General features: G+C 28.3%; 4 protein-coding genes, 3 long non-coding RNA genes and 1 pseudogene across 13 annotated transcripts in view; 4 read left to right on the forward strand and 4 right to left on the reverse strand.

Annotated features, from left to right (window-relative positions):
- The window catches only part of LOC149060296 (mRNA (2'-O-methyladenosine-N(6)-)-methyltransferase-like), a 5,848-nt gene extending 501 nt beyond the window's left edge, over positions 1-5,347 (forward strand). Inside the window, exons 2-13 of the mRNA XM_089217639.1 lie at positions 54-166; positions 1,090-1,301; positions 1,363-1,515; positions 1,579-1,709; positions 2,098-2,252; positions 2,324-2,555; positions 3,281-3,401; positions 3,469-3,610; positions 3,953-4,128; positions 4,219-4,478; positions 4,782-5,045; positions 5,115-5,347. Coding sequence (XP_089073765.1) covers positions 130-166; positions 1,090-1,301; positions 1,363-1,515; positions 1,579-1,709; positions 2,098-2,252; positions 2,324-2,555; positions 3,281-3,401; positions 3,469-3,610; positions 3,953-4,128; positions 4,219-4,478; positions 4,782-5,045; positions 5,115-5,322 — 2,091 coding nt within the window. The 5' untranslated portion in view covers positions 54-129 and the 3' untranslated portion in view covers positions 5,323-5,347. The remainder of the gene's footprint in view (positions 1-53; positions 167-1,089; positions 1,302-1,362; positions 1,516-1,578; positions 1,710-2,097; positions 2,253-2,323; positions 2,556-3,280; positions 3,402-3,468; positions 3,611-3,952; positions 4,129-4,218; positions 4,479-4,781; positions 5,046-5,114) is intronic.
- A 5,014-nt stretch (positions 5,348-10,361) lies between these two features.
- Positions 10,362-15,048, forward strand: LOC149060297 (uncharacterized). Its single transcript, XM_089228645.1, has 2 exons — positions 10,362-11,035; positions 11,097-15,048. The coding sequence occupies exons 1-2, from the start codon at positions 10,362-10,364 to the stop codon at positions 15,046-15,048; spliced, it is 4,626 nt and encodes a 1,541-aa protein (XP_089084771.1).
- A 3,588-nt stretch (positions 15,049-18,636) lies between these two features.
- On the forward strand, positions 18,637-24,416 carry LOC149060298 (mRNA (2'-O-methyladenosine-N(6)-)-methyltransferase-like). 2 transcript variants are annotated; one of them, XM_089216292.1, is made up of 13 exons: positions 18,637-18,917; positions 19,107-19,219; positions 20,149-20,360; positions 20,422-20,574; positions 20,638-20,768; positions 21,157-21,311; positions 21,383-21,614; positions 22,340-22,460; positions 22,528-22,669; positions 23,012-23,187; positions 23,278-23,537; positions 23,841-24,104; positions 24,174-24,416. In XM_089216292.1, the coding sequence occupies exons 2-13, from the start codon at positions 19,183-19,185 to the stop codon at positions 24,382-24,384; spliced, it is 2,094 nt and encodes a 697-aa protein (XP_089072418.1). In that variant the 5' UTR covers positions 18,637-18,917; positions 19,107-19,182; the 3' UTR covers positions 24,385-24,416. The 2 variants fall into 2 exon arrangements, with proteins under 2 accessions (XP_089072418.1, XP_089072417.1); XM_089216291.1 differs by having other exon boundaries at positions 18,637-19,219.
- Positions 24,417-24,597: 181 nt separating this feature from the next.
- Positions 24,598-26,813, reverse strand: LOC149060299 (uncharacterized). Its single transcript, XM_089228651.1, has 6 exons — positions 26,308-26,813; positions 26,007-26,177; positions 25,844-25,893; positions 25,401-25,661; positions 24,881-25,040; positions 24,598-24,707 (listed from the first exon to the last, which is right to left on the reverse strand). Exons 1-6 carry the CDS (start codon positions 26,759-26,761, stop codon positions 24,598-24,600), a joined length of 1,206 nt encoding a protein of 401 aa, XP_089084777.1. The 5' UTR covers positions 26,762-26,813.
- Positions 26,814-35,810: 8,997 nt separating this feature from the next.
- LOC107171218 (neprilysin-2-like) lies at positions 35,811-64,599 on the reverse strand (annotated as a pseudogene). The gene is made up of 10 exons (XR_016189859.1): positions 64,530-64,599; positions 63,976-64,104; positions 61,123-61,368; positions 59,976-60,187; positions 56,314-56,687; positions 48,257-48,559; positions 47,014-47,113; positions 46,047-46,233; positions 44,186-44,436; positions 35,811-36,283 (listed from the first exon to the last, which is right to left on the reverse strand). The product of XR_016189859.1 is annotated as a neprilysin-2-like (transcript).
- Positions 64,600-85,671: 21,072 nt separating this feature from the next.
- Positions 85,672-89,058, reverse strand: LOC149060300 (uncharacterized). Its single transcript, XR_016189756.1, has 3 exons — positions 88,598-89,058; positions 86,983-87,079; positions 85,672-86,912 (listed from the first exon to the last, which is right to left on the reverse strand). It is a non-coding gene; the product is annotated as an uncharacterized LOC149060300 (long non-coding RNA).
- A 214-nt stretch (positions 89,059-89,272) lies between these two features.
- On the forward strand, positions 89,273-97,146 carry LOC107168786 (uncharacterized). 2 transcript variants are annotated; one of them, XR_016189761.1, is made up of 5 exons: positions 89,273-89,401; positions 90,627-90,807; positions 90,871-91,070; positions 91,190-91,432; positions 91,536-97,146. It is a non-coding gene; the product is annotated as an uncharacterized LOC107168786 (long non-coding RNA). The 2 variants fall into 2 exon arrangements; XR_016189762.1 differs by lacking the exon at positions 89,273-89,401 and adding an exon at positions 90,373-90,482.
- Positions 97,147-102,348: 5,202 nt separating this feature from the next.
- LOC107168785 (uncharacterized) lies at positions 102,349-117,810 on the reverse strand. 4 transcript variants are annotated; one of them, XR_016189411.1, is made up of 7 exons: positions 117,632-117,679; positions 117,414-117,565; positions 116,814-116,988; positions 115,175-115,465; positions 114,843-115,047; positions 114,543-114,777; positions 102,349-103,756 (listed from the first exon to the last, which is right to left on the reverse strand). It is a non-coding gene; the product is annotated as an uncharacterized LOC107168785 (long non-coding RNA). The 4 variants fall into 4 exon arrangements; XR_016189409.1 differs by lacking the exon at positions 116,814-116,988 and having other exon boundaries at positions 102,351-103,756; positions 117,664-117,810; XR_016189410.1 differs by lacking the exon at positions 116,814-116,988 and having other exon boundaries at positions 102,351-103,756; positions 117,628-117,663.
- Between the last annotated feature and the right edge of the window lie 4,086 nt (positions 117,811-121,896).

Raw genomic sequence — 121,896 nt, forward strand, 5'->3', positions numbered from 1 at the left:
TGTGTAGTTGATTATATATATATTTTTTAATATGTTTACTTTTTTTCTCATAGGTTTTTTGTGCCAACCTACCATTGAACACCAAAATAATGTTTTGTATGAACCTTCAGTGGAATAACTAAAAAAATCATGGAGCTTCAAAATTGTTTGCCGTCTATGAAAAATGGTATGTCAAAATATTTTGTATTTTATATTATGTATTATGTAATTTAGGAAACTTAAGTCAGTTCTCACCGACATATGAAATCAAAATATAACAATTCTTTGTATTATATTGAATGTATAGTGTTATTCGTTAAATATTTTTAACAGTAAAATAAATTGTCATTAAATTGGCAATATTATGTAGGTAGGAACAATATATAAATATAAATATATAGGTAGGTACCTATTATAATTTAATGTTGAAATCTCATAATCTTATTCATAAAAAAAAAAAATATATATAAATATCTTATTACAAATATTTAAAAATTACAGCAATTAAATGGATTCGATTGACACATTTTGTATTAAAAATGTTTATACTACCTATTTATTAAAAATTTAATGATGTCGCTAAAGTTAAGTTGTTTTTAATATTTAAGTTATTAAATTATTAGGTATTTATTTTGGTAACTTAAATAATTATAATTTTTTGTTTGGATGAGAAAATGTTTTATTTTATTTAAAAAAATGTTTTGCATTAAAATTGATGTAAACCTCGATGTAAACAAATAAGCAGCTGAACAATATGTTAAATTGTTGACTTGTATAGTTAGCTCGCCATATGGCAGGTATCTTTTAAAGTTTTAAACAATCTAATAATTTTTTTCATTACTTAATTAATAAAAATGTTGATATACCTAACCGTGCTTTATAAAAAATTCACATCAATATAATTTACAAGATTATTTTTAAATTTTTTGAAAATGAATACAATTTGAAATTTCTTGTTTCATTTTGTTATTTATTAAATGTTAAAATTAATTTGAATTATTTTTTCACCAAGTGTCAAAACATCTCACATTATTATTACTACAATTTGGTAATTTTGTTTTGTTTGATATTTTGACTTATGTACTACCTTATATTGTATACCTATTCTAGATTACAAAATTAATGAAATGAATGACCAACAAGAAATGATGAACAATGTACAAGGATGGAACACAATGCCATCGCATGATATTATGATACCAGTTACGATAAAAATGCAACCACCGCTCGGTATTTTAGACCAAAATAATATCCAAATGAATAATATTAATAATTCTTGTCCTCATCCAAGTATCATACATACAAGTTCACAGACACCACATGTAAGTAACTTCTAGCCATCTAACATCTGTTCTTTATTTAACCATATTACTTTCTTTTTAGGGCTTGCCAATAAATACATATATTGAACCTGAATTACCGATAGAACTGTTGCAACAAGGATGGAAAAAGTTTTGGAGTAAACGCGAAAACCGTCCTTATTTTTGGAATAAGCTGACTGGTGAATCTATTTGGGAGTTCCCACATTTGAGACAGGTGTGTATGAACTTAGCTATAAGTCATATTGTATTAGATTATAATATATGATCAAATTTATAGGTTGACGTTACATCAGACCCTCTGGGAATAACAAGTGATGGTCCACATAATGGGACAAATCCAATGTTAATGAAAAAAAGACCGGCTGAAGAAATAGTCTTAGGCCCTGCAATAAAAAAAATGATACTCACGTAAGTTTTTGATATTTTAATAGGATGTTTACTAAAATTGTATTCCAGGCTATTCTTAAATATCAAAGTTGTTTCATAGAATTTAACATTGTGTTTATAATATCCACATATATATATATATTTAAACATATTTTGTTAGATGTAAAATATTGTTATTCACCGATCATTAATATTATTGTACAAAAACATAAGTATTTATCGTGATGGAAATGTTTTCTTAAATCTAAAATAATCTATAATCATTAGGTATAATTTATTTATTTTATTTGAAATATTGTTGTGACATTTACTATTGGATTAATTTTTAGCACCACAACAATTAAAATATTTATTATTCTTTTTTAATTGCTATAAACAAAATTATTATTTAAATTAATTTTTTTTGTAGTTGTCCGTGGGAACTTGAAATACCTACAAATGTTGTTATATTTGAGCGATCGCCGTCCACAATGTCTCAGCCACATCCAGATATCGAGTTTTATCGTGGAAATTTGGTAGCAAAATTAAGACAATGTTACCAAGAACTATGTCAGTCTCGAGAGAGTAAGTATTCCAGTATAATTATTGTATAACTTAAAAATTACATTGTATTCATAAATCTTTTTCATAACTAGACATCAATGCACCAAAAGAATCCTTCAATCGTTGGCTTATTGAAAGAAAAGTAGTTGATACAGGAACTGATCCATTATTACCCTCTCAATGCTACCCGGAAGTGTCTTTAAGAATGTATAACGAAATAATGAATGATATACCATTAAGATTGTCAAAGCCTAAGTATACTGCAGATGCTCGGAAACAACTATCTATATACGCTGAGGCAGCAAAACATCTCATTGAGTCTAGGTATATTATTTAATTTAATAAATTGTTCCATATAAAAAAAGATTAGAAAAAAATATTAAGTTTTATAGTTGTGATATCATAATTTATTGTATTCTTTTAAGTAAACCAAAAATTAGGTGCTCAATACCTTTATTACTATTTTGGATTTTATTGTATTTGGTATATAAAAACATTTATTAGTTAACTAAGTTTTTTTATAGCATTTGCTATTTTTACAGTATTTAATTTTATGTTGACCATCCAAATAAATCTGCAATATTAGGATTGTTTAATAATGACATCTTGTAAAGTATTCTGGATAAGATTTAATTTCATGGTTAAATATCCATGTCATATCCCGAGTCTGACAAACAAAATAAGAATCGGGGAAGTCATGACAAAAGCATTACTATTTTAGTGCTCACTTTCTTCTGTTTTAAATATTCTTAATTTTTTCATGAGTTATATAACTGTAAAAGTAGCCAAATATTTTCTTAACAAATGTATGCAATATCAGTTACTTTAAATAATGTTTTGAACTACTTCAATAAAATTAAGTATCAGGAATGTTTGATGTTGATTGTCTTGCTATGCTTTTTGAATATTCTTTGTAATTTATGTTTAAATTTTTTAATATTAACTATTTTTTAAAGACCATATTAATTTTGTCTAATTTTCATTTAAGGATTAATGTAGTCTATTATATAATTCTCCATTATTAATTTATTAATTTGTGTGTTGCGTAGAAACACACTGCAAGAGAGTAGAAAGGTTGTAAAATGGAACACTGAAGATACATTGCAGTGGTTGAGGAAGACAGTTGGTGCTACGTATGTTGATTTCCAAGAGCGATTAAACCATCTTAAGGTAAGAAGTACAGAAAAATAATTTAAAAAACAATATTTTTTATGACATTTTTTAATATATATTACAGTTGCAATGTCAACCGCATATAGCTCAAACCGTTAAAGAATCTGTAGAAGGCATCTGCTCAAAGGTATACCGTTTATCTGTTGAATATGCTCGCAAAGTCAAAGAAAAAAATAGTGAGCTTTTGATTGCACAAGGAATTACAGGTTTGTAAATTATTATTTTTGGACTATTTTTCTTGATTAACATCTCCATTATTATACTTGATTTTGGTAGCATTTTGGTTCTAGGCATTATATACATATAAGCATACATTAAATTGATTAAAGTTATTATTATTTGTGTGATAAATTATTATTATAATGTATGTCAACAAAACAACTGATAATGTTAACAAGTATATTTAACTAGAAATCATGATTACCTAATAATATAGTTTTTAAAAAATTAATACATTAATTGTATGAATGACTGTCTTATCACATTAAATAATAAATTATATGTATATATATATATTTATATATTAATACATTACAATATGTGCTTAGAAATGGCACCAGCTCTTGCAGTGTTAACTTTACACAAAGTTTGGTGTTATCCTGTTCAATTTGTTACACCGGCTCCTCGTCTCCCGCCTGTAGAGTACATGGCTGACAAAGAACAGACTTATGTCCGGTTTAATGGAGAGAGGTTACTCATCAATACTGTGTACCTTCAAAAGTTGGTAAGTGATTTTATGACTGATTATTAACTATGTAACTACTGTAGTAGTTAGATATTAATCATTAAATAAATCTTTGATTATTATTTATAGGAACAATTGTACCGCTACAGCTGTTATGAAGACAAAAAAATGGAAAACTTCATGGCTAGAGTTTGGTGTTTGTTGAAAAGGTACAATGTCTTCTGCTCTAACAGTCCTGATACACAAGTTTCAGTGCCAGTGCCTATCCTAGAATCTCTGCACAGGAATTTTGGTGTGACATTTGAATGTTTTGCATCACCTCTAAATTGCTATTTCCGGCAGTATTGTTCAGCGTTTCCAGACACCGATGCATATTTTGGATCCCGAGGGTTTGTTTGCTTCTCATAGTATTTGTTTTTTTTCAATATTAGGTTAAACTAATATTATGAAATTGTGTATAATAGTATATCATGTCTGTACAAACCACAATTATCATATTTTATTACTAGAGAGTATTTTTATTAAGTACTATAATATAGTAACAAACTTTTAGATTATAATTCTATAGGTGAAATTAATATTTTTATTATGATTTATGGATATTATGCAATAAAATATATTATTTTTGTGCATGATAATAAAATTAATTTAAATAATAATCATTAATAAATAACTTAATTTTTTATGTTCAGTTCAATTTTGGATTTAAATGCTGTTAGCGGATCATTTGTGGTGAACCCTCCTATACATTGTGATGATCTAATTGAAGCATCTCTAAATCATATTGACCGGTTGTTATCTGAATCAAGCGAACCTCTATCTTTCATCATATTTTTAGTTGATGGTGATACAACATTTGTCCAAAAATTAAACTCTAGTCAATTCAAACGACGCCAGGTGGTTATCCCTGCATTTGAACATTATTACAGACATGGTTTTCAATACAGTGTACCAAAGTATGAATTCAAAATTGTACAAAACGCATTAAAAACTTATTTATTTAATAACTGTTGTTGGATTTTTAGGACAGATGTAAACATTCGTTCTCTTACAAGCACGTTAGTTGTCTGGCTTCAAAACAATGCCGGATACCAGCGTTGGAGCCCCAGCGAAGACAGGGTTGAAGCTTTGTTGGAAGCGTTCCGTCCAGGACGAGAACGTGATCGTGACCACCAGGAACTCCTTTCAACAACACCAAATCCTCTATTAGGCCCACCGCAACTTCCTGTTTAGAGTTAGTAGATATATACATAAGTTATAACTATATATTTAGTGCATGTTTATGTGTACATGTTTATACAAACACGATAGGCAATTATGGTGTCTAGTTTTACTCAAATTCATTTTTTTTGTGTTCATTATACACCTGTGTATAAATTTTAGTTTTTCTATACATTCATTTAATGTATATATATATATATATATAATAAGTATATTGTAATTTCATAGTACTCTTTAACAAGCTGTTGTACTATTAACTTGTTTTCACATCAATACATTATGGTTTTATTTTTTAAAATTTATTGAATTATATTAATTAAATATCTCTCTCTCCCTAAAATAAAATAATTAAAATGTATGCGCTTATTCACTTTGAAATGCATTTTCATTTTTGATTAAAAAATATAAATTTTGAATGTATAATTCTGTTCATTGTCAATGGGGAATCTATGCAAATATGCTGTGACAATATCTTTTTATTTCCTGCATTCAAAAAGTTTTTTACGTGTTCATAATCAAATATTATGTTATTTTAATATTCCAAAAGCTTAAAACTAATTTATTGAAGACAATTTTCTATGTGTGAGTTGTGTGACTATTTAAAAAAAAGTGGGAGCTCTCCCACACTAACATGCACATGTTAATAGCAAATTTACATCACATGAAAATTGTTTTTTTTTTCTAAACAAATGTACCATAATATAAGATATAAGTATTTTTTTAGTTAACATTTTGACAAAATCTTGAAAATTTTCATATTATTTAGTACCTCCTTAAAAAAATTTCATAATTGAAGATTGAAAATTTTAAACCAGTATTTTCATAAATATTTGATACTGTATCAGAATTCACTAGTTCTCATCCAATCACTGAAGTTACGCAACTTCGAGCGTAGTTAATCCGCTTGGGAACACTATGTGTCATTGGCATTTTTTTTTTTTTATTAACATTAATTATTTTAGATTCTGGAGCGATTACATACAGGTATATTTCTATTTTATTTGTTTGGCCTGTCATCACTTTTTGAGACAATACAAATCATTTAATTTATTAAACATTATGTTTTCTGATAGGTAAGTGAATCTATTTAATACTAGATAATTAAACCAATAAGTTTCTAGTGTAACTCAATATAACTGTAGATACATGCGGTCTAGATAAATGTTAATTTTATCATTTTCTATACATACTACAATTTTCAAGATATTTTGTTGTTTGATTAATTTGAAATTTGTATTAGGTTTCCATTTTATAAATAATGTCAATAGGTAAAATTTTTTTTTAGTTTAAAAACTTGAAATTTTAATAAAAGGTTCCTTATTAGTTTTTTATAGTTTTTTACAGTTGATAAATATTAAAAATCGAAAAATTGAAACAAGAATATTGTCATAAATAATTCATACTGTAACCAAAACATTTAAAATATATATAAACACACAGTAAGTTATTTTTTTACAGACATTTTAAGTTCATATTTTTATGAAATTACAAACCAAGAATATAAATTTTAGTGGTACTTGTTTGTTATCGCCCCGCCAATACACCGAATAAAATTTATTGCCCCGCCACTCTTGTTTGTTATCGCCACTCCAGTACATCGCATACAATTTATCGCTATTGCTAATCGTTTGTGATATATTTTAGAAAATGAGAAAACTAAATTTTATCATTTTTATGATAATTTTCGATTAGTTCGTTACAATAATTTGCAACAAGTGGGATTCAAACATAATACTGTAAACCACACGTATAATTTTGTCGATCCGGACACAGGGGCTCACACCCAACATATTGAGAGGTTGTGGGGTTTTGCTAAATGGGGCAATAAAAATCGTCGTGGGACTAACAGAAATTTTCTAGAATCATATTTGGCAGAGTTTATGTGGTGAACACGTCTCGGAAAACAATACGCATTTGAAACTATCCTCAAAGATATTTCCGAATTCTGGCCTCCATTATAACTATATATTAGTATATATTCATAATATATTTTCTACATTTTTCTACATATTTTATATTTTATACATTTTATACTATACATTTATATATTTAACACTATTAAAATAAAATAACATAATATTATACATTGAAATATTTTTTTTTATTTATGGAGGGGCGATAACAAACAAGAGTGGCGGGGCGATAAATTTTATACGGTGTACTGGCGGGGCGATAACAAACAAGTACCATTTTAGTATCTTATACAAATCGTTCTACAGTCGTCGGTATAATTGTATAGTAATATGGCGATGTTGGTATTGCACTAATATTTTGAATAAAATCGTTGTGTGGATAGACGGGAAGCAGGCATCTCAAACATCCTGTCAGAAGCCCTCCGCCCAGACAACATAAGACAAATAATAACCTTTATTACTAAGTCCAACCATATCAATAGTATTTAAGATGTAAATTATATAACTTGTAAATGATTTAGAGTTAAACCCATTGCTGCTAATGGCCATAGTTGCCTGGGCTTAATTTTAATAAAAAAAAAAAAAAATCATTATTGTGTATTGTGCATTAAGTACTTGGACAATAATTAAGAGAAATAAATAATAATATACGAAATAGTAAAATGTTCCATGTCCATGTACGAATGGTATAATTTGAAATGTGTCAAAATAATTGGTTACGTAGGTGCCTATTAATACATTTGTAATTTTTTTTTGAAAAAACTCCGATTTCGATGATTTATGTAATTTTTAGATTAGGTAAGTAAATTTAAAAATAAATACTGCTATTCCTGGTGACCCCAGAAGGCGTCTTAAATGTAGGTGGTGTCGTGGCCTACTTATCTAGAATTGTATATACCTCTACCTCCCCTAATCTTATTATTCCACCCTCTCTTGCTAGCACATAAAATCCTAGCCTAACATCCCAACCTTAAGTGCCTCCAATGGGTGGCTTGTTTACTCCTGTCACTCAAGCCATGTCACCTCCATCACATACACTTATTATTGTAAAATAATATTTGCATTTAATGATATTTACAAATAAATGATAAAAAAATAAAAAAATAAATATATTAATTAGTTAAATCTCTACAACTTTTGTATAGATACTTTCGAATAAACCTACTTAAAATTTTGTTTAATAGGTACCTACATTTTTCAATGTTGTAATTAATCAACAGTACATGATTTGCATGTGTTACGTTAATATTATTGAACGTACATGCGCCATATCATTTGGTTCAACTATCATTAAAATATGATTATTTAGTTAAGTATTAGGAATTTTGGTTTTGTATGATTCACAATAAAAAATTTAAATAATTTTATTCTTTATTTTATTTTTAACGCCATAAAAAAAATTTATAACTACCTAATACATTTAAACAAAATAATGTGTATTTGAAGATTGGTATTTACTATAATAGTACTATATGATTTAAATACAGATATACTTTGAGTAATTATTAAAAATACATATTTGAGTTGGTACATAAAAAGTATTTAAATAGGTATTTTATTATAGAAGTATTTAAGCGGTATTGAAATATTTGTTTTGTTATTGAATACTTTTTTTCCATTCTTTTGGGCTTTGAGTCGTAGTTTGTATCTATTCATAATCTTTGTACGCGTTTATATGTTTATATGTCATGTTGTTGTATTCGTTTTGGTTTCGTTTTATCATTTTCGTGCGTTGCGTATCGGTGCGTTGTGTAGCCGCGGTCATTGTTGGCGGCGGCGATAAGCCTCCGTGTGCGACAGACCGGTTACGTAATCGCGCTGTTATCATCGCACGGTAATGTTCGTTTTTGTTTTTACAGTTTGAATTTTCGGTTATGTTGTCAGTAAAAAGTTAAAGTCATGCTCTCAGTGTCACAAGTTTTCTTAATTTCGCGTGTTTGTCCAGTTTTGTGTGGTGGCACTGAGACACTTATCTTCATTTTGTTGTGTCCGGCGGCATAGCCTTCGTGGTGAATGTCGTCGGCACCGTCGTTGACTTTTTGCGCTTACTTCTCGTGGTGTACACATCCATTCGTTTATGTTCCTGTGTCTGCAGCCATTTGTTCATTGAAAAACACGTTTTTGTAACCTCTTCGTGTTTGTGAATCGACCGTCTGGTAAAGTATCGTTCGAGGCAATTTAATATTGTCCAGCGTGTAACATTTCATTGTTTTTTAGTTTGCCAGCGGTCACCTGTGAATAACGTTGTTTCGTCAATTGTGTCATCGTTTTTGGGCTGCAGAACACAACAAGTTGTTTTTGTCTTCGTTGGTGATTGTGACTTGGTGGTCGCACGTACTGGACTGTGATCTTTACTTTATAATACTGCGGTGTGCTGTTAGGCAGGTTCATCACAGTTCTGGTACGGTCGCGTTGGGATAAAATCCGCCATCAATCACAATCACATGTGAGTATTGGTCGACCACATTTGTTTGTTTTTCATTGTTTAAGGCCGACGGGCCTAGCCGCAAGGGTTATCTATTATTATATTCAGTAAAAAATATTGTTCCTGTCAATTTATTATATTGTGTGCCGTATGGGCCACACATTTTCATTGTATAAAGATATTTTTTCATTACTAATTTGTATTGTATTCAGTGTTCCTCTATAAGACCAGCATTATTTTACCCTAAATTATTATTATATTATTTTATTGATTGCTGTTTCTATTTATTGCTATAAGCTGAATTATATTATTATTTATTATTTATATTTTATTTTATTTATTTGGTTGGTAGTGCAGCACCTTGGCTGGCCTGCCTTCCTGCCGTAAAGGCACCTTAATATTATTATTATTAAAGCTGAGTGCGGCTACATTCTGGTGACCTCGACGTGATTTATATATTATTGTCATATTGTCCGTTATGGTAAAATAGTGCTGGTTATTATTGATATCTATAATCTGTTTATTTATTACATTGTGCTGGTTATTATTGATATCTATAATCTGTCTATTTATTATATTGTATTGGTGGTTATTGATATTTAATCTGTTAATTTATTGTATTGTACTGGTTGTTATTGAAATTTAATCTTTTAATTTATTATATTGTATAATTATTGAATTCTGTCAAAACTTTGTATTTAGCATCACTCACAATGTCAACCAACTTGCGTAAACTAACCAAGAAGCGCAATAATTACAAGGCTTCAATAAATCAAATCAACGATTTTGTTAAAGCATACAATTCAACTATCCAATCAACGCGTCAAGTGTCAACACGCCTATCCAAATTAAATGATTTAATGGATTCATTTGAAAAGGTTCAAGAGGACATCATTGAACTTGATGAAGGAGAAGATGATGATGATGAGTACTTAAAATACCAAGATATTTATTGTACGGTCAAAGCGGATATGGAGGACATTATAGCTAAGCATGGCGTTCCTGAAGCTGCAGCTTCAACCAACCTCTCTCGTTCATTGGTGTGTGATTCAATAAGGTTGCCAACAATTAAACCACCCGAGTTCAATGGTAGTTTAGAAGAATGGGCCTCTTTTATAGACACGTTTAATGCCTTATTTCATAATAACAGTCCATTGAGCGACGTGCAACGACTGCATTATTTAAAAACCAGCGTTTCTGGTCCAGCTGCAGACATCATTAAAAACTTCACTATTACTGCTGAAAATTACACCGCAGCTTATAATGAATTAGTGAGACAATACGAAAACAAATCCCTCACTATACAGAGTCACATACGTTCTTTATTGCAAACTCCGAAGGTTCAAGTGCCCTCTGCTGTAGAGTTAAGGAATCTTCATCATCACATGTTCGTGCCCTCAAGGCCCTTGGCCAGCCAGTTATGCATGGCTAGTGACCCTTATTTGCAGTCAATTGGATTCCATTACTGCGGGCGAGTGGCAACTACGGCAGGATGAAAAGGAATTGCCCACCTATGCTCAAATTGAATCATTTTTATCAAAGCGCGTTGCTGCTTATGAAGCTGGCTTAATTTCAAATAAGGTTACGGAAGAAAAGGTTGTCCGTCCCAAGCATAATCAGTACAATAGTAAGGCTCTATTTTCTCAGTCATCTGAAGGCAAACATAAAAAGTGTCCTGCATGTTCTGGTCAACACAAGATCTATTCGTGTGAACGCTTTAATGATATGTCAATAGCAGATCGTAGAAATTTTGTGTCCAAAGCCAGGCTGTGCTTCAACTGCCTTAATTATGGACATCAAGTAACGGCATGTCTGGGCTCTTCGTGTACCAAGTGCGGGCAACGGCATAATACAAGATTGCATGATAACGCACCAATCGCCTCGGTTCCTAATAGTAAATCTGTTACCCATGACTTATCCAGTTCTGAGCAAGCATCTTCGGCTCAAGTCCTTTGTGTGGAGTCTGTTTATTCAAAGGCTACTGAATCACAGATGAGTGTAATGCTAGCTACAGCAGTAATAAATATCCAAGACCAAGCTGGTCAGTGGCGTCAGTGTAGAGCTGTCTTGGATGCTGGTTCCCAGATGCATTTCATTACCTACTCCTTAGCCAAGTCATTAGGTCTAAAGTTAAACAGCACTAGCTCCAGCATCATTGGAGTTGGATCCATGACTTCTGCGGCACAGAGTGCTTGTCAGACCACCGTTACATCTCGCTTCAGCGACTATACCATTAATACCACGTTTCATTTGTTGCCTGTTATTGTGCAATCATTACCATCACAGCCAGTCAACTGTAACCTGAGCAACATCCCACCTCGCATACGACAGTTATTGGCTGATCCTCAGTTCCACGTTCCAGGAGTCGTTGACGTACTGCTGGGTGCTGACATATTCTTTGATGCATTTCAGCAACGCAAGTTACCACTGTCTCACTGTTCTTCTCTGATTCAAACAAGATTCGGATGGATAGTTTCTGGCAAACTGCCCGTTGTAACTAGTGGTAGTACACACTCTTCACTAGCAGTCTTGGAAGATTCCGCTTTAGCATTATTCACTACCCATACGAAAATGTCCAAGGCAGGTGAAGAGGACAATGCTGAACATCACTTTATGACTACTTATTCACATAGCCCTACAGGCAGATTCATTGTACGACTTCCACTGTCTCAAAGCCCTCAAGTACTTGGTGATTCCAAGTTAATGGCACGTAAAAGATTTTTTGCTCTTGAAAAAAGGTTGGCCAGCAATCCTGTAATGGCAGATCAATACAAGACATTCATGGCTGAATACCTTGCACTAGGTCATATGGAGCTTGCTGATCTTAGTTTCCAAGGTCCCAAGTATTATTTACCACACCATGCGGTCTTGAAGACTGACAGCACTACTACCAAGCTCAGAGTGGTTTTTGACGGCTCTGCTCCTGCTTCTTCAGGACTGTCATTGAATGATATAATGTTGAGGGGCCCGAAATTGCAACCAGATCTCATCAACATCCTTTGGCGCTTCCGATTACATTCAATTGCGTTTACCGCGGATGTTGAAAAAATGTATCGCCAAGTAGCTGTAAACCCTGATGATTGTGAATTGCAACACATTTTGTATCGTTCCAGTCCTGAAGATCCGTTAAAGGATTATGTTCTGAAAACCGTAACTTATGGAACAAAATCCGCCTCGTTTCTTTCCATTCGTTGCCTTGTCCAGATTGCTCACGATTGTGCCGACACAGACCAGAACCGGATAATATTAAAAGATTTCTATGTAGACGACCTTCTAAGTGGTGGCTCAACGTGGGAAACATGTTATACCATATATAAAAAACTTCAGGCTACATTAGGTGGTCATGGATTCACACTTCGCAAGTGGTGCTCAAGCTCAACTGAACTCATGAAGCATATACCAGACACCCCGAGTGACCCAAATTTTGTAGTTAGACTTGGCGAAGATGGGATTGTTAGTACGTTGGGTCTATCGTGGCAACCAATGTCTGACAGTTTTCGGTTTGTCGTTAAGCACTGGCAACCATCGCTTCATATGACCAAACGAAACTTGCTTTCTGACATCAACAGCATCTTTGATCCAATAGGTCTTATTTCACCTGTATTGATTAAAGGGAAAATTTTTCTCCAACAACTATGGGTATTAAAAATGGGCTGGGATGATCCGTTAACTGCTGACCTACAACTGCGTTGGACTAGTTTTTATTCAAGCTTACAGCATCTCAATCAGGTTGTCGTTCCTCGAAAGGTGATACTAAATAGCAGCACCAAGGTAGAACTGCATGGTTTCAGCGACGCCTCCCAGGAAGCATTTGGCGCATGCATTTACGTTCGTTCCGTAGCAGACAATGGTCAAGTCCAAGTTAGATTACTCACTTCAAAATCCAAAGTAGCATCATTGCGGGCTACAACGATTCCCCGGCTCGAATTATGTGGTGCAGTGTTAGCAGCAGAGCTTATTCATGATGTTCTCGGTGAATTAAGGATGTTAAATATGATTGTCAAACCATCTGATGTGCACTTATGGACAGACTCGTCGATAGTTTTGGCCTGGATTAAAAGCGCAAATTTGTTTCAATCATACGTAGCGAATAGGATTGCACGGATACGTGATGTTTCCTCTCAAAATCAATGGAAGCATGTTTCAAGTATTGACAATCCTGCCGACCTTATCTCAAGGGGAGTCAATTCCGTAGATATTTCAACTTCTACCTTGTGGTGGGAAGGCCCTCCATGGTTGATTGCTGTTAAAAATAATTGGCCGAGCTACGAAACCACTGTGGATGAATTGCCAGAAGTTCGCAAAGTGAAATTAGTGTTAACATCCATCAGCGATGTTGTCAACCCGATACTCGAGAAGTTTTCTCACTGGATGCCACTAATCCGTATTACTGGCTGGCTGCTTCGGTTTATCCATAATGCCAAAATACCTTCGCATATTGATGGAAGGAGTTCAGGGCCTTTAACAGTGAGAGAACTGCATGCTGCCCAGATGACATGGATTAAATTCGCACAGAGGTCTGAATTTGCTTGCGAATATCGAGAACTATCAGAACGCTCATGTGTGTCTGGTAAAAGTAAATTAAAGACCCTTCATCCATTCATTGACGAAAGAGGTCTCATCCGAGTTGGAGGACGACTGGGAAGGTCCAGCTTGCCTCACCATCAAAAGCATCCGTTGGTCATTCCATCAAAACATAAAATTACGCAGTTAATATTCAGGCATGAACACGAGCGTCTGCTCCATGCTGGTCCTCAGTCGTTATTAGCTCATATTCATCGCTCATATTGGCCATTAAGAGGCAAAGCAATTGCAACTAAGACTGTTCACAAATGTATAGTTTGCTTTAGATTCAACCCATCGTTGGAGACGCCATTCATGACGCCTTTACCAAGAGAGAGAGTGGTGGTCAGCAGAGCGTTTTCACGAAGTGGTGTGGATTTTTGTGGACCACTTTTTATTAAAAGTGGATTGCGCAGAGTTGTGTCAATAAAATGCTATGTCTCCGTTTTTGTATGTTTTGCAACTCGAGCTATTCACTTAGAGCTTGTCTCAGACCTTTCCACTCAAACTTTTTTGGCTGCCTTAGATCGGTTCATGGCTCGTCGGGGCCTTTGTGCACATATCCATAGTGATAATGGGACAAATTTTGTAGGAGCGGCGAAGGTGCCCAAACATTTCTTCAAGAATTCGCAAGGTGCACAGACAGTAGTTGATGTTCTTGCTAATCAAGGCATCCAATGGCACTTTATTCCTCCTGCGGCCCCCCACTTTGGTGGATTATGGGAGGCCGCCGTCAAATCAGCAAAACATCATCTTTTAAAGGTTACCAAGGGCGCTTTACTAAATTTCGAGGAGATGAATACTCTGTTATGCAAAATTGAGGCTGTCTTGAATTAACGCCCATTGACAGCAATGTCCAGCGACCCATCAGATTTTCAGGCATTAACCCCAAGTCATTTTCTAATCGGTGGACCCACCATACTACCAGAAGAACCTGACGTATCTTCTTTACCTATGAACCGACTGCGTCGATTCGAGTTAGTTCGATCCAAGTTCCAGACCTTTTGGAAACGTTGGCATCTAGAATACCTTCCTCAGCTGCAGCGTAGAAACCGATGGACCAGTATTGGCCAGTCCATTAAACTCAATGATATACTCATCTTAAAGGAAGAAAATTTACCACCTTATCAATGGAAGCTGTGCAGAGTAACAGCTGTTCATCCTGGATCAGACGGGATAGTGCGTGTTGTCACAGTGAAGTTGAGTTCCGGAATTGAGTTGCGAAGACCAGTTGCCAAAGTAGCCTTGCTGCCACTTGCCGATGAAGAAGATCACTCCATCTAGTCAACTACCTCCAATATCATCAAGTCGTCCTAGATTCTTGTTGTATATAATTATTATTGTTGTTATTATTATTTATTTTTTATTTATTATTAATTAAATTTAATGTTCTTTTGAAAGGCATAATCCTTTCAAGGCGGGGAGAATGTTCGCGTTTATATGTTTATATGTCATGTTGTTGTATTCGTTTTGGTTTCGTTTTATCATTTTCGTGCGTTGCGTATCGGTGCGTTGTGTAGCCGCGGTCATTGTTGGCGGCGGCGATAAGCCTCCGTGTGCGACAGACCGGTTACGTAATCGCGCTGTTATCATCGCACGGTAATGTTCGTTTTTGTTTTTACAGTTTGAATTTTCGGTTATATTGTCAGTAAAAAGTTAAAGTCATGCTCTCAGTGTCACAAGTTTTCTTAATTTCGCGTGTTTCTCCAGTTTTGTGTGGTGGCACTGAGACACTTATCTTCATTTTGTTGTGTCCGGCGGCATAGCCTTCGTGGTGAATGTCGTCGGCACCGTCGTTGACTTTTTGCGCTTACTTCTCGTGGTGTACACATCCATTCGTTTATGTTCCTGTGTCTGCAGCCATTTGCTCATTGAAAAACACGTTTTTGTAACCTCTTCGTTTTTGTGAATCGACCGTCTGGTAAAGTATCGTTCGAGGCAATTTAATATTGTCCAGCGTGTAACATTTCATTGTTTTTTAGTTTGCCAGCGGTCACCTGTGAATAACGTTGTTTTGTCAATTGTGTCATCGTTTTTGGGCTGCAGAACACAACAAGTTGTTTTTGTCTTCGTTGGTGATTGTGACTTGGTGGTCGCACGTACTGGACTGTGATCTTTACTTTATAATACTGCGGTGTGCTGTTAGGCAGGTTTATCACAGTTCTGGTACGGTCGCGTTGGGATAAAATCCGCCATCAATCACAATCACATGTGAGTATTGGTCGACCACATTTGTTTGTTTTTCATTGTTTAAGGCCGACGGGCCTAGCCGCAAGGGCTATCTATTATTATATTCAGTAAAAAATATTGTTCCTGTCAATTTATTATATTGTGTGCCGTATGGGCCACACATTTTCATTGTATTAAGATATTTTTTCATTACTAATTTGTATTGTATTCAGTGTTCCTCTATAAGACCAGCATTATTTTACCCTAAATTATTATTATATTATTTTATTGATTGCTGTTTCTATTTATTGCTATAAGCTGAATTATATTATTATTTATTATTTATATTTTATTTTATTTATTTGGTTAGTAGTGCAGCACCTTGGCTGGCCTGCCTTCCTGCCGTAAAGGCACCTTAATATTATTATTATTAAAGCTGAGTGCGGCTACAATCTTTATTGGATAAAAATAGGTACCATAATCTTACTAATAGATGTATACACAAATAAATTGTTTTCATATAGCAATATACAACAACTTATGATTTATCAATCATTTTATGATTCATAATATTTATTAATTTATTTATTGGGTAATTTATTTTTCCATTATAGTAATACGGCGATGTTGGTATTGCACTAATATTTTGAATAAAATCGTTGTGTGGATAGACGGGAAGCAGGCATCTCAAACATCCTGTCAGAAGCCCTCCACCCAGACAACATAAGACAAATAATAACCTTTATTACTAAGTCCAACCATATCAATAGTATTTAAGATGTAAATTATATAACTTGTAAATGATTTAGAGTTAACCCATTGCTGCTAATGGCCATAGTTGCAGAGGCTTAATTTTAATAAAAAAAAAAAAATCATTATTGTGTACTACCTATACTATTTATAACTACCTAATACATTTAAACAAAATAATGTGTATTTGAAGATTGGTATTTACTATAATAGTACTATATGATTTAAATACTGATATACTTTGAGTAATTATTAAAAAATACATATTTGAGTTGGTACATAAAAAGTATTTAAATATGTATTTTATTATAGAAGTATTTAAGCGGTATTGAAATTATTGTTTTGTTATTGAATACTTTTTTTCCATTCTTTTGGGCTTTGAGTCGTAGTTTGTATCTATTCATAATCTTTATTGGATAAAAATACCTTACCGTCGTGGTCATTCTTCAACGTTATAAGTTATAATAACTTAAAACAGTTATATAATATTTATCATTTATGGATAATTCGATGCCGGTTTTCATCTATTCGTGGCTTAATTGAATGTTTTATCAATATGATTTTTAGTTATCGTTTTGACGTTTTTGTTGATTTATCTTTTTGCTACTAATATAATATTATGATAATTAATAATATAAATTTTAAATAGAATGTATCAGAGTTTCGTTCAAGTGTTTAAAATAATTAATACGATTACAAATGGTTTATATTTTGCTGTTTTAAATATTTTTCTGATTCACATTTAAGAATATAAAATTAATGCTACTTAGAATTTGTAAAGGCTTAGTAGGTACTTAAGTGTAAAGTAAAACAATAAGAAACCTAATATGAAACTGTTTCTATATAATTCCACTTAAATATCATATATGTGCCTATCTGTAAAGTCATAAAGGCGGTATTAACTACCTACATAGTTAAAAAATTAATTTTTTTTTAAACTTTTTAACTCAACTAGTTAGTTTATTTCGTAATCAATTAATGAACTTAACTAGTTGAAATTGACAGTGGAAATAACTTAGCTTTTCTCATTTGATTTAAAAATAATCCATCATGTAAAAAACATTTAGTCATTTTTCGTTTATATGTAAACATTAATATAAAATAAAATGCCTTATTAACACAAATATTTCTGTTCTTTTTCTAGATAAAATAATTTTGTATATTGATATATTTTATTAGATTAGATGGACACAGTCATACTTTATGTGATTTGCATACTATATAGTATATACTAATTAAAAAGAACAAATATAAATAAAAACAAATAAACTTTTTTTAAACTGGGATAAGTTGATATTATTTTCTATATTGAGTGCTTCCGGACGGTATTTCGAACACCACACGTTGGCGGCGCTCACCCAGAAAATCTGCTGCGGCGTGTAGTTCTGGAGTGGGCCAGGCAGCCGTGGTTCTTCACCATGTCGTCTGGTCCACAAGAATACGATGCCATAGTCACCGCCGCTGGTGGTCCTCCTATGTATGCTGTCCCTCTCGCCACGGAAGTCTGGTCTTTAAATTTATTTTCCGTTCATTGTCTGCTCCTTAATCCTCGACCTTTCCCCCTCCTACACGAAGCATTCCTCAGTTTGTGTTCAATGCGCAGTCATCCCTTGTGTTGAGAGTGGTTGTCATTCCTTCTTCACAATTCCATAGTGTTCGTTCGCTTCCAGTCGATCAGATTTTCAATTTGTGGACTTACCCCAAACTATATTATTGAATTCCCATGAATTTGTCAATTGCGTGCCCGCGTCACTGTATTGTAGATTTCATTATCGTTAACTTTTAAGGTAATTGGTTGCATTATACAATCATCGGTACTTAGAAAAGAATATATTATTTTACTTCAGCTCTTTTCAATGTATTCTATATTGTGTGCTTGAAATCATTAAAAACTATTGCTCTATTGTGATCTACATAAGTACTTGTGTAGTTGATTATATATATATTTTTTAATATGTTTACTTTTTTTCTCATAGGTTTTTTGTGCCAACCTACCATTGAACACCAAAATAATGTTTTGTATGAACCTTCAGTGAAATAACTAAAAAAATCATGGAGCTTCAAAATTGTTTGCCGTCTATGAAAAATGGTATGTCAAAATATTTTGTATTTTATATTATGTATTATGTAATTTAGGAAACTTAAGTCAGTTCTCACCGACATATGAAATCAAAATATAACAATTCTTTGTATTATATTGAATGTATAGTGTTATTCGTTAAATATTTTTAACAGTAAAATAAATTGTCATTAAATTGGCAATATTATGTAGGTAGGAACAATATATAAATATAAATATATAGGTTGGTACCTATTATAATTTAATGTTGAAATCTCATAATCTCATTCATAAAAAAAAAATATATATAAATATCTTATTACAAATATTTAAAAATTACAGCAATTAAATGGATTCGATTGACACATTTTGTATTAAAAATGTTTATACTACCTATTTATTAAAAATTTAATGATGTCGCTAAAGTTAAGTTGTTTTTAATATTTAAGTTATTAAATTATTAGGTATTTATTTTGGTAACTTAAATAATTATAATTTTTTGTTTGGATGAGAAAATGTTTTATTTTATTTAAAAAAATGTTTTGCATTAAAATTGATGTAAACCTCGATGTAAACACATAAGCAGCTGAACATGGTAAAACTATGTTAAATTGTTGACTTGTATAGTTAGCTCGCCTTATGGCAAGTATCTTTTTAAGTTTTAAACAATCTAATAATTTTTTTCATTACTTAATTAATAAAAATGTTGATATACCTAACCGTGCTTTATAAAAAATTCACATCAATATAATTTACAAGATTATTTTTAAATTTTTTGAAAATAAATACAATTTGAAATTTCTTGTTTCATTTTGTTATTTATTAAATGTTAAAATTAATTTGAATTATTTTTTCACCAAGTGTCAAAACATCTAACATTATTATTACTACAATTTGGTAATTTTGTTTTGTTTGATATTTTGACTTATGTACTACCTTATATTGTATACCTATTCTAGATTACATAATTAATGAAATGAATGACCAACAAGAAATGATGAACAATGTACAAGGATGGAACACAATGCCATCGCATGATATTATGATACCAGTTCCGATAAAAATGCAACCACCACTCGGTATTTTAGACCAAAATAATATCCAAATGAATAATATTAATAATTCTTGTCCTCATCCAAGCGTCATACATACAAGTTCACAGACACCACATGTAAGTAACTTCTAGCCATCTAACATCTGTTCTTTATTTAACCATATTACTTTCTTTTTAGGGCTTGCCAATAAATACATATATTGAACCTGAATTACCGATAGAACTGTTGCAACAAGGATGGAAAAAGTTTTGGAGTAAACGCGAAAACCGTCCTTATTTTTGGAATAAGCTGACTGGTGAATCTCTTTGGGAGTTCCCACATTTGAGACAGGTGTGTATGAACTTAGCTATAAGTCATATTGTATTAGATTATAATATATGATCAAATTTATAGGTTGACGTTACATCAGACCCTCTGGGAATAACAAGTGATGGTCCACATAATGGGACAAATCCAATGTTAATGAAAAAAAGACCGGCTGAAGAAATAGTCTTAGGCCCTGCAATAAAAAAAATGATACTCACGTAAGTTTTTGATATTTTAATAGGATGTTTACTAAAATTGTATTCCAGGCTATTCTTAAATATCAAAGTTGTTTCATAGAATTTAACATTGTGTTTATAATATCCACATATATATATATATTTAAACATATTTTGTTAGATGTAAAATATTGTTATTCACCGATCATTAATATTATTGTACAAAAACATAAGTATTTATCGTGATGGAAATGTTTTCTTAAATCTAAAATAATCTATAATCATTAGGTATAATTTATTTATTTTATTTGAAATATTGTTGTGACATTTACTATTGGATTAATTTTTAGCACCACAACAATTAAAATATTTATTATTCTTTTTTAATTGCTATAAACAAAATTATTATTTAAATTAATTTTTTTTGTAGTTGTCCGTGGGAACTTGAAATACCTACAAATGTTGTTATATTTGAGCGATCGCCGTCCACAATGTCTCAGCCACATCCAGATATCGAGTTTTATCGTGGAAATTTGGTAGCAAAATTAAGACAATGTTACCAAGAACTATGTCAGTCTCGAGAGAGTAAGTATTCCAGTATAATTATTGTATAACTTAAAAATTACATTGTATTCATAAATCTTTTTCATAACTAGACATCAATGCACCAAAAGAATCCTTCAATCGTTGGCTTATTGAAAGAAAAGTAGTTGATACAGGAACTGATCCATTATTACCCTCTCAATGCTACCCGGAAGTGTCTTTAAGAATGTATAACGAAATAATGAATGATATACCATTAAGATTGTCAAAGCCTAAGTATACTGCAGATGCTCGGAAACAACTATCTATATACGCTGAGGCAGCAAAACATCTCATTGAGTCTAGGTATATTATTTAATTTAATAAATTGTTCCATATAAAAAAAGATTAGAAAAAAATATTAAGTTTTATAGTTGTGATATCATAATTTATTGTATTCTTTTAAGTAAACCAAAAATTAGGTGCTCAATACCTTTATTACTATTTTGGATTTTATTGTATTTGGTATATAAAAACATTTATTAGTTAACTAAGTTTTTTTATAGCATTTGCTATTTTTACAGTATTTAATTTTATGTTGACCATCCAAATAAATCTGCAATATTAGGATTGTTTAATAATGACATCTTGTAAAGTATTCTGGATAAGATTTAATTTCATGGTTAAATATCCATGTCATATCCCGAGTCTGACAAACAAAATAAGAATCGGGGAAGTCATGACAAAAGCATTACTATTTTAGTGCTCACTTTCTTCTGTTTTAAATATTCTTAATTTTTTCATGAGTTATATAACTGTAAAAGTAGCCAAATATTTTCTTAACAAATGTATGCAATATCAGTTACTTTAAATAATGTTTTGAACTACTTCAATAAAATTAAGTATCAGGAATGTTTGATGTTGATTGTCTTGCTATGCTTTTTGAATATTCTTTGTAATTTATGTTTAAATTTTTTAATATTAACTATTTTTTAAAGACCATATTAATTTTGTCTAATTTTCATTTAAGGATTAATGTAGTCTATTATATAATTCTCCATTATTAATTTATTAATTTGTGTGTTGCGTAGAAACACACTGCAAGAGAGTAGAAAGGTTGTAAAATGGAACACTGAAGATACATTGCAGTGGTTGAGGAAGACAGTTGGTGCTACGTATGTTGATTTCCAAGAGCGATTAAACCATCTTAAGGTAAGAAGTACAGAAAAATAATTTAAAAAACAATATTTTTTATGACATTTTTTAATATATATTACAGTTGCAATGTCAACCGCATATAGCTCAAACCGTTAAAGAATCTGTAGAAGGCATCTGCTCAAAGGTATACCGTTTATCTGTTGAATATGCTCGCAAAGTCAAAGAAAAAAATAGTGAGCTTTTGATTGCACAAGGAATTACAGGTTTGTAAATTATTATTTTTGGACTATTTTTCTTGATTAACATCTCCATTATTATACTTGATTTTGGTAGCATTTTGGTTCTAGGCATTATATACATATAAGCATACATTAAATTGATTAAAGTTATTATTATTTGTGTGATAAATTATTATTATAATGTATGTCAACAAAACAACTGATAATGTTAACAAGTATATTTAACTAGAAATCATGATTACCTAATAATATAGTTTTTAAAAAATTAATACATTAATTGTATGAATGACTGTCTTATCACATTAAATAATAAATTATATGTATATATATATATTTATATATTAATACATTACAATATGTGCTTAGAAATGGCACCAGCTCTTGCAGTGTTAACTTTACACAAAGTTTGGTGTTATCCTGTTCAATTTGTTACACCGGCTCCTCGTCTCCCGCCTGTAGAGTACATGGCTGACAAAGAACAGACTTATGTCCGGTTTAATGGAGAGAGGTTACTCATCAATACTGTGTACCTTCAAAAGTTGGTAAGTGATTTTATGACTGATTATTAACTATGTAACTACTGTAGTAGTTAGATATTAATCATTAAATAAATCTTTGATTATTATTTATAGGAACAATTGTACCGCTACAGCTGTTATGAAGACAAAAAAATGGAAAACTTCATGGCTAGAGTTTGGTGTTTGTTGAAAAGGTACAATGTCTTCTGCTCTAACAGTCCTGATACACAAGTTTCAGTGCCAGTGCCTATCCTAGAATCTCTGCACAGGAATTTTGGTGTGACATTTGAATGTTTTGCATCACCTCTAAATTGCTATTTCCGGCAGTATTGTTCAGCGTTTCCAGACACCGATGCATATTTTGGATCCCGAGGGTTTGTTTGCTTCTCATAGTATTTGTTTTTTTTCAATATTAGGTTAAACTAATATTATGAAATTGTGTATAATAGTATATCATGTCTGTACAAACCACAATTATCATATTTTATTACTAGAGAGTATTTTTATTAAGTACTATAATATAGTAACAAACTTTTAGATTATAATTCTATAGGTGAAATTAATATTTTTATTATGATTTATGGATATTATGCAATAAAATATATTATTTTTGTGCATGATAATAAAATTAATTTAAATAATAATCATTAATAAATAACTTAATTTTTTATGTTCAGTTCAATTTTGGATTTAAATGCTGTTAGCGGATCATTTGTGGTGAACCCTCCTATACATTGTGATGATCTAATTGAAGCATCTCTAAATCATATTGACCGGTTGTTATCTGAATCAAGCGAACCTCTATCTTTCATCATATTTTTAGTTGATGGTGATACAACATTTGTCCAAAAATTAAACTCTAGTCAATTCAAACGACGCCAGGTGGTTATCCCTGCATTTGAACATTATTACAGACATGGTTTTCAATACAGTGTACCAAAGTATGAATTCAAAATTGCACAAAACGCATTAAAAACTTATTTATTTAATAACTGTTGTTGGATTTTTAGGACAGATGTAAACATTCGTTCTCCTACAAGCACGTTAGTTGTCTGGCTTCAAAACAATGCCGGATACCAGCGTTGGAGCCCCAGCGAAGACAGGGTTGAAGCTTTGTTGGAAGCGTTCCGTCCAGGACGAGAACGTGATCGTGACCGCCAGGAACTCCTTTCAACAACACCAAATCCTCTATTAGGCCCACCGCCACTTCGTATTATATAAAATAAAACAAAAAGTCACTCGTTTGTTGAAAAATTAATAAAAATGCATGTATCATTATAATAACATATAATAAAAATAAATATAATATAATGTAAAATGTATCATATTAATAATATAATATAATTGAAAAAAAGTCAGTCCTTTGTTTAAAAAATAATGAAAAGTCATGTGACATTAACATAAAATAATATTTGTTATTATGTAGGTAAGTAATTAATTAGTTGTAGGATTTTTCATTCTTTCCTTAGCTTTAGCTAGCCAAGTACCATCAACACATTCTATATGTTTGTCTGTTTCCTCTTTATATTTAATTTTTACAGCACCTTTCAGCAAAAAAAGTATTTTTTTAATAACTTTGTATCATTATTTACAACCATGCATGTACAATATGAACAACATGGTATAACAACAAGATCTACTTTAGCAGAACAGTTTTCAAAGATAAAACAACAAAATGACTCTATTTATATTAAAAATATTAAAAAAGCACTATTACTTCTTACTAAATCAGCCAGGGCTGTTGTTGCAAAACTTAATTTTTTTTGCCTTCCAAACCAGCTGAATTGCTCAGCGACTTGATTAGTTAAAATTGTTTTAAGCATCCGTCTTAGAAGTTCACAAAATGATGATCCACCAATAAGAGACAGATTTTTTACCTAAACAAAAATTAATAGTATTATTAGATAAATTTAACTAAAAAATATAATATTTAAAGCAAGCACAATTATAAACACGACCATACCATCAATTATGTCCTAATTAAGTAGTGAAAATATGCATATCAATAAGCTCAGAAATAGTAATGAGAGTTTTTGACTTCTCATAACCGTAATTTGGAAATTGTTAGTTAGAAGTTTGTTAAATATGAATTTATGATTATTAATTTCTTTATATTTGAATCAAAAAATTATTAACAATAAGGGGAAAAATGTGGAAATGTTATATCACCAACGAATTTATAATCTATTACATTTTTAACAATTATGATTATAACATCACATAAATTTAAAACTCACCAGTGCGTCATAAACATCAACTTTGGATAATTTTATTTGCTTCAATTCATCGTCTAATTCGTTAAAATGTTCCAAACAAGTGATTGGAAACTGTCTATATATGATTTCTTCTTCTTTTGTTTTTTCCTTATGAATAATATCAACATTACCAATTGCATTGGTACTATTGACTATTGTTTGAATATTATCCAAATATCGTAATTGCTCTTTTTGATGAATTCCCATAGTTATTAATAATCTAGAAGTGTCTGACTGCCATTTCTCAACAACTAAAATTGCATAAATAGTTTTATGAACATAAAGAAACTCAAATAAAAAGTAATAATAAATATCCAATGAATGTGCAACAAATTAATACTTTTTTTGTTATAGAAACTTGGTATAAAATATGTGGAATAATAAATAGATCTCTTTTTTAATCAATTTTTATTATATTTACTTACTTGTATGTAGTTTTGTAGTTTAGTTTGATCATTACGGAGATCTTCAAATTCTGCAAAAACAATATAACATAATATTAGTTTTTTTAGTTCTAAATTAAAACAAATCAAGTTGATCACCCACAACATTTTATTATTTTACTAATTAAATAAAAATATTTATTACTTGTATCAATATACTTTTGTAGTTCTTCCATCGTGTCAATTGTACAGCTTGAATTATTAGCTAACACTTCAGGAATAACAACTGTTGGGCTCATAAAAAAGTCATTTGATGTTACATCTTCAGGTACAAGCAAAATATCATCCTCATTGGTACTATTATTCATAAAATTTTCTAAAATAATATAACAAATTGAAAAATAATAATAACTATTATATAAACTATATAACAATAGGTACTTCATAACATAAAAAAAAAATATATATTAACATTATAGGTAATATATTTATATGATAAATCTTACCAAATGTTGGTGGGGATGGTATCAACTTTGTTCGTTTATTAGGAGTACTGTATTCTTCATCAGACATTGTATCATCATATTTTTTATTCTTTTTTTTAATTCGTTTAATAGAATTATTTGTGGCAGATTCAGCTTCGGAAAGTTCTGATTCATATTGTGCTCTACAAGCTTTTTTCATGGCTGTTGGGTAGTCAAATATTTTTGATTTTGACAATAATTTGCAGTTATAAAGTTTCCATGACTTGGATGGCACCTCATTTAGACGTATTGCTTCAGCTACTACAGTATCTTTATATGGAGGCCAATAGCAATGATTTAGGTCCTTGAACCATTTGACAGGCACAGCCTCGACAGAATTTTCTTCTAGGAACTTGACTATGTACCAAGCAGTATTGTTCCCAATTTCCAGCTCCATTGTTAACAAAATTACAACTATTGACAAGCATATTTGCATTAGATTTAATAAACACTGTAAAACTAAAGACCTAATAACTTTTAATATCTGATCTGCAGTTAATACAGTTTTAATATTCATATTATTTAAATAATTACATATAATATACACATTAAACACAATATATAATATATATTGTAATACTATGCTATATTTTAGCATAATATCTATTATATCTAGTCATGAAGAGTGTAACAAAGGAAATACAACAAATCCATGACCAAATGGTAATCTGACCAATTTTGTTGATATATTATCATTGATAATTTATCAATATTCCAATAGCCATACTCTGCACACAAATTAGAAACAAAATGAACTCCAATTAAGGAAGAACGGTCCGGTTTGTTATAAAAATTAGTTACATTTAAGTATTTCTTCCCAATAGCAATAGGTTTTTTGGATTCAGATTGATAGGAAAAACTAAAAATTTCTATTATTGTGTCACATTTTAATTTACAACAACGGTTTTGTTTTGATAGTGTCAATTTATACAACGGTAATGTTAGCTCCTCATATTGTGGTCCAACACAATCTTGTGTTATAATTTCATTTTGTTTAATTTTTGAAAATTTATATTCTAATGTATTTAAACTTTGTTGGTTGTTATAATTGAATGTTTTATAAAAGTTTTGAGATTCTGATAATCTACGAATAATTTGAGGTAAAATATCAGAAGGCTTTCTCAATAATTTTTTTAATTAACCAAGGTAGTTTTCAAAAGGAAAATTACTAAAATTATCCAATGGGCCAAATTTTCTCACATCATTGCATAAATGTAAAAGATTATGAATATTATGAACCATAAACTCTTTACTATAAATAAAACCACAACTTTTCACAAAGTAATTTAATAACTTTTCAGCATAGTCAACATATTGAAACTCAAATGCTTTATTTGATATTAAAATAGATATGGCCAAATGTAAGGTTATAAAATGATCATATTTCTCTGTATCTAATACATCTTTAAGGACTAATGGCCCTAAATAAAGAAGAAATAATCTATATTCAGTAGCTTTAAAACTTTTAGCTTCTTTGAGCGAACGGGGCTTTCTAGAAAATTCACTTGGAATATATTGCCTAAATGATAGTAATTGTTCAGATATTTGGTTTACTAACACTGAGGGCAATTTATTAGGTGGTTTGCCATTGATCCAAGTACCAACTAATAGTTTTATTACCACACCGAGAAGGACTAAATGCATATAGTCAAGGGGTACTGTTGATATTAAATCTAAACCAGATATTTGAGTCAGTATAGTTTCTCCAATGTGATGGTTTTCATAGTTTCTCCAATGTGATGGTTTTCATCAGTTTGATTTCTAAAATCTTGGTTTGTTCTTTTAGTAAAATTTGTTTCAGGAAAACACATTCTACCATTTATATGTTCTCCTTCAGCTGTACACTTAGAGCAAGAGTAGTAACCAGCGTGCCCTTTTATCTGCAACACACTTGCTTTAGCTACTGTATCAAATAATAACATACATATTTCAATACGGGTTAAATTTCCAGCAATCATAATTTCTTTATCACATAAACCAACAGCTTCAGAAACAAATTCTTCTAGAAAGTTATTAAAACAACAAGGTTTTTCTTGGCCATGATAAATACCAATAGGGAAGACGATATTATTTAATGGCTTATAATCTTTAACAATTCCCAGAATAGGATAAAGTTGACTTCCTGAAGACTTACTTTAAGGAAGACCATCAATATTTATTGCTAACTTAATAATCAACGGAACAGATAATTGTTTATTAAAAATATTGTTCAAACTATTTAAGATGCCCAAATGATAATACAACCCTGGTTTTACAACTCGCATAATTGTTGTTTTAGGTGTCATTAAAAATGTCCTAGGATCCTTAGGAAGATTTTGAAATGTTGGTGTTTCCCTTAAAATTGATAGTAAAACTTGCAAGGCGTTATGGTTGATTTTAAATTGAATACTCCAATTTTTGAGCTTTTCAGAAAAAGTTTCATTATTCATTTCATTGGTATTATAATTATTTTTAGAATTGTTATCCATCTCATAATTTACTATACTTCCATCACTAGAACTAGATGGTTGTGAAAACGATTCACTACTATTCCAAACACAAGACATATTTTCAATATATTGAGAATTGACACTAAGGCTATTGTCATCTGCATTAGAGTCCAGCACAGGAGACAAATTAGTTGAAGTAATATCAGATGGTAATAAAGGGACATCAGGACTAACTAGACTACTGTTCTTAGGTTCAATGGTTGAATTAAAAATAGATTCGACTGTCATGTTTAAATTATTTAACTGATTTTTAACCAAACGGTTAAAATGTCGTTTGGAAAATGAAATTTTCTTCATAGCTTCAAATTTTAGTAGATCACAGAACAGCAATTTAGATGGTTATGTAAATATCCTTGATTCCTAAATAATTAGATAATTCTTAAGTTATTATATTAAATTATTTTTTTATTTATTTTTATTTTTAATAATATGTTTAACTATTATTATTATGATTATATGCTGTTATATTACAATTTCAATAATCTTATACATTTTATGAGACATATAATATTGCATCTAACAAAAAGTCATTATAATATTTGTTTTTAAATGAAATAGTTTTTTAATTTTGAGGTTTAATTGATTGGTATTTTAAAAAATTATTGATAAAATCAATTTTTTTTTTTAAATTGTTAATCAATATTTTTACAATAGGTAGGTTAGGTATATGATAATATATAAAATATAATAATATTTATAACATATAATATCTAATATAAAATATAATAATAATAAATAATATATAATACCTTCTAATAATTTATTCATTAGTGTAACAAAAATTCGTGACTTTTTTATGTTCAAACACATTCATATATTATGTGAATTTAATTGTAATATTACAGAAACTTAATTTTATTTTTTATTTTAATACTTTATCTTTGAATTTCTAATGTTATGTTTAAATGTTTTTTATGATCAACTGCTTGAGTATAAAATATATGATTATAATAATACCTATTATGAAGAATCTATGAATCTTTCAATTTTAAAAAGATCAGAAGTTCTTCTTTATTGTATTATTAGTAATCATAGAGAATGAAATTTTTAAACATGCAATTACACAATCCCAAAATTTTATAATTTATTATAACAATGTTCTTTTGCCTTGATACCCAATATTTATCAGTTTAAACAAGATTTAATTTAATTAATTTTAAAGATTTAAAGTCATCATGGTGACGAATGATCAGTGTGAACTGTTAAACTTAGAAGTTATAGAATACAGTTTATTCATATTGTATTTTAGGTAGTAGACAGGTCTAATTGTAACTTTAATCACAGATTAAATGAAAATATTTAATGATATTTAATGACGCAGAGTCGGGGCAGGCGCTCCACCAGCATTTGAGGTAGTTAATCAGCTGACACCGTGAGGGCCCTGGAGTACAGGGCCAACAACGCTCTGCAGGAAGTGGAACAACGTATCAACTGCCTTGGCCTAGAGATCGCCACCAACAAAACAGAGGCCGCCATGTTTACCCACAGGTATAAATACGAGTGGCCGGTACTTATGCTGTGTGGTGAAAACATTCCGATATCATCGGAGATGACATACCTGGGAGTGACCATAGACAAATCACTACTCTTCAAGAAGCATGTATGTAAAGCTGCAGCCAAGGCTGAAAAAGTTGGGTCACAACTCGCAAGGCTCATGCCCAATGTCGGTGGTCCGCGGGAGGACCGGCGGCGCCTACTGTGTACAGTCGTCCACTCCGTGTTGCTCTATGGCGCACCGGCCTGGGCCCACACATTGGACCTCGTTCCCACCAATGTCAAGACGATCAACAAGGTCCAAAGGAAGGTCCTACTCCGCAGAACCTGTGCCTATCGCACAGTATCCGAGGCAGCAACAAGTGTGATAGCGGCAACTCCCCCAGCGGACTTGCTGGCCAGACAGCGTGAGGCGGAATTCCTTAGACGCAGAGTCGGGGCAGGCGCTCCACCAGCATTTGAGGTAGTTAATAACTGACAAGAGAGATGGGAGGCATCTGGATGTTGGACTAGGAAGCTAATCCCAGATGTAAACCTGTGGTACACAAGAAACCTCGGTAGGACCAACTTCCACCTCGCCCAGTTCTTATCCGTCCACGGCTGCTTTGGTTACTATCTGAACCGAATTCGAAAGCTTTTATCCCCTATAATTATCTTATTAGATGCTTATTATTGTCCAACATTATATTTATTATTTTTCTTTGAATTTTACCACTTTTACACATCTATTAATAACCAATAGCCTTAAATAGTTTACCAAAGTTTTATTTGTTCTTTTTTTATAAACTATTGTTAACATTGATTGTATTTTGTCCTTGTGAATAGTAGTAACAGTAGATGTGTTTAATATTATATTATATGTTTAATGATAATAATAGTATGTTACTGTTAAAAAAAAAATTAGTAAGTAAGATACATTTAGTTAATTTTCAAAAGTGTAAGATTATAGTACTTTGTTATATTTTTAAGCTATTCGTTAGATAATTCAACTATTTTTTTTATAATTACTACTTTTTTTTTTTGCAATTGAAATATTATTTTATAGTTCGAAAATATTTTGTTGTTTTAAGTTCTTAATTTCAAGTTTGATTATTGTAAACTAATTAAAATTCTTAAATATGTTTATTTTATTATTGTGTACTATGGTATAGCAATGGGTTATGATAATTTAAAGAGTGCTGCAGTTATTACTACTTACTACTAGATTAAAGTTGATGATATATACTTATTCCATAAGTAACTTTGCAAGATATGACACATTTTACAAGCGGATAGCCTACTGTATGTTAAATGTAGGTGTCCATTTGAGTAATGTAATTTTTGAAAAATTAAAATTTTTTTCTTAATAATAAAATATAATCTTTGCGTTAGATAAAATAAATTTTGTTTCATTACTTAATGACAATTTTGTCTAATGCTTGGCCAATAAACTCAAATCAAAATTTTTCAGAACCCATTGCCTGACCTTGTCCTTATTTTATCAATCAAATCGATTGATAATGTATTTATGTTTTAATCATAATTTAAGATATATTGATTAGATGACAAGAAGAAATAATTTATTTGTTTGTGACTGGTAAACTGAATCACCATATCAGCAGCTACTGAAGAATTAAGGGTGATACTCTCAGTGTGCATTATGTGAACTTAATAAAATGTATTCATATATATAATATTTATTGTACAAAGATTATATTAGTATATATTTTTTTGTTTGGATCGCCTATAATCAGTTCTAACGCACGGTTCAAATTAACAAGTTCTGTTTTAATCTATCGCATTTTGTTGTCTAACTAGTATATCTTGAATTATGGTTTTAATACATTTTAGAATAAATAAATTACTAAGAAATATACTGTAAACATAGTATTATACATTATACTTGGGTTATATTATGAAATAACATTATTGTCAATCTGGACTAAGTTAGCTTATTGTGTATTTTTTTTTTTACTATTATTATTGTAAACAAGCTATTGTTTGTAGTGTGATTTTAATTTAATTTAATGGTATCGAATTTAAACATGCAGTGATTTGAGCGCGTGTTACATTATTTTATAACTGTAACTTTTACATAAATATTATATATTATTTAAAACTATTATTTTTAAGTTATTGTATCGTAAATATGAATACTATTCACTTGTTTTCACATCAGTACATTATGGTTTTATTTTTTAAAATTTATTGAATTATATTAATTAAATATCTCTCTCTCCCTAAAATAAAATAATAATTTAAATATATGCGCTTATTCACTTTGAAATGCATTTTCATTTTTGATTAAAAAATATAAATTTTGAATGTATAATTCTGTTCATTGTTAATAGCAAATTTACATCACATGAAAATTGTTTTTTTTTTCTAAACAAATGTATAAGATGTAAGTGCCCAAACGGCGGATCGCGAAACCAGGGAAGCGGCCAGTTCACTGGTGGAATCCGGAAATCGGCACCCTGCGTGTGGAATGCATCAGAACCAAAAGAAACAAGGTCAGAATGGTATCCCGTATATCACGCCTGCGGGAGCGGGCCATGGGGGATTTCGACGAGGCCCGAGCTAACGATGAGCTGAAGAGAACCAATGACGCGTTCACGGCAGCCAAGAAGCAGCTAAAGCATGCGATCTCACGCAGCAAAAAAGCCTGCTGGAGCGAGCTCATAGCCTCCGTAGACAATGACCCATTTGGAAAACCATACAAAATAGTGATGCGTAAACTGAGGGGACCTCCGGCTACCTCAACTATGGAGCGCCAGACTCTGGAGACCGTCATCAGTACGCTCTTCCCGACACACGAGCGAAGACCCGCTTGCCCCACTACACCTGCTGAGCAAATCGCTGAGTTCACCAGAGAGGAAGTGGATGCAGTAGTCGACAGAGCCAAGAGAAAGAACAAAGCCCCAGGTCCGGATGGTGCACATGTTAATAGCAAATTTACATCACATGAAAATTGTTTTTTTTTTCTAAACAAATGTATCATAATATAAGATATAAGTATTTTTTTAGTTAACATTTTGACGAAATCTTGAAAATTTTCATATTATTTAGTACCTCCTTAAAAAAATTTCATAATTGAAGATTGAAAATTTTAAACCAGTATTTTCATAAATATTTGATACACTATCAGAATTCACCAGTTCTCATCCAATCACTGAAGTTACGCAACTTCGAGCGTAGTTAATCCGCTTGGGAACACTATGTGTCATTGGCATTTTTTTTTTTTATTAACATTAATTATTTTAGATTCTGGGTGGAGCGATTACATACGGGTATATTTCTATTTTATTTGTTTGGCCTGTCATCACTTTTTGAGACAATACAAATCATTTAATTTATTAAACATAATGTTTTCTGGTAGGTAAGTGAATCTATTTAATACTAGATAATTAAACCAAGAAGTTTCTAGTGTACCTAACTCAATATAACTGTTAAGTAGATACATGCGGTCTAGATAAATGTTAATTTTATCATTTTCTATACATACTACAATTTTCAAGATATTTTGTTGTTTGATTAATTTGAAATTTGTATTAGGTTTCCATTTTATAAATAATGTCAATAGTTAAAATTTTTTATTAGTTTAAAAACTTGAAATTTTAATAAAAGGTTCCTTATTAGTTTTTTATAGTTTTTTACAGTTGATAAATATTAAAAATCGAAAAATTGAAACAAGAATATTGTCATAAATAATTCATACTGTAACCAAAACATTTAAAATATATATAAACACACAGTAAGTTATTTTTTTGCAGACATTTTAAGTTCATATTTTTATGAAATTACAAACCAAGAATATAAATTTTAGTATCTTATACAAATCGTTCTACAGTCGTCGGTATAATTGTATAAATTACTTATAGGTTAATAATTACTGATAATGGATCGAATTAATGATCTAAATATTATATAGTATATACATAATTATTATTTACCTATATATATATGCGATTTGGTTTTTGCAAAAACCAGTTCAACATAGGTACCATAATCTTACTAATAGATGTATACACAAATAAATTGTTTTCATATAGCAATATACAACAACTTATGATTTATCAATCATTTTATGATTCATAATATTTATTACTTTATTTATTGGGTAATTTATTTTTCCATTATAGTAATATGGCGATGTTGGTATTGCACTAATATTTTGAATAAAATCGTTGTGTGGATAGACGGGAAGCAGCCCGACAACATAAGACAAATAATAACCTTTATTACTAAGTCCAACCATATCAATAGTATTTAAGATGTAAATTATATAACTTGTAAATGATTTAGAGTTAACCCATTGCTGCTAATGGCCATAGTTGCCGAGGCCTTATTTTAATAAAAAAAAAAAATCATTATTGTGTACTACCCATACTATTTATAACTACCTAATACATTTAAACAAAATAATGTGTATTTGAAGATTGGTATTTACTATAATAGTACTATATGATTTAAATACTGATATACTTTGAGTAATTATTAAAAAATACATATTTGAGTTGGTACATAAAAAGTATTTAAATATGTATTTTATTATAGAAGTATTTAAGCGGTATTGAAATTATTGTTTTGTTATTGAATACTTTTTTTCCATTCTTTTGGGCTTTGAGGAGTCGTAGTTTGTATCTATTCATAATCTTTATTGGATAAAAATACCTTACCGTCGTGGTCATTCTTCAACGTTATAAGTTATAATAACTTATAACAGTTATATAATATTTATCATTTATGGACAATTCGATGCCGGTTTTCATCTATTCGTGGCTTAATTGAATGTTTTATCCATATGATTTTTAGTTATCGTTTTGACGTTTTTGTTGATTTATCTGTTTGCTAATAATATAATATTATGTTTTATGTGATTTGCATACTATATAGTATATACTAATTAAAAAGAATAAATATAAATAAAAACAAATAAACTTTTTTTAAACTGGGATAAGTTGATATTATTTTCTATATTAACTTTCTTAATTTATCGAGTCAAATTTATAATTTGTTAACTGTTCACTTTTATCTTATCGTTGATGTATCTTCTGAGCTTAATTTAACTTGAGTCAGGTAATTATTTTCATTGTTTTGCCCACCTTTGTGTAGGTACACACCACCAGTGGCGTATTTACGGTGAAGATATGAGTGATAGATTCCCCTTTGGTCTCTTATTTATTACTTACTCATTTATAATATTGTGATGTCAATGGTAAGTGAACTACACCCCCCCCCCCCTAAGGAAAATTAAATGTTTGATAACGTATATCCTCTCCCCCTTGACAAAATCCTAAATGAGTATATCGTAATTTCATAGAATTCTTTACCAAGCTGTTGTCACTTGTGAATCTAACCGAAGAATTAGAATAATTAGAGTATTACCTATTAGATCATACTGCATTGTAAAACCGATGTATATTTATTGTTCCGTTTGCAGAATCTAAAATCATATTATATTACTTGTACACCTAAGAAGTTAGGGCACATGCGCGTCGAGATTTTATATTACACATATCATTATATTATTATTATTATTATACTATCATAATTTCGCACAAATACTTATATCAAAAATAATGAAATAATGATAATAATGATTATACAACAATAACTATACTATATTTCACGTTCGAAGGATGCGGGTATCACCAAACCTGACACTTGTTGACCGGGTTCATGTTGGAGCCCAGCGGACACCGGAAGTCGTTACTGAAGTCTTCCAAGTTGGAGAACGGCCCGATGACCCGGAAACGGTCGGGCGAGTGAGAGTTAGTGTTGATTTCAGTCTTGAGTGCTTCCGGACGGTATTTCGAACACCACACGTTGGCGGCGCTCACCCAGAACATCTGCTGCGGCGTGTAGTTCTGGAGTGGGCCGGGCAGCCGTGGTTCTTCGCCATGTCGTCTGGTCCACACTTTATACGCGTTGTACGCTTGCTTCAAGCCACCGTTGTCCGCGATGTTCTCTCCCTGTGTGTTGATGCCGTTCAACTGCGGAACATAAGTCGTTGGGTTAGGTCATAGGATGTGGGTAGGTACATGGGAAGTGGAGGATTTATAAAGGTTAGGTTAGGCTAGGTTAGGCTGAAGTGAAGGGAAAGGCAACAATTACTTATTATTATAGGCTGAATGCCAATTTTTTGACAGTGTAGGGCTGTCTTATTTTTCGGTTGTAACCTGTTATTTTGTGTGAAGTATTTTGTTGAAATAAACAATGTGGGGGAGCTGGCGAATCGCCTCAAGGTATTTCCGGCCCCCCACGATTTTCCCGTAAAAAAAAGGTTAGGTTAGGTTAGGCAGAAGTATTCACTGTTCCACGAATGGGATTTTTTTTTTAAATTACTTCTATGAATTACTTATTATAAAATATCACAGTTATCTGATCAGAAGTGCCAATTCAGATTTAATCATTTCGCGACTTCTTTATGTGTTTACAATGCGTTTTTGTGACTCGTAAATTTAAAAAAATACGGACACAATATGGCGCAGGGGTGGATTCAGTGAAATGGTTAGATAGGGGAGGGGTCAAAGTCATAATTTTCAGAAAACTTTCGATACTTACTGTAAAAGTGTAACACGCAGGTACAGGAATACCTATATACTTAATTATATGATTTTATTATTTTAATAATCTAATGCAATTATCATAGATGGGTATTATGATGAGCATTTAGCTGCTGGTAATTCATTTAATAATTTTTATCTAAGTAAATAATATGTAAATATCAAATATATTTAACATGTAAAATATTACCTATTTATAATAAACATAATATACATATATACCTATTTTTATATTAAGAGGACGCTACACACCCATTTTATATGTAATAAAACACGTTCACGCTCTCTGCGTACAGATCCGTTTGTATTAATCGTAGAATCAAAATTAATACAGATTATGAAAGAATGAAATATGTACTAGGTCCGAGCGTTGAGTTTTTGTTTTTAAAATTTTTTTAAAGTTTTTTTTTTTTTAATGTTAAAATGTTAAAATGTAGTTTTTTAACCACATATTTTTAGACGATAATAATATAGGTATCAAAAAAAACTCCACGCTCGGACCTAGTTAAAATTCTCATGTTTCAGATGGTGAAATAAAATTTTGTTTAAATTATTTATTATTCAAATTGTAGCTATAGAGCGTAAAGTAGTTTGAAACAAAAGATACCGAAAACTTGCTAGTATCGCCCGTGGTGTGTGCTGCTACATAAATACAGCGGATATTATATTAATTATTGATATTAATTATTATAATGCACGACGTTCGAAGATAACCTGCCGTCACAATTCTGTGAATTTGGCAATGCAGGCGTATAATTTGATATACGCCATGCCTTATTTTATTTTACCCAGAAATATTATTATAAATATTACTATTTGCCGATCGCCGACTATACTATTATTTATAGTTATAAACGCTTTATTTATAACGTTATATTATAGGTAGCTTCATCAGTATCAAAAATGAGGTGTATTACTACCTATTAGTTCGTGTTTAGTCTCTATTTTGGAATAATCCAATTCAGACGTAAAGAATAATTGTTTTAGGTAATTTTGTGTTCGGTACATACGATATACCATTCGCTCTATATTATTATTGAACAAAATTATTTTTTCCCATTTAATTTATAATGAAAATATCAAAAAAGGCTCGTGGTTACACAAGTGCGCAATATGTCCGTAAACCGAAAACAATTTCTGCTAGAATGAAAGAAATTCGTTCAAAAAAAAGTAAGTTTATCATAATTATCATATTATTTAATTGATTTAAATGTCGAATACGTAGATTGGTACCTATAGGCAATAATATTGTTATTTATTTATTTATTGTGTAATTCGCATAATACCTACACTACAGTGTCAGGTCAATAAACGTAGAACACGAACATTCAGAAGAGGCAGCTGAAATAAGAATTACAAATAATACCAATATAATATCTCCAAATGATAGTACAATGTAAGTATAATAATAAAATAAATTGAAAATGTTAAATTACTATGAATAGCTCAAAATGGGTCAAAATATTTTCGTATAAAAAATGATAAAATAATCATTTGGTGAAAATTTCAAGTACCTAATAAATAAAATGGTATCCCGTCATTTCGTCGCGGTAATTTTGTCGCACGTCAATTCGTCGCGGTCAATTGGTCGCAAGACAATTGGACGCATACGACATTTCGTCGCGTGTAATTTCGACGCATGCTACATTTGGTCGCGCGTCATTTTATCGCATATATTTATATAGGTATATAGCTAGTATTATATAAAATAGATTATCTTGTCTTTTTGGGTAGGAACATTTAATAATATAATATAAATAATAATTCTATAGTATCTTTACAATTTAGTGGTAGTGGTGTAGTACCTTCTTTATCATTTATTTTTATTTCAGTAGGTAATTCATTATTTGGTTTTTACGTGAGTCTTTATCGAATATTCGAATTATTACAGTGTACCTACTCATCAGTCATCACGAGTCTCTACTCTCTAATCTCTATCGATTATAGCGTTATACAGTACCGTATTATGTCTACGTATATATACGTCTTGCTATAACAATTAATTATTATTATATATTTTATAAAATATAAAAATTATGACTTTACAATTTATAAAAAGTCAACGAGGGCATGATCTTTTAATTCATGACAAAAAAATATAATGATTCATCTATTAGATTAATGCAGATATGTAAAAATGTTAATAATAATCCAATATGTGAGGTTTTGAAAGGTATTGCTCATGATTTTAATTTTTATAAATAGTTATATTTTTTTTATTTTTGTGTTTTTTAAAAATATTTTATTTAGATTATCATAATTTTATTTTTTTATTGAACATTATTTTAAGATTTATACATTAGTATGACAAATATATATAACAATAAGCTAAAATGACTGATATGTAAAATTATTATTATTATTTAGAATATACCTATATAAATATATGCGATAAAATTACGCGCGACCAAATGTAGCATGCGTCGATATTACACGCGACGAAATGTCGTATGCGTCCAATTGTCTCGTGACGAATTGACCGCGACCAATTGACGTGCGACAAAAATACCGCGACGAAATGACGTATATCCAAATAAAATATCCTAGGCTGACAAATCATCTCCGTACAGAATCGTTTTCTTCGTATAAAAATATAAAATGCTATATCATTGAATTAAAATGTTGATTTTTATCGCAGTGACATAATATATACTAAATGACGAATGACGAAATACAGTCGACACCGGCTACTTTGTAACAGGCGAGTTATCCTGTTTTTTTATTTTTTCAAAGAATAAATGTACAAAGAATTTGCCACATTATCATTAGTTAATTTTTTAGATTCTGAGTGGAACGAAGAATGTATTGATTTTACAATGATGTGTGTTTTTTTATTTTTTTTTGTGTCTGTCATCACTAGGGTTCGGGACTTCTTGCACTTAAAATTATCGAAATATGCATGCAAATATGCAGTCAAAATCGTCAAAATATGCTTTAAAATATGCAGCTAATTTTTTATTTGGTTTTAAAAAATGCATACTTGAATGCGAGACGGGTCTTTACGAAACACTTTCTTTACATTTCTGATAGGAAAGTGAATCTAGTTGGTACTTAGGGGGGTCAAAAAGTAAATATTTTCCAGTAGTTTTCAAAAGCACCGCGAAAAACAAAAGAAAAATTAAAGAAAAACGGAAATTTTACACAAAATCTGTTTTCGGAAATATCGATTTTGGTTTTTGGTGTAACTCTTAAAAATTTTGACTAAATGTTTATATTAGCATATTCTATACACCATAAAATAAAATATTTTTACTTATTTTGAGCTATTTACGGACATTTTCATTTTCTTCTTTTTTGAGTTTTTTTTTCTATAAATATCAATAAAATTTTATCTGTTGGTTAAAAAAGCTTAAAAATTTAATAGAAAGCTCCTAGTATATTGTTTTAAAGGTAGAAGAGAAAAATTAAAAATCCCTAGTCACAATTTTTTTTTATAAGCATTTAAAGTTCAAATATTGACAAAATACGTAAAAATGACGAAAATTTGCAAATTATTTTAAGTTAGAAATTCATAAAAAATTGTCTTTTTAATAAATTCTGAGAATTTAAAATGTAATACAAGATTCCTTATAAGTTTTTCCACCTTTATTAAAAAAAAAAATTTCTAGAAGAAATTCAAATTAAATTTTTATGAGCGTTTGAAATTCATATTTTTACAACAATTGATGTTGGCTCGATTTCTCATGTAACGATTTTCTTATTTTGTTGTAATTAAAAAACGAATAACTGTAGATGCTTGAAAATTTTACTGAATGTTTATATTAGCATTTTCTATACGCCATGCAATTCTCAAAATAATTTGACTCTTTTTGAGCTGCTTACGGACATTGTCAGTTTTGAATATTTTTAGTTTATTTTCTCTATAAATACCAATAAAAATGTATTTGTTGGGCGAAAAAACTTGAAAATTTAATTATATAATGTAATATAATGTAATACATACAAATAATTGGATTAATATTGAAAAAATTCATTATGACTCAACATTTTGGAATTCTCATATGGCTGATAAATTAAAAATGTAATTGATTTCTCTATATATAATATATATAACATACCTTATTAATTACCTAACTCCTTTAGATAATTAATTTCAATATAAATATTATTACTAGAGCAAGGACTTTCGTGCACTAAAAAATCATCAAATATGCATTTAAAAATATGCACTTATGCATCAAAAAATTAAAAATATGCGGTTAAATATGCCCTTAAAAAAATTAATTTTATTATTATTCTATATAAGTTTTAACTAGATTTATATTATTATTTATTAAATTGATTTGGAATCTGTTTTGAATGATTGATGAATGATTTGATGAATGTTCTTTTTAATTATTATTCTGAATTCCGATAGTTTTGATTTTTGATTTGTAACCAATTGTTGCACATTATTTGTTTTATTGTTTTCTAAACGTGCTGCACTTCTGATGTGTTTGTCAGTTTTTAGATGTTGTATGATACTAAAAGGTTTTTCACTTGCTACTTTCACGTTACAGATTTTACAAAATAAAATAAGATTATCCGTTGAAAATACAGATTCACCAAACTCGATTACAAAATTACGCAAACGATAAGCTTTTGTCGATTTTTCTTTTGGCATATTGATAGAGTGACAAAAATTACACACGAACGTTATATGAAAATTAAACACGAAACTTTAATACACACGCGGTGAATGTTCTAGAACTATTGCGAATCTAATCTACCCACTGACTGTAGACACTTGATACTATCGTGTTTATACCACGTACCTACTATTCGTAAAATACAAAAATAGACATAATAAATACCTACTGACCATTATTATTATTTCAAGATAACGTTTATCTTTATGAATTATGAGTGTATAACAATTGTTAACCTTAGTTCATGAAAAATATTCACCAAAGCGCTTGATTTTCGACAAACCATCAAAATATGCACTAAAAGCTTAAAATATGCTCTTATAATCAAAAATATGCCCCTTAATCCAAAAAATGTCCAAATATGCAAAAATATGCACTAAAAACTTTGAGTATTTCATCATAAACGTTATGAAATGTATTTTTTATTTAACAAGCATACAATAAAGTTAACCAGAAAAAATATGCAAATGCATGAAAGTCCTTGCTCTAATTATTACAATATTATAATTTTTTTTTTTATAACTTTAGGTTTTATATGGAATGTATGCTGCCAGAAATTGTGCAACCACTTTATCCTAAGAGAATGTTAAAATCTGATATAAGAGAACCAGAAAGAATATCTAATAACATATTAGCCTATATGAATAAAAAGAAAAAATAGTTTAAATTTATCATTTGTTAACATTGTTATATGTAAATTAGGTAGTATTTACTATATTATTCTGTATTTTTTATCAACTCGAGTATTTGATTTTAGACGTCGTTTTAACTTTTAATTAAACTGTGACTTGTTAAATAACGTTACTGAAAAAAATCTACGGTCAAGACCGTACGTCGTAAGTACCTATTAGATTTTAATTTTTATAAAAAATGAATGGTCTACGAATATCTAGCTAACTTTTTTTAAACTAGGTAACTATACAAATATGTAGATAAGCACCTAAGTAAACTTCAGTCCTCCCAAACGATTTGCGCCAGAATGTAATATGCTATAATACTATAATCTACATATTGCTATATATATTTAGGTAAGCAGTGATTTACATTACAATCGTCAGTTCATGTATAATTACACGTGGATATTTGAAATATTACGACTGCATTTACGTGTATTAATTTGCTATAATTGGGTTGCAAACGAAATAAGTATTATTTATTGGTATTAGGAATAGCTATTGCTGTATTTGTATTGAGGGGCCAAAAATAAAAAAATTTCAATATTTTCACTAAATTTATCAAAATATCGAAAATTATTAATCACTGTAATTATAAAATTATAAAATGTTCAGTTATTATAACTAAGACAATTACACAATTTAATTTTAAAAATTTAAAACAAAGATTCTTATAAATAGTTCATACAGTAACCAAAAAATTTGAAAAATATACAAACATAGTTATTTTTTACAGACATTTTAAATTCAAATTTGGACAAAATTTAATATTAATGTTCTTTTAGGTAGGTATCTACGGTAGAAACTAGATTTTCTAGCCTACATAATATTGTTATATACAAATAGGTATACAATTGACAATTTGCAAATATTCATGGTTTTGACGAATTTTTGTCAATATTTGAAATTCAAATGCTAATAAAAATTTCCGGTGGACATTTTTTTTGTGATAAAGATTGAAAAATTTGTAAGAAATCTTGTATTAAATTTTCAAATCTTAGATTTAAAAAGAAAATTTTCTATGAATTTCTAGCTTATAATAATTTGCGAATTTTCGTGATTTTTACGTATGTTGTCAAAATTAAAATTAAAATGCTTGTAAAAAAAAAATGTGACTATACATTTCTTGTATTTTTCAACTGGTATTGTAAAAATATTTTAGGAGCCTTGTATTAAATTTTAAAATCTTAGGTATAAAAGGAAAAATTTTTATGAATTTCTAGAATAAAATATTTTACGAATTTTCGCGATTTTTACGTATGTTGTCAAAATTAAAATTTGAACGCATGTAAAAAAAAATGTGGCTATATATTTCTTTTAGTTTTCAACTGCTATTGCAAAACTATATTATGAGCCTTGTATTAAATTCTCAAATATTAGAATTAAAAAGAAAAACTTTTATGAATTTCGATCTAAGATAATTTGAAAATTGCCGTAATTTTTACGTATTAAGTCAATATTTGAACTTCAAATGCAAATAAAAAAAATCGTGCCTATGTTTTTTTATAATTTTTTAATCACTATAAGAATAACTTATGAGGAACTTTGTATTAAATTTTCAAGTATTTTGATAAGGCCAAAAAAATTTTATCGACACTTCAAAAAAAAATGTTCAGACAAATTGAAAATTTCAGGCGTCTATAAATATCTCAAAAAAAAATCAAAATATTTTGAAAATTAAATCATGTAAAGAAAATGCCAATCTAAATAACTGATAAAATTTTCAGGTATCTACGACTTATACTTTTTGAATAATAACAAATATTTAAAATCGTTTGAGGATAAATCGTTATTAACACAATATATGTATACAAATATATTTAATAATACTTTTTAAGAATTATAATTAAAATTGATAAATATATTCAATCGATTGTTCGGTACGAACAATAATATTATTAGAATTTTGGCGATATGCCTAGTTTCATGCATAGTTATTCGAAATTCGAAAAATGCTAAATTTTAGAAGTCTCTCGACCTCTAAATACCTTGTGGAAAACTTTAAATCAAAATTAGCTATACCACACCTTGAGACCGATCTCTTCAATCGTGTAATTTCCATACTGTTTGATGATGCACGACACCTTCTCCAAGAAGCGTTTCTTCGTCTTGTTTGCCCACCAGTCGACCAGGTTACCTTTCTTGTCGTACTTTCTGCCTTGGTCGTCAAAACCATGGGTGATCTCGTGACCAATTACAAAACCAATGGCGCCGTAATTCATGTACCGAGGACGATCGCTGGAGAAGAACACACCTTGTAAGATACCGGCGGGTATCTCTAAAAATTCAGAACCATTTAGAAATTTAAAGTGATTCTTAACCGATTGTCCGTGGCCCCCGGGGGGTCTTCTACACTCATGATATGAGCTTAATTATTCTTACTATTATTTATTTTTATTGAATTATTATAGGTATTTTTGGTTTGATTTTAATGGAAAAAAGAAACTTTTATCTCATAAATTCGGGGATCCGTGACTTCAAACTTCATATGGGTTCGTGTACCACAAAAGGTTAAGAACCACTAGATCATATTAATAAATAAAAGTAACTATAATATACGGCTATAATAATTCCTTTATCTGTGCACTTATATCATGTATTGTGTAGGTGAAGCAATTAAAATTTATATAATATTAATAGTAACTGCATATAGCTCGGCTTTTTGTACGTTCCAAAGATTTTTTTTAAATAATAAGTCTAATGCTGCAGGTACGTAGGTATTTAGAAAAATTATGGTAACATAATAACTCAGGCTGGACTATTTTTTTTTTTTTATTTAGGGGTAGTATCATTTGTTTGTAGTTAATTGCTCTTGTGCCAATTTTATTGTTTTAGTAAATTATAAAATTGCTAAAGAATGTATTAAGTAAAAAATTATATGAAACTTTGCTGACAAGAAATCTAGACGTAAATTATAAATTATTATAATAAATAACGATGTTATCTGTGTAAAATGTATTTGTCAGATTGTCAATGACTTTTTTTCTAATATTTATATACAGGGTCTCCCAAAGAGATCTGACATTCTGACATATGAAATAACTTTTGTTCTATTCAATATTTTTTAAAAATGTCTTTTAAATATAATCCATAGACACTTGCGCTACATTTTTTATTTTTTAAAACTGAAGATAAAAAACTTAAAAATTGATAACATTTTTTTTCGAAATATTCAATATAGCCAATTTGTAAATCTGATTTTTAGAAAAATGTATATGGTAAAAACACTTATTTAAGTCAAATGGCTGATTTTTACAATTTTTTTAAATATCAATATTTTCGTTAAGTAAATTACGATCTGTTTTATGTTGGAAACATTTTAATTTCAAATAATATAAAGTTTTTTAAAAATATTTAAATTTTTAAATAGGTTTAATTTTATTGCATTTATTTTAATAATATGTGATGTATAAACTATAAATTACTATAATTAACTATAATTTACTTAACGAAAATATTGATATTTAAAAAAATCAGCCATTTGACTTAAATAAGTGTTTTTACCATATAAATTTTTCTAAAAATCAGATTTACTAAATGATTATATTTGAATATTTTGAAAAAAATTTTTATCAATTTTTCGTTTTTTATTTTCAGTATTAAAAAATAAAAAATAAAAAATGTATTCTAAAAATGTAGCGCAAGTGTCTATGAATTATATTTAAAAGAAATTTTTTTTAAATATTGATTAGAACAAAAGTTAATTCATTTGTCAGATCTCTGTGGGACACCCTGTATTCCTTGCAAATATTGACGTTTAACTTAACATGGACTATGGAGTATCAAAACCTTAAACACGTCTCTGGTCTTATGTCTGGGGATTCATGTATTATAGATGTGTATATAGTTAATAAGTAACTATTATAATAAAATTGCAATATTACTTACGGATACTGTTTTCATCATAACTGTAAAACGCATTTATAATTGCCGTTTTGCTGTGATGAATCCAATCCGATTTGTTTACAGGTTGCCTTAATAACGAAAAACTGTAGTGAGTGACGAATTTAGTAAAGTTCATTATCGATGTAAAATAGTCTTTGTCGTTGACTTCAAGCTATGAAAAATATTCAACGTTTAATTATTGACCAAATTCTCATCAAGTTATGACCAAAAACAAGTTTTAAAAGGTTATAATCATGTATCAAATGATTATTATACCCAACGCGTTTTACTTAAATTAGGTCCTAAACAAGTTGTAACAGAAAGAGCCGACAGAAATAACTTTTTTTCTCATCAGTATTGCAAATGTTTTCTTATTTCTTAATTTTTGAGCTAAACGTTTAATATAACATTTTATATTAATTCTATTCTTAATATTGAAAATAAATTTAAATCCTAATTATTTTTTTTTCAAAATAGTAAATTTTTAGAAAGCTTTTAATTATTGAAATGTTAATGTATGTCATGTGGTTTGATTTTTTAAAATATTAAATTTGTATTGAATTAAGACTCATTGATTTTAAATGTAATTAATCTTTTAAAAATCTAAAATGTTTACTCTCTTTTTGAATATAAGTGTTTTTTACGATTCGATTAATTTAAAATATCAAAAGTAATGAGATTTCCAAAAAAAAAAAAAAAAAAAAAATGGAAAAATTAAAACACATAATTAAAATAAACATTTTTACAAAAAAAATCTAAAATTTACAGTAAGCTAATTTGAATTTATACCAAAAAAATGTGTTTCGTATTAAAAATGTTTTAATTTCAGTATTAAAAAATTAAATAAATATATATTTTATGTGTAGTGGAAGCGAATGTAAATAATTAAAAATAATAAATACTGATTAGAAAAAATGTTATTCTGATTTTCATGTATTTCTGTTGTACGATATATTATATTTTAATCAATCACATTTTCATAAAACGCATTTAACTTGTTGTCATCCAATAATTCGTCGGGATATGCAATGTGACTGGTCATCGAATTCGCCTTGTCTATCGCGTGTTTCCTGTAATAGACAGACTTGGGTAAAATACATTTTAAAAGTATTTCAAATACATATTCCGAATACTTTTAAAAAAAGTATTCAGAATATGTATTCGAATACTTTGTGATAATAATATTCCTAAGTATTTGGAATACTTTTTGTAAAGTATTCCAAATATTTTTCGAATACTTTTTTTCAGTAGATTTAGATTTCAATAGCAAAAATATTATTTTTTCAACTTTATACTTTTAAACCGTTTATTTCAACAACATATTTATTATTTTATAAACTGAAAAAAAAAAATAATCAACATTATAGTATTATAGTAACATAACAATTAATTACACAACATTACAACTGTTATATTATTATAAAATAATAATAATATACATATACATATTTCTACCAAATATTTTGTATAGAAATAATATACAAAAGCAATTTCTATGACGGAAAATTAATGAAATTGTTTTTAAAATTTGATTAGAAAAAATGTATTCCGAATACTGTGGAATACTTTCAAAAAAAAGTAGGTACTTAAAAAGTATTCGGAATACTACCCAAGTCTGGTAATAGAAAAATCTAAAATAATTATGACATCACAATTGTTTCTACTGTTGAAAGGGATAATATGTTATAAATTTAGAACGTGGATTTTTAAAAAGTATCAAAATATGAAGTCAAAATTGTGTAAATATGCAAGACAAAACAGCCTTAAATTGGGAAAATTGGGTAATAAGACAAATAAATGCACAATGTTTTATTGGTAATAAAAATAATAAATTCATAATTTAATAAGGCATTGAAATAATTTAAAACAAATTAAACAAAACTTATTAAGTTCCTAATTAATGAATTTACTTTTGTTTCAAATACTATTTTGTGCCAACAAATGTTCTTTCGAATTTTCTACTTGACGAAATATTTTTTGTTTTAATTTTCACTTCAATATGTAATAAATTATAAAAAATATTAAACAATGAAAAATACGCAATCATCATTAAATGTGTAGTTATATATAAAGAAAAATTGCCATAAGCTTTAGACTATTATGATTCGTAAAGATGGCTGAAGAAAATCCAAAAATGGGAAAAGGAAAAAATATACAATTACTTAAAAATCTATACTATATACTAATATATGAACCGGAAAGTGAACTTTCACCTTGTTTTGTCATCCATCCAATCGTTTGTTGACAATATTTTGAACATTTCCTCCCGGATACCGTTCACCATTTCTAAAGCTTCCTTTTTGGCTTTTTCGTCGAAAAAATGTCTAACGTACAACGACCCAATGGCCAATGAAAATCTTTCAGAACTGATACCCACACATTCCTTCCATCTGGGCTCTCGTTCAGTCTTGCCGCTTTGCTCAGAGTGAAACTCCAACTCTCTTTTTCTTAATTCTTCAGTCAAAAAACCAACGCACTGCGTGACCAATCTCCAAATTAAGTAATTTGCTATGATTCTGACGACATAATTATCAAATTAGAGAGGGTGTCCCATAGGCGTATATCATAACTTTTTGTTTAATATGAAATCACGAAAATTTTATAAAAAATTAATTTAAACGTTGAAGCAGATTGGTTGTTTGTTACTGCTTTTAATAAATTTGAAATCGAATGAGGATATTAATAGTCGGGAGAAAATTATACATTATTATTTGTATTGTTTAAGGTACAAATATTGATTTATATTTAATACTTTTTTCTGCTGTTACTTTTTGTGTAGTTCTATCTATAATGTTATGTAGTTAATCTAAATTTTGTTAGTGATTCAGAACATGTTGAATGTTATAATAATATTATGTTACAGCAATGTTTACATTGCCCCGTAAATTTAGTCTTGCCCAGGTGATCAAAATAAGTAATAAAAATTAAAACAAACATTTGGTTGTTAACCACCGTCATTATTATGGTTAATACAGGTTCACTGTTCAGTAATTCAGAAAACATTTTTTTTTCAGTTATTTTTAATTTCCTAAAAAAAATACTAACAACATTTTTACCCGTACTGCAAATAATATAATATGTTAATTGTATTATATTGTATAAAAATAAATTATTATATTCTGGATATTTTAAAACAATTATAAAATAATTTTAAATAATTTACTTATATTCCTAATATTAACTAATGATTACACATTCAGCATGAAAAATAAGTAAAATATGTGTGGTAATATATTTTGTTTATATACTTAGTGTAAGAAAGTAGACAGTTTGTAATTATAATTGCCATTATATAGTCAATATTGTAGGTACTAACAAATAGCCAAATAGGTACAAATAAATAAGTAACAATACAATTCTAAATAATTTAAAAATATGTAATAACCAGGATCAGGATTTTATAGAATTTTCACATTCCTAATAAAATTCTTAAGAAATAGTATATTAAGCTTTAAATTTATTTCACGAGTAATAGAAATGAAATAAAAATTTAATTTTGTAAATACGTTTAACCCTCTACGTATCTGTGACACCTACTGACCTATTGGCTATAAAATACTACTTAAACCAATATAAGCCTATGGTATACAACTCTGTGGGTCAGCAAAACCTTACCTATATCGATAAAATAATAATATATCTACCAATCAAAAACAATAAATCACTAAAGTAGGTACTATATTACGTCTCTAATCACACTCCATTATGATCTCTCTTTACCCTTTTTGCAGATGTGGTCGATGTGGATGTGGATAAAAGTTGAAACACATTACAAAATATTTCATAATCACTTTTTAAACCTCAGAAACTCACTCGTGCACGATATATCTTCCTTATCCATCCCTGGAAATCCTCCCAAACGGCTCAAGCGTAATATTGGCGTAGAAATCTCCTGATAAGCTAACAAATAGGTCTTCGCCTGATTGCGGTCTAAAGTATCTATTTTACGATTTCACCTATCCCGATTGCGGTTCGTACATAGTACTCATAGTAGGCAAGAAAAACTATTTTCAGTGGTTTTCAAAACTATATGGATATTTAAATTGTGTCTGATACGTATTTTGATATAAATATAATATTCAAACATTTTGTGATTATTTAGAAGATTGTTATAGGTATATGATTCATTATCATTGATAATGATTATTATTTTTCACCTGAAATATGGGCTACTTCTAATTTCAGTATGTTCTTCACAAGTACAACGAATGCGTGTGAAAGTTTTCATTTGAAATTAAATTCGTTATTTTAATACTCAGCATCTAAGAATATTTCAATTTTTGGAAATTTTTAAAGAATGCCAAACAGATGCACAAATAAAAATGAAATTGTAGCGCGGTCGTACGCTCAACTGCGAAAACGCTATAATACTTAGTGTACGTATGGGTTGGTGTTGCTAGCTCCTGAATGGGTAACCACTCAGGTTTTTAGTAACGAACCCTAGCCACACATAGATTATGTGTTTGAAACACAACTGTTACCCACTACAAAAATATAATAGCCTTAAATGCTGGGCTTCTAATCAATAATAATAATAAAAAAAAAATTGTATCGATCGTTTGTACCTAGCTAATCTTAGGAAAACAAGCAAAAAAATGATTAAAAATCAAATTACACGAAATCAAATTCAACAATTAAAAAACATGGAAATATCTAATTTTGATTTTGTAAAAAATAATAAATTATAAAAATCTACCTTCAACATTACGATTTAACACTACAATTATTTTATTATTTATTAACATATTAATTTGATTTTGGTCCTTTCTTTGTTGTAAATATTTAATTGACTATTTGATCATTTATAATATGTAAATATTATTTTTAATGCGTTTTCACGAAATTACATGTTTATGGAATTTAATATTATTAATTTTATGCTAATTTGCAAACCAATGTGTATTGTGTCGGAACGCAATCGGGATACGTACTTATGTACTTATATTTGGGTTAAAATACGTGTAATATATGACATCCGAATCCGGGTTACAATCATGTATCTACGAACAAATAATTTATGACCTTTCAAACCTCGATGTATCCATGACACTCCATTCATGCCACATCTGATGTTATAAGTCCATATATAGTAATGTTCATCGTGTATGAGTGTTACCACTGGATAGATACTCTTCTCAAGTCTCATGCCTTGTTTACATAAATTTTATTTTCTCTTCTCCTCTTTTTCCAAAAATGATAATAGACACATTTTTTTAAGTGTTTTCATAATATTTTAAATTTTAGTTTTAGATTCTGAACGAAGTGATGAATGTATTGATTTTACAATGATGTGTGTTTTTTTGTTTTTGTGTCTGTGTACAGCATAACTAGTCGAAATAATGCTTCGATTTCAAACTCTGGGGGTGGTTTCCGATGTAAAATTGAAGATCCTTGGTGCATTATAGAGGTCAAAAGTAAACATTTTCCAACATTTTTCAAAAAAATCGAGAAAAACAAAAAAAAAATGACAGAAAAACGAGAATTTTACGCAAAATCAGTTTTCGACCAAATCGATTTTTTTATATGGTTGTAATTCACGGCAAATTACGGCAATTTTCAAATTAACTTAGATCGAAATTCATAAAAGTTTTTCTTTTTAATTCTAAGATTTGAGAATTTAATACAAGGCTCATAATATATTTTTACAATAGCAGTTGAAGAAATAAAAGAAATATATAGTCACATTTTTTTTTTACATGCATTCAAATTTTAAATTTGACAACATACGTAAAAATCACGAAAATTCGTAAATTATTTTATCCTAGAAATTCATAAAAACTTTTCCTTTTATACCTAAGATTTGAAAATTTTATACAAGGCTCCTAAAACATTTTTACAATAGCATTTGAAAAATAAAAGAAATATATAGTCACCAATTTTTTTATAAGCATTTAAAGTTCAAATTTTGTCTAAATACGTAAAAATTACGAAAATTCGCAAATTATTATAAGCTAGAAATTCATAAAAAAATTTCTTTTTCTAATCTAAGGTTAGGTTAGGTTAATCTAAGCTTTGAAAATTTAATACAAGATTCCTTACAAATTTTTCAATCTTTATCACAAAAAAAATGTCCACCGGAAATTTTTATTAGCATTTGAATTTCAAATATTGACAAAAATCCGTCAAAACCATGAACATTTGCAAATTATTTTGTAGTTCAAAATTCATAATATCGTTTGTATTTATATCTAAGGTTATAAAATTTAACACCAAGTTTTCCATAAGTTTTGCTTCAAATAGCTATAGAGAAAATTTGAAGCGTCATTATAGGGAAAATGTTTCGAGCGTTTGAGTTTTAAATTTTTATGAAATCGCGTAATGATAACGATTTATCCTCAAACCAGGTATTCGTATATCTATGATAATATAAGGTATTATGAATTATGATAACTACACTAATTGATTAACCATGCCATATGCAAAATGCGTCTTAATTGAATAATAAAATATTTGTTTCAAAATAGAATATATGACAATATTTAAATATGATATATCCTAGACTTACAAATCATCTCCGTTCAGAATTGTTTTTCGTATACAATGATACCTATCATTGCATTCAAATTTAATCCCATCCATTACAGTAACCTACAGTACAGCAGAGCGACATCCACGAATTACCCGCTTTTTTTTTTATATTGAAATTTTTTAGATAGTTAGTTTTGCATTTTGACCGGTTTTTTTTATCAAAATGTATCATTTTAAATAAAAAATATTTTAGTAAACTTATTTATGAAGACTATTAATAAACTTTATTACCCTCTGATTTTTATGGATTTTTTTGACATTTAAGGTTATTGTCATACGAAAATTCAAAATTTAAGTTGGTAATTTCAATAATTTGTATACAATATATTAATAATAAGTAGGTAGGGACCTATAATTGGTAATAAATTTATATTTCTTGCCATATTTTATTGTTATTATTTGAAATTTAGAAATACATACTCAGAATATGATAAATTAATAGTTTATAATAATTAGAGCCCGGAATTATATTCTTTTGCAGACGCGGGTTCGAAATCTTTTCGAATCATGAAACAGGTGTAATAATGGCAAAAGTTTTTTTTTCATATTTGAGAATATTTCAAGATAAAAGAATATTTCGTATAAAAAAAGAATATTATAGGATATATCGATTAATTTGTATAGATGTTCGATATTTTTGGTTGCAGTGACGTAAATAATATAAATTATATTATGTTCGATAATAGTGATAATGATATGATATTGAAAATATACTATATATTTATATACCATCGTCCATCGTATACACCAGGGATCGGCAACTGGCGGCCCGCGTACCTTTTTTATCTGGCCCGCGCTACATTTTCAAATTACTTCATATAAAACCTCATCCTCAAGTATCACATTAAATAATAATTATAAATATACGAGCGAGTATAAATAAATAAAGATAAAAAATAAATGTTAGAGAATTTGAAGGACCTTTATTTATTTTTTTGCTTTTTCATATGCACTGCGGCCCGCTAGATTTTAAAGTACTTAAAAGTGACCCGCTACTCGCTAGTTACTTTGAGTTGCCCATCCCTGGTATATACGATTGTTATACCCTACGTAGTAATGTGCTGCAATCCACTGTAGTATATAAGATATGTGACTTATCTAAGATAACAATGGGTGACAAAAAATGGAATTACAACACAAAAATAGCTAGCTCCAAGCAAAAAGCATATTTTATTATGATTTTTAAAGAATATTGGAAGAATATTTTCAACTTTTTAAGAGAATATTAACATCTTATTTTGGCTATTTTTAAAGAATATAATTCCGGGCTCTAATAATAATAAATATTATTTATTATAATATAATAATGTATATTATAATAAATATAAATAAATAAATACTAAACTTACTAATTTTTTTTGCCTTATAAATACAATAGAATTTGAATATATATATTATATTATTATATATATTATAGTAACAATACATTAATAATTATAAAATATTGCACAGAAAATAATTGTTTGTGGTTCAAATTGTCTACGAGAAGGACAAAATTGTCAGGGCAGTGTGTGCAACTGTATAATATATTAATGTTCGATGTTCGACATAACTTAACAGTAATGCTTTAAAGCATTTTGATTTATTATTTTGTAAGTTTGTAATTAACGTAACGTATAGTAGGATTATAATTATTTTTGATTTTTATACGGTTTATTTGTTAAATAAATCCTTATTGCATTTTAAAAACATTGTTTTCAAAATATACGTCAGTCATATTGGTTCGCATGATATTTCAAATACTCGGAATAAAACCAACACGGTCGAAAAAAACCAAAAGTCTTCGATACAAATGAGCATTCAACACAAAAAAAGCACCTATTTAAAACAGTATAAAAATACTCTACGGTGAAAGTATATAAAAATGTATTCAATGCTTAAAAATATTCTAACAGTTTTACTCAAACATTTCAGAACATTGTCCGTAACATAATATTAAATTGTCACAATCAAAAGTTTATCAAATTTTAGGCCTGTGAGAGGTGGTCTGTTATTGGCCACGTGAAAAAAAAACCTATCAACAATGATATACAGGGTACCCGTTACAAATCACCAGTGGCGTATTTTCAAATTTTTCTGGGGGGGGGGTCCTTAGTTTATACATAATTAATATTAACTATGATATCATGTAATAGTTACGTCCTTATGCAGTTTTTGTAGGAAGTTGACAAGAACTGTAAAACATTTCGCTTAATTTACTCTGGCTACTATTTTATTGAGTAAAATTGAATTGCACGAATCAATTATAGCATTTTGACTAATAGGACTTGTATACTTTATAGTACCAGAACTTTCAAGGTGTATTTTGAGCGAAGCATCACCGCGAGCTCTAAAGCGTAATAAATTACGAAAATTTCCATCGTTAACATCATAATCATCAACGGTTAATTTTCCGAAATCCCGATGACCTCGTAGAGGTATATTTTGTCGACCGCATAAAATAATTGTTTCAATAACAGGTGAAATGTTTTTTCTATTTTCAAAAATTTGTCGTGCCCTAGCAGTGTCTAACTGATTTTCAATAGATAAATGTACGTTTTTTTTTATATCTATGAAATGATCTGCATCAAAGACGGATTGTTTGTGATACTGAAGTGTTACATGATTTTTAAACGTTTCCATTGCATGTTTCCAATTTTTAAAAGGTTTTCTAACCAAAGCGCCTAGTGTTTGAGAATTTATGCCAGCTCCTGATTTAGCAAACGCTACACAAAACGTACAAAATGCACCATCTAATTTTGCGGAGTACGCTAACCACGGAAAAGTATGCAACCATCTGTATTGAAATTTTAAATTTTTGGATCGTTTGTCTTTGCCACTGAATATCACAGTATTAGGAAATTCAAAAGTAGGTTCGGGCTTCCAAATTTTTTTAAGAACTTCTTCTTTCTCTACATCTGTTAACGAGTGGTTAAAATAAAATCCAATAGGTATCAAAATTGTCAAAATTATGTTCATTTTCTGTTTCAGTATTGTCAGATTGTTTGACATTATTATCTATATTTGGTGAAATTGGTCGTTTATTTGGAGAAGTTACGGAAACTAAAGATTTGTGATGGTCAAATTGCAGAACATTTGTATTGTTGGATTTTTTAAAAAATTGGCTTAACGAAGTTTGCTGAGACATAATAAAAGAAATATATTGTGTACTTACTTAATACAATAAAAAAATACAATAAACTTGTTCACTGGTTCATTCGTTACTCGTATTCGTGTAGCTGTTGAAGGCAAAATGAGACTAATTGAAAATGTGTAATATCTTATAAAAGATAAAAAGCCACTAATTTATATTTTATTATATCTATATCCGTATATCGTATATGGCTATTTGCTACACAACTATTGCTAATCGCTATACACATAAATCCATCAATAATCAGTTTTTCTGTGCGATAAAGTTTATATTTCAAAGATATGGGTACCTACTTAATACCTATTACTTCGCACTATATTATCGTACTTTGTATTAAGCCGTAACTTGGAAACTGTCGTCAGAATAACATTACTATAAATGTATATATGTATATTTATATAATATTTTGTTCACGGGAAAATACTATGTCCGCGTGACTGCGCGCGCCTACGTAAATCGGGTTCTGCGAATATGTAAGAGTTTTAGTTTTTTTTTTTTTTTTTGGAGAGGTTCTGGGGGGGGTCCAATACCCCTGGACCCCCCCCCCCCCCCCGTAAATACGCCACTGCAAATCATCACTTTTGATCGCGTACAAGTATATGGCTTTACCTTTTGGGCGTAGTGTAGAGCAGGACTTCAAGTTGTGAAAAGTATTTTGGTGAGCTTAAAATTATTATGTCGTCCCGCTGTATGGTCTGCGGGAACAATAGTTTGTCCATGTACTCTTTCCACGGTATGGTTGGGAAGTTCTGTTGTAAACCGGCAAGTTTCATTGGGTTGTACAGTTTGGCGGTGTCCCGACGCTCTTCCGCTGTCATCAATATATTGGCCAATCGTATTTCGAATTCCAACGACTGTACCAGTTCCTTAACGGCCCTGTGCGGGTCAGCACCAAACAGCACTGCGATGTCCACCATGTACCTGTAGTATCTGAACACGATTTTTTCATCGATGCCCTTGAGTGACAAGGATGCTTCGTCCAGCTGAAATGTCAGGCGTAAAAACAATACCCATTAAACGCAATGTTAGGTATACACATAGACCTGACAAAGCATGTACATACTATAGTTGCCTCCCAAAATATGGTGATTCCAAGTAGTAACCAGGTAATTCATAATTTATTATATACACGGATCGCCTACAAAGAATTTTCACATTAGGTATATCCTCCCGTTAAGAATTAAGACGTGGTTCATTAATTTCGTTATAATACACCATTAAATCGGGTGTTGCCCGATTGCGGCCCAAAGTAACCTTTTTGCCTTTTCCCCTATCCCGAGTGGGGCCCCATCATTGTAGGTAAGAAATACTATTTAATGGTTATCAAACCTAATTAATTTATCTCAAATGCGACCGATTCGTATTTTGACATAAATATGACTATCGTATTCACAATTCACACGATTACCATTTAATTTTAAATTTAAATTTAATTTTAAGTTTTAAGCCTGATGTAATATTCGTAGATTTTGAAACACAAGGCAATTCGTTTACCTTGGCCATTGGCTATTATAAAAGGTTGTAGGTTCCATCTAGGTCAATGGTGGTGGCGAAAAATACAATATTTAGGGTTAAGTACAGATTATAAAGATAAAGATAGCGATATAAGCAAGTTTTTAACGTATATATTTGGATTATCATTTTTAGAACCTGAAATGGTAAGTGAATATTTTGCCATAGATTTAGCTTCAATACAACCTTCAACGGCTAAAATACAATCATTTTATGATTATTTAGTAGACACTTATATTGATGATAATCCTGATTTTCCACCTGAAATATGGGCTACTTGTATAGTTCCAGTATGTATTTAACAACGAATGCATATGAAAGTTTCTATTCGAAATTCAATTCATTATTTTATACGTCACATACAATAAGTATATGTATATTTCAATTGTTGGAAATTTTGAAACAATACCAAACAGATACTAAAATAAAAATGCGATCTATAGTTTGTACTCTAAAAATAATGAGTCTTAAAAATCTACCCTTATCACTATAATTTAACACTACAAAATTTTCTAGTCGACTATTTATTGACTTTTTTAATGACATATTATTATATTATTCTTTGTATATAACCATTATTGCAAACAATTTATTATTTTAATATTTTAAATTGATTGACTATTTACTGACATATTAATATTGTATTTCACATATTTTTTTTATTGTAAACAATTCATTATTTAACTATTTGTATGTACATATATGATATATATGTATATTGTATATAATATTTAAAATCTTTAAAATACAAAATATACTTGCTATGTATTTAAATAATTTTGAATTTATACTTATTTAACATTCAAATACTTTACTTTATTATTTGGTTGTAAATCAGAAATTAATTTACCTAATCATTTTACTTACCTATATTTAAATATTAATTAATATGAGTTATATTCAATTTTCAAAATTTGACAACATTTTTCTATACAGTTTTTAGAATATTTTCCAAATGGAAAATACTTAATTTTAAGCCATTTTGTGAACCAATGTGAGTTGGGACGTAATATCGGGATGCTTATACTTGGGCTAAAATACGACTACCTGAATTTGGGCCGCAATCGGGCAACTTTGATTAAACCATTTACTTAACATACATCTGTTATAATTATAAAACTTAAGTTTACAGAAACATAACAATTTCTATTACAGTAGGGTCTCGATAATCCGAACGAGATTGGGGAAAGGGGTCGTTCGGATTAGCGATTTGTTCGGATTACCTATGGCTTAAAAAAAAAACATCAATTTTATTTTTATTTAAAATATGAAATTTTATTTTTATTTGTATTAATCGTGTAAAAACTCGTTATTTCAAAAGACATTGAATACATAAAAATATTAATATTAATTATGAACTTTACCATTTAAAATATTGATTTTTTTTTGTACATTGGTTCCCGTTATGAATTGGTAGCCTTGTCCCACATAATTGAAAAACTTTATTACCGGAAAATATTATTTATAAATACATACATAATATGTACATATTATGTAGTATGTACATATTATGGCGATAAGATAATTCTCAAGCCCGTTCGGATTACCGCGTCTTTCGGATTAGCCTGTGTTCGGATAATCGAGACCCTACTGTATATAACCTAACCTATATAGATAAATAAATATATATATACATATATACAATTATAGATATTTAGCATTATTAAATTTTTGTCGTCCAGTTCCGTCGTTTTTTGTATCCATTCTAAAAACTAGTTCAAAATTTAAAATCGCTTAACAATTTGTAAAAATAAAATCGTCAACAAGAACGAGTGTCGGGAACCAACCACATGATACTCTATCACTATGATAGCGTGGTATATTATTTTTATTGTAGTCTGGCTAACACCGGGTTTGGATTATATCTTATCATTAAACAAAGGAGCAATTTATCTTAATTTTTAGTCGTATAGGTATAATCACATCAAATATCATTGCACAAAAGTCATAGATTACCTACACTTTGAAATACCAAACTTATTCTGATGCATAATGTTTGAAAATGTTTGGAACCACTAATACATTATTACCTGCCTATTATAAGGCAACTAACTACAAAGTCTAGATCTTTTTCGTTTAATATCACGTCATGAAGCCACTCGTGTATAATCGGGAGGAAATTCGTATAAAAATTGTTGACCTTTATGAATTCGGGAGGCAACTAGTGAGCGCCCGACAAAGCTGAGCCAGTTAATTATTATTATTATTTGGTAAGTATTATTTAGTGCGTCGAAAAAAGTTAATATATTTAGTAGTTACCTACCCAAGTTAAAAGCCAGTATAAAAATTTTTTTTTAACTTTTTATCTATTTAAAACCAAAGATTTTTTTGTTTATTATTACTCTTATTTTTTTACCAACTAAAAACTGTGTTGTGTTTATACAATGTTAGAATATCTCAAGTAATTAATAAAGTTTTTCGTCACTTAAAAACAATTCAATTTGAAACCTAAATCGATTGAAATGCAATAAAATAAAATTGAAAATAAATTTAATTAAATATACTTGTAGTTAACTTTTTGTTATTTTAATTTAATTTTTTAATTTCACATTAATTAAGAAACAATAACATTGTTGGATTAATGAAAATCCGAAAGGAATTAGATAAGTTAAAAAGTTGAAATGCAATTAGCATTACACCTTAACTTTTAACTTTTAACTCATTAGTGCCAGACGTGCATACCTAACGATGATAACTATTTTCCTTATACCTATGTTAAATTATTGTTATAACTTTGTATTGTATATAAATGAGCTTACTTCAATTGCTCTCATCGTGGAGTTTTTTGAATCTATGCCGATTGAAAATCGAATTAAGTAATCCACGCTGTAACCCACCTCTCTAATCTTATAGACGATGTCCTTCCACGTACATTCAGCATATTTCCATTTATCGCCTTCCAACACTGGCCATCCACCGAGGTTTTTCAACATTTTCTTAAACGGTACCAATCCATCCATTTCGATTTTTTCTGTTAACGTTAAGTTCAAAGCTATTCAAATGAAAAGCTGTTTTGGTTGGTAACTGGATTTGGCTCATTATTTTCGTCGTATTCCAAATGAGGTTTTTATGGAAAAAATAAATTGAAAAAGTTGATCGGAAAATTGGAAAATTTGGTTAAAATTTAAACTAACCACTTTTACCTAGAAATGAGTATAAATTGTTGCTATTGCTTACATATTATACGGTCTTAAAGTGAACCTCCCTCCACCTTAAACACTCGAAAAATAGATATGTACTTAGTGTAATTATCAACTCAATTGTATACCAGGAAATTGTTATAATTGTATTGAGGTAAGTTTTAGTGATCAATGATCATATTATTGATATTACACCTAACTAGCCTAAATCCTGAATAGCAATTAACTAAAATTAGTTGTTATTAAAAACATGCTTAATACAATGGCAATTTTTTATACCCATCTTACTTAATTTTTGAAATTTAAATAAAAACTTCGTCTTATGAAAAAAATTAAGACCGGTGTTAACCGAATCAAAAACTTTATATTTTTAAAAACCAAACTTCAACCGATCAAATCATAAATGTTCCAGTTCCAGCTCTAAACATTGCAATATTTACTTTAAGTTTATTTCTTATTAGTAATTGAATATGAATTGTTTTTTTTATTAATATTAATAAAAAAAAGTAAATTAGGTAGGTACCTAATTAATTTTTCCGTTAACTAATATGAGTTTTTATAAAACAGTTTAATAGAGTAGCATAGTTTTGCTTATTAAAATGAGTAGTTTATTGTTAACATTAAAACTGCTTACATAAACTCATTTTTATTATTGAACAAAAATAAAATTTAAGTCTTATTTAGCTAATAATTTTCTAGAGAACCTCGAAATTTCAACTTCCTAGAGTCCTATAAATGTATAATTCGGCACTAATTATTATTATACCTTTGTCCATGCACGATTTAAACAGTAGTTTCGCCATTTTAATCGGTTTCTGTTCATCTGGTTTGATGGGTTTGGTAATGATTATTCGCAGGTTGTTCAACAGCTTATCGCCAGCGATGCTGAATGTCGTCTGAAACGGTTTGTCGTCGTCGATAATCGCATATTTTATAAATTTTCCACATGCGAACTGATAAAAATCATCACAAGGATCTATTGATATATCCATATTGTTGATCACAGAAGCAGCTATAATATTTAACAATTTTAGGGGTGGTTTTTCAATTTATTCGTCGATAACCAAATTAAATCTTCGGATAACAAAAATATGAAGTTTTTTGGTAATTAAATGTCAGGGTTGAAATAATATTATTTCTCGTTTAATAAATTACAAATAATAAGTAGTTGGTAATTTTTCTACCAAATACGATGTTATTTGTCAAACAACTATCAACTATCAACAATTAATTATGTAAATTATTAAATATTTTCAAGTGTTATATTAATTTAATGAATAATAATGAGTGCATTGATAGGTTTTATTAATATTTTTAATCTTTAATTAATTAATTTTTATATAAATTAAAATTATTATATATTAACTATATATTATTATATAGTTTCTTCCATTTTCACAAAAATTCACATTTTTGATCTATTTACGATTATTATAAATTTTTTAATATTAAAATCGTTGAGTAATTAGATAATAATATCCATAACGTAGGTTACAATTTATTGAAGTACGATTTGATTACATGGATAAAAAATGCACATTAAAAAGTTTTGAAGTGAAGTTAAAAGTTAAGCTAATTTTCATTAACTTAATTTTCAATTCCATTGATTTTTATTGATATAAAATTAATAATTAACGAGTTACTTTTAATCAAATCTAAGTTGCGTTATACTATAAATAATATTGTATAATCATTTACTAGGATAGAAAATCAAAAATTTGATTTAATCTAATTATTGTTACATGAACCAGAAATGTTCGATAAAAATACTTTAATTTACGAGTAATAGTAAATATACATTATATACAGGTATCCCATATAGCCGTCGGATGTTGTTTGCGCATCACAATTTTTTTTTATTTAAAGCCTACATGATTTGCCCATTAATATTATTTAACAATAGAAATGAAAATAAGGTATATGCACAAAAGATCAGTTTGTTTTCTAACGTTGATCTTTAAATGTACTTATCGCTACTCAGTTAATATTAAATGTTCAAATATTGCATAGGTATTTCTGTTTGAAAAAATATATATGTATCATTTTCATTGTAGGTACCGTTGTAATATTGTGAAGGTAATCTGTTAGCAATAACATAACGAAATCGTTTACAATGAGTTCTTAATGGATTCCTGAACGTCAAAAACTTGACTATAATATAAATATAAATCATTGGCTTAAGTTTACCATTGGTGAGATAAACGAGTTTCATTTTTGTGAAAATGATGTTACATTACAATATACTAAGTATTGATTAGTAAAATAATTTGTATATAGTGCTTTATTAATTTATTTATTAACTCAGACGTCTCAAACTATATAAGTAGTGGTGATCCTGGGAATTTTTTTTTTTTGGGGGGGGGGAATATTTTTTTTACATCAGTACAAGATAAGACGTTATATTATAGCAGCTTTCACGGTTGACTTATAAATATAAAGTAGGTATAATATAATTAAATATTAAGTATAAAAACAAAATCAGAAACCTGAATTTTTCGTGAATTATGATTATAAGTTTTACGTCTAAGTTATATTCTTACACATCTGATTGGCCAATGGCCAAGGGCGGTTAGGCCACTCTGACCCCCTTTAAATTCACCACTGTATATTTTATGTGTATTAAATATATTTCCTATGGTCATTAATATTTATAATTTTTATTGTTTCAAGCCATACATTACTGGCTATTCAAATATTAAAAAAATTATGATCATAACTTAAGTTAATGAGTTGATTCAAACTTTCTATATAACTTTTAACTTAACCTAGTAAAAAAATTGGTGAAGTATTAAACATAATTGTTTTTAAATGTTTTCTATCAACTTAACTCAGTTAAACATTATTATTAACTTAACAAGATTGAGTAAATGATAATATGCGACGAGCAATGCTTTAAAGTTAAATTTAGAATTTTAAGAAAAGTGACTGTCTAAGTTTCGGAATCCATAAATGAAGAAATATGTTCTTGAATTTGTTTACACTTTTTAATATTAAAATATATAAACATAAAAATTGTTACTTATAATCATGTCAAATTTATATAGATACATGGTAGAGGATATGTACAATATTGCAGTGATATTGATTTACTGTTACGTTTTAGAAATTAATATCATAGGTATAAAGTAGGCACGCTAGCCGTTGCACACAAAAACATCCATTGAACTGCACCCAACACTTATTTTAAACTAAATGTAGCAAAAATTGAGTCCCATGTTGAACTATTAAGGGACGCCACGCGGGAATTAGTTGTCTCCGTCTTACAAACGAAAAACATAGCGTTAACAATTATACGTTTATACTGTAATTTCTAAAATTAGAGTGAATTTACATCTTATACAATATTTAAAGACAAGGATATTATGTAGGGCGTTTAGATGGATTTTATTGATATTAATGATATTATTATTTTTAAGCACGAGTATAAGTTATGAGTGTTATGACCATTTTTAAACTTTTTTTTGTGCATTTTAAAAGATTATTAATACCTAGCTTAAAAACAATAATATCAATAAAATCTTCCGAGAAGCCCTAGATAATATTGGATTAATGGATTAAATATATTATAAATCAGTAATCAAGCCAGTCGCATACCTATCTAATAAATAAATATGCTTACCGGCTTTCTCACAACCGGGAGTGTAGCAAATTATGTTCTTATTTTCATATTTTCTATTCTTGTTCAGTTTTCTACTTAATGATTTCCCAATGAAACCATTATTTCCCGGGGATAAAGATGAAATGCTCGCTGTGGATATACGTAATCGATTAAAAAATTATAATTTGTCTAATTGAATTAAATTAACATTTTATCAATCATCATTAGATGATTAATGAATAATATGCAATATAGCATTTATAAACACTTTTACAACAAAGGCACGATTTTGGTCAAAAAACGAATTTATTTTTTTTTTAATTTAACCAAAAGGTAAACCGGCCGAAAAGGAAAGGGTCAGTTTTAATCAAAGTGAAGGTTGTTAACTTTTCGATTAAATGATTGACTCTCTCGATGATTAACTCGTCCAGGTAAATATTATGTTTACCTGTATGAAGTATGCTGTAAACTCTTTAAAAAAAACATTTCTCTAGTACTCATTCATCTCAATCAGTTATATCTTTAGCTTGTTATATTATGAAATTGTAGGTATTAATTAAACGTTTTTACCTTACCCGTATTGCATCTATGGCTGTAGTACACTGTGGTCAGAGCTAAGACCAGAAACAATGGCTCCAATAGCATTCCGTCAGCGACCACGACCAAATTCCGTACCAAGTTTGTCCTCCTCTTTCACCTGGTTGGTATTCTGAAACGGAGGAAAAACTTAATATTATTCGGCAGTAAAATTAATTATGAAAATGCATGTGTATTTGATGTGTATATATGTATACATATAATGTGTGTGTATGTGTGTTTTTGGTGGGAAATTAAAGCTGATAAATAAAGGTTGGATTAATCGTAAGCGTTTTAACAGTAAACAAAAATATGTCCTTTGTTATTCTAATACCACGCACAACCGTTCTCTGTTGACCGGCAGAGGCATAAAGGTGAAAATCGATAAAAATGTTTTTTAATAAATAAACGAATTTGGTTTACGTACATGATTGCCGAACGATTTTGTCCAATCATAATTATCTTTATAGTTCTTTTAGTTTTGTAAATATTTTTAAAATCAAATTTTTAACTCAAAAAGTAATGTAAATTCGTCGTCAATAGTTAATTTAAATTTAAAAAAAAAAATAATAATATTATTCAAATAAATTATTGTAACTAAGAAAAACGTTTATTTATAGCTGTCGTTAATCTATAATAATCTATTTGTAGGAAATAATATAAGCCACCAATATTAGATCCAGAATATTTGGTTTATAGAATATTTATCTGTACTAAATGATAATAAATTAGTTATTTTTTTTTTAGTAATTAATACACACTTACAAATTCATGTAGAGTACCGCGGTATTTGATAATTGAATTTCCTAAGTTTTCTAAATTTAATTTACACATACAAACTTCAATATACATAATATATTATATATATACTATATAGAATATCTCACGAAAATTTATCCATTGCGATATCTCACGAAATAATGGAGATATCAAAAGTATTCTGGTTTTGTGGTAAGGCTTACAAGGTGATAAACATGCAGCGGTTATTTTTTAATTTAATTTAATGTTTTGGTAAAAAAGTTAAAAATATATTTTTTTTTAATTATTAAAAAAAAAAAAATATATATAGCCATTTTATAGAATTAATTTTTCTAAAAAGTTTCATTATGTTATTTTCATTAATTTCCAGATGTTTAATATTTTTTTAGTTTTGAAGAAATAAAATATGATTATAACTTGGCACACTGAAAACGTTTCGATGGCCGTACGAGTATGCAAACGACGGGTTACATGTTTGATAAAACAATATGGAGTTAAATAATTCGCAATTTTTCACGAGACTAAACAATAAATTAAAAATCATTTGAAACGTCAATATTTTCAAAAGAATAAACTCTATTAAGTGGCTGTCTTCATTTTTTTTTTATTTTTTAGAAAAAATTAAATGAAAAATAATATTATACTTAACCTTTTTACTAAAACATAAAAAAAAATTAAAATATGAAATAATTGTAGTTCTTATCCTTGTGAATCTTATTACAAAACCAGAATTTTGATATCTCCATTATTTCGTGGGATATCGCAATGGGTAAATCCTCACGAGACATCTTGTATATAGCCATATGGGTGTCCAATGTTAAGGGATCTTGTAATTAATCCTAAACAATCTTCAATTTTATATTATAATAGTTCAAAAATGAAGAATATAATTTTGAAGAGCTTATCATCTTGCATGATGTATTGAAATTGGGCTGTATTGAATAATTTTGACACAATTTTAGATTCAATATTTTCAGAAATATTTGAGAAAAAAACAATAGTAAATTCTGTCAGTAGTTAGCCGATTTTACGATACTATAAAAAATGTATATTCATTTAAAATACTATAACTTCAACATTCTCAACGATATTTCTAATGATCAGAAACAGGAACGTATGCTGTGATCGCGATGGTCATTGAACGAGTATAATATTACAGCTACAACAGTACTACCGTCGCATTACCGGCACCAACGACGTCGTCGAAAAGTAACCACTATAGACTCTGTGACCCTGGTACGCGGATTGCCTGCCGATCTCCAGCCAGGTCAAGCGTCTTCCTGATCAACGGAAGTGCATTTGGTTGGGGAGTGGGTGGCATTAATAGGGCCATTGCAAAAAAAAAAAATATGATGTTTACATTCGTTAATTATATTAATTTGGAATATATTTCATAAACTATTCAAAATGTCAAAAATCTATTTCCTACAAACTTGGAGAAAACCCTATCGAATTAAAATAATTTTTTAAAATTGGACGACTAGAAGTATATTTATTTTTCATTAAACTTGATCAAAATAGTTTTTACACCAGAAAAATATGTAAAACACAATTCAGGTTAATAAATATGAAAGTGGTGAAAGGTGGTTTACGTGGATGTGAGGTGGTTGAAGTGATCAGGGTCCCATGAAGACGAGAGCGCGTAATGTGTAAATCGTTCGAATAAAAATCTACAACAAACGCACAACGGTGTTTTGTGAACTTAAGTCTTAAGTCTAAAGTATTACTTGTGTCGAAAAATGGCAAATGCATTGAATAGTTAACATAATAATTTATCGGAAAAAAATATTTTACACAAATTTTAAATTTAATTCATCGCGAACACAGCTGGTAGGTACAATTAAATTGATTATTATTTAATATTTAAAATATCAGCATTTTTTTTTTTTTTTTTATCACAAAATCTAATTAATAATTGCTATATTTGACACCTCTATTTATCGTCACTTACTTTTCTATTCTGGATGAAAATTTTTTAGATAAAGCAATTTTTAAGACTAAGAATTAAACATAATATTATACACAACATTTAATGAAAATTCTGTATTTTTTTACAAATTTTTTTTTATAGTCATATGTCTTATATAACCACAGCTCCTCAAAATATGAGTACCTAGATACGTAGTCCTGAAAGTGCTTGAGTTACAGTATTCATTACTATTCAAATACTTTTTAAGTATACTCAAATATGTATTTTAATACTTTCTCAGAATTTCTGTATTTTAAGCCAAATACTTATTATTTCTAGTTTATATTCATGACCAAATAAAGGCGCAAACTGTGTAGTATTTAGGCATTTAGCCCACACAAGCTGCACGGATTATGAGTCACTTACATACAAACAGTATACGTACGATGTCGATATTATACTCGTATATCTGAAATCTAAAATAATATTTAAAACCAATAACACACTGCACCGTCGGTTATCGTTGACCTACACGTTTTGTCAAACAAATGTGTTCTATTTTTAAATTATTTTATTTCCATAGAACTGTCGCATGAAGTTATTTTATTTTTGGTGGAATTGGGAGAAGACAGATATTGAATATCTAACTTCAAATCATAAAAAAGGCGGGTAAGTCGTGGATGTCGCTCTGCTGTACAGTAGGTTACAAGTGGGTTACTGTAATGGATGGAATTAAATTTGAATCCAATGATATGATATCATTGTATACAAAAAACGATTCTGAGCGAAGACGGTTTATCTGTCTAGGATATATTATAGATTATTAAAAATTTTCAAATCTTAGATTTAAAAAGAAAAATTTTTATGAATTTCTAGTTTAAAATAATTTGCGAATTTTCGTGATTTTCGTGATTTTTACATATGTTGTCAAAATTCAAACTTTAAATGCTTATAAAAAAATTGTGACTATGAATTTATTTTATTTTTCAACTGCTGTTGTAAAAATATGCTAGGAGCCTTGTATTTAATTTTCAAATCTTAGAATTAAAAAGAAAAACTTTTATGCATTTCTATCTAAGATAATTTGAACATTGCCGTAATTTTTACGTATTTAGTCAAAATTTGAACTTTAAATGCTTATAAAAAAAAATCGTGCTTGTGTATTTTTAATATTTTTTAACTGCTATTGTTACAATGTGTTAGAAGCCTTGTATTAATTTTCCAAGCTTTTCTACCGAACACATATATTTTTATCGATATTTATAGAAAAAAAACTAAAAAAGTTGAAAAATTAAAACGTCAGTAAACAGCTCAAAACAAATTTGAATATTTTGAAAATTTTATCAAATATATAAAATGCCTATATAAATATTCAGTCAATATTTCAAGTATCTGCGGTCATTTGTTTTAAAGTTACATCAAAAACCAAAATCGATTTTGTCGAAAATTGATTGTGCGTATAATTTCCCGTTTTTCCCTTAATTTTTAGTTTGTTTTTCTTGATTATTTAGAAAAGTATTAAGAATTTTTAACTTTTGACCCCCCCCCCCCCCCCCAAGTACCAACTAGATTCACTTTCTGATCGAACGAGGTACTGAAGTCAAAAATCGAAGCATTTTTACTGCCTCAAAACGTGATGACAGACAAAAAAAAACACACACACATCATGGTAAAATCAATACATTCATCGCTCCGCTCAGAATCTAAAATGTAAAAGTGTAAAATTATAATCAAAAATAAATTTGCTTTAATAAAAAAATGCGTCTTCTAAACTTTCCTTATATGACTAAGTTCTAGTCCTTATTTTGTTGTTGTAGCCTTATGGACAATGGCCAATGGCCATGTATATATACGTTTTTTTTTTAAATCACTGCCAGAAAGAACATGAGCTAAATAGGAAACTCTATTTTTTGTTTTTATTTGTATATTATAATATTATCTGATCCGCTTAATTAATAAACAAATAAGTAACGCATTATCGATAATCAGTAATTGCTTTTGTACTTTATACTCCGTAATTGCATTCGTTTTCCTTTTCAATATTTATCGTCTTTATTATTATATTATTATCTTAATTACTTAATTCTTCTTAATGTGTTCATATATAAACTATAATACTATATACATTATTATTTAACTTGTTAATTGTTGAACTATCATAGTTATTGGTTGTACTAAAAGTTCTAAATATATATATATATATATATTATATATTATCTGATGAAAAATATCGTAAAATACATGATATATACAATATACAGTTTTATTCATATCTATGAAGTTCAATATTATAGCTACGGCAGAGAAGTAGAGAACTATTGTAGCATTTGCATATTTTTTTTGCAAAATAACAAAAATAGCGCCGAGTACGAAATAAATACGTTGTATACTTTCACAAAGTTAGTTTTGGAATTTTTATTTGCATATAAATGCATATTTGAGTTTTTTAGTTTTTCGGGCATATTTCTTCTATTTTATACTTTTAGATGCTAATTTTGAATGATTTATTATTTATTCATCAGTGTACAAAATAACGTTGAATTTAAAATTTTAATGCTAATATTAATATTAATATAATAGTTGTTGACTTTTCCCAATCACATGTCCGATTAACGGGTAATTAAATTATAGTGATATGAAGTATCTGAAAACCCATAATATGAACCCAAATAATTCAACAATTATTGTAACTTATAAGCTTTTCATAAAATGTATTCATTAAAAAAATTGGTACCTACAGAAAGATTCTTATTTTTTAAAAATATTCATTTTAAAATGCATATTATGCATATTTAAGCCCATATATGGTGATTTTTACACCTATAAGTCCTCTGCCTTAATTATAACTAATCGATTTTTATAAATCATTAAATTATTATAAAAATCTTCCATTCCAAGCCACTTTCTTAGATGCGTATCGTATATACAGCTGCTCCTCAAAGACAAAAGAATGTTCTTATGTGTACAGTGTTCTAAAGTGTTCATTTTCGTAAAAATTAATCGAATGTTTCTTGAGTCTATAAACTGCGAATATAAGATTATAATCTTTTCTTAATTTCAGTAGTTACAGAGGTTATCACCCCTAAATGTAAACAACTTTTATATTTACTTCATTACGATATTATACCTATAATATATATAGTGTATTATATATGAGTCCACGTAGTAGTTACTGCATAGTGCATGGTATCGAATGTTTTAGCAGGTATCTTTGAAAAAATTATTTATAAAGATCTTTTTAAATTTTTGAAAAAAAAATGTTAAACTTGCCCAGCCTTACCTTTTATGTCATGTTAGCGTTGAAGAATGATATATTGAAATATTGATTCATCCGCTCAGAATTTAAAATAATTGAAGCCCTAAGACCAAAAACCTAAAGCCATCGTTTTCACGAAAGAAATGCTTTATACCGGTACAACCACAACAACCGTACAAATTTGATTATCCATGTCTATCATAAATGGGTTCATTATTTTATATTGTGTTAAATGGGATTACGAATTTCGAAATGGTCACACTATTCAAATATAGACATATGTCTGATAGTTGCCCTCGGGACCCTCGGGTCTTTTTGTGGATCTACCTATACAGTAGGTAGAGAGACTTGACAGGTTTTTTTTAATCTCAACTATTTGAATGGATAAAACCACGAAAAAACTCAGTTCAACAGTAGATCATAGAACTGTAACAGGTTTATCCGAATACGTATGACTGGATATAAGGCGTGGTTACGACCGAGTGTATCATAACCATAGGTACCTGCCTGCACCGGACCAGCCCGAGAAGGGCAACGAATTCCAAAATATTTAAATCTTATTACAAACACAATAACAGTGACTATACGGCACGCAAAAAAAATACTACCTACTTGTTGTATATACTATTCTACGGTCGGTGGTTGGGTGGTAGAACCGGTTTATATTATTATATTAAAGTGTCGTCTCTTCTAAACACACGAATGGAATGCGTTATCCGTCTCACAATATCCCAAAGACTCGCACTGATATAACAATAATATTATATTATATTGGTAAAAGGCGTCTATAGGTAAAATACGTCCCAAACCACTATTTTATATATAATAGTAAGGTCTTAAATATCTACGTTTGTAAAATATGCATGGTATTTAAAATTATTATTTGGCCGTATACGTTTTAAAGTTGTATATTATTAGCTTGATTTGTAAAATAGTAATATTTTTCTGAAAAAGGAGTCGAATTATCACTGTCCTTTGGGAATGGACCCTTGGGCTGTCAAGGAACTTGAGATATTGTGAAACGTTTTACTAACGTATGGCTGATGGTTTTTTAAAATCAATTTTGTCCACGGCTCGTTGCTTGTGTTAGCTCAATGTCATAGGCCCACTATAGAATTGGTACTACTTGGTACAGATCGGTGGGAGGGGGGGGCTCAAGCGTAATTGTTTCTAGCAATTTTTTGGCAAAAAGGACCTTGGGATCGTCTCATACGTCCCACTGCGCAGATCCACGTTACAGTCACGAGCAACGATTCGATCCGTACCACAATCTGTTTGGACGTTTGGTTGAGTTTAGGGAGGTTTGGTTAGCTTTAATTTAACCTGACACCTGTGATCGATCACCAGTATATTATTTAGATTTCAATAAATTCGGTAACGACAGCGCCATCTACTGACTCCATATATTGTTAAGCTGTATTGTGTGGGTGAAGAACTGGCCTATACACTGCTCGTTTTCCTTGTTATAGATAACGTTGCAATTAAAGATTTACAATACTAAGGAAAAGTAATGATTCGGGCTAGTTGCACTACTGTACTACACGTTCGAGAATACGACTATAATAATACTAATAACCACCACACCAGTTTTTTTTTTAATACACAATTTTTGATTAAATTAAATTTATTTTAGAAAAATTCAAATTAGTTAGTTTGTAAAAAGATGTTAAGACAAATTTTTTGACGAATTTGATATATTGTTAAGCATTTGTAAGACGAAGGCAGCAATTATATAATACCAGCGTTACGTGCTCTTAAGAAGATTGATATTAGTATCTGATAAATTTTGACGTTGCGAAATAAACATTGACATAACGCCGTCGTACTGATAGTTAGGCACCCCCATACACTCGCAGACCACAGTCGAGATAATACTATCTATCTGCTTGTATGTATTTTCCTGACATTTTGTATACGTTTCGTTTTAAGGTAAGCGTATTTGAAAGTATTTGATAATATCGGCAGACATTTATATATCAGTGTATAGCTGGTTATACTAAAAGTAAAAAAGCTTCAATAACATTTTACTTTTTGAGAAAAAATAAAACGAACAATATGAAACTATGTGTGTACTGTGTATATCTCTGGATAAGACGGTACACATTGTTTCCTCCATAGAACGTTTTATTCGTCTGTTTTTCCGATAATGTTATTATGTAACAGGAACGTATGCGGAGATCGTGTTGGCTGGAGAACCAGTTGTTTTATATAGTAGATACCGTCGTCTACCGCCACCACTACACAATACGTAACGACAACCTCTCTGCCGACTTCTGCCAATGCTAAGCGGAAACAGAAGACGCACCAGGAAAACAAGTTCCCGTGTGCTGTAACCCTGGTAATGTGGCCTCCATTTGAACCACAGAATAAAAATGAAAAATTAGAAACATTCGAACATTCAAAACTGAATTTCTATGCTGTAATCTTCTATATTTATATGTTATATAAATTATGTTTATACATACCAATTGTTTTTGTTATATTGAAGAATCTACATTATTACTACGATTTGTTAATATTAGTAAAAATTGTATATACCAGCATATAGTTTGTTGTAGTGAATGTAAAAAAAGTTTCAATAACGAAATAAGTTTTTGAAAAAAAAAATAAAACGAACAATATGAAACTATATGTGTATATATCTCTGGATAAGACGGTACAAATTGTTTCCTCCAGAGAACGTTTTGTTCGTCTGTTTTTCCGATGATATAATTATGTAACAGGAACGTATGCGGAGATCGTGTTGGCCGGGGAACCAGTTGTTGTAGATACCGTCGTCTACCGCTACCACTCCACAATACGTATCGATAACCCCTCTGTAATGTAACTTCAGCAACGCTAAGCCGAAACAGAAAAATGCACCAGGAAAACCAGGTCCCGCTGGCTGTGACCCTGGTACTCTGACCCTCAGTCGATGATTTCCGTGGTCGTTTAAACCGAATTGGTGGCGTACCTACTCTGTCAGCAACACGGAATGGAGGTATTCAATGTTCAGGATGATTTGTTAAGTGCCTACGTCTTATGAATCACCGAAATCCATGGACGTAAATGGGTGAGACATTGAGGCCTATCTTGGGGATATTATGATATTATTCTATTCTGTGATATGTCTATCCATCTTGACGTTCGTTTAAGATCCATGGTATTATTGTCTGTTATTTTAATCGAGGACGGTGGTGTTTTGGACTTTTCAATTTTAATCCCGGCCGACGATCATATTGTATTAATAGGCACCAATAGTAAACATTATAACGATGGTCGATGGATAAAAATGATGGTTCAAAACAAACTGATATCACTGTTTACTCCATTTAATAGTATCCGTACGTACCAATAGTAATTACTAATTAATTTATATTAATTTTTTCAAATTCCGGTTAATTTCTTAACATTTTAACACCCACGATGTAGGTAACTACATAATATAATATTTCACCATCAGATCTATCACGTATTCTTCATACAGACACGGACCAATATTGACAATATCGTATTCAATATTAATTTTTTAGAGGCCATCACAAAACATTTTGGGAAACACTGATGTAGATAACACATATTTTCTGATGGGTTATCACGTATACAAACACGGACTAATATTCTGCGCTAATATTGACAATATTAATATATATCATGTTCGATACTATTATACTTATAAAGGTATTAATATTAATAATAATATAAAGGTAACTATATTCGAAAAAAAAAATAGAGAATAAAGATGTCTTGCTGTATGCATGATAAATGCAGACTAATTGTAATGATCGTGATTCAAGCATAGACATAATAATATATGGACTGCGCTTTCCTCACCCCCAGTCTATCATGTCAGGTCGTCGAAATTGTTTGAGAGAGATGGCGATAGTTGGGGGCAGTCATGGAAGAAATACGTCTATATTTTATACACCATGAATATGTTTATTATTAATAAATGTGTAATAATAGTAAATATTATAATTATTATATAGGTATTATAATAGTTATAAATTATAATAGTCATTCCATGTTTTTACATCGACTGACGATTATATAATCCATATATATATGCGAACAAGCGACTTATTGTGTTATTATAGTGTTATTTACTGTGATTTAACTTAAAAAATAATTATTATTATTTTTTAAACAATATTTTAAAAATAATAATGAAAACTTGTTCTTGCCGTTCTTACTTTTTAGTTTATACTTGTTGACACTTGACTGTTGTTTTGGACATTGGTGATACTAGAAACTAGATAATGATTATTTCATGGCTTAAATAAAAATATTCAATAGTTTCTTCCATGCTTGCCCCCAACAATCGCTATCTCTCTCAGTTTATATCGGTCCCGGTTTTCTCTCTCTGAGCGCAGTCCATATATTATTATGTCTATGGATTCAAGATAAATCGTGTATAGGAAGGTGAACTGTAATATCATGAAATTCAAATCAAGCCACTCGAAAGCACAGTCATAGCACATTATTTTTTTGTATAACTATGTTATGTATGATTGTCATTTTTGAAAGTCTTCTTCAGTCTATCAGCTTTGGTGAGTAAAATAAAAATATGATTATTATTATACTGTTTTTTCTGGTCTGTTATGCAAAGTTATATCAATATATATTTTTACTCTCGTTTAGGTAAATATTTTGTAACGTGAATTAGATTGATGTACTCGTGATCATATAATTGTGTCTACAGTAAAGGAACACTTCAAAAGTCCACTCAACACATGATGGAATGAAACCCAATGACTTAGATACACTATATTTTAAAAACAAAACCATTGGTTATAGTTCCAGGATATTCTTAAACAACTTCAGTGGTATGTATGTACTTGTTATTAATCCTGTACCAGAAATGGGTTTATGAACTAAGTGTATCTTATGCTATTCTACCTAAAAAACTACATTCTCAGGTGACTTTTTTTTTTGCAAATTACTGGAATCTATATGCTTTGGTAGAATAAAGTAGTTCTGTGTCAGTTGCTCCAAACAATATTCGATGGATTGGTAATTTTTCAGGTAAACATGTTTTTTCTATTTATATAGGTATCTATTATTTATTTTGATTCAGCTACAAATTAGTACTATACAATAGGCTAATAGCCAATAGGTGTGTCTTACTGATTTACTTAAGGAGTTAGCATATAGATACATAATAAGACGCATGCTGTAATGCTGTATATAATAAGGGAAAAAATGAAAATGCGTGTTTGAAGAAAAAAAATTTTTAAAAATGAGTCATCTAGTTAAGTAGTTTTGTTGATTATATTTTATTTACTTGCGTCTATTATCATTACTAGTGTATGGATATTATAGTATTTATAACTAGTAAAATTGATTGCAGTACCTATGCCAATATTGGGCTATAAATTATCATTTGAAAACTGTACTTCACAGTGTTCTGCTTTAAATATTTTGTATTCAATTATCATTAACTTCCTATCATTATTACGTTACAGTACTTTGAATAAATATTTTTATAAAAAATAATTCCAAAGTTTGTTTAATTTTAATTTTTTTTAAACATTTGAACTACAATATATATATATATACATATTTAATTTTAATTTAATTTTCTAAACCTACTCTTTCAATCATAATTTAATTTAAATAAAAATATTTGTTATAAATTATATTCAAACCGCTTTGGTTTTGGATCTTAACACTGCCTACTTGGAACGCATTTATAACATAGGTACATAAAAACTAATTTATTGCCATCCATTGATTGTGTACAAAGTATATATATATATATACTCGTAATTGTTTTTTCCAAACTAAACTGTTATTTTTCGATGTGTTTGATGTGCTGATGAATTTATTGAAAAAAAAAAATTTCATAGTTTGTGGTCAACATTTATGATATTGTATAAGTGTAGAAAATATAGCTGATGAAAAAAATCAAAATAAAGGCTTGTTTACAATTAGTTGTCATTTGTTAATTATTAATAGTGAATCATTTTACAGGTGTTAACATATCAAATCATCAATCATAATCTCTTTTATTTTATTATTCAATTATATAGTTGGTTTATTGAATTATATATCTAATGAAGTTATTGCAACCAATATGTTGAATATTTTATGTAGATTTTTGCAGTGCTTATAAAACATGAATATCCTAAGGTTTGTATTTTTATCTTTCATATAATTATAATATTAACTATAATTTTCATTTCCAAAATTTTTTTCTTTTTGTTCATATATTTTTGTTTTGTTTCAGTATTAATATTATATAAGTTGCCAGACAAACAACTCAATATTTAAATTGATGACAATTGGTAATTTCAATTGAAGTAGTTAAAAATATCATTGCACAGTTTATGACACTATATTAATAACCATATTTACCAGGATTGCTGATCACAATAAATTATGGTATCTTAATCAAATGTGAAAAACATTGCAAATTGTATTTCTGTATTTCAAAGTGCTAAAATAAACAAAATGTGAGTGTATATATTGATTATATCTATTACCTATTGTTTTTTTCAATATACTTGTAAATATTGTATAATATGTATATAAATTTAAAATAATTTATTTTAACATTTACAAGGCCCACATCAAAAAACCGACAAGAAAATAATTCTAAAGTAAAACCATTGTCTATAATTGACAGCATGCTCCTATGAATATTGACTACAAATCGCATTTGAATCTTCTGCTGATTGCTGCAATCGTACTTTGAATGCAAACGTTAAACTATTTAAAACAATATAAACATATTTCCTGGTTATTTTTTGATTAAATTTTATTAATATGCATAAAACATTGAAATAAGCACCAAATTATTTATATTTTGTATCTTTTTAAACATTTTTTTTTGTAGTTCATGATTAATAATAAATATCTAAACCCTAGTAGTATATACCAGCCCTCTTATGGGCTACGTACACTGGTCAAGTGTCTAAGCCAAGGATCTGAAAATTGTTATTGAAATCAACATCGAAATTTTTATATGATTTTAAATACGTCTATATTTCTTCTATCGTCTTTTTTGTGTTCATTTATATTTTTATACCTATATATTGTGTAAGTGGGCCTCAGTGTTTTTTTACATTATTAGTGTTACGCACAAATAAAAAAGGTTGGGAACTGCTGGTGTATATCATTAGATGGCTTAGCGCACTCATTATGAATACTGATGAGATTGTATTTTGATAAGTTATCAAGAAATATTTATAAAATTATTAACATAAGTGTACTTGAAACACAGACTAGTTTAGAAGTTAGTATAGAAGTCTCAAGTCTGTGACTTGAAAACATAATATTATGTATATCATGAAAATTGGATATATAAACATTGATGCCTATTGAAACTGTATAATAAATGAATAATATTAAATAAATATAAATTATAAACAAATAAATAGTAATAATAATTATAATAATAATAATATTTCAACAAATAGTAATCAAAATAATAGCAACTATAGGCGCCACGCTCATCACAAAAAGAAAATTGATGCAGAATGGAAGAAAATAGACTTTAATTGTGTCAAAAATAAATTTAATAATATTTTTCTCCTAATCAATTACACTTAATCCATATAGCTTCATATTTCTCATTAATAGAATTATTTATTTTTGTTCAAGGGAGTGGACAACACTCAGCTCACTGTTTGTTTTATTTTTCTGGCCAACACGTAACATAGACGAATCACATTCACACAGAATCATTTATTTATTTTGTTTTTGAATTGTATTAGAGTGAAATCATATGACACGGTTTTAGTTGATTTAGGTGAAAGCGTTTTGTATGATATATTATGCGTGGTTCTAAGAGAAAAAACAAATAAATATCGCACTAACATCCTCTTAATTAATTACATAAATATAACAATAATTGTAAAAACAGTGCAAATGGTTGGATATTTCTAAGCACATTGATCAAATTGTAGTATATAATAATATCTATTAAAAAACTATCATATGAATAGGATGTTCAGTTTTGGGTCGATCATGTTTCAGAATTTACTAAATAGTATGTTAATAAAAATATTTTAAAGTAAAATTTAAGCTCTATTCAACACTATTTTTTTTCAATTTAAATGTTTTAAAAGAAAAAAATGAATATATTGAAACTCATCAAGCTTGTTTTACTGTGGTTGAATAAGAACCCAAATTAAATACATCAATACTAAATGTCTGTGTTGTAATCTTAAATATATGTATAAAAGTTAAATAATATTATAATATGCTGTTTTAATGATCTACAAAAAAATTGATACATAGCATGATATAGAAGATTGTATTATAATATATTTTTGTCTCAAGCAGTAAGCACCATTCAAGTTAGAGATAACAACAAAAATTAATTAATTCTATATCCATATTAAATGAGAATTAAAATACTTACATTACACAATTCAAACATTTCAAACTAATCTTTATAGTTAAAAATCAAATAATTTGTCACTATAATTTTTCAGTTTTAAAAGTATATATCTATCATAAGAAAAAGATACTTGGATATGTTATATTGTTATGTCTATCTTATAAAATATGTATAATCATGCATATTTTATGTTTGATTTAATCCATTTAACTCTTTTATTTTTAAATTTATAGTAAATTGGCCTATTATAACATTTTAGTGTAAATCTTTTAAATTTTATTGATAATTTAATGTTGAAGACAATTATGATCATTTAAAAATTCACAAACAACTACGAATTTGAATATGTTTGTGATTAGAACATCAATAAAATCTTCTAAAAAGCCCTTTATAACAATCTTAACTTTAGATTTTATAATTAGTCAACATACTATATTTTTAAGATAATATATTAAAATAGATTACCTATTGAGTAAGAATAATACATTTTGTAAGAAGGAGACTACACATGCTAGTGTCGCCCTTTAAAAATTTTCCATATGATTTGTAAGCAATATTTACTGTGAAATATGAAATTATATCAAATTACTGTTAGATAATATATATTATTTTATTATCATTATAAATACAATATACTGATAGGTAAATTCATAATTAACTAATAGTTTAATTAGTTAATCATGGGTAAATCGGTACTTAATATTTTTTTTTATAATGTAAATTTTTGTATAATATATGATTTGTATGATAATATAATGTTAAAAATCATAAAACTTTTACATAAAAATGCAATACAAATTAATATAATTGGTTAATGATTATTATTATTGTATGGTGTCCATTCTTGACATATACTATATTGAAAAAATTAAAAGGATATAAAGAAGATTTTTGAGATTTATTTGTTTTAAAAACTATTAAATAATGAAAATTATAATAATATAAATAATATTCAAATTATCCTTAATCCCAGTCTTTTATCTTTCGTAGTAAAAAAGCTGATATTTCTTTCCTTTCTACATTAGTTAATGGTAAAACTACATGTTCCTCTCTTTTAGAACGTATTTATTAAATGTTCCTTAATATTACTTTCAAGATTTCTCTACATTCTATATTAATACCCAACATACTAATTAAGGATATAATAATCCCTTAGAAAAAATGTTAAGGATGGGAAATGAATCCGGAATTGATTTCTTTAATTTGTAAGTATCCACCGGATATTTATGAGCTAACGGTTATCTAAATTTTTATATATTATAACTTCTTAATTGTAAGTTAACAAATCTTATTATGTATTTATGTGTTAATATTATATAACAAATGTCATATGTTATAGTATTCTGTTATGCCATCTTTGGCGTTTATCTGAATAAATTAAATAAATGATAACCATTCATTATAAATATATTAAATTTTAAAAATAAATCTTTGCACAAACTTAATACATATTTTAAATCTTAAAGATCAATGACATCAATTTATGACCGTTTCATGAGTTTATTTCAAGTTTAAACTGTAGCCAATAAAAGTAGCATACACACATTCAAAATGTTTTAATTAAATTTTGTAATCAATGCAATTACCTAGTGGCTAGTATTGAATCGTAGACATTAAAATATGTTAGTTACATACACATTTATATATTATTTAGAAATATATTAATCGCATTAAAATAAGTTGACAGTATTTCCTTATTTTAAATATTTTAATAGTTAGACCTTTAAAAAAATATGATTAAATGTTTTTAAAGAATATTTTAGGGCTTACACGTTTGCTTAATTAGTGTTTTCTTAAGGCTATAAGTGTACTTAAAAAGTAATAATAGAATACATTATTCTGTATCGGCTGATTAACAAACAGGTAATCTACCTATGTTATTCATAATGTATTGAACTTTATTTTAACACATTTCTCTTGAATGTAATACTTAAGTGATAAAATTGAATGTTTTACAGACTATAAGTTGTTTATCTATATTTTATATTTCATCATCGTTAATACAAAATATAATAGGCAAATAATGAGTTTGTGAATTTAAGCCAGATGGGCGTGATTGTTGCAGTTGATGAAAGAGAATTTTGAAAAAACATATTGACTAAATATTGCATTTTACTCTAATCTACTAATACTATACATTATACAACACTATTGACACCTATTATTCTATAATAATACAGTCAGTGATTGCACAATGTTATGATGATGTGATACTAAGAATAATTTGCAAAAATAATATTTTAGGAATAGCAATAAATAAATATATTTAAATTATATAAAAATGACACAAAAATTAATACTTAATATAAATTAAAACTTAACACAAAATAATGTTTTTATTTTGAATTATTTGATAATAAAAAATGTATTATACACATAATACGATACAATGTAAGTTTTAAAATGTAAAATGATATATAATACTGAATAATATTAACTATAAATACATGAAGGTTTTAGAAAATACCAGTAACTAAATACCCTTAATGACTTCAATGACTTATGAAATGATGCCATTCAATAGTTTCAAATTCTAAAAATTCTAAATTAAAAAGTCATCGAAACCAAAATCAATACCATAATCCGTTGCCAATAAAATCTCCACTGATAGATATGGCACTGTCTCTGCTAAAATCTCATCCGCGGTCGGGAGCGGAGCATCCTCCATCAATGGTACAATAACCTCCGTCGCTGACTCATTTACCACTGATGTATCAGCTGACATAAAATTATAGGGTTCAATGGCAAGGGCTTGATCCATGCTATTGACCCGTTCTAAGTTCTGCACAAACTTTCTGGCCAATTGTAGCCATGGATAACGGACGCGTGACTTCGACGTTCCTCCGTGAGATCGACGATTATTGCTATGACGCTTAAACGGGCGTCTAACACGATTAAAAAGCATCTCCATAGATATTAGGTATACACCTGCTATAAAAAACATTATTATATCAATACTATAATGTGTACATAGGTATGTAATAATAATATTAATGTCAATCGTACTTACTCGACAATACGATAACTTGTATAGGTAATCCAAACTCTGTTAGTAAGTATGTACAGCGTTTATGTGTATGACAATATTCATTAACACGACTTATATTATTATGCTACTATAATAATGTTATTATAATAAACTAATAAAAACGCGAGTTGAGTTCTTGGGACACATCGAATTAACACTTAATGTTAGTATCAAGACAACATGACATGATGACATATCATAATCATAATATAATATATGATCGTAATTGTATGGCTTATATAATAATATTTAAGGTTATGTTATTCTGACCCAGTGACTTGGAATAAACACCACAGTGTTTTCCCGATGGACTGTCGAATCAGTGGCGCCGGAATACAAACAAATCACTTGTTCAAAATATGTTCAACAGTACCGGTAACCACCTGCAATTGGTGTGCACAAGGGGAACGCTGATAAATCAATAATTGCACTTGTCCAGCTGGCAGACCCTTATTGATTAGGTACTTGCGCGCCACTGATAGTGATTATATTAATTATTTACGTTGATTATTATTATTAAGAATTTTTTATGATTTTCATAATTTTATATCATAATCATATTTTTTTCTCTGCTTAAATTGTATAAAAATAAAAATACAAATAATACGCTGAAAATAATGCACAGCATTACTACGTTTTATCGTATTAAGAAACTAATGTCAACTATTCTGTTTAAATTATTTACATAGGTTAATTACTAAACAGAGTCGTTTATAAACGTGTACGTATTCGCATCCACAAATTTGAGTGGACGATACGCAAACATCACTCGTTTTTTTTTTTTAATTAATCGTGAACGATGTTTATAAATGAGTTTGATCGATTTTTAATAAGACGCTCAAATTTTTCACCGTTTAATCATACACGTTTAAAATATAATATATTATATACTAATTAATTAAATTGTAAATTTATGTTTTCTTATATTATAATACCATTAATACCTATACTAAAATGTTTAAGAAATAAAATGATCAACACAATCAGGGTCGGACTGGACCGGCTAGTTTCCAAGTAAAACTCGTAGGGGCGCGACAGTTTTGGGCCATTTAAGTCATGGCTTTTCAGGCTGCTGACTAAAAATGTGTTAAAATTTAAAAGTTGAAAGATGGAGTCTAAGTGTTGGACTTGCAGATCATGGTATATGATTGTAGGTAGGGTTGCCACTTCTCCGGGTTTCCCCCGTAAACTCCGGTTTTAGAAATAAATCTACGGGTTACGGGTTCAATGAATTATTCTACGGATTATCGTAAAATTAATTCTAATTTTTAGTATTCCATCACTTCAACCAAATGAGCAAGCAATGTTCAAAAAAGAAGCTAATGAAGTGTACTAAAAAAATATTGATTATTTAAAAAAATATTACGATTTCAACGATTCTATTATTAAGATGTTTTCGAACTTAAATTTAAAATAATAAAATAATTGAGTATGACGATGCAATAAAATCTGTGAACCTATTAGGTTTAAATAATATTGAAGAAGGCCGACTTTACGACGAAATAAAAAATGTGCAAAGTGTGGACTGAGCTTTCAAAAATGAACGTATCTTCAGATTTATAGTGTGGGTAGAACTGTTCAAAAAATATGATTTCACTGAACTTCCAAAAATTTTCGGAAAAATATTTTCAATACCTATAAGTAACGCTTTTGTAGAACGTGTATTTTCTTTAATGGGAAATTTGTGATCTGAAGAAAGAAATCGACTATCAGTGGAAATGGTGAAATTATTTGACAAATTATAATATGAAATGTCAGGAAATTTTTGAAAAATCCTGAATAGGAAAATTGATTGAAATGTGCAACAAAAAATGTAAAGTACGATTTTGAACTTAAATTAACATATTTTGTACATTTCAACATCTAATAGAATATGTGATTAAACTAACTTTTTTTTTCAAATTGTTATACCTTTTATTAATAAAATTATATTTTTATTTTTATCTGTTATACGTATAGGTACCTAAATAATATACTATAATTTTATTTACCTTCTTTTTTTTTTAATTTTGCTTAACGGCCTATTTCGTCTCCGGGTCTGCCATATTTTAAAGGGGGCAACCCGTGTTGTAGGTATTATTGATATTAAGTTTGTAAGTGGATCGATAAAGCACAAAAAATTCGATATAATAATTCGCATAATTCGACGCAATAATTATTAATGCATTAATTTGTTCAAAGAATACGTGAACGTGAATGTGTTATTTGACAAAAAAAAAATACGAACTTCGTAACCTTCGTATTTTGTATTGAACGTTAGAGAACATTGAGATAATTAATACTAAATATTTAGTTTATATAACCGGTAACGCAACTAGGGCAATATATTTATACAATTTGTCACTTGGCTCAAAAATAACATTTTTTTGTGTGTCATATGATAATATAATAAAAATAGGTACAGTGACAGTGGTGACCACATTTTTTTTACCTCTGCAAATACATTAATAAATTAATTTTTTATAACTCCCTTTCTTGACTGAAAAGTGATAAGAAAAACGTAATTTAAATATCAAAATATCTTGATAATAAATTATAGCAATAAGCAGTACCTAGTATTTTAAATGGAAATTGTAATCGTAGTAATCGTACTAAGTTCTTGAATTCAGGAACTATTCGTTCTTGGACGACAGAACAGAGATTAGATTTAAATATTTACTTTATTGTTAGGCTAAAAATCCTTTGTAACTTTGAGTAGAAACGTTCATTTCAGAACGCCTACACTTTGTTCTATTATATAATACATATAGTTATTAACGTGTAAACATAAAAATTCAAGAATAAAGGGTGAAATATAAAATATCTTAAAGAATAAAAAAAAAAAATTGGGTCTAATTAAACTTCGGTATGACAAAAATAATAACAAATAGATATACTAATTTTAAAAATGAATTTAATTATAAATTAAAAATATTAATTTATAAAATTTATAAAATTATAAATTATAAATTATAATTTATAATTCAAAAAACACATAAGCCAGATTTAACTCTTAAAATTAAAGTAATCGAAACTTGACTGTATTATGTAATAGTCCTATAAGGCTATAACATAGTATAACCTATAACTTGGAATAGCGAACTACCTACCAATATATTCTTTAATATACAGTTTATGTATATTACAAAATGTTTGTATTTATTGATAACTTTAATTTCAAAATAACCAAAATATAATAAATATAAGCTGGAAAATAAAACCTCAGTGAACCACTCTAATTGCACCGATGTAAATCTACAACTCACTTTATGACTTCGAAAATGACAGAGACGTTTGAATACTGTGAATTATGAATACAAAGAAGTTCAAAATTTTAAGTTGAAAAAAAAGATTAGAATATTAAAAGAAAAATTCACTACTTATGACATTATTAAAAAATTATAGCAAAAACAATTTTTAACTGAGAATGCATAACATTTTGTCTTCTTGCAGGTAATATTAAAAACGAATTTTAAAGAATCTAATAAACATTATATAATTTGATGAAATGTTTCACAAACACATTGTACTCGTATTTAAAAGTTAAAAAAAGGTTTACCCATTTAAAAGGTTGGCAGTGAAATTCCACTTTATCTTTTCATTTATCCAAATGATGAAAATTTTGCTCATAATCTTTACAAGCTGGTAGAAATTTAAAAATGATTAACATTTTTCTTATAAGAAAACCAAAAATACATCATTGAATACACTTATCAGATTATGTAAATAAGCTTTAAATAATGCACTACAAAATTGTTTTTAATATCTATTATCATATTTCATTTAATGTTAAATAAAAATGATTTAAATCTAATTGTATCTATCATTTAGATTTGCATATTTTCATGTTGTCGTAATCAATGCAAGTTTAAATAAAAAGATAATTTTCAATCAAATCAAAGGTGTTAAAGTTCTCTCACTTACAGCCTCCCGTTTCACATAATTTATTGAGTTGAATCAATACATGTTGGATCACAGGTTGGCAGCAAGACAATACACTTCCATTATTTATTTGAGAAGTCAATTATTCATTATACACTTAGTTAAATTTAATTAGATATAAGAATTTAGATTATTAACAATGATGTAAGTAACTGATACATAAACTATAATTTTTAGTATGAAAGATAATACAATATTCTACTTAATTAAAATCTTAAATCTTAAACATAATTTAAAAAAAAATATAAGTATAGGTTAAGAGGTCGCCAAATCTGCATGAGTTATCTTCGTCTTACAAGTATGTAACGTAACAAATTTTACGCTTAGCAGTTCACAGTTAGCTCTGTTAGCTTAAAATTTAAAGTGAATTGACCTCTTATAAAAATTAAAGGCAATATTATTATCTAGGTTATCACATGTGATTTTTATTATATTTTAATTTTAAAGCAATTTATGAGTATTTATAAAATCGTAAATTGTTTGTATATCATAACATTTGTTCATAACTGTACACAATATATAACTATATCAACACTTATAACTTGCTTTAAAATAAAATATAATAAGCCCATGTATAAACCTAGATAAAAATGTTATCGTCCATTTTTATAAGAGGTCATTTCATTTTAAATTTTAAGCTAACGAAGTTAAACGTGAACTGCTGAACGTACAATTTGCTATGTTACACACTTGTAAGATGGAGACAATTCATGCGAACATGGTATCCTCTTAATTAGTTATTGAAAATCCACATTTTACAAACAAATAATATTTGTATTTAGTGTATTTCATCATACTAATACCACCAGTTTTTTTTTATAAAGTTTGCTTACATTGCCATCATATGTTTCAATATTTGCAGCAATACAATGTAAACACCAAATAAAAAATCTTGATCCTAATGTGGTGTTAATTCTTTGTTTTATGGCTTTTTCGACTGAAAACAAAAATGTTTGTATAAGACATAAAGATAAAATAAATTAAATATTTACTAGTTTTAAATATACTCATCTTGTGATTTAGTTTTCATCTTGGAAGAACATTATGGCACAATTCAAATTTTCCCCTGATTCTTAAAGTGTATATTCCAATTTTTCCAGCAACCACAAAGTTTGCTATAACAATCGCAGGAACATTGTTGAAAGCCATTGACTTGATATCCATGTCGCTCTTAGATAGTATACTGAAAATTATATCATGTAAGTATAATACATAATAATATATTACACCATAACTAATAATTTTAAACTTACTAGTACTATTTAGGTACGTACAGGGGCGGAGGGGCCCATCTGGAAATCTGGAATTTTCCAGATGGGCTGATACTGACGGATACTATATGGGCCGGCCCTATGTTTAAAAAAAATGGTTTAAACATAAGTAACAAATAGTATAATCTGTGCTCAGTTGTATAAAATTGTAAATACTATTTCATGACCCTTATTATAAATAAATTTTGTTATAATCTTAAAGTGAAGTTTAAGTTTGGTGTTATAGTATAAATTTAATATTTGATTTATTCAGAAAAACAATTTGCAAATAATAAAAAAATTATACTTATTGATTTAAAATTATTTCTACCTATTAATTTTGATTCATTTGTGAATGGACTACTTAAAAATGCTTTCTTTAAGTTACATGTAAAATTAAAACCTTAATTTGATGATGATAATGATAGTAAAATAAAAAAAACAATAAAAATAAACTACCTATCTGACAAAATGTTAAGTTTTTAAAAATCTTGGAAACATTTAAAGACATCTGTAGATGATGAATGTGCTGAAGAACTATAGGTACATAAATACATAATAAGTAGGTACACAGAAAATGAAGATGAGGAAAAAGACATATCAAAACCATGTGTAACATGTAAAAACTATAGAATTTTATAGTTACATATTACAATGCATTAATTAAGTGTAATTTTTACTCTAATGTTTATCCTACATTATCCATTGCTTATATCAGTGTTTATTATTTACTTTGCCGGTACCCAAGTGGCCTATAAAAGATCATTTTTACTTAAAAATATTTAAAAACAGTTTGAGCAATTCAATTACAGCCAAACATTTGGAGTCATTAATGTTGATGGAAAACAAATTCTTTATAGTTTAGTTATACAAAGCACACATTATGACATTAAATTTGTATTATTATAATATTATTATTATTATAAATATTAAAACAAAAAACATGTTTGTTAATTTTATAAGTTAGATTTGATTTTTTTTCAAGTCTATAGTTAACCCCTGAAATAGTTAGCCGATGAGCCAATGGGCTGGAAAAATATGTTTTCCAGACCCGAAATCAGGTTTCACTCCGCCCATGGGTATGTATTATTGAAATTTTATATTCCTAATTTTAAACTATTACACAAAATATAATAACTAATTATTTATATAATAGTGTTAATGTAAATTAAAACACAATTCAGTTTAAATTAGATCTTTATAAAAACCAAAGTTTTTTTTACTAATTGTTAGTGTCAATTTTTAGGTTGAATTACAGTTGAAATTTAAAAAAATGTTTTGTTTATGAAAATAGGTAAACTGATTAAATTGTAGTAGAATCAATAATTATAGTACTCTAATAATATAACGTTGTATTGAGCAGAGTATTATAAATTGCCATCCTAACTAGTCATTATCTGTGTTTGTATACATTTGCATACATAAAATAGCATATTAAATTAGAATGCTCATAACTCGCTTTAACGAGTTTTGGACTAAACTGTCGTCAAAAACCCAAATATAAACACAGATAATGTTCATATCATCAAATTTCATCAGAGGTCAATTCACTTTAAGTTTTAAACTAAAGAAGCTACACGTCATGATTTGCTGACGGTAAATTTGGTGAGTTACATACTTGTAAGACGAAGGCAACAAATGCCAGTGTTACATCCTCTCGATGTTCTTGAATAAGTTAATTCGATATTTTAGATTTTTAAGGTACCTATTCAAAAGACTAAAAACTTTGAAATTACTTTAATAATGTCGACGTGAAGTAAAAAAGTATTATTATTAAACCAATAATATCGTAAAGGTTACACTTCCTAGTCCTACTTTCCTAGAATTCCTCGTATTCGTAGTATTTAGTTTTTAATGTTAAAAAAACAAATTTTAAATCCAATTTAATAAATGATTAATGATATTTTATTTAATGATAATTTTAATTTAATAAATGATTATCCCATTGGCCATTAATACGCATAATGTTTACGTTCGGCATGATGAGATGCGGGTCGGTGTCGCCAACTGCAGCATGATGACCAATGAGGGAGAGTGAGGAGAACCCGACCGCCAGAGCCGTTTTCATATATTTTTTATAAGTTCTTTTTACAATTTGTAGGACATTTCGACGTAGATGTTATGTTGAATAACACACACGACACACGATTAGTGTTTACCATAGAATTCTATACCAAAAGTTCGTGTTAACCTTATTCTTGTTATCAATCTTATCAATGAATCCGTTGGATCAAAACAACATAGACATATAATATAATATTATATCTGTATAAAACAAAATAAGCAAATGGTATTTTATTTTACAATTAAAATAATATATAACAATTTAGGCCTTTAAATGTTATAACGTCACTTAATATTAATATTTTAGTTATATTTACGCGTTTTTAAGCTGAATCGTTTAATTTTATAAATTCAAAAGGTTTGTGTGCTCTATGCTTAGATAATTCAAAACTGCTTTCGAAATTATTTTTATTATGCTTATTGCTTGTCAACCGTCTCTGATTAAAGTTAACCGGAGTTTAATCGGCCGAATTTGCACGGTTAAATATCTGTTATCAGCTGATTAAGCGTAATCGAAGTTTAACCGTAGACGGTACAACTGGCCCTAAATTGCTCACCGTTTAATCATGTATACTAAAATTGTTTATAAATTATAAAATTAATAGTATTTTTGCATTAAATACAGATATTATTTTTCAAATATGGGTTCATACTGTGAATATGGTTGTTCTCATTACACGGAAAATAGTTCTTGTGGCTTTTATTGCTTTCCAACAGGACTAAAACAAGGAGAAATTGGATAAAATTAATAAGTTAGCTTTCTCACATTTTCGTTAAAATAATTTTATTTTGTAGTTAAAGTATTGAAAAAATCATAATGAAATAAATTTAATTTTTATATACTGGAAAATTATAACTTAAATGTACTGTAAAAATTCTTGATTTAATTTTGCCAATAAAAGTATGCCTGCCAAATGTTGTGTCCAACATCAATTATTAATTATAACAAATATAATTTTATTATGATATGATATCTCATCTATTTTACTACTAAATGTATCATTAATGTCAGTGGCGTACCCAGGGGGGGGGGGCTTAGGGGGCTTCAGCCCCTCCCATTGGCCATGTTTTGGAATACATTTTATATTAAAAAAGACAAAGTACAAACCATGATATTTCTAAAAAACGGTATTGAATACAACGTATTATCTTTAGTAACAATGACCTAGTATAAGCAAAGCATAAACGTTGTGTTTATTATGGTACCGAATACCGATATAGATTTAGCCCCCCCCCCCCCCCATTCGAAAATCCTGGGTACGCCACTGATTAATGTTAAATCATTCAGCTTCAACTTATTTTTATTATATACACAATATAATAATTAGTTATAGTATTGTTACCAATTCGCTTCATTCTAACATAATATTTGGATTATTGGATTCTGCTTATAAGCCTTTGCATAACATGTAATTATCGAAATGGGACAATTACTTTTGGTAATTATATATTATGTTTAATGTATATAGCCTTTGGGTATTAAATGAAGAATAGGATTGCTTGAAATGTCATTGTATTTTTCATAATTTAACTTTACAAAATTTTGGTTTAAAGGTAAAATAATCATATTTTTATGTTAATAGGACAGATGAGCCTAAATTGTGTTGGCATTCATCATCTTACACAGTTACACCAGAAAAGAAAAAGACCGCAAGGATTAACTTGAAAAGATTCTAAAGTGATAAAAAATTAAATAATTTATAATAGTGAATTTAAATATAAAACAGTACTTGATTTTGACGATGAACCAACAAAATCCCAAGGGTATCATTTATTTTTAAAATGTTATTAAGATTTAATGTTATAATAAATTGCATTTATTTTTAGCGTATCTAACGTAATAGTTATCGACCTTATTGACCGCACTTCAAACATGAAACTGTTTTATGAATTTCAACTTGTGTATTGGTTGTTCTGGCACTCCAGGAGCAAGCTGTATCCATAGAGCTCAAATTATAATTAGTAGGGCTCGGATTTCAATGCTAAGTACATACTTTTGTTGGTTGATCTTATACAATGCGTTCCACGTAAGTACATAATTCATTTCATGTAACAAGTGTTTTGTATTTTTTGACGTTTATATACAAATGTGGTTTTTAATTTATTATTTTATTCCTAATACTTTAAAATTTAACTTTGTTAACAGAATTCATATACTATAAAGATTTTGAAAAATCCATTTGTTAACTGTAAGTCTAGTCACAAAGAAAAATGGACTGGATCACCGAACCAAAAAAGAAACTATATTGCACTTGTTCTATAGTAAGACATGATAGAACACTCATCGCAATTAGTACTTAATAGGTTTGAAAAACGAGTATGTAAACAGTGTTGTTTAAAGAAGCAGTTGCTCAGCATTTGACCAATTACAATGGATTATCTAACAAAGGTAAATATTAATCAACTAAAATTTAATAGTTCTTCTAGTCTTATTTCTTTATTAATTATAATAAACATGATGTTAAAAAGTTAATTTATTTTATTTTGTTCAGAAATGAAGATACTGGTTATATTTGTTGTTTGTGCAACATAGTATTTTCACGAAAAGTTGCATTGAGAAAATACCTCGAAGTGCATTAGATGACCAGTGTAAACTCTGAATAATCAGACAGAAAAGTTGAAGATGATGCTTTAAAACAGAAAGTGTAAATGAAAATAATGATGGATTTGCAGTGTTATTCAGGCCCATACTGGCTACCTTTAAGAGTTGGGAAAAAAATATATTTATAGGGCGCCAACTATATTTTCAGACATTACCTTCAAAATAAAAATGGGTTTCTATAATGTCTACCCTAGGGTGGCCCTTAAAAATAAATATTTAAATTATTTTTGTGGCACCCACCTGTTTTTTGTAAATGCTCAATTTAATATTAACTGCAAACTTTGAAATCAATTGTTCAGTTTTTAGCCGTGCCCCTGGGAACTTGAAGTTCAGTAGTTTTGTAATTTCTTACAAAAATCACTGACATTAGGTTATGTATTTTTTTTCAACCAAAGAACATAAATTATTAATTGATATAAGTAGTGAAGTTTACCCTACATTTTATGACGATTTCAAAAATGTCACTTTTTCATTATAACATAATTTATTACTGGCAGTTACAATTTTAAGCAAAAAATAAGTAAAAACTTTTTTTTTTTAATGTTTCCTTTTTGCAGTCAGGAAATATTTTTCTGTAATCACTTACAACTTGTAACACAAACTGTTTTTGTTCCTCATTGGTGGTGAGTATTGAATTGTAGTCTTCAATCAATTTTATTCCCCTCTCGGCCATATCATTGACAGTTTTCAGTTTAGAAACCATTTGCAATGCATTTTGAAAAGATAAGTTTTCACTCCAATCTGCTGGGTCATTTAAAAGAAATTCTGTATCCAAGTTAAATATTTTGAAAAAATCTAAAGTTTCACTTGAGACGAAAAACTCTATTTCATTTTTCACAAATTCTGAAATTTCTGATTCTTTTAAATTTAATCGTTTGATATTCTCGTTTGAATCTGTTGTATAATTTAGTTTAACGATCATTTTTATTTTTGATTCTATAGAAATACTTTTATCGAAAAATGCCAATGCAACTGCTTCAGGTGTTAGATACCACAAATGATTTCAAAATTTATTCATTGCTACTCTAGATATATTATTATCAATTGAACTATAGTTGTACAAGTTTTGTATAAAAAGTAAATCTTGATATGGTGCGGCTGCAGCAGTAGGTGCTTTAAACCATGCTTCAATATAAATTGTAACTACAAATATACAAATATCGCAAAGTCCGTTTTTTTCAAAACTACTTAATTCAAATTCATTACAAAACATGTATATTTTATGAGAATAAATAGCTTTTGCCATCCATCTTGCATGGTGAGTTGCACCGGGAGTATGGAAAAAAGTCGTATTATTTGGTTTAGCGCCAAGAAAAATCATTGTTAACTCGAGTAACTCCTTGTAATCGTTTCGAGGTTGTACAATTTTCAAATGTTCTTTTACAAACTCTAAGACTCTTGTTGAATGTGGATTAATAATTTCTTTAATTTGTTTGTCCGAAATACCTGGAGAAAAATTGTCCTTGTTTATTTTATTCCACGAGAGCTGGAATCTATTGAAAATAGATACTTCTTTAGCTGATGGTTTATTTAATTTTTCTTCAAAAACGCTTCGTAAAATTATTTCATAAATATGATGTCTGCATGGCAAATAAAATAATTTTTTTCCTAAAAGCCTTTCTAATAATACACAAGTACCACCCAATCGACCACTATTAACTGCAGTTGTATCAAACGACTGAGCTTTAACCAAATTTTGTATATTCCATTCAATTAAAGTTTTGTAAATAACTTCTGCCTGTTTATTTGCCGTTGCTTTTTGTAAAACTGGAATACTTAAAAATTTTTCTGTATCACCACTTGAAATTACAATGGCTAGCCTTTCAATAATATCTTTTCCAACCAAATTAGGAAGAAGCTTGCCATCCCAGTGTAATACAACAGCTTTAAGATTACTTTCTTGAAATTTATCTTTTATTATACTCGCTCTCTCCTTAAGCAAAATCTGTCGACAACGTTGAATTGATGTCCTATTAATAACAAAGTCCTCCACATTTTTTTCTAGAGCTTCTACCACTGTCATAATGATATGAATTGTCCCCCTATCACTTACTTTACAGTTGTCTAGTACACAAACTAATTTAGTAGTAATTATGTTCTTCTGTCCTCTTACTCGTTTTGATGATGAAGGTCCAACATCTATTTCTACGGAACTAAAAGATTCGTCCATCTCTGAGCGACTAGAAAAGTCGTCTATCTCTAAGTCACTTGATATTTCGTCTATTTGCATTAAATTGTCTAAGAAAAAAAAATAAATATTATTCCATTTATTGAACCAAATATATAAAAACATAAATTAACATTTACAATTACCTTCAGATTGGGTACTTCGCTTTTCTGTTATAAGTGTTTTATTTTTTCTTTCCATAAAGTTGCTCTTTTCGCATATTTGTATAATAAATTCCATACATAAATCCTATACGTCCTTTTTTTCGTTGATTTATTAAAAATAGTCTATCTGTTTCGATTTTCATAATTTGTAGAGCATCAGCATGGGCTACATCAAATAAATCATTAAATGTTGAAATAAACAGTTTTTCGTGTTCCTTATGACTTTCTGTATTTCTTGTGGCATGCTTTTGACGTGTTCTCCACTCATCGTATAAAGATCCAACTTTAGATATACAGTGTTTTTCTAATCGTACTGGAATACGGGCTTTTCCCCAAAAAACAAACACTTCTCGAATAATTTATCTAGCACTTTCACGAAGATTCAATTTTACGACTCTTAAATCAAAAAACATAGTCTTCAATACTTCTAAATTAGACGGTAATTTACTTCCTGATATTTTATTTGAATAGTTGTTAATTAAATAAATTTTCTCTCGTAAACATATATTATAAGACATTATTAAACGTAAAATATTAACAACAGTGTACAAGAGGATGAAACATAAGTACAAAACTACAAATTAAACTTATCTGCAGGCAAACAGTGAATAGTGAACACAATTTGTTGAATGACAGCAAAAGGTACAATACTATTAAATATAAACGGTTTTTGTAATCTTATCTTTATATTATAACCACAATAATTGACTGAAATAGTGAAATCGATTACATTATAATTTAATAATAATTTGGTAGATTATTTTCAAGATAAACACTGTGTTTAGATTAAAATTATTAATACCTACATGATTTTTAAACAAATATATTAACTACTTCAACCTTACTAATATTTGTTTAGACTTTAATTTAATATTACATATACGAGTATATTAATTTACATACTAAAATACATTTTTTGTCCCTAAGTAATTTTAAGGTATTCTGAATCATTTGACTGATACAAATAAAAAGAACGGTTATGCCAGATTTTTTGAGCTTTTACTTATTTTTTTCATTAAATTATAACTATGCCGGTAATAAATTATGTAATAATGTCAAGTGACATTTTTGAAATCATCATAAAGTTTGCTACAATGCTACCTAGAATAGTAAATGTTAAATGTTTTTTGGTTGAAAAAAAAATTATAACCCAATGTTTAGAAAATGTTGTAAAAAATTACAAAACTACTCAACTTCAAGTGCCCGGGGGCACGGCTTAAAATTAAATGATAGATTTCAAATTTTGCAGGTATTATTTTTTTGGGCATTAACAAAAAATGGGTTGGTGCCGTAAACTGTACAATTAAAAAAAAATGTACAAGAGTAAGAGCTAAGGGCCACCCTAGTCTACCCATTATTGTTTTATGTAGTAACTTGAAACTAACACCTGAAGATGTTAAACACAGATAATGTTTTATTTTGCGATTATTAACAAAACTCCTATCGAAATAATGTGTTTCATAGACTCATAGTAAAACTGCTAAGAAAATAAATTGTACACTTACTTTTAAAATTTAATTTAACGTACTCTAATCTACCAAAAGGTTAAACTACATGATATACATAGTGCATATGCATGTTTGCCACAGTTAATTGATAATATTTAAATACTATAAATAATGTTCTAAAATTATTTTTCATTTATTTCGCATTAATACATGGCAAAAATATCAAATTTTATTATAGTGCATTACACATTACTCGCTAGGTGATTGTGTATGATTTGAATGTCAAATCACATTTTAAAAATGTGTTAAGCTTAAAAGTTAATTAATTAATAAATGCGGTTTTAAACTCCAAATATGAATAGTAATATTGGAAATACATAGTTCTCCCGAAATTAAACTATGCGATTCAACGAGACAAAACGACCTCATACACCATAGCTTGATAATAAAAACATTTAAAACAAGTACTAAAATTTTTAATATAGTTCAATGACAAGTATTAGATTAAGCTCTAATCAACTCAACTAAATATGTTCTTTATGTAAGCCGTGAGGAGTATGATCAATTTAATATAATAAGTATTAAATAAAATGTGTATCTTATCTCGAGTCAAAATAATTAAGTTGGGTTCTATCATATCCCAAAACTGGAGTTTTATTAATAAATGCATAAATAGGTTGGTAGTTAGTTTCTTTTAACCCCAACAATTATGATATTATAAAGTTAAAATAGCATAACAATTACAAAATATATAATTTGTATAATATAATACACACCCAAAAAATAGTTACACCTTAATATATAGTAAATAATAAATATACATTAAAATGATATAAAAAATAAATTGGGAGAGAGACGCTAATTTCTTAATTGATCATGATGCGCAGCGGAAAAACTCCTGGTGTCCCGGTGGATCGGCCTGGTGTTATTACCTGCGTCATAATAATTATAACCAAAATTTCGTGCATACCGTTGATTTATTTTATTTTATTGTAATCATATTTTATTTGTAATTTTATACTAGTTATGATTATAATGTACGACTATTATATATTTTTTATTTGATAATTTCTGACAACCTATATAGACGTCTTATGCTTAATAATTTAAAGTATTTTGTTAAATATAACTATATATTAATTAGTTTTGAATTGTTATATGATTAGGTTTAAATAATTAAAATCATAATTATGTTTTTTTTGCATATGATCTAATAGACAAGGAAGGCAAATCCATGGCACATGAAAAGGTTTTGAGGGCATGCAAAATTTAATATATTTTTATTACATAGGTACATATATATTATATATAATATACATTAATATATTTATAATTTTTTTTCTTGTGTCTTTCTAATGTACTATAATGTAATGTATAATATTTTTCATGGCACGCTAAAAAAAAGGTAATTTTTGGCATGTAGCGTTCTAAATGCTCTAATGATTTGCCATCGCTGATATAAACTTAGAATAAATGGTTGGGGCTGCTTTACTGTGAGACGGTTCTCGAATTAAAGATGCCTTTGATCGTAGTTATTATAAAATAAAAATGTATTGTATTAAACATTGTAACATTCGTAACATAAAATAATAACTAATAAAAAATTTTGAGTTAGAACCAAAATAAGTATAAACAGTATATAATATGTCCATGGTTAGCACATAATACACGAGCATTATTGATAATATTTTGGACTTTTGGTGGTATACTGGTATCATAGAATCCATATATTATTGTACAATATCTCGTATTGTATGAAGTTAGAAACGAGATAAGTACTTTTTTTTGAAAATAGTCAATAGAATTTAAAATAGGTAATCGCTATTCGCTTGTTGTATCTAAATTTAATTATAAATTACACTAAGCATACATTAAATATAATTAAAAATGTATAATCTTTAATTTATAATTTTAAAAAAAAGTCCGTTTTGGAAAAAAACCCATTCAATCACTTATTCCAAATTTAACTGAAAAAGAGTTTTGATTAATAATTGATAGTTGATACATAGGTAGTCCTTTTTTGACCAACAACCTATGAAATAGATTGCATTGAATTACTATGAAAGGTAAATTTTTAATATTGAAAGACACATTTTGATGTAACATGGTAAAATGTCGTTCTGCATTGAAGCAGGTACCCTTTGAAAAGGAACATTTTACAGAAAACGCAGTCATTCAACCTCAGTTTGAAAAAAAAAGTCAGTTTTGAATAACAACCAACAATGGTACCCACGAGGCCGGCCCAAGGTATTTTTACCCCCCAGGCAATTTTTTGAAAGGCGCCCGGGCGCGCCCTTAATCTGCAAATGCTCCATAATACATTTAATACTTTTTATACTTACATATACATATTTTGTTTAAAAGTCTTATATTTATGGATAGGTAAAGGATCGCAAAACTTATTTAGATACCTACAATTTATAGACGTATCGGCTATAACACATACCTACTTTTTTGGTTTTCCTCCAGTTAATGATTACCTATATGTCATTGTATATTATTTTCTAATTATTTGTAATATAATAATAAAAACTGGAAAGTGGAATAAAATCTAAAAAAAATATATATCGGTAACAGAAAACAGAATATTCTGTCATAGATAATTATTTAGTCATTTAGGTATAATATAATAAATTTGAATAAATATTACGCTAAAATTTAAAAAAAGCGCCCCTTAAAATGTAGCACCTTGGGCATCCGCCCGGGTCAGTGGCGCCGATCACCTAATTTATCGATGACATATGTCATAGTAGATTTTATAGGTACTGGGGCCTGGTTGTGAAAAAATTAGGGTGGGGGGCAGGCCCCGGAGGGGCCTCTGAATGTACGATGTCATAGTATTTTTTAAACACTTCGGCGCCACTGGCCCGGGTCACCCGTATCTTGGGCCGGCACTAGGTACCCATGATTAGATTTTTTGTATAATTTACATTAGGCTACTACGCACGCACTACACCCGCACTCATGTCAATAGCACCGGCGACCAAAAATGAAAATCGTGATTTTTCGCTCAAAACACGCTTTACAGAAAAACCGTCATGTCTCGTACAGTGGATACTACATAGTCTGATTTGTTTAATTTTATTTTTCAATCCGTAAAAGGATTATCCACAGGCCGAATATTCGAAATCGTATCGATGTTGATAATATACCGAACACGTAGACGGATCAGTGCCGGATAGACAAGGGTATCGGCCCGCCGAGTTTTAGTTTTTTAACCAGCCCTAAAAGAGGCCTTTTTCAAATAAACATGTATAAATTGATCTAGATTTGACGTAGCACACAGAGTTAAATAAATGTATTCAAATTCGTGTTATGAAATAATTGCCCAAACACTTACGATCGACATTTTTTTTGAGCAGCCCACCGAGATTTTCTCGGTAGCTCGCCTAACCAATCCGGCCCAGAGACGGATAATAATTAATCCTCGTATTAAAACTCTGGCCCTATGTACATTGTTTATTGTTGTATCACGATTTTAGCTGCACTAAGTAGGTACCTAGATATAGGTAGTCACTAGTTCATTGAGACTGTCATCACTTTTTGAGACAGTAATAGTCAGTATAAAAATGCTTGGATTTTCTATTTCATCATCTTTTTTTGGTACCACCTATAAAAAGGCGAATCTAGTTGGGGATTAGGATGATTATAAAAATAAGTTACGTACTCAAATGTTAAACGGATAAAATATATATCTATACCCACAACCCACGACTATATAGTGTGTGTTCACGCTAAAAGGTACGACTAAATATTTCAGTTAGATTACCTTGTATTGAAATGAGGTTTTCGCTGATGAATGACAGATAATACTCAAATACACATTTTTAGATGAATTTCAATTTTTTAACACTTTTGATACGCGCATGAGCGATACAACTTACTTTTTTTTAAATGGTAACACCAACTTTTTTAAATATTCGGATAGAGTATTTTTTTCTTAACAATTTATGTATGAAAAGTTTTTTTTTAATTACAAAATTGACATTTGAAATTTAACGATGAAATTTAATATTTAAGAGTAGGTACCTAATTTGTTTTTGACGAAATTTAAACTAAATTCAACATATTCAATTAGCTGCAGTCTTATTTCAGAAGAATTAATGAAAAAAATTAGAGTAAATTACGATAAAAAAGTGTTTATATATATATAAGATAATATCTTATCCGTGTGCAAACAGGTATATAACAATATTATTAGATATTATAATAAGTAAAATAAGTTGAATATAGTTTAAATTTCGTCAAAAACAAATTAGGTACTTGTAAATATTAATTTTTTTTTTTATGCATATTATAATAAATAAGATTAACATAATATGATATAGACCTATAAAATTATTTAATTAAAATTAATTACAACTGTATATACGTAAAAATATTCAAAAAGTAACCAATAATAAATAATTTTAAATGGTTGTATGCATTTTATAATTAATTGTAAAAAAGCGGAAAAGTGGATATCACTCTCGGCTGTATAGTAGGTTACAAGTGGGTTACTGTATGTAATGGATGGAATTAAATTTTAATCCAATGATATTACATCTTTGAATACGAAAAACAATTCTGAGTGGAGACGGTTTATCTATCTATTTTGAAAATTTTATCAAATACATATAGAAAATCAATATAATCTATATTAACATTCAGTGAACATTTTAAGTATCTGTGGTCATTTGTTTTAGAGTTACACTAAAACAAGAAAATCGCTAAATCTAGTGAAAATCCAATAATGTTGTAAAAATTTAAATTTCAAACGCTCATAAAAATGTAATTTGAATTTCTGGTGGACATTTTTTTGTGATAAAGATTGAAGAACTTGTAAGAAATTTTGTATTAAATTTTCAAATCTTAGATTTAAAAGAAAATGTTTTTATGAATTTCTAGTTTAAAATAATTTGTGAATTTTTGTGATTTTTACGTATTTCGCCAAATTGTGACCACGAATTTCTTTTATTTTTCAACTGTTATTGCAACAATATGTTAGGAGCCTTGCATTAAATTTTCAAGCATTTCTACCCAACAAATAAATTTGTATTGATATTAATTTAAAAAAAACTAATAATGATCGAAAATTGCAGATGCCTATAAATATAGTTCAACTTAAGTCGACATTTTTTGAAAATTGCATGGTGTATAGAATATACTTATATAAACATTCATGTCGTGTACTCATGTAACTATGGTCATTTACTTTAAAGTTACATCAAAAACCAAAATAGATTTTGTCGAAAATTGATTGTGTGTAAAAATTTCCGGATTTCCTTAATTTTTAGTTTGTTTATCCCAATTATTAAGAAAAATATTGGGAATTTTTAACTTTTGATCCACCAAAGTACCAACCAGATTCATTTTCTAATCGAACGAAGTACTGAAGTCGAAAATCGAAGCACTTCTATAGTTCTACTGTCCCAAAACGTGATGACAGACAAAAAAAAAAAAATGTATTATTTATTAAAAGTTGAATGGTTCTCATTCAGTCAATTTTGGTTTTAGAACCATGGTTAATCGATCAAAATGACTTAAAAAATTCAGTCTATCCGAATTTGGTATCAAAAATTCCGGTTGCTGTTAATAAATAAAAATAAAATCCGTTGCGCATGCGCGTACCGAGAGGGTTAAAATTTTTAAATTTATCTGAAAATGTGTATTTATGTACCACTAGTTTTTAAAAAAAATTCGATTTATTCCAACATAATTCGGCCGAGAAATTCAGTGTTCCCTAAATTGGTGAATAAACGGTACCTATATAATATTTATTTATATATTATATGTATGTGTAAATATATTTATTATTATTCATAAGAATCCGTAATAATTAATCTATCCTAAATTTAGCACAATAAGAGTATGTGGTTATGGGACCAATTTTTTTTTTCTGAGTTTAGCAATCAGAAGCCACTTGTTAGTGGTACTTGACTAGGAGTTGTTTAATTATTCATCTATAGTCTATAAAATCATAATATATTGGTACCTGAATAGAATATGTTTTATTTTTACTTTTATTAGTTTCCTAGCAAGTCATAATATTAGTTCCTTTTTAAGCAACACCGCCAACACCTGTGTTCTCGGGTAAGGTATGGGTGGATAGGTTTTTATAAGTTGATTATATTGTGATCGGACACAGAAATGGAAATTTGTGTAGAAACGTGCAGCTTCTTGTATTACAGTTTTCATAGATTTAATTATATCATATTATTATTCATAGATATATTTCATTATATAAAGTGTAATTTGGTATTTAGAGTGAAACATTCGTCATCTTCCTAAGAAGAGCCATTTTTTGGAATTGTTGGATTTGTTAAAAACTTTTACAGTACCCCAAAGGTCAAAAGTGGTTACAATACATTAAAAGTAATATTTGTAACCTGTGGAGATGTAAATTAAGGCAAGTGTATATTAAATTAAATTATGAATAAGCCAATTTCTAAAAAAGAGAAACGTTTTTATGGAAAATAATCATTAATTATAATATAATATAATATATTAGTGAGTCTTGTCACTACCACATCGTTGTCGGCAATCATTGAATATCCAAAAACTCCTCGCATTAAAAATTGCAAGTCAAAGAATAATATATATATACATGTAAATATCCACTAACCACCAACATCTATTATTGGCATAAAAGTACTAATAATTATTTACATTTGATAAACAACTATAAAATCTATCTATCAATAGCAAACAAGTAAAATATTCAATTCAGCAATGTGCGTTATATATTTTGAGGTAAAATATTACAATATATTATACAACAAATTCACAAATTGACTATTTCGATTTTTATAACATATAATATACATTTTTTGTTTTATTTATTAAAGCCACCAATATAAAATTATTATAGCTCAACTGCAACAAATAAATTAACAATAACAAATAACAAACCAATGTATGAGAAAAGAGCTCAAAATAAACAATAAAAAAAAATTAACACAGGAAAAAAATGAACAAAAAGCAAATTAGTACTTAATAGGTTTAAAGAACATATTATGACTAGTATAGTTGCTGTAAATAGCATATAAAATGCATATATATATAATATATTAAAATAATATGAAAAATAGGTAACTATAATAATAATATTTATGTTATTTTTCTTTTTGCTCCAGTTAACCATTTTAAGAGCTGTTATGTAATCAATGACTACTGATCATCATTGGAATAATTTCTAAATTTTTTTACTCAAGTAAGTATTATAATATAATATAAATATAGGTACATATGGATGTATTATTTGGTTGAGGTACTTTTTTAAACAATCAGGAAAAACTAAAATTTTCAAACACTAATAAATATTTAAATGATATTCATAAATATATTAAGATAAATATCAGACTCAAAATTAAAAAAAAAAAAACAAAGACGGTTAAGCTAATAACTGCTTTTCTGTGCATTATAACTCAACAGATGTGTAGTGTAGAAGTTAAATTTGAATTGAATTATATAATGTTGTATGATAAAAAACATTTTGAGCGGAGACTGTATATGAATATTTTAGAATTACTTTAATTAATATACCTAGTTTTATATAACAAATAACATATAATATATGTTAGTTAATATTTTACTAAAAATAAACGCCTTTAAGGTTCAAATACAGATATATTACAAATATATGAAATTAACAATAAAATAATTTCAATTCTTAAATTAAATATTGCATAAGAATAAATAATAATTAATTTATAAACTTTAAGTTATAAAAATTGCATATTGTATTGTGCGCTTGCCGCTTATATTATGACGAGAAGGAATGAATTTGTGGTATATTAGTTAAATAAATGTTTTGTTTATCACAATAAAAATAACTAGGTAATAGGCATTTTAATTATATAACTACAGATTACATATTTAAGAAACCAAAAAAAATTAGGTTCAATTATACATATTATTATATTTATTATATTATTATTATATTTATATTTATATACCTAGTTTTCTATTTTATATTAATATATTAAAAGAAAATATTATATTTTTTTAATTCAGACACAAAACCTATAAAATTAATAATTATAAATGTATTATCTATACCTCTATTATAATTAATATATCGTTACTTTGAAATTAATCGTCATATTGTAATTATTTTACTGATTAAGAGGTAATATAAATAAACATTCACTCCATTTCAGAGTTAATATAGAATAAAAATTAACAAATATAAAACTCACCAACTACTATCTAATTTATTGCCAATAATAAAAAAATTATCCTTTATTCTTAAACCATAATATATAAATTCAAGTAAAATAGTAAACATCTTGTATATATCACAATATTTTCTATTGGTATTCCTCCAATTCTTGCTAGTTCACTTCACTACCTATAAATAAAAATAAAAACATTAAAAATGTATAAATAAAAACCTTACAATTTTTTTTATGAAAATTGTATCACTTAATTTTATTTCCTATATCACTGAGACCTTCATCTTAATCAGATATTGGTCAACTAGAAACAAAATAATCAAAATCATGTGTCTATGAATTATCTACATGAGTTGTAGTTCTGTATTGGATATCATTAACTATATCTTAATATGCACATGTTGAATATCAGAAATATTTAAAATTTCAACTTTAAAAAAAGTTAAATACAGTAGAAATTGGTTATAACGAGTTTCAAGGGCCAGGTAGTTTTTCTCGTTATAACCGGTAGCTCGTTATATGCGGTTAGAACGAGCATTCGTTGTAACCGATTAGTAACGGGAAATACAAAAATAAAACCGACGACTTTTTTTATTTGACTTATAATCGAAATTAATACTGAATTTATACATGTATGCACATACTTTATCTATACATACATTTATTATAAATTATTATAATTGGAGATTTATTATTTTATTATTTATTTATCTATAAATATTACTTTAACATAATTATAAAAAATAATAAGCGGGTAAGTGGGTATCGCTCTGCTGTACATTAGGGGGTGGGGTTGACCTCTGACTAGGGTAGGTTAAATTAGAATGCAATGATAGGTATCATTGTATACGAAAAACGATTCTAAACGGAGATGGTTTATCTGTCTAGGGTATATTATAGATTATTAAAAATTTTCAAATCTTAGATTTAAAAAGAAAATTTTTTATGAATTTCTAGCTTAAAATAATTTGCGAATTTTCGTGATTTTTACGTATGTTGTCAAAATTTAAATTTAAATGCTTGTAAATAAAATGTGACTGTGCATTTCTTCTATTTTTCAACTGCTATTGTAAAAATATTTTAGAAGCTTTGTATTAAATTTTCAAATCTTAGATATAAAAGGAAAATTTTTTATGAATTTTTAGAATAAAATAATTTACGAATTTTCGAGATTTTTACGTATGTTGTCAAAATTAAAATTCGAATGCGTGTAAAAAAAAATCGTGACTATGAATTTTGTTTTATTTTGCAACTGCTATTGAAAAAATATGTTAAAAACCTTGTATTAAATTTTCAAATCTTAGAATCAAAAAGAAAAACTTTTATGAATTTCGATCTAAGATAATTTGAAAATTGCCGTAATTTTTACGTATTTAGTCAATATTTGAACTTCAAATGCTAATAAAAAAAAATTGTGCCTACGTATTTTTATAATTTTTTGATTACTATAAGAATAACTTATGAGGAACTTTGTATTCAATTTTCAAGTATTTTGATAGGGCCAAAAAAATTTTATCGACCCTTCAAAAAAATTTTCAGAAATATTAAAAATTTCAGTTGTCTATAAATATCTCAAAAAAAGTCAAAATATTTTGAAAATTAAATCATGTAAAGAAAATGCCAATCTTAATAACTGGTAAAATTTTCAAGTATCTAGGACTCATACTTTTTGAACAATAACAAATATTTAAAATCGTTTCAGGATAAATCGTTATCGTTACGCTATTTCGTAAAAATTTAAAATTCAAACGCAATTAAAATTTTTCCTATAATGACGCTTCGAGTTTTCTCAATAGCTACTTGAAGTAAAACTTATGGAAAACTTAGTGATGTATTCTAATCTTAATCTTTAGTTATAAACACAAAAAATTTTATGATTTTTCAGCTTCAAAATTACTTGCAAATTTTCACATTTTCGACAGATTTCGTAAAAATTTGAACTATAAACGCTTATAAAAAAAAATTGTGCCTATGTATTCTTATAATTTTTTAATCACTTTAAGAATAACTTATGAGGAACTTTGTATTAAATTTTCAAGTATTTTGATAGGGCCAAAAAAATTTTATCGACACTTCAAAAAAAAATTTTCAGACAAATTGAAAATTTCAGTCATCTATAAATATCTCAAAAAAAGTCAAAATATTTTAAAAATTAAATCATGTAAAGAAAATGCCAATCTTAATAACTGGTAAAATTTTCAAGTATCTAGGACTTATACTTTTTGAATAATAACAAATATTTAAAATCGTTTCAGGATAAATCGTTATCGTTACGCTATTTCGTAAAAATTTAAAATTCAAACGCACTTAAAATTTTTTCTATAATGATACTTCGAGTTTTCTCTATAGCTACTTGAAGGAAAACTTATGGAGAACTTAGTGTTGTATTTTTAATCCTTAGTTATAAACGCAAAAAATTTTATGATTTTTCAACTTCAAAATTACTTGCAAATTTTCGCGTTTTCGACAGATTTCGTAAAATTTTGAACTATAAAAGCTTATTAAAAAAAATTGTGACTTACGATTTTTAATTTTTTTTAGCTACAATAAGAAAAACTCATAAGGAACCTTGTATTAAATTTTCAAGTTTTTTTGGTCGTCCAACATTTTTTTACCGACACTTCAAAAAAAAATTCTCAAAAAAAGTGTAAATATCAGTGGTCTATAAATAACTCAAAAAAAGTCAAAAATTTTTGAAAATTAAACTGTATATAGAGAACACTAACATAAACATTTGGTGAAAATTTCAAGTATTTCAAGTGATTATTTTTTGAATTACAACCATATAAAAAAATCGATTTGGCCGAAAACTGATTTTGCGTAAAAATTCCCGTTTTTCTGTCATTTTTTTTTTGTTTTTCTCGATTTTTTTGAAAACTGTTGGAAAATGTTTACTTTTGACCTCTATAATGCACCAAGGATCTTCAATTTTACATCGGAAACCACCCCCAAAGTTTGAAATCGAAGCATTATTTCGACTAGTTATGCTGTACACAGACACAAAAAAAAAAAAAAAAAAAAAAAAAACACACATCATTGTAAAATCAATACATTCATCACTTCGTTCAGAATCTAAAACTTGTATTTAATTTCTTAAAATAATCTTTGATCAAACTTTGCTTCATTTATTTATTGTTGATAGATGTTCCTAATAAAGACAACGCTTTTCTTTAGTATCTGTACCTTCATATTTTGTGTAATAAAATCTTTCTAGTGTTAGACATAAATAATAGCCAAAAGTTCTTATCTTGCAGGTAACTGTTCGTAATAACCGAAAGGTCGTTAGTCAAGTTTGTTTTATTTTACTTGTTATAATCATACTCGGCGTAGACGTATATTTTAACATACAATCATATGAGCTTGTGCCGGGACGCATATTAGCATTCTGGGTTCGGTCTCGGAATCTTTTATAATTTTAGCCTTCTGATTGATCGTTTGGTTTTACCGCGCTTTTTGAAAATTTAAACTTTATTCTATTATCTAATTAAATAATACCATACAATATACAATGATACATGCTAACGTATTTACGACGAATTTTTAAGCACTAATATAAGTGATTGCTTCAACTTCTAAATTGGTGTGACGGTAAAAAACCATTATGCATCGATACCTAGTAATTAGTATATAGTTTTATACCAGTAGTATTATACCTAATAACACAATAATCGATAGAAATTATGTGATCTCAATTAAAAACAACCAAATCTATAAACTATAAATCTACATTTGTCTTTTATTTTTAATACATTGACATTGATACATTTGTTTGATAGATTGTATTAAGTTTATAATAATATAATTGTATTTTATATAATATGTTTATTGTTTATGTACCTGATATCACTCATTTAAACAAACATAGTGTCTTAATTTTAGCCTTCTGATTGGTCGCTTGGTTTTACCGCGCTTATAAACTTTATTCTATTATCTTCTATCATCAAATAATTATAAAAGGGTATAGACTTTTTAGACTTTTTATAGGTAGCTTTGTAATTGAAAATTTGTTGTTGCATTATAAAGACAAAAAATATCCTAAAATGTTTAAATTAGTGGAATTCGATAATATTTCATTTCATTCTAATATGTTTTCTGAACAAGATATATGTACATGGACACATGGTTTAGTATCCACAATAAAAATACTAATACAAGCTGGTGTGTGAATAATAAATTGTCGAACAGCGAAATTTCAAGATTTATTTGTAGGTGAGAAGTCAATACACATATTATATATTTCTACCAGCAGTATTTATTAATAACTACAATATTATATCCACCTATTTTATTAAGTCAAAATAATTATTTTTGTTATAGAAAAGTGTATATGTGTCACCATAGTGGATTTAATAAAGTAAGTATTGAGAAGAACAAAAAAGGGAGATCAAAAAACACAGAATGCAAAGCTCAAATTGATATAAAAATTAAATAAAGTACTAGGGACACAAAAAAAAAGGATAAATATATTAGAGTGGGTTATATTAGTTTCACTCATCTAATTTGCACAGTTATTAAAAAATAACTACATAATTAAGTTATTAGAATTTGGAAAAAATATTTATTTATTTTGTATATACTATATAGTATATACTATATAGTGTATACTACCTAAATAATCAACTTTTATTTATTTAATTTGTTAATTGTAGTATAATTTGTATAATTTGCAATTATAGGATGGTTTACCAGCAATCATTATATTTGTGAATAAACATAACCATAGCTTAGGTTCTGCTGAAGCTTTATCTTTTTTAAGACCAACCAATGAAATTAGAATTAAATTTGAAAATTATTTCAATGACGGTTTAGGAGAGTATTTTTCTCCTCTATGAATTATGATAAATAATAGGTAATCAAAATATATTTATTTAACTGGAAGTTAATAATATAATATTTAACAGTTATATTTAGATATCATATCCTCAGATATATGTTTATTGAAAACATTTAACTATTTAAATACCTATAAAAATAAATAATTAATCACAATGAATTAATAAAAATTGAAACTAACAGTTTTGCATGTTATGATACTATATTATTTTAGAGCAAATTAGTTAAATATTTTAAAACAATAAAAACAAGTACTTATGTGACTATGTACAATTACTCTGTCTCATATTATAAAATAATTTCATTTAAAATTAGTTTTAAACTGTAATTTTAACTCATTTTTTACAACTGAGTGTTTGAGTTGTAAACAAAGTAGGTAAACAGTGGTGCAATTTGTTTATCTATGTTATAACATTTTTGTACATGGATAACTATTACACAAAAAACTGTAGTGATGTTGAATATGGTGTGCAAATTCTTAAAAACAAAAAGTATTGAATAAATTACATTTTTTCAATTTACAAATTATATATTTATTACCTATAGGCATATCAGAGTCTATAAGTATACACGAAACTAAATTGTAATTAGAATATGGTATAAATTCTGAAGAACTATCTGATGCATCAATTAACCCTAAGTATAGGACTGTTCGTCATTGGTATGACACTTGGAAATTAAATAACCTTGGATCTTCTACTGAATTTGGTGTATTACAGGTATGCATATTGATAACTATAAATTTCAGTTTAGTTTAATTTAACCTTATAATAAAATATAGGTATAAGTATAACCTAATATATTAATGATTTAAATTAATAATTAATTAAACTAAAAACATTAAAAATAACAATGTATGGTAAAGCATGTCAAAATTTCAGCTTATAGTTATAAAAATCAAGTAAAATTGAAAATATTAAAACAATTTTTTTTTTAATTTTGCCTTTGTTATAATATATTAAATAATATAATATAATATCATAACCATTATGATAGAGACCTCAGGACCACGGTTAAAGTTATGTTATATTTATATTTTCCTTTAAGGAATAAAGCAATATTGATATTTTTTTAAGCATCATATTATTCAAATGTCAACATAGTATGTATATAATTTTATAATTTATTGAACTTAAATGGGTCTATTACAGTTTTACCAATCAATGGGGCAATTAATTAAAATTATTGTTATAGGTAGTTTTCATAAATTAAATGACAATTATTTTTATATAATTATATATCAATAAGTTTTCTAAGTTTTCTTATATAGTTATATTCTTATCATAAAAGTAAAATATGTAATTTTACTCAATTGTTACTTCATCAATTTATATTAATATTGTTTGAATATAAAAATAAGTTTCTATACTATTTTTAGTACATAATTTACATCTGCTGATATTTTTAAATTTTTACAAAGACTAATATTAAAAATGTAAAATTCCCTGATCCCCATCACAAGTTTTACTTAAAGGGATCAGGAATCGAATAATATTAATAGATATGTCTCCATAACAATTTATGATGTAGTACCTATTCTATTAATTAAATCCAAAAATAATGTTAACCATAATATCACACCATGAAATTCCACACTAATTCTAATACCTACATATTTATTTTTTTAAATTATTACCAAGTAAAAATAATTTAAATAAATGGATACTAACTTTTTATTAATACATTTTAAAAATATTTCATTTTTAAAGTTACTGATGGGAGCAATGGCTTTATAATCTATACTCTACATTAATACACTGTAAAACTGATTATATGTACATGGTATTATTTAATTCTTAACTAAAAATTTTGCAGAAACTTGAAGATAAAAAAACAGATTATGAAAAAATGGAATTATTGTAAGGTTTAATGAAAATCCATTTGCTATACTAGTGGTCACTCCTATTATGCAAAGGGCTCATAAATTAGCCTTTGCTAAAGATATTGCTTTTGCAGACAGTATAGCATCAAGTGATACTCAAAGTCATACTGTTAACATTTATGCTTACATCATGTGGTATTGGAGCTATTCCTCTGGGTATGTTCATAACAAAAGGACAAACAGTTGATGAATATAAAACAGCATTTTCCCTGCTGAATGATTCAGTTCCTAACAGATTTGATGGCCAAGGTTTTCCAAGACATTTTATAATTGATGACAGCGAGGCAGAAAGGCAAGCACTAAAATCAATTTGGCCACAATCAAATATTTTGCTTTGTAGGTTCCACGTTTTACAATCAGTATGGAGATGGTTATGGGACGCTAAACATAATATCAAAAACGAACACAGAAAATTGTTGTTTAAATTATTTCAATGTATTTTAATTTCACCAGATTATGATAGTGCTCACAAAGCCTATATTACTGCTATTGGCAAGACAAAAACTATTAATATTAGCATAGGTGATGAAATTATACGACTTAAGTATGAAAAATGGGTGAAATATATTAATAATTATTGGACGAGAAAAGAATTATGGTGTTTAGCTTTTAGAGATTCTACTGTACATGGTAATCAGACCAATAATTTTAGTGAAGTTAATGTACGGATTTTTAAAGACATAGAACTTTCTAGAAATAAGGCATATAACGCCATTGCACTGGTTGATTTTATTTGTACTGGCCTAGAAGATTACTACTTAAGACGCTTAAGGACTTTTGTTAATGGTAGAAATGGCTCAGCTCTATTACTATTTGAAGATCAAATAAAAAAAGCTATTTATATTAATAAAGATTTGATAGAAAAATTATCTAACAATACATTTAAAGTACCATCAGGGTCCGAGTGTGGTCATTATGAAGTAGATGTCACTCATGGATTTTTTACATGTTCCAAAGGAAATTTAGGAGCTTTTTGCAAGCATCAGGCAGCAGTATACCATTACTATAACGAAGCAATGCCTAATTTACCAGCTATTACTGTTGATTCTCGCTATATGCTAGCTAAATTAGCATTTGGAGAAAATGTACCAGAAATATCATTTTATAAGCCACTTCATATTGAAAAATCAAATAATCAGTTTAGTGAAGAAAAAATAGAAATTATTGAAAATAATGTATTATCATCTCCAATAACAAATACATTAGTCGAAACTGATGATTATCTGGATAATCATAATATTGATCAACAGTCTGATGAATGTGTTAACCAGATTCAAGAATTAATTAAAACAAATTTTGAAAAATTTAAAAGGAATACTTCAGGTTCAGTACTCACTAAATGTTTAGATCGTTTGAAGAAAGTTAAGTCAGTTGCTACTTGGGAATCATTTTTGAGTACTGCTGGTAGTACCACAGGTTTTATATAATCTGTGGTAGTACTATATCACTAAGGCATCGATCTCGTTCAACTATTCATGTGCAGCCTACCACAATAAGTAGAAGAAAGCCAGGTGTCACATGAGGTAATAAACGTTTATTAGTAGGGCGACCAGTGAAGACAGACAATAACAAAAGAAATGCAATAAAAAGAAAAATAAATTTAGCCGAAAATATTAGGAAGAATGTCCCAAATTCCAAAGGTCATTAACTACAATGACTAGTATCTAACTATTATTTAATTACTATTTTCATCAAATCTTATACCACATATTTTTTATTATTATGATGTACATATTATATAATATTATATAATAATAATACCTAAATTTATTATTAAACATTCATAAATTTTCTCTAAAATATTATAATTACATAGAATGTAAAATTGTGCTAACTTGAATTTTTCATTAATTTATTGTTATTTGGATACCTAAGGTATTTTTTAAAAATATTGTATCCAACTATTAAATATATTATGTTATTAACTTCCAGTTAAATAACTATTAAAATTTAAAATATACTTTAGCATTTAATATGACTTTATTATTATTTATTAGTTATTATTTATTTCATAGGTAATACAATGTCAACTAGGTACCTATGTTATTTGTATATTTCAAATTTTGAATTTCAATCTAACTTTATTGATAGGTTTCAAAAACAAACGACACTGGCAGAAGTGCAGAACTGATGTTAATTTATGGTATTTATTTATATTGCCAAATGCAACAAAATTAGTGGTAAACCATCCTAGAATTAAATTTAAGGTAGGTACCAACCTAAATGTGAACATAAAATACAAACAAAAATAACTATATTTGTAATTTTTAAGGAATGGGCACATTGGTTAAAGAGAACTTATCTACCCACCCTAATATATCCCTTTTTTATTGCGTCTCTATCAGTTTTAGTTTGACTCTTGCTTTAGGAGTTGTTTAATATTTATATTTTTTTTCCTCTCAGTGCTTACATTATTAAGACACTATGTTTGTTTAAATGAGTGATATCAGGTACATAAACAATAAACATATTATATAAAATACAATTATATTATTATAAACTTAATACAATCTATCAAACAAATTTATCAATGTCAATGTATTAAAAATAAAAGACAAATGTAGATTTATAGTTTATAGATTTGGTTGTTTTTAATTGAGATCACATAATTTCTATCGATTATTGTGTTATTAGGTATAATACTACTGGTATAAAACTATATACTAATTACTAGGTATCGATGCATAATGGATTTTTACCGTCACACCAATTTAGAAGTTGAAGCAATCACTTATATTAGTGCTTAAAAATTCGTCGTAAATACGTTAGCATGTATCATTGTATATTGTATGGTATTATTTAATTAGATAATAGAATAAAGTTTAAATTTTCAAAAAGCGCAGTAAAACCAAACGACCAATCAGAAGGCTAAAATTATAAAAGGTGCCGAGACCGAACCCAGAATGCTAATATGCTGCCGGGACCTAACATTTTGCTCGTTGTAAGCAGTATCTCGTTCTAAGCAATGTTTTTATAGTGATTTCTACTGTATTTAATTTTTTGAAATTCTGTAAAATCAAGCAATTATTAAAACATTAGTAACTAGAATATTTTAATTTATAATGATATAACTTGTACAGAACCTATTAAATTAAGCAAGTAATAGCATTAATACTATTATATTAAATATAAATATAAAGTATACCTAATATACTAAATCTAGCAACTGTTGTTTGCGGCCCCCAGGGAGGGATCTAGGACAATTCGCCGTGGCTATTTCGACGCGGTCATTAAATATTTTCGTCGTTATAATAATAAAAAATGGTTGAAAAGTAATAATACATTTATAATATATATTTCGTCATATTCAAAATTAAAAAAATTTAATAACAATGGTAAAAATTAATAAGAATAATAAAGGTAAGCAGTAATCATGGTAATGAGATATTATATGCTATATATTTTTAATATGAAATGTAGCCTCTACTATCATAATGTTGTATTATTTTCAAAATACATTTATCGAGATCGGAAATTTTTTAAAAATTTTTAGGTGGACTTTTTTCTGCATTTAACTGAGAATTAAAATAATCATGACCAGATTGAACTTTTTTCAAACAAACAATTAATAAAAGCCCAGATTGACGGATGGCATACTATCATTTTAACATTAAGTCATCTATTCACAGCTTTTGCGTGGTTATTAGTCCTATCTTGGGAATTATAAAAGTTTATAATTTATAATAAAATTATAAATATAATTTATTAATTATAAAAGTTCCTAATATCAGGTGGAAAACGTGTGTGGCGTCTACCTCTACCATTTCTATTTAAATATAGTTTGTTTCAAACCATTCTAATAAGTAAGAAACTCTTGACTAAGGTTAAGGTACTTGGGCAACGCATCAACAGCAGCATCAAGATTTTCTAATTTAACAAACAGTAATGCAACAATCATTTTTCCAGAAACTGCAAAGTCAAAAATATTAGTATACTAAGAAATAAGATATAATTCACAAAGTTTTTTCTAATATTTTTCGTCAAATGAAATAAACACCCAAATATTTGTACGTTAGGAAATGCTATTTTAATTGATTTTATTGCGGCTTGTTCAAAATCACATGAAACAGAACTAAGATTTAAATCGGGTCTTAAATTTTTTAAATTGAAAATATTTTATTGTATTTTTTTGATTGTTTATCTGGTAATATATACTAGTTCACTTTCTAGATATTCGGCAAGTATTACATACACTTGACTAAACAGAGGAGGTGCAATTTTAAATGTACCGTCTACTGTCTACATACCATATTTTAGAGTTCTGTAGTATATCAAGGCTTCGGTAATCACCAAAAATTGGACTCGGACCACTATCATCTTGCAAAAATAGTTCCTCATTTCCTGTTGATGAAGTGTACATACAATATGAAGCTGGTATTTCTAATATGTGGTTAAATTTTCCGAATTTTGTGGTACAGCTAGAATTTCTTGTATTTTGTGTCAAACTTGTTTTTTTAATGCAGCACTATTTTGTAATGTTGTCTGATACATAAATAATATAGTTATAAAATATAATGTTTACCTAAATAATAGTTTTTTTTTATTACTTGCTTTGGCTGCTTTACACAATGGAGCAATACACATGTTAAACAAAGTAGACATAGGCTCCATACATTTAGTAGCTTTTCTTTTTAGATTTGTTACAGTGACATCTGCTTCGATTTTTGATGCTTCAGAGTCATGAGTTCATTGATAGTTTTTATGACTGTGTAGTCATTTGCTCCTGTATGAATTCGCGCTTTGGAAAAATTTCTATTACGGAAACGCCAAAACCATATTGTATTATTAAAATTAACATTATCATAAACATATTTAAAACTATCATATACAAATATTTCACGACCACGAGTAGATTTAACTTGAGATTTCATTAAGTTACCTTATTAATTTACTGGGAGCTGTGTTGCCAGATGAGAACTGATTAAAACTTTATTGCAACAATTGTAATTGTGATCGTCGTCATCGAAGGCCATGGGCAATGTGTAGACATTTTAAGATAAGATAAATAACAAAAATCCAATAATATGAATAATATAACATATTATAAAATTATATAGGGTGAATTTAAAGTTGATTTTGTGTATATATAGCCACGGCAAAATGTCCAAACGGCGAAATGTTCCATTTCACCAGGGAGTCCACTCATATCGAGGGTTTGCGATGGCTCTATCTAAAAATAATATATACAATTTTATGTTACATTATATTATAATATGTATAACAAAAAGAATTATAAATAAAATTGTTTTTATGTACCTATTTATGAGATTTGTAAAGGAGGATATTAACTTGTCAAAAAGTTAAATTTTTTTATTTAACTAATTATTTTCGTTTTTAAATTTATGAACTTATTATTATAGTATTATTATATTATGGTTTTAAATTAACTTTTTACGGTTAAATATTATATGTCAGTTAAGTTTCTTTTCATATCATACAGAACTAACAGAAAATACTATTTGTTGGCTATTTTCTAATATTATGCATGTATCATAATTCATAATAATCTGATTTTTGCAGTGTTGCATGGTTAAACATCTTGCTTATGTATATGTATGTGTAAATCAATATAGTAAACTTAAAAGTATTAAATATGTATACAAATATAAATATTTTAGTTCAGAATAAATATTTCTTTTTGACTGAGTTTAGTTGATTTTATTTTTCATCTTACTTTTAAACTAATTGAGTTAAATATTTCTTTGCTAACTTTTAACTCAAACTGAAGGCAATTTTATTGAATTAACTTGGGTTGTGACAGATATTTATTTTCATTAATTTACCCAACTTTGGTGATTTGTGTTATAAAATAATGATTATAATAGCCAGTCCTCGACTTGGCAATATTAAAGTAGAGGGATTTTATTAACTTTAAATAAAGATCGTCACCATCACTTGTTAAATATTACTAAGCCGTGGAGGCTATGCTCTCACAACTCCTAATGCCCCTCTTCAAAATAAAAAAATGTTATTATAATCGAATTTAAAAAAAATTACAGTAAAAATTATACAGTATATTATAATTATAACTTATAAAATCAAATTCAAAAATAACTAAGTAGAAAACAATTAATTTTAAATATTTATTTAAATTGTTCCATAATTTACTATAGGTATATTCGACAACGGTTTTATTCTGCATCTCTTTTACCGTTAAATATCCAAAATTTTACATAGAAAAAATTATGATGTTATCAGGTCCCATTCCCTTTAAAAATAAAGGCAGTGGTATGCTAATTTCTTAAAATTAGTTGGGGTACTCTGTCCCCCTGCATCCTCCCTCATAAATCAAGCACTGATAATAGCAAGAGATAGAGATATTTTATAAAAAAAGTATTAAAAAAAAGTTGATAGTGGGCCCATTATGTCTAAAAGCCCTACAAAATCACTGCACTAAATCATATAGTTGTAGGAAATATAAAATATTTTGCCTTCTTAAATGTTGTTCATTATTGCAGTTCACTAAAAGAGATACACTTAGTGTATTTGTTAGATCATTAATTAAGACAAGTATAAACCTTGTGTGTTTTAAGTAAATGGATGTGGATAAGTGGTAATTTGATTGTAGGTAGGTAATATTCACTGTTGAACTTATTATATACTCATCTAATAAACAATCGTAACTGGAAATACCCTGTTGGTTTAAATTTGATTTTGCTGCGGTACCATCATTTAGCACAACATTTTCATAATCTAAACATATATTTTCTTAATATAAACATCAGGATTTTAATACAGTTCTTACTTTACCATAATAACTACGCCCCTATACTTTTTTTGGCACACACAATAGGTATTTCATAATTTCTGTTAGTATAACTAACATCAAACAAAGGTGAAAAATAATGAAACGTAAAAGGATAATATATTAAGATTGAGATTTAGATATATTTAAAATGGTTTTTAATTAAGTTGACATGATGGTAACTAATTGAACATTAAACTAATAAATAATTTGTCTAAACTAAAAATTGTGATTTCTTTTGATTAAAAGTAGCTTATCAGCTTCTCAGTGGATAATATTAAATTAAATTAATAATTAGTTTCAGGTAAACACAAATTGGTTCAAAACTAAATAAAGCTAATTTTTTATGGGTATACAATACTAAAAAGTTTACCTGGTTGTTTAGATGAATTGTTCGATATAATATTATATAATATATAATTCTTTACTTTTCACTTATTTGTTTTTGTTCACTTCCTCCTCTAAATCTGACAAATTCGAAGTATACATGCTAGTCTAGCTTCTTTCGTAACATCAGCTGTGAACCTTAAATGTTGAAATATACAAGATTGAAATATGGAAATGGAATTAAATTAATATAATTGTACCTACTAGTGATTCGAGTTTACGAGTTTACGACTTACATGAAATCGCCCACAGATGATAGGAAACAATATTGTTGATAACGAATGTGATACTGATGCACTGGCGGAACGCACCGGTAAGCTGTTGTTTTACCATTGTAAATCCTATAATACACTATCTACAGTGGCGTACGCAGGATTTTAGTTCGGTAAGGGTTTTCAATATATGTTGATCAGTGACTCGTGGGGGGCTTCGCCCCCCACACCCCCCACTATATAGCTAAACTAATAAATATAACCAACATTATATAACACATAATAATTCTTTCAAAATAAATTCCTATTTATGTATTTAATCAAAATGATATAAAACATTAGATAATAATTTTTAATTAGTATTTATAAAATATTAAAATATTATATACTATAAACAAAATAATAAAATAAGTGAACAATATATTCATGAATTATATTTATTTATAATAAATTATAGATTCAGTCTTAAATTTAATCTACGATTAGAATATTTAACCAAGTGATTTAGAACCTCTTCAGGTAATACACTTATATCTGTATGGATGTTTAGTAACGCTAACCCATTTAATCGCGACTCACTTATTGTATACTAACCTAACCGTTCTAAATAGAACGTTTCATAACGTCCCGCACTTCAGATGATAATATCAATAACACTGCAGCTATGCTTTCTCGATTTTATACTACAGTGATAATTTCGAGTCGGCTAGTTGTTTATTAAAGACATGATTAAAGATTAAAGACCATAGTCTATAGATAATAGACATATTATTTAAGTGTTTGACAAATAAATAAATTTTAAGATGAGAAAGAAATTTCGGGGGGGGGGGGGGGGGGGGGTTTAAAACCCTAAAACCCTACCCCTGCGTACGCCACTGACTATCTATAACTAGGAAAATAACCAGTGCGAGGGCCAGCTTTTCACAAACGCGTCTGAGTTAAATACTTAATCTATGGTTAAATATTATACCGTAGATGGCGCTGACGTTATCGAATTAAATTAATTTAAATGATAATACCGGCCATTGGTGTTTGGTTAAATTCAAAGCTAACCAAATCTAACAAAACCCAAAAAAAACGGCGTGTAGCTCGGCTCGCGGTTCAACTCGTCGTCCATGGTTGCGCCATGGAACTGCCCGATAGAATGTATAATGTATAATAATGTGACGAGCTGTTCGGCTAGTAGGTATCTACAAGACGATCACTTGCGACGGGCCCCGATCCTTATCAAGTATTAACATTTCTATAGTCCATCTAACTTAGGTCATATCATAGACATATTTATGTCTATGGGTCATATTTATTGGATAGAGCTATGATTTAATATTTTGAAGCATAGCAGTTTGGGCCCGAAGTCATCATTGCGCATGCGCAAAATTGTTTTATGATAAGGGATTACTGATGAATACACAAAACACAAAATAATACTTAAGAGGACGTTTCACCCGCATGTGTTGTCTCCGTCTTACAAGTGCGTAACATTGCAAAAACTGTTTCGCGCGGGAAAGAACCGAGAAAGTTATAGTTATAACTAAGAAACGAAATTTTCACCACATGAAAAGGAGAATTTTGTCTGTGCAATATCGTTTTTATTTTTTTGATATCACTTATAAAAAAAAAATTCTTATTGTTTTATAATACATTAATTTTGTGTTTTTTAAGCATGAATAACTTTCTTTGTAGTTCTGATATCGAAAAAATAAAAACGATATTGCACAGACAAAATTCTCCTCTTTATGTGGTGAAAATTTCGTTTCTTAGTTATAACTGTAACTTTCTCGGTTCTTTCCCGCGCGAAACAGTTTGTGCAATGTTAAGCACTTGTAAGACGGAGACAACACATGCGGGTGAAACGTCCTCTTAAAGATACCTATTACTAGGGATCGGATTTATATGTAATATGTAAATACATATTTTTACTGTGACTTGATAAATTAATTTAGGTAAGCGTTATAAATTCGTTTCAAGGGATTTCCATTGTAATGAACTATATTTTATTTTACATATTTTTACATATTTTGTCATAAGTACATATTTTTACATATCTCTCAATAATTCCATTTTTCCCTACATATTTCGACAATTTACGATTTATTAACAGTTGTATACTTACGATGTATTCGATTTCCCATGTCTCAAAAAGTACGTAAACAAAATAATACCAATTACCAAAACAGCGTATTACATAAAAATCCTGTCTTGACTGCCTAAAATTAATTAGAGATACACATTGTGAAATGAATGGGGTAATATTTTCGGCTGAACTCACTGCTTTGGACATTGTAAATATGAAATTTGCACCTATAACTTCGGTGGAATTCGAGCGCTCCTTCAGTCGGTACAAATCTGTGTTACGACCAAACCGTAGATAATTTACCTTTGACAATTTGAGCATGTATATCTCATTGCTTTCAAGATCAAGATAAAGATGAATAATAGTAGTAAAATAAGTAAATTAGATAATTGTGTGAATTATAAAACTATTTTTTTGTAATTTTTTCGTATTCCATATTTTAATTTTTTAATCATCACATATTATAAAGTGATTTATTATTACATATATATTTACATTTTACATATTTTGGTTTTTTTAATACATATAAATCCGAGCCCTAGATATAACTGTCGTTATAAATATTATATACACATTATTAGTTCCTTCCCCGTCCCGCGCGATTTATTTCATTTCTCACGCAAGCAACACAGACTACGCGTGATATACGTTATAGATCTATCCAGTGTATATGATCTAATGCATCCAGGGTCGTATCTAAAAAAAAATTAGTTTGTGGAGGGGGGGTGGTGGTTCAGAACATATATATTGTGATTTTATTGAATTTAGGTTTTGATAGTTGGTTGAAAATAAAACAAAACAAAAATTAATCTTCATATTTTATCAAAATACGAGTATAATAATAAAAAAAAAAATTAATTTGATATTTTGTCACCTTCGCTATACAAGAAATGAAACAAAAAAATTTACAAATACAATATTATATTTTAAACTTATATTATGCTAATATTTTCTTAAAGAGCAAACTGATTTAAAACTTCTTCGAAATCGGGATGAACCGAAACATATATCTATGGACACTTCATAGAATAGTCCAGTTAGTGTTTCTAGTCTTGTAGGGAATCTTAAAAATGTCTTGACACGTTTTGATGTTGAAAAAGTTCGTTCGGGAGTTGCTGTAAAAACTAGTAGTACTTTTAATAAAAATGAATATTTAAAAAAGTTAAGGATTAAAATAATTTAATTAGGTATTCTATACAGCTGCACGTGAACATGCTTTGTAGTTAACAGTATTTCATAATAATATTTATAATTTTTATATTGTTATTGTTAATTGTCACCGATAGCGGTCGTTGTCCATTAATAACAAAGAATCTACTATTTTAGGCACTATAATATTTTTATATATTATAATAGAAAACAGTGATAATTTGAAAATTGCCAATAGTTAATTTAATTGGAGTTTAAATCACTTATGACGGAAAATATTTATGTTCGTACTAAAAATACTGTTTTTAAATATTTGTAAAATATTGTAGAAATCCCGAGGAGAGTCGGTCCGAGGAAACTTGGACCCCCCAGATACGACCTTGGATGCGTCTATCTGCTCTCTGCTGACAAATTAATAACGAGTAACGAGCTGAGCTACGCGTCATAGGAAACCGGTTTAATAGGCTTGTATTTCCACGTTTTGAACATTCCAAAATGAAATTGTGATGAGAACGAAACAATATATACTAGTATGAAACATACATTTTTAATACCATATTCAAAGAGATAAAAAATATAAAAATTGTGGCCATGTCGATACGGCTTAGCCGCTCAACTGTACATTAGTGTTATATATGTTATAACATATTGTTTTTATAATTGAATAATCTACAGTATTAATAATACTACTACATATGAAACTATGTGTGTATATCTCTGGATAAGACGGTACAAATTAATTCCTCCAGAGAACGTTTTATTCGTCTGTTTTTCCGATAATATTATTATGTAACAGGAACGTATGCGGAGATCGTGTTGACCGGAGAACCAGTTGTTGTAGATACCGTCATCTACCACCACCACTCCACAATACGCACCGACAACTTCTCTACCGACTTCAGCAATGCTAAGCCGAAATAGAAAACGCGGGCCGTAACCCTGGTAATGTGGCCTCCATTATTGAACCACAGAATAAGAATGAAAAATTAGAAACATTCAAACATCAAAACTGAATTTCTATGCTGTAAACTTCT

The sequence above is a fragment of the Diuraphis noxia genome, unplaced genomic scaffold (assembly GCF_037042655.1).
Source record: "Diuraphis noxia isolate RWA-SAM2 unplaced genomic scaffold, SU_Dnox_SAM2 contig0001, whole genome shotgun sequence".
Classification (NCBI taxonomy): Eukaryota; Metazoa; Arthropoda; class Insecta; order Hemiptera; family Aphididae; genus Diuraphis; species Diuraphis noxia.

What these genes read in the sequence shown, in the direction of transcription:
- LOC149060299 (XM_089228651.1), bottom strand. Translation starts at nt 26,761, where the DNA reads ATGCAAATATGCTTGTCAATAGTTGTAATTTTGTTAACAATGGAGCTG. An exon ending in ACCATCCCCACCAACATTTG is followed by an intron (nt 26,178 to 26,307) that starts GTAAGATTTATC and finishes ATATTATTTTAG; the next exon opens with AAAATTTTATGAATAATAGT. An exon ending in ACAAAAGTATATTGATACAA is followed by an intron (nt 25,894 to 26,006) that starts GTAATAAATATT and finishes TTGTTTTTGCAG; the next exon opens with AATTTGAAGATCTCCGTAAT.
- LOC149060297 (XM_089228645.1), top strand. Translation starts at nt 10,362, where the DNA reads ATGTCAACCAACTTGCGTAAACTAACCAAGAAGCGCAATAATTACAAG. An exon ending in AGGAATCTTCATCATCACAT is followed by an intron (nt 11,036 to 11,096) that starts GTTCGTGCCCTC and finishes CCTTATTTGCAG; the next exon opens with TCAATTGGATTCCATTACTG.
- LOC149060298 (XM_089216291.1), top strand. Translation starts at nt 19,183, where the DNA reads ATGGAGCTTCAAAATTGTTTGCCGTCTATGAAAAATG. An exon ending in CTGTGTACCTTCAAAAGTTG is followed by an intron (nt 23,188 to 23,277) that starts GTAAGTGATTTT and finishes TATTATTTATAG; the next exon opens with GAACAATTGTACCGCTACAG. An exon ending in GCATATTTTGGATCCCGAGG is followed by an intron (nt 23,538 to 23,840) that starts GTTTGTTTGCTT and finishes TTTTATGTTCAG; the next exon opens with TTCAATTTTGGATTTAAATG.